This window comes from Gasterosteus aculeatus, chromosome 15, assembly GCF_964276395.1.
Source record: "Gasterosteus aculeatus chromosome 15, fGasAcu3.hap1.1, whole genome shotgun sequence".
Taxonomy (NCBI): Eukaryota; Metazoa; Chordata; class Actinopteri; order Perciformes; family Gasterosteidae; genus Gasterosteus; species Gasterosteus aculeatus.
In genome coordinates, this window is record NC_135703.1 from 17,042,033 (window position 1) to 17,158,410 (window position 116,378).

At 45.1% G+C, this 116,378-nt stretch overlaps 5 protein-coding genes across 8 annotated transcripts in view; 2 read left to right on the top strand and 3 right to left on the bottom strand.

Moving 5' to 3' along the window:
* Positions 1-23,491, bottom strand: part of atp10d (ATPase phospholipid transporting 10D) — a 30,989-nt gene extending 7,498 nt beyond the window's left edge. For 2 of the 3 annotated variants that reach the window (XM_040200533.2, XM_040200531.2), the window contains exons 1-16: positions 23,313-23,491; positions 19,006-19,374; positions 17,479-17,673; positions 15,757-15,961; positions 15,328-15,413; positions 11,438-11,544; positions 10,510-10,641; positions 9,959-10,071; positions 7,343-7,595; positions 6,405-6,610; positions 6,002-6,187; positions 2,545-3,229; positions 2,341-2,447; positions 1,580-1,706; positions 1,329-1,513; positions 1-73 (exon numbers count right to left, since the gene is read on the bottom strand). The exon at positions 1-73 is cut by the window's left edge and continues 198 nt beyond it. In XM_040200533.2, the coding sequence (XP_040056467.2) occupies positions 1-73; positions 1,329-1,513; positions 1,580-1,706; positions 2,341-2,447; positions 2,545-3,229; positions 6,002-6,187; positions 6,405-6,610; positions 7,343-7,595; positions 9,959-10,071; positions 10,510-10,641; positions 11,438-11,544; positions 15,328-15,413; positions 15,757-15,961; positions 17,479-17,673; positions 19,006-19,292 (2,947 nt within the window). In that variant the 5' untranslated portion in view covers positions 19,293-19,374; positions 23,313-23,491. The remainder of the gene's footprint in view (positions 74-1,328; positions 1,514-1,579; positions 1,707-2,340; positions 2,448-2,544; positions 3,230-6,001; positions 6,188-6,404; positions 6,611-7,342; positions 7,596-9,958; positions 10,072-10,509; positions 10,642-11,437; positions 11,545-15,327; positions 15,414-15,756; positions 15,962-17,478; positions 17,674-19,005; positions 19,375-23,312) is intronic. The other variant, XM_040200534.2, reaches the window with a different exon arrangement.
* On the top strand, positions 23,443-28,920 carry commd8 (COMM domain containing 8). The gene is made up of 5 exons (XM_040200535.2): positions 23,443-23,623; positions 25,072-25,227; positions 25,451-25,603; positions 27,852-28,007; positions 28,724-28,920. Exons 1-5 carry the CDS (start codon positions 23,579-23,581, stop codon positions 28,742-28,744), a joined length of 531 nt encoding a protein of 176 aa, XP_040056469.2. The 5' UTR covers positions 23,443-23,578; the 3' UTR covers positions 28,745-28,920.
* A 3,776-nt stretch (positions 28,921-32,696) lies between these two features.
* On the bottom strand, positions 32,697-78,462 carry gabrb1 (gamma-aminobutyric acid type A receptor subunit beta1). The gene is made up of 9 exons (XM_040200536.2): positions 78,019-78,462; positions 77,853-77,944; positions 77,704-77,771; positions 59,121-59,341; positions 50,235-50,317; positions 47,137-47,280; positions 46,666-46,818; positions 38,369-38,622; positions 32,697-35,540 (listed from the first exon to the last, which is right to left on the bottom strand). The coding sequence occupies exons 1-9, from the start codon at positions 78,096-78,098 to the stop codon at positions 35,199-35,201; spliced, it is 1,437 nt and encodes a 478-aa protein (XP_040056470.1). The 5' UTR covers positions 78,099-78,462; the 3' UTR covers positions 32,697-35,198.
* Positions 78,463-82,921: 4,459 nt separating this feature from the next.
* Positions 82,922-90,301, bottom strand: LOC120833212 (cyclin-K). 2 transcript variants are annotated; one of them, XM_078089022.1, is made up of 10 exons: positions 88,983-90,301; positions 88,636-88,717; positions 88,277-88,408; positions 87,058-87,163; positions 86,689-86,746; positions 86,355-86,524; positions 86,086-86,258; positions 85,975-86,005; positions 85,761-85,838; positions 82,922-83,750 (listed from the first exon to the last, which is right to left on the bottom strand). In XM_078089022.1, exons 2-10 carry the CDS (start codon positions 88,666-88,668, stop codon positions 83,338-83,340), a joined length of 1,194 nt encoding a protein of 397 aa, XP_077945148.1. In that variant the 5' UTR covers positions 88,669-88,717; positions 88,983-90,301; the 3' UTR covers positions 82,922-83,337. The 2 variants fall into 2 exon arrangements, with proteins under 2 accessions (XP_077945148.1, XP_077945147.1); XM_078089021.1 differs by having other exon boundaries at positions 82,922-83,780; positions 88,983-89,615.
* Positions 89,673-105,532, top strand: setd3 (SET domain containing 3, actin histidine methyltransferase). The gene is made up of 13 exons (XM_040199630.2): positions 89,673-89,822; positions 91,110-91,228; positions 93,324-93,416; positions 93,539-93,687; positions 94,012-94,084; positions 95,029-95,285; positions 97,789-97,847; positions 100,878-100,992; positions 101,077-101,151; positions 101,465-101,631; positions 102,892-102,977; positions 103,977-104,137; positions 104,236-105,532. Exons 2-13 carry the CDS (start codon positions 91,126-91,128, stop codon positions 104,659-104,661), a joined length of 1,764 nt encoding a protein of 587 aa, XP_040055564.1. The 5' UTR covers positions 89,673-89,822; positions 91,110-91,125; the 3' UTR covers positions 104,662-105,532.
* The last annotated feature ends 10,846 nt before the right edge of the window (positions 105,533-116,378 follow it).

A 116,378-nucleotide genomic window follows, 5' to 3' on the forward strand; every position in this document is an offset into this window, starting at 1 on the left:
CAGCAGGACTCGAACTGTCCTCACCACACTGCTCTGCAACTTTGAGCTCGTCCAGTAGAGCTGCATATGCATCCTGACACGGGAGAGAACCCTAAAATTACTGATGCGTACATTTAAATTCTAGATGACTTTAGCTTCTCATGATTACCCCCGACGGCTCTTAGCTTCAAAATCAAATTTAGACAAAACGAATTACCTGTAGCACCAGTATGTCTCACTCACAAGATTCCAATAACTGGACGCATTGCTCTTAATGTGCCGGTAATGATGGTAAACGCTCCACTACGGTCACATAAAGGTGTCGTTTGTGTTTTGACAACGTTTTATTTCATAATTCCGACTTTCTATCCCCTTTCTGTAGTGCGGAAATGGGCTTCTATAGTTGTGTGAATGCGTCACTCCAGCCAATCCAAAGACGGGGTTTGTAACCAATCAGGTGTAGAGACCATGGTGACTGGCTCCGCCCCCTCACTGTCAAAAAGAACAACAGCGAGCGCGTAGAAAACTCCTTAAAGCACGAGCAGAGACTAACCTCGCGAGCGAGGAAGTTCACGCTCCGCGAGCGAGCAAATCTCTCCCGCGGGACGGACTTTTGCTCGCGGATGTTAGTTGTGGAGGAAAATACAGGACAAATGTGTCCGTGATGAAAAGCAGCAGTGTGGATGCACGGGGCAATAAAGTCTATGATACATAAATAAAGCAACCAGTGACTTCCACACACAGACGTGACTCTCTAGGTCGTCTTTAACAAAACACGTGACTCCACCTGTTGTTCTGGAGGCGAATCGCTCTGCAACACACGCAAGACTTTACAACCAGGAAGTGAAACCAGTGCGTAAAGACGCAACGGTGCGTAAAGATGAAGACGCAGACGCATGCGGCAGCCGTAAGAAACACCCCTGGTGTAAACCGGCCGTGTCACAGACGTCTGATTGAGCGTTTAGTACTAGCAGAATGACGACAGGAGACTTAAATGCACGCTAGCCATGGATCGGGATAAACAAGCAGAGAGGGACACAGAAACTTGTCACTTTCTGTTCGCTGGTGCACTTTATTTTAAATTTTTTAACATTTTTAACTTTAACCGTTATTCCATTTTTAAACTAACCCATAGCCTTATACTACTAACCCATAGCATTATATTTTATTTTATTCCTTGTGCACTGTTGTGCTGTATGCTGTTATGCACCAACCGCCAAGTCAAATTCCTTGTATGTCTGACATATTATGGCAATGAATGTTTCCTGATTCCTGATGCTGAACAAAGGCATTGCTGTAGATAAACGTGAACTTTTTAGGAAAGAGCTGCAATCCCGTTAGCCGCTGACCTTGCTCCCACAGTCGGCTGTCAGCAGTCTGTCGTTGGGACCGAAGAGTTTGCAGGCGTAGGCGACGTTAATGGCCGTCTCTTTTTTATCTCCAGTGAGGATCCAGACTTTGATCCCGGCCCTCTGCAGCGCCTCAATGGTCTCTGGGACCTCCTCCTGCAGTCGGTCCACGATCCCCGTGGTGCCTGTACACACGGGGTCTTGTAAGTGGTGTTGCTGTGATCTGAAAGTGGTCCTGTGTCAGTTCCTACCGAGCAGAGTGAGGTTGGTCTCCAGTCTCTGAGCGGCCTCCAGCAACAGCTCTTCTCGGTCCTCGATGCTGCTCTCTGCCAGTTGCTGTCCTTTCAACCAAGCCTCATACTCCTCCTCCTCCAGGACCTGCTCAGACACACACCGGGAATCTTCATGTCATTACACACCCTACATTTGCATTTTTTCAAATGTTTCTAAATAAAATACCCTCTAGCACTGCTCTGTGGACACAAGAAGAAGAATACTTAAAGGACGGTGGTGAAATGCAGTCGAATGATGTACTGGCTTTAAGTTATGGACTTTCTGTTCAATGATTGTTAACTTGGTATAAAAAAGCACAAACCTCTAATAGTTTGTTGCACAAGAAACCGCTACAATATCTATGTATTTTAATTGTAAGACGGTAAAGTCGTACATGAAAATAAGGTATGTTGGTATTCTAAATCTTAAAGTACTATCCATATTATCCAGCCAGAGTATTTCTAACTGAAAATATCTTGTTATTCGTTGTGGAGTCTGGGTAGGCTTAAAAGAAATCTAGAACAAAATACAAATGCAGTTAGACCTGAATCGTATGCATGATTCACAAATGGTAAAGTTACACTGCACATTACACCGAGTACAACCCATGCACGCCCATTCGTTCACAATCTAACCCAACCTCTCGACCACACCCGCTCACGTGCCGACGGCCCGCCCATCCACTCGCTGTAGCCTGAGCCACAGCCCCCTCCATCACACGGTCAAAAGCTAGCGTTACCTTTTTAGCGATGCAGAGGGTGCGGAGGCCTTCCCTGGCATAGCTGTCCAAATGATTTTGGGTCTGTTCTCGGATGTGATTGTAGAGCTCTTGAGCCGGCTCTGAACCTGACCAAAACCACACGAGGGTGAGCCGACAAACATTTCTGATAATATTATTATTATGTTTCAAATGTTCTTCACCCATATGCGTTCTGTTAGTCACCTTTAGGTGTCTGGTCCATGATTACAGAGTCAGCTCCCTTGGTGTAAACCACCACCTGCCCTGTGAGCGGGTGGCGGACCACCACTGACATCTTTTTCCTGTTGGAGTCAAAGGGAAGGATGTGGAGCAGCTGGACAGCCAACGGTCCCATTCCTGGTAGCTCCACCAGCAGGCCCTCTGCAGACCGTCCCCTCAGGGTGCAGCGGTATGCATGTGCTGCATGGACCAGGGCCGCCTCATCGGGACTCTCTGCCTCGTACAGCAGTTCGTCATCAGGGTCTCGCTCACAATCCACTTCTCTGGTCAGGTCCTCAGCGACCTCCCCAGCCCTATCAAGGTTTGTCCTTGCCCCTTTGAAATGATCTTCTGTCTCGCTGTCCTCTGTCTTGGAAGCATCTCCTCCTTCCTCTCTGGTGGACATGTCCACTTTCAGTCTGGAGTTGGTGGTCTCCTGGTAACTTTCTTGGTCTGGTTCTGACCCATCTGGGGTGCTGTTAGCAGGTGTGGAGAAGCTGAAGGAGCCGGTTTTACCCCGGCCAAAGAGCCTGCTGGCGAAGCTGTGAGGTCGGCCCTTGATCTGGGGAGGAGACAGGCTGGAGAGTGCAGAGAAAGGAGAGAAGGTGAGGCGCTGAAACATCAGCTTGATTTCCTCCAGGGACTTGAGAGGTGTTTGCGTGTCAGGCACCTGCAGGGAGGAGACATACAAATGACATTTAATACCAGTTATTGTATTTGTACCAAACCTTTCTTGATGCAGCAGTCACATTTCACATGCTAAAACCAGCTCACAAGGAGAAAACAGCCTTTGCAGCAAGTGAAAGGCCTTTTCAGGTCACCGTTTTAACATTTGGGACGCACAGAGCCCCTGCGACCTTCCAATGGCTCATGGACCAGGTGCTGTGACCCCACTAGGGCTGTCCAAATTGCTCAAAGATGACGTTTGAATATTTGCTTTAAAACACATATTCGAATATCTGGTTGCTCATTAGACACGTCAATAACAGGAAAATTAATACAACGAGACATAACTACTTATATTAATAAATTAGCTATACAATAATTTATACGTGTAATTTAATAACATATTACCTACACAAAAATGAGTAAGTGATGAAGTAAATATCTACCTATCTATGGAGCGTGGTTTGTGATCTTTTTTTTCGGGGTAGTGTTGTATGAGAGCGTGTTGTGGTGGTGTCGGGTTCACAGAGTTTTTTATGGCGGCAAATCACAGTCATTCGATGGGTGCGCGTCCGCGAGCGAGCACAGATCTCGCAGATGTTTACGCGCGAGATTAGTCTCTGCTCGCGCTCAAAGGTGTTTTCTACGCGCTCGCTGTTTTTCTTTTTGACAGAAAGGGGGCGGAGCCAGTCACCATGGTCTCTACACCCGATTGGTTACAAACCCCGTCTTTGGATTGGCTGGAGTGATGCATTCACACAACTATAGAAGCCCATTTCCACACTACAGAAAGGGGATAGAAAGTCTAAATTATTATTACATTACAGGTGATTTAGCAGACGCTTTTATCCAAAGCGACTCACATTACACTTTAAACCCATGGCTTTTTCACATTTTTGCCCAGGGAGCAATTAGGGGTTAGGTGTCTTACTCAGGGACACTTCGACATGGAACATTGGGCAGCCAGGAATCAAACCACCAACCTTGTGCTTCCCAGCACACCTTCTCTAACCCCTGCGCCACGACGTCCCCATTATTATGAGATGAAACGTTGTCAAAACACAAATGACACCTCTCTGTAACCGCGTCCGCCTCTTGTTTGTGGTTGGTGCAGTCAGGCAGCGCGTGCTGCTCGCCGCGCTAAGCGCCAGCATGGATCTGCACAAGCTGACCAGAAAACACGGCGTGTTTTGGGTGTTCGGCGGAGGACTGCAGCCTGGTGGTGGGAGAGCTAGTCGGTCACATCAGCGTGAAGTCCGCTGCTAGGATGAACAATGCTGTGGTCATTTTCTTAGATAGCATAAATAAAGTAAACACTCCTGGTAGAGTGTGGCTCGATTCTCAACGGCTGAGCTTGGTTGCTCGCCTTGTATCTCTAGGCAATGGCCTCTGAAACCCAGTAGGGTGGGCGCTGCTTTGAGAGTACAGCCCTCAGCATGGCGGACCGTTCTAAATCGCTGTATCCAAGCGGGAACTTCTACACAAGCTCTGAGGGGTAGCCCTGAAAAACAAAGTGGAAGACAGAGTAGGGCAGGACGCCCTCAATATTTTCATTGCACGGATCAGAGCTAGAATCTGGATTGATTTTAGGTTTTTCAATAGCAAGCATAACAGGCAAGATTTTCATGAAAAATGACACTACGATGAAATATTATCTTGCGTGCCTGGAGAGGAACTCGTTTTCAAACCTCCTTTCAATACAATGTGAGGAGCCACTGATTTGTACTGCTATGTTTTTGTTGATCATTCATATTGTTTTTAAAGTAAAATAAAAGGTTTTCTAAAATCAAAAATAATCCGATAAGACAGAAACTCTGACAGAGAACAAGAAGGTGTTCCACCGCTGCAGTATTTATGGGGTACTGGAAAATGGTAAGAACTGATGAAAGCTCTGGTAGGCTTGTTTTCACAGTAATGAAGAACCAGAGCAATGATAGTTGTTTTAATAGAAACCAGTTTCAAGTTGATGTGATACTAACTAAAGATGGTAGCGAGATGATATAGTGAGAATCATCTGCCCCAGGTACAGAAGGTGCTGGATGCCACTTGGTACCGGGCAGCAGCACAAAATGACTGAATATACTTTTTTTTTAAACTTTATTTCCTGAAAAAAATGACCAGTTTCTCTCCTATTTCCCAAACGTCACCATGAGATTTTTTCACCCTATAGAATTGCCCACTACTTTTTGCGCACCGTCCACCAGTGGACAGACAGAGCGCAACTGCAGTTAAGTGGTCCCTCAAAACCCTCCGCTATTACCTCATTGGGCGTAAATTGGACCTGATCACAGACCATGCGCCTTTACAGTGGATGTCAACAAACGAGAAAAACAGTCGGGCAGTAGGGTGTTTTTCCTGTGTGTCCCTCAAGCTACTGGAGGGGGAAATGAGATGTCACGAGAGGGACTGTCATCAGTGGAAGACACATCCTCTCCCAGTGGTTGCAGTAAAGACTACAACCCATTAACTAACTACGATGCCAATAGTCACCCTGTACCAAGGCTGCTGCATAGCTGAAAGGGAGGTGCCGGATTTACTTGAGTGTGCTGGTGCGAGAGACAGAAGGAAGAAGAGGACTGGCCCAAAGGAGAAAGACACTGAACCAAAAGTAATGTAAAGATACTTTGCTTTGTTCATTGTGGCTTTGAAGCGGAATACATCACTGCTTGTCTTTTTAATTTGTGGACCCGCGCCTTACAAACTGATCCTGACCTTCACCATATGGATCAATCAGCAGTCTGTGATGTCGTGTTCTTCACAGATGAGATCTACTCACCACGTGTCCAGGCTGGCTGGGCGAGGAAACCACCACGCTGTTACAGACGACCAGAGCGAGGAAGAAGTCAAGGATGTAAGTGAGTTCGAGGCTGGCCGCAGTCCCACAGGAGCTGTCAGCCAGCATAGAAGAGCAGAACCAATTCAACTTCCTCACCAGCTCCGGATCTGGTACCACCTCCTTCGTCTGAACAGACACATAAAGGGTTCATGTGCTCAGAATCAAGTTCCTGGAGTTTATTTTTCTAATTTGCACTGGGAGGAATAGAAAACGCAGTATGTTGTCAGGGAAATAATGATACATAATTATATGCATTAATTCATTAGACTATAGGCGAGGAAATCCGCACCATTAAAAGCCAGATTGGTAATGATGGATGTGTGTGTGAGTGTCAGAGTCTGACCACGCGGCTGCAGAAGGCACTGGTCCGGGGCCGGCTGTGACTGGACACCAGGTCCTCCTCGTCTTCCTCCTGCTCAGCAGTGAGCGTGTGCAGAGACACAGAGCTGTGTTTGCAGCTCAGAGATCTACCGCTGCAGGCCGACTTCAGAGTGACAGAGCGACCAGCCGCCTTCATCTTCTCTGCCTCGTAGACCTCCAGCCTCCGAGCTGACACACCGCAGAACACAGGGACCATTTACTCCACTTAAAAGAATCATACATCTTATACTGGAGCACGAGTACATTCAACTGTATAGTCACCACACAGAGCAAGTACCGCAGCAAAGCAAATCAACTGTGGTTCACTTGATTACGAGAAAGAAGAACAATTGAGTGATGAAATCGGGGGGTTAGAGTCGATCGCTCTATCAGAGGATCGATGGAGAGATGGAGATACAGCTTCGTTCAAGCTGCAAAAGACATTTTATGGTAACAGAACCTATTGGACTATTATGAGAGATTATCTTGCTCCATATGGAAGGAAATATTGGACCCTTTCATTACCAGCCACGTATCTTGTAAACCTCTGAGACTAAAATGTAGTTCCAGTGAAGAGGAACTCAGTCTCCCACACAATCTCACTAGATCTGGAATCCAAACACACTTTGTAGTATGCTGTGCATAATATATTATGTGAGCAAAATAAAATGTAAGTAAGGGGGCAAGTGGGTGAGTGGAGAGAACGGTCGTTGTTCAGAGGATCGATCCGCTGGCAATGTGTCCCTGGGCAAGGCACTTCTGTTAAAATGACCCCCGTAGGTGTTTTTCTCTGACTGCCTTTTAGTTAGGATCACATCAACTTGAAATTGGTTTCTATTAAAAACAATAATCAAACATCATCTTGCTCTGGTTCTTCATTACTGTGAAAATAAGCCCACCAGAGCTTTCATCAGATCTTACCATTTTCCTCATGAGGGTATTCAACCCCATAAATACTGCAGCGGCGGAACACCATCTTGTTCTCTGTCAGAGTTCCCGTCTTATCAGAGAAAAGGTACTGAATCTGACCCAGGTCCTCAGTGATGTTGAGGGCCCGACACTGAATCCTGGAGTCCAGCTGCTCGTTGTACAAGGCTAAGTCGTTGTGGATGAAGTAGATCTGGCCCAGTTTCACAATCTCAATGGACACGTACAGAGAAATGGGGATCAGCACCTGATGGATAGAAGTGGATTATATGCAGTTTATCATTAAGACATGGGATGAGTATGGCACTTGTTTAAATCTGCCTCGAGCTGAACCTCCCTCACAAACTAAGTGACCAGGCTCGAAGAAGACTGGTAAGGAACCAAGAACCAACGAATATTCTACATTCGAATGTATATTAAACAACAATTAAACGGCGGCGCGACGGTCTGGGTTGCGGGTGACTACTGACTATATATTGCAGGAATAAAATAGATTAGAGAGGCTACAACAGCTTCATGCACTGGTTTGATTATTTGCCGTTTCATGCCAAGGAAAAGTTTAACTTTGGTAAAGATGGAACTGCTCGGAGCGTTCAATGTCAGTACTGTAAAACAATTAATGTTAAAAATATTTGTCTCAATCACTGAATGAAGCTTGCCATATATATTTGAGAAAAGGATCACAACCTTAAATTGCTTGCAAAAAACTCTTGATCAGCATTCAGCATTTGTTTTATTGTCGTCGTTCATTTAAACCGCTATGCTCAGAAGGGCGAGACTGTACATACAACAGCAACAACTGATGATCTTTTTAGTCGACGTAATGGACAACGTTGATTACTTAAGAAATGGTGGATTTCTATCGTCGGCGCGTCGTATATTATACAAAGATTCAGAGCTACGGGTCTTTTTCATTCAGCATTGCAATACACCACAGGAAGCGCTGGGGGCGCTATCGCTTCTATCGTCTACATGCACCAAGGAAAAGAAGTTTATCGAGCTGGACGTGGGAGAGTCTTTTATCAGCAAACCAAAGCGAAACAGTTGTCGTTTCACAGCAGCACGACGACAACGCACAGACATTTATAATGTCTTCTCCTCTTGGGTAAGTTTAGCTAACCAAGTGACGCTAGCCTTGTTAGCTTATCGTAAGGTTTACACTTAAGCTACATGTTGGAGAGCAGAGCGTCTCGTGGAGGATGCCTGCTAACCTATTATGTTAAATGCAATGTGGTAACGTTAACTGAATTATTGTAGCCTGGCTTTTCATATGTTCTGAATAGTTAACGTTAACCTCCACTCAGCACTCTTCAAAACACAAGATTTCACAAGAAAAAATGTCCTAATTACGAGAGATCTACTGTAGCATAATAAAAACCTACTAAAGCCTACAACGTGATCATTCAAGCTCTGTGTTTTCGTCTTGTTTGTCCGGAGTTAGGCCTCAGATGAAGGTGACAGATAACATCCTCAACATGCTCGACTTTGCTATTTTGAGTTACTTTTAAAACTTTATTTTAAACGCATATTTTCACTTGTATTTTGTATTTCTTATGATGATTACATTACACTATAACATTCCACCGGTCAATCCCCTTCACACTGCACATGTCACTTTAACTGTAATTCATCACTTTGTCGTCACTAGTCACTTTTTCGTTACTTGTTCGTTAGTGCACTTTATGCTTAATATTTCTTTAATATTTAAAATTTTAAACTTTATTCCCTTGTTTTATACTAACCCATAGCCTTATTTACTAACCCATTGCATTCGCATTTCATGTTACTTTATTTTATTACTTGTGCACTGCTGTCTTGTCGGTCTACTGTCGCGCACTAACCACCAAGGCAAATTCCTTGTATGTTTTACATATTATGGTAATAAATGTTTCCTGATTCCTGATTTGTATTAACTTGTTACTCAAATACATTTGAAGTTCAAAATCCAAAGTTATTGGATGGAAATAAACGGTCACACCTCGTAGCCAAAAAGAATACTTGCCTCCACGCTCCTACACTGTGGTAAATAATTGTTAGATTAGTCGACTTATCGAAAGAATAGTCCATTAGTCAAATACACATCTCCACCGTAAAGCATGGTGGTGGCAGCATTGTGCTTCTCAGCAGAAGGCCCTGGGACGCTTGTGAAGATAGAAGGGAACATGAATGCAGAACATTATAACCAAATTCTAGAGGATAATCTAAATCTGTGCAAGAGAACTACAACAATCCATCCTGTCCATCCCGGGAGAGGGATCCCCCCTCTGACGTTCTCCCTATCCCATGGAAGGGTTTTCATTTTTTGGCCTTTGCCGATGGTGGGTTTCGGGACAGAGGATGTCGCATGTGTACAGACTGTAAAGCCTTCTGAGGCAAATTTGTAGTTTGCGATTTTGGGCTATACAAAAAAAAATATATTGAACTTGCAAGAAGCGTTATTGTCCAGCGAGACAACGAGCCAAAGCATCCAAAAGCTCCACCGAAATGCTTCAGGCAAATGTTCTGAAGTGAACTATTTTGAAATGACTTCGGTTAACCTGAAAATCAACTGATTGATTGATAATTGCAGCTAGTAACAAACGTTAAGAGTCCAAGAATGCAACTGTATACCTGCAGCACAATGATCATTGTCCAGAAGACATAGAATCCAGCCAGGGCAGGAGACATCTCCTTATTAACCTGAAAGACCGCCTCTTTGAGGTTTTTCAGCCAGAAGCCATGGCCTGAAACACACAAAGACACCAAAGCAGCTGTGAGATGAAAGCTGGACATGGTTCATACTCTATGTGGAGGCGCTGCTAAGCACAAAGGGCTGCCCCTCCCATTTAAACCACTAGGGTGTTTCACAAAGGTCCAAAGCCGTGATTCCCGCCGGTAACAGCCTCTGGTCGACTTCTTCCGTGTGCTATGAGCCGTTACTGAGTCAGTGAGGGAATCGGACTGACTGACTGACACTCACTAACTGACTCTTACACTGACTTTCTGATATACTGACGCACTGTCAAACTCAGTGACTGACTCACGTACTGATTGACACCCTGCTCATTGACCAACTCACTGACTGACTCCCTCATTGACACTCTGACTCAGTGACTGACATACTGACTAACTCATTGACACACTGACTGCTGCTAGCTGGAGAGAGAAGGGTTGGTACTCGCCTATGGCCGCAGACAGACACATGATGACGAGCAGGAGCACACACCACAGAACGTCCGTGTTCAGATGCTTCTCCAGCTGGCTGCGCTTATACCTCGGCCCACTGTTGTTCATCATGGCTTTAGTGTCATGACCTTGGTCACATAAGAAAGAGAATACATTGATGCTCAGTAATATCCCAAACTGGAATTGTATCAGGAGTTTCCATAACGTGGGTTCTAACGAAGGGTGAAATACGCTTGTATCTGTTCATTAGGGTTAGAGCAGCCACTAGGTCTTGAGGCACAGAATTGAGTCCGGGTCTGCAGGAAAATTGGTCAATTAGTAGTAGTCTTTGTTCTGTGCATAGCCTTTCACCCTCCGATTCTTCACACTTTAACACGAGATTCATTCACTCACACTGACATCAGCAACTAACAATCCCACTCCACAGTCACTCCTGAGCCGGGGATCGAACCCCAATCCTATTGGAAGGACGACCCTGCTCTGCACTGAGCCACGGTCACACCTTTGTGCCTCAATGACTGCAAAATTCTCTCTGGAGGACAAAGTCAATCGCCATAAGCAAAGATGACAATCATATGAATAGAGTAATCATTGTCGTTAATGTCCTGGCAATAACAGGATAGGTAAATTGAACTGAATCAGGGGTCATCAGACAGAATGCAAATCAAATAGAGGGCCTCAATTTAAAGAAACAAGTGGACTTGATCTGTCTGAACAAATTGGCTCCAAATAATGGAGGTGCAAAGACAATGGGAAAAGTGAGTGGCAGTAACAACTGGAGTTCCTGTTCATTAATTGTGGTGCATAAACAGTTCAGGTAGTAAACACATACTTTGCTTTCTATCTTCTTAAGGGGGCATGTCGGAGAGCAGGTCAGCGGAGTAGCTTTTGCTCAGATGTTTGTTAGTGATGTTCTACCCTTACCGGCGTAGACCACAAGGCCCACCACAGTCTCCGTGTTGCGGATGGTGCAGCTCCTCAACAGGAGGTTGGTGTTATGGAGGCCAACTCGAACCCCACTGGGATGCTCCCTGTGGAACACGCGCCAACGCACACACGCAGACACACACAACAGGCTGGAGTTCAGGCTCAGCTGGATGACACAATCCATTCATACCCACTGACAGGCATGATGAGAACATAGGTGTCTGTAAGGCATCGCACTGATTTGAAGCAGGGGTCTTCAACGTTTCAAGGCCCCCCAAACTGATGGCGAGATGGAGCAGGGACCCCCTATTCTAGTTTGGTCCGCCATCTTTTATTTTTGAGCTTGGCGCTCTTTAGACGTGAGCATAAAGGCGATCTGATTGGCTGGTGCCTGTGATGTCATATTTGCATGAAAGGAGCTGTGAGTGAACCGGTGCCCAGCTTGAGAGCTGTTGAGGGAAGCTGAATGTGTGCATTGCAGATTGAAAGACAACGTCTTCTCCATCAATTTATCCGTTCGCTACAATAAGTTGGATTAATGTTAATGTGTATTTAAAGACAATAAATACAATTCTGAAGAAATCTAAATTTGTCGAGAAAAAAAAAAATAAAGGTCAAGCAAAAGTTTCGCAAACCTCTGTTGAAGACCTCTGACTTAAATGAGGCCCTACTGCATTGTTTTTTGCGAGCTAAATGTACAGTGGGGAGAAGAAGTATTTGATACACTGGAGAGCATGTAGGACTCTAATTGTCATCATACAGTAGATACTCTTCCATTGTGAGTGACGGAATCTAAAACAAAAATCACATTATATGATTTAAAAATATATATATTTTGCAGTTTATTGCATAACATAAGTATTTACAGTAATTACCTACCAACCAGTAAGAATTCCGTCTCTCACAGACCAGTTAGTCTTTAGGAAGCCCTCCTGTTCTCCACGTATTACCTATATTAACTGCACCTGTTTGAACTGAACTACTTCTCTTTCCGGGAAAAGATTCTCCGACCCAGGACCTGATGGTTAACTTTGGCAACTCCGTGTTAACGCCCACTTTGACTGCAGGAACCTCAGTGTGACACTCGACCGGCAACTCTCCCTGACAACACGATCCTGTAGATACACGCTCTACAACATCAGGAGAATACGTCCTCTTCTCACTCAGAAGGCTGCTCAGGTACTGATTCAGGCTCTTGTCATCTCCCGCCTGGACTACTGTAACTCCCTCCTGCAGGTCTCCTGCTACCGACATTCCACCTCTGCAGCTCATCCAGAATGCAGCAGCTCGACTGGTCTTTAACCTTCCTAAGTTCTCCCACACTACTCCACTCCTCCGCTCTCTTCACTGGTACCGGTGGCTCATCCAGTTCTAAACACTGGTGCTCACGTACCATGCTGTGAATGGATCGGGTCCAGCTTACATCCAGGACCTGGTCCAACCAGACATCCCGACCCGCACTCTCCGCTCTGCATGTGATAAACTGCTCGTCCCTCCCTCACTGAGAGCAAAACACCACTCTTTGCTGTCCTGCTCCGAAATGGTGGAACAAGCTCTCTGAAGACACCAGGACCACAGAGAGCCTTCACATCTTCAGACTAAAGACACACCTCTTCAGACTCTACCTCCACTAAAAGACTAACAAATTGTAGCACTTAAATGGTACTTGTAACGCCACTTATCTATAGCAAATTGTAAATTAGCTTATTTGAGGAAATTCCACTTTCTTGTTTCTCGTTCTTCCGAGTTTGTACTATATGGTTGGATGCACTTATTGTAAGTCGCTTTGGATAAAAGCGCCAGCTAAATGACATGTAATGTAACTCGGATCCCTGTACACACTCACACAATGGCCAAGACCATAGCGCTGTGTGAGGACATCAGGGATAAAATTGTAGACCTGCACAAGGCTGGGATGGGCTACAGGACAACAGGCAAGCAGCTTGCTGAGAAGGAAACAACTGTTGGCGCAAATATTAGAAAATGGAACAAGTTCAAGATGGCGGTCTATCTCCCTCATTCTGGGGCTCCATGCAGGATCTCACCTCGTGGGGCATCAATGATCATGAGGAAGGTGAGGGATCAGCCCAGAACTACACGGCAGGACCTGGTCAATGACCTGAAGAGAGCTGGGATCACAGTCTCAAAGGAAACCATTAGTAACACACCAACGCCGTCATGGATTAAAATCCTGCAGCGCACACAAGGTCCCCCTGCTCGAGCCAGCGCATGTCCAGGTCTAAAGTTTACCAATGACCATCTGGATGATGCAGAGGAGGTATGGGAGAAGGTCATGTGGTCTGATGGATGGAGCTTGTTGGTCTAAACTCCACTAACCATGTTTGGAGGAAGAAGGAGGATGAGTACAACTCCAAGAACACCATCCCGACCGTGAAGCATGGCGGTGGAAACGTTCTTCGGGGATGCTTTTCTGCAAAGGGGACAGACTGACTGCACCGTATTGATGGGAGGATGGATGGGGCCATGTATCTTTGCCAACAACCATCCCTCAGTAAGCGCATCGAAGATGGGTGGGTAGCTGGTTCTCTCAGCATGACCACGACCCGGAACACCCCGGCAGGGCAACTAAGGAGTGGCTCTGTGAGAAGCATCTCAAGGTCCTGGAGTGGCCCAGCCAGTGTGTGCAAACCTAGTCGAGAACTACAGGAAAGGTATGCTCTGTAAGTGGGAAAACTGAAGTGTAGCAAATACTTATTCTTCCCACTGCATAGCGAAAGCTCCAGGGAGAACATGCAAACTCCACATAGCCTGGGGGTCAAACCCAGGCACCTCTTGATGTGAGTAGACACGGATTGGCAGAATTTCACGTTACAATAGCAGTTTTCTCACACTGCTGGAATGTACAATTCCAAAATGAAAGCCTCTCCAAATACCGTACATGAGCCACAAGACTACATCTGGTCAATTACAGGTTAGATTTAAAAGGGAACAATCAATAGTTACATGATAATTTCAATTCAGATTGATAGTACACATCCCCAAGGTGTCTCTCAGGGATAACCAGGACATTCTGATGAACCATTTTAGAAATTAAAGCCTCGAAATGCCACTATGTTTTTTACTGGATACTAGAAAGTTTGACTTCCTGTTACCAGTACGTTACATTACATGTCATTTAACTGACGCTTTTATCCAAAAGCTAAAAATCTAAAATCCAATCACGCCGAGGTGTAGGTGGCGCTTTGATTCAACTTTACATCTCTTTAGGCCCAGAGTATCATCAAACATGTGTAAATTGGAAAGAATCCGATGATGTGGAGTTTAGTTAAAACCGTTTAGTTGTTCTTGGCGAAGTATCAACTTTGCTGACGCACCCTTTCGCCACAGATTATCGAATTCTTATAATATTCACAGTGAAGCATTATCAAGGTCTTAACTCTCCAAGAACTTTTTAGAGGGATCAGATTAACCTTTGAGGAGCATAACCTGTGAGGAGCAGGGTGTATATAGATTTTGAATATGATAAAGCCCCCAAAAAGCAAAAATTGGTCCTTGGTTGTGGCTGCAGAGTACCAGACGGTGATGGAGGAGCAGAGGACGGACTCCATGATGGAGGTGGAGAAGTGCACCATGACTGTATTTAGCAGGTTGAATTTCGTCAGCTGCCTCAAGAAGTACATCCTCTGCTAAGCTACCAATCACCAAGACAAATGTATCTATGTGTAACATATGTGTAATAAGCGGCCTCTAATTTGATTTCTCAATGAGATATAAAATGATAAGCAAGCATTGATTCTGCAGGATACAAAAAATATAGCTAATAAATAAAAGCTAATATACTGTATATACAATGTAAGTAATTCCATGTATCAAACGCATGTCATGACTCGATGTGTTGGACCACAATAGAATAAAAAGTGACTCACATGTAACCTTTAAACCTACTGAGGTCGTTGTTGGGGTTCTCACACTCAACCAGACAGTGGAAGCTTTCAGCGGTAAACTCTACTCCCTGCAAACAGCACACACAGGTAAGCACACAGGGTAGGTCCTCCTTTTAACTTGCTTATTAATGACATACAGCAGATCAGAACAGCAAACATTCCAACATGAGCATCAGAATGCATCGCAGGGATCCGGTTAGAGACCTGCTCAGTCAGCCAAAGTTCACATGACAAGGCAGGAGATACGGTGGATTTCTAATTTGCACTTATATATATATATATATATATATATATATTACACACAGGCAGGGAAGGGGAAGGCAGCAGCAGCCTGCCAGGTTTAACAATTTTAGAATAATGGATGTGAAAATGTCACATGTCTCTGGTGCTCAGAGCCACATGCATTATTACCTCCAATGGGAGGTCTGAAACCACCTGTCTCTGTTTCAGGTTGGTTTCTCCGTCCAGGTTGGCGGTGTCGATGTAACAAACCCCACGTGGGTCAGAGGAATACAGCAACAGCATGTCAGCTGGGATGTTTTCATTGCAGGACAGACGGACAAAGTCTCCAACTCGAACATCCTTCCAGCACTGATAAATGTAGTCCTTCTGCTGGCTGTGGACGGACACAGATAGGACAAGAAAATGTCTCAAAGTTTCACATACCATGCGACTCTATTTTGAGTAGAGTGGGTGCGCCGGAAACCGGTTGGCAGTTTGAACCCCAGCTCCATGTCGAAGTGTCCATGAGCAAGACACCTTACAAAACAGGGAACCAGAAATCTCTTGAAAGCGCAGAAGGCCTGGCGGTTTTGTTAGGGATTCAGGCAGAAGAGCACACCTAGTGGTGGAAATTATAATAGTAGTTTGTGTATGTAGTTATTACATTAGCATGTTCAATTAATAACTGTGAGTCAGACAAGTCATTTGATTGCTGCACACATAACATCCTGCCACACTGTAAACGCATATTCCTTCCTTGATACATTTCTTTAAAAAAAAAAAAAAGATTATTCCAATCTGTCTGCTGCTCAGATCTGGAAGCATTGGCACAAGACCCCTGGGTGCACCCTTTCTTCTTGTTTATTTAGTTGCACAATCCAACCCTTGAGTTACTTGTAAAACATGGTTTATAGTGTATGTGGCTATTAGAGGATTGGCAGTGCATTCTGTCACTAAGGTATTAACAATCCATATTGTCCGCCGGTCAGATTGTCAGCGCCACCCTTCCATATATTTTAATGGTCTGGCCCGCGTAAGTGGGCAGTATCTGGCCCGAATCTCAAATCCGGTCCAATGGGATGTTCAGTGCAGCCCGCTGGATAACTGTGCTATTATGACAATTACAGACTGGTCCCCACGACGCCGTGGGTCCCCCCCCCGGTTGGCCGCATCGTCGGCGCCTCCCCCACCCACCTCCGTCGGCAGTATAGTTGGTGCCACTCCTCCCTATAATTTTAATGGTCTGGCCTGCTTTTGATCAAAGTGGGCAGTATCTGGTCCAAACCTGAAATGAGTTTGACACCCCTGGCCTACTGGCTCACTGCAATAAAAACTCATAATACGGGTTGCTCCATGGTTTACCCATCAATATCACAGGGCACATCACATACACACTAGGGCTGCAACAACGAATTTATAAAATAAAAAATAAAAAACGATTATTAAAAGTGTTCATTGTCGATTTGTTGTGTTGCACAATTATTACATCACCCAACAAGTTCTAATTATCCTGTTAAATTTTCTGATTTGTATTTTTCTTTATTTTTTATAAATTATTATGTTCATGGGGAAACCCCGCCGAGTGGCCTTTCTGTGTGGAGTCTGCATGTTCTCCCCGTGTCTGCGTGGGTTCTCTGGCTTCCTCCCACAGTCCAGAGACATGCTCTGGGGATCAGGTTGATTGGGGACTTTAAATTGCCCGTAGATGTTTTTTTTTTTATCAGATTCAAATCGGTTATCAAAATAATCGTTAGTTGCAGCCCTGATAAACACTAAAGCATCCGGCTTTTCAACAAATTCGCAAGACTCTTCTCTTAAATTTGAATCTAGAAATAATCAATGAGAACGGACGGATTGCTCCAGAGAGCGTGGCTTGCACAGCATTGGCCAGAAGGTAGATGGCCGACTCACCCACAGAACGCTTGCACCATGTTGTTGTTGACCTTCCTATCAAACAAGTACCGTCTGTAGTCTTCCAGGGCATCTTTGATGGCAATAACAGTGAGGACCACCACCAGAGGAATCATGGTAATTTCCTTTTGAAAGGCTTCAACGACTGGGACCCAGTTCAGTAACACCAAGAACAGGAAGTAGAGGTTGGCAGCCCTACAAAGTAAGGTCAGAGCATCAAGTTAGTATGTAGAAACCAAAAAGAATCGAGAAGTGTGTGTATACAGCCCACGTATTTAAATATACACATATATATATATATATATATATATATTACGATATATAGCCAATGAGAGCAGCAGCGCTCACATGAACCAAAACAGAGAAATTGAGAAAGGTAGCAAACTTTTACAAGGACATTTTCCTTTTAAATCTCTTCTGGACAGTGAGTTGACACAAGACGTGACAAAACACTGGGCTTTGTTGCTGCAATGCTGTTTCCTAACCGGCATGAGGGCATTCCGGTTATGACTCTTCACGTTTCTAATGCTCATGCTTTTTCAAATATTAAGACATATTCATATTTTTCATCAAACTGATTCCCTCTAGAGAATTTCTCAAATCCCCCTGAATTCAACTTTCAGAGCTTTGATAATGACATCGCCGCCCCCCAACCTCAAGCTCTTGCCTATCCCCCCCACCCCACTCACATCATTTCAAAATAAAAGCACCATGCCTTTATGAGAGCTGTTATTTAATAAACTTGTTATTGTGACACATTGATTCCTTCTCATCTCCCCCACCCAATTGCAGAATTTCAAAATAAAATTCCAGTGGATGGAATTCAAATGTTAATGCTTGTGATGAGGCCTATCATTTAATAAACTCCTTGTGCGCATCCCAGATATTTTGGATGTCATCTCCTCACCCCCTCTCCAACCACATCCCTCAATTTCAAGATAAAACACCATATGTACATTATAACAAATAACACACAGTAATCAGTGTTGCATGTGTCTAACCAAAAAGTAACATTTTTTGTGTTTTGATTTTCTTGGCCCCACATTATATATGAAGGAACCGGAATTGTTATTGTGCAAACTGCAACGTAGTTAAAACCAAACATAAGAATAATCAACTCTTTGTATTTGAACACATACTTTGGTGGTGAAGTGGAGTAAATTGCTAGTGTCGCCACCAGAGGTATTAGCAGCGGCTCGAAAAACTATAAATAATTTCTGATCTATGATGGATTTTTTTAAACCCTTAAAACCGCCCACAGCTCCTCTCTTGGGCACAAGTTGTGTTGGTGCATCTCTGGTCTCTCGTTCTTCCTGCATCTCTCTTTTGTGTGTTTTCATAGTGAGGTCCTACTTGTGATAGCGGGCGGGCAAATTCTGAATCGTTGCCCAGCACTGATTTCTATACATTTCTAGGTCTCGTTGTTAAGTAATAAGAGCAGGTTCTCTTCTTTAATCCCACAGCTAGTTGATGACACAGACTCAACAAAGCCAGGCAGTGCTTTCAACCCACATCACCAAACCTCACCTGTGGAACTGTTCAAACAGGTTCATGGGGATGAAAGTTAACCAGGTGTACTTGGTGGTGCAGATGGCATTGCCCTTGTAGCTGTTGAAGACGGATTCCAATTCCTGCTGGCGGGGGCCATGGCGAGCAAACACAGTCCTCTGCTTTCCACTGTCCCTCCGTGGAGAGCTGTGGGGGTCCATGGAGGTTTTGCTGGACATGCCATCAGGGGCAGAGTACCAGCCTCTCCCAGAGCTTTCTACCAGCATCTGTCGACAACGATGTCGTACCCAGTGTAGCCGCTCCATCGGCAGACTGAAGGTGAGCTAGGACAGTGCCTGAGCCCCGTCCTCCTCTGTGCTCTAATGTAGACTTCACAATGTCCTCATCCTGCAGAGAGAGGATCACCAAATAATTACCTTCTGTAACTTGTTCCTATTGGCAAGTTGAAATATTCAGTTAGGTGTTATTCTACATATTTCAAGTTCAAATCTGTCTGTTAGGGATTCAATATTTATGAGAGGATTTTGTAAATAGCGGTATGAAACAGCATGTGTAGTTGAGGAAGTGGTTTGAGTCAAAAAGAACTACGGCGATGGTAATTATTCAACTTTAGTTCCTTGAGTCACTTGACATTTGAGTCCATATATAAAAAATAAAAATACAACTACACCACTCTGTGTTGGATCAATTAAAACCTTTACAATGACATTTTCTGAATCATTTAGATTTATAAATAAAATTCCACAATGCAGCATGAAAAGTGAGAACATTATGAGTCGAAAACATTAATTGCACTTAATTGCAGCTTGAGGGAGAATCTAAAAGCATTGTTAAAAGCCATCTGAATCGTTTGTTTTTTCCTTCCTATAACTGGACCACTAGTGTGCCGTATACACACAGGCCAATCCTACACAGGCATCCTCATGCAAACTCCACATAGATCCTCTTCGGTTTTAGCAATCATGACAAACCTCTTTTCAGACTAGATTTTATTGTCATACTGCATGACATACTGTGAACAATACGGCATTAAGACTTTCCCCCAACAGAGAGATTTTACACTTAGAGAAGAGCAGTCGACGGTATTCCACATTGTCAGGCTCCATTGGTCACCAAGCATGTTGCAAATACACTCTTACCCCATCAAGTTGGCATGGTTTGATGCAAATACCAAAAATAGAAAAACGTATCAGATATAAAACAGAGACAGAGACTAATTAGCTGACTTCAGTTTAAAATAAACAGCTTTAAGGGGTAGTGGTCGTTGCGTGTCCAATAAATAAAACAAATAAATCCAGATTTGGGGGGGCGGCCCCTTGTTCAATGGTAGGGGAAACACTGGATATAACAAGAGGTTCACTAGAGGGGAACAATGAGACGACCCAACAAAACAGGTGGAGGCCTATTCAAGTCTCCCCCTGTTGACCTCTTTCACTTTTTTCCACTAGTGTTGGCTTTAGCGTCGTGAATAGAAAAGGGCTTGGGAACTGGGTGCGGCTAGTTCAATGTTATCAATGTTAGTTTAATCTTACCTGTGATAATAAAGGGGTGGGTCGAGGCTATTCAGCACGATTTACTGGGCAATTCTTTGCACATCAACATGCACTGGAGAAGCTTAGCGAATCAAAGCTATTTAAATCAAATATTCTGGACAATGACTGAAGTATGTGTGTTCAGGACCATTCTGACTACTGTTGTACCAAAAAAAAAAGGGAATAATTTTACTGTACAAAGTTAGATAATTATCCTATATTTAAAGTTCAAAAGGAACATTTCTCAAGTGAACTGGAATAAAAATAATTTTCTCAATAATTCCAGTCAAAGACTAACATACATGTGTTAAGGACATATCTGACTACTATTGTAAGAAAAGTGAAATATTTTTACTGTACAGATTTGGAGATTTCTGCAAAGTAAAAGCCCTATTTTTGCAAGTTCAAAAATAGCATTTCTCCATATTTGAGCTGCAATAAAAACAGATTTATCAATAGTTCCAGGCCAAGACTAATGTACATGTGTTAAGGACCTCTCTGACTACTTCCCTACCTGGAGTAGGCAATCAATCGGTTTCCTGCTGAGAACCATGGCCTCAGATTTAGAGGTGCTACTCTCATCCCGACCGCTTCACACTCGACTGCGAAACGCTCCAGTGAGAGTTGGAGGTCACAGACGGAAGATGCAATCAGGAACACATCATCTGCAAAAAGCAGCGACGAGATCCGCAGCCCCCCGAACTGTAGACCCTCCTCCCCCCTGACTGGCACTGTCCCAGACTTCCACGCAATGTTGAAGAGGCGTGTTATACAAGACAACCCCCCAACACCCATTGCTTTTTGCATCTCTGGACGGATCTCATCAATCCCCGGGGCTTTGCCACTGTAGAGTTGATTGACTACCTCAGTGACCTCCACCAGGCAAATTGACGATGATACCTCCTCCGCCTCCAGCTCCGCCTCTACCAAAGAGGGCGTAGTAGTTAGATTCAGGAGTTCCTCAAAGTGTTCCTTCCACCGCCCGATAACCTCCTCAGTCGCGGTCAACAGGGTCCCATCCTTACCGTACACAGCTTGGATGGTTCCCCGTTTCCCCCTCCTGAGGTGCCGGATGGTCTTCCAGAAGCACTTTGGTGCCGACCGAAAGTCCTTCTCCATAGTTACCCCGAACTCCTCCCATACTCGCTGCTTTGCCTCCATCACGGCAGAGGCTGCTGCCCTCCGAGCCTGTCGGTACACTGCAACTGCCTCTGGAGTCCCACCGGATATCATAATCCGGAAGGCCTCCTTCTTCAGTCGGACGGCTTCCCTGACCACCGGTGTCCACCACGGGGTTCGAAGGTTACCGCCCCTTGACGGACGTAAGACCTTGAGACCACAACTCACTGCCGCGGCGTCAGCAATGGAGGTTTTGAACATACACCACTCTGGTTCAATATCCCCTACCTCCACAGGAATGTGAGAGAAGCTCCGCCGGAGGTGTGAGTTGAAAATCTTTTGGACCGGGGCCTCCTCCAGACGTTCCCAGTTCACCCTCACTGCATGCTTGGGTTTACCGGGTCTGTCCCGAGTCTTCCCCCATCCTCTGACTCAGCTCACTACCACATGGTGATCAGTTGACAGCTCTGCCCCTCTCTTTACCCGAGTGTACAGAACATGCGGCCTCAGATCAGACGATACGATTACAAAATCGATCATTGATCTTTGGCCTAGGGTGCTCTGGTACCACGTACACTTATGAACATCCTTATCTTTGAACACGGTGTTTGTTATGGACAATCCGTGACTGGCACAGAAGTCCAATAACAAACAACCGCTCGGATTCAGATCAGGGAGGCCATTCCTCCCAATCACGCCTCTCCAGTTATCTCCATCGTCGCCCATGTGCGCATTGAAGTCTCCCAGTAGGACTATGGAGTCCCCTACTGGAGCCCTATTCAGGACTCCATTCAGGGTCTCCAAAAAGGCTGAATACTCTGAGCTGCTGTTTGGTGCATATGCACAGACAACAGTCAGAGTTTCCCCCCCCACCACCCGAAGGCGTAGGGAGGCGACCCTTTTGTCCACCGGGGTAAACTCCAATGTAGCAGCACTCAGCCGGGGACTTATGAGTATCCCCACACCCGCCTGGCGCCTCACACCATGGGCCACTCCGGAGTAGAATAGAGTCCATCCCCTATCCAGGAGTGTGGTTCCAGAGCCGAGGCTGTGCGTAGAGGTAAGCCCCACCAGATCCAACTGATAACGCTCCACCTCCCGCACAAGCTCCGGCTCCTTCCCCCCCAGAGAGGTTACGCTCCCCGTCCCCAGAGCCGGCATCTGCCGCCCAGGTCTGTTCCGTCTAGACCCCCCCTGTTGGGATTCACGTTTGTCAATTGTGTCAAAGAACCTACTAAAAGGTCATTTTAGTTTTTTTACTAAAATCAAAGATGTCCATAAATGTATAAATGTTAGACAAATGTTTACTATCGAGAATCTTTAACTTGTATTTATAAAATATTTAGTATTGTCATAAAAGTGGTATATTCAGATATTCAGCATGGTAGTAGTCAGAGAGGTCCTTAACACAGGTGCATTGGTCTTTGCCTGGAACTATTGATAAATCTGTTTTTATTGCAGCTCAAATATGGAGAAATTATGTTTCTCAAATCGCATTTTTTCCGGTTACATGTTCAATACCGTAAACGTCAGCATATACGTGCACTAAGATTTAAGCGTCGGCTGAGTTGAGCGCAGAAAGGGTGGACTTCTATCCCGACCGCGCTCTCTGCTCACAACTGACCGAACCGCTGTAACGTTACGCCGGAGCAGCAGCCTCAGCGCAGCACTTACCGAGCTGGTGGTCCCCACCGGCTGCCAGACCTCCAGTGGAGGTGCTACTGGGTCTCCTCGGTCACCTCCCCGACCCAGAGCCCCGCGCGCACTGCGACCGGAAATATAAGCACCGAAACGACCGGATGTTACGGAAAGAGCACCGTTACTGCCGCGCTATTGCGAGGTGTCGTGTGTGCAAGGGCGTCTTCTTCAGGCGTTTGAAAGCGGCTCGTTTCAACACGTGACCGCCGTCAGCTGATCGGGTGGCGGAACCAAACTGAAAGATGGTGTCGTTGCTGAGCGGGCTGTCCGTCGCGGAAGGTCTCACCGTGAGTACCGGTACCGGAGACTCTCGGGCTCTGTGTTGCACAGCTCGCGGGTCCGTTTACCTTGTAAATAGTTTATTTTACCGTTTAAACGAGGAACTGGCAGGTTTGAATAAGCGGGAACGGGCGGACAAAAACAAGAAAACGATCCAACATCGAGCTTCTCATCCTTTGACCTCTTCGGTTTAACCGTTCAATTCCGGGTTTAAGTGTGCCAAACGATCATGCGGGTTAATTGGTCTTAACGTTATAGAAATAAACCCAAAGTGTCCCTTTAATTGTCATTATGTACGATATGTTTGGTTCTTAAATGAAATAAACAGACCAAGATGTTTACAACGATTTACACGATGGAATAAGCAGCATTAAATACATCTACATGTCAGATTGGTGAACTTTTCTTCTAATGTTACCCCGGTATATGCATCACAGACGGATTTCTAGCATACAAATGTTCTATTGCGTTGACTTTTACTATCAAAGGGTACTTCCGGTCTAGCTAAGCACTAAAGGCCCTTTCTCTTACCTGAGACAGCAGAACGGATGTGGTCTCGCGGGTCATTTAACAGCAGCTGACTTGATGACGTCACCACGTCAGCTGGTCTCGCTAATCCATTTTTATACAGACATAATAATATTATTATTATTATTATATAGACAATAACAGTCCTGCACACTGTGTAAGTTATGACCCTAAACTCTGCCCTCAAACAAACATAACGTTACCAGGGAACAAACATCAGTCTCTGACAACATATTAAAAGTTATGAACACGCAGCCTAGTTTTACTATAGTATCTCATGTATAGCCACTACGGAGACGTGAATACCAGCGGAGCATTTCACAGAGGAACAGACTGCTCTCTGCGGGTGCCGGAGGGGTCTGACGGCCCCCTCGGCGACACCTCGTCACCACATCCTGGAGTTGTTAAGGCTCAACGTTGACAAAGCGATCACACAACCGTTGATTAAACTACTAACTTCTCGCCTAAAAAAAATCCTAAAATTACTTTTTGTGACTTAAATATATTAGCATCTGTATACTTCGACTTACAGTTGTGTTTATTTTCTCCTGTCTGAGGTGAAATGCATTCTGTGATATTTGGACAAGTTGGCCCGGTAAAATTGGCGGGGTGGGTCACACATTATGACGTGAGATGCGGACTTCAAAATTGGAACAGTACTCGGGATCAACAATCTAAAACAATATATCAAGATAAATATTGTTAGCTTTGTCGTCCAGGGGCGAGAGCTGAGATGTAGCACCACGTCATAGCTAAAGCCTTGTAGCCACATGGGGGCCTTACTCACCTCACGGAAAATTCAGAAATTCTTTGGACAAAGTTCATATTGGAAATGCAACAGCAACTAATTGATGAAATGAGCCCCAAAGACTGCCTCTGCCCTCTGGGAGAGACCCGCCTCTGACCCGTGGCGTTGTCTGCTGTGCAGCTGTGTCACAGGGTGGTGGACGGGCTGTGTGGGCGCGAGCCGCCTCACCGGGGCGATTACAGCGCGTCCTGGAGCTCAGACGAGTGGCGGGAGCTGCTCGACTCCCTGGCGGCTCTCTTCCGCCGGGCGGTGGGCGCCGACAGCTCCAATGAAGAGGTGAGAGGGAGCAGCGGGGCGAGATGCTCGCTTGAAGTTGCCAGTGGAATGAAGAAAACCTATTCCCTTATTTGTTTCTATATAATAATAATAATGTATAATAATAGCTCATTTATGCAGCAACGTTTCCTGTTGTGTGGACAAAGAACGAAACATAACATTCGTACCCAGTGAGCCTGCTGACCCGTAGCCATGGTCGATGGTCTCTGCTGGTCGTGGACAGGTGGTGGCGGGGCTGTCGCATGCAGGCAGCAGCCACGCGCAGTCCGTGCTGACCGTGCTGACAGCGAGACGGCAGGAGATCCGGGACGCCCTGCTGGGCAGAAGCAACTTCATCTCCTCTGCGCTTCTGCAGGACTTCGACTGGCAACTTAAGGTGACTTCATGCTCACTCGCGTGTTTCAAATGTAAATTCCACAATTAGGTTGGCGTTACGTTTTCAAGTGCGAGACAATAAGTGAAAGTAACTGTAAAATCCTCAGTTTAAACTGTGATACAGCGCATCATGCAAACCGGTCTCCTGCATGCAGAGTGAAACACAGCCAACACCATTCTGCACACAGACGCACGTGGGGGGTACTTGCCAGATGTCTGGTTGACTCTGCCAAACATTTCTGTGACCATCAGAAGGTTGGACAGGTTTTGACTGTATATCCTGGGAGTAGCAGCGCAGTGGCCCGGCCCTTTGGTTAGGTCGTAACTTGCCCTCGATGATCCGCAGGGTTCGGCCCCGTTTTGTGCAAAACAACAGGGCTCGTATCTCAGCCCCAGCAGACCGGTCCCGCAATGACACAAATAGCCATGATTTCAAATATCTCCTTTGCACGTGGGTTGGTTTTTAATTAGGATTTAGCCCTTACATTTCCGTTGTTTGGGTTAAAGGAGACATGCTCAAGTCTGTGTGGTATCCAACTCCTGTCTGAAACGTTCTGTTCACTCTCTTAAAGCGCCATTTAAATTTGTTATCCCATTTTACCTCTCTCAACATCTTTCCCATGTTTATATCAGAGAAGTCCTTTTATTTTGATAAGTTTAGTTTTTGGATTACAGAATATTCATTTTGTAGAGCCCAAAATCGCAAATTACAAATTTGCCTCAGAGGGCTTTACAGTCTGTACACATGCGACATTCTTTGTACCGAAACCCACCATCGGCACAGTAAAAACATAAGAGGGAAGAAACCTCAGGGAGAACGTCAGAGGAGGGATCCCACTCCCGGGATGGACAGACTACAATGGATGCCATGTGTACAGAATGAACAATGTATAATACATGCTATGACAGAAATGATTTAAATGATTGTGGGTAGTAAGCAGAGCAGGGGCAACTACCGTCACATAGAACCACCGTCACATAGAACCACCGTCACATAGAACCACCATCCACAGAAGCCCGTGGGGAGGGAGAGCACAGAGACTTTGGGAGAGGGTAATGTCCGTTTATGATGACAGTGATAGTAATATGATAGATATTTAAAATAGTAATAATAATGATGATGATGATGATGATAGCACAGGCAGTAAAAGGGCCCACATATAACCATGATCCGTGGAAACCTGTGTGGTGAGAAAGCACAAATACTCCGTGGAAGAAACAAACTTGGTGATGCGCATCAATGTTTACAGCAATAGAAATGGTCAACGGTGGTAGAAGTGGTGGGTGTCCGCGGGCCAGGCAGGTGTCAGGACCGGGGTCTAGACGAACTACGATCTACGGAGACCTGCGAGGCGAGAAAGCACAAAAAACTCCCGGAAAGAAGCTGAATTAGTGATTAGTGAGTTATTTAATAAAACGTGGAATATTGTAGGAGAGCGTGAGAGGAGCTCGGTGTGTCCTAAGAAGTCCCCCGGCAGTCTAAGCCTATAGCAGCTTAACTAAGGGCTGGTCCGGGCTAACCTGAGCCAGCCCTAACTATAGGCACAATCAAAGAGGAAAGTTTTACCTTTTATAGGAGACATATTATCCTGCTTTGAGCTAAATTAGCCAGTAGGTGGCACTGTGACATAAGCATGCGGAATGATTGGGAAACGTTTGGTCAGTTTACAGTTTGATGTATTACAGCGAGTCATGTAAAATGGCCGTTTAATGCCACAACTTTTAATCACAGAAGTCTCCAGATTGTATTGAACACATTCAAGTTGATCTGATCAGTTCCCTATAAAGAGTTTAATGAAAGCACCTGAACGTAGCCCAAAAAACATTGTCTTTTTTAATAAGAAACATTAGAAGAACAATTGGTTCTCTGCTGTGAATACGTTGATGCTCGGGCCCGAAGAAGGAAACCAGTTAATATATGCACATCAATAAGGAACAGTTGAGTCAAGAACATTATCTTTTCTCCATGTTTTGAATACCAATAATGCTCAAAAGCTGTGTATCGACTGAAGATGGCAATAGATGTAACATCAGTGGGTCGCCAAAACTTTAAATTAACAATAATGTAAATTATTAACAATAATGTCAAATTTACAGTTTTGACACACTGAACTTTTCCAAAAGTTCCTAAGTTCGGTATTCCATTTAAAATAATCCATTTAACAGTCATTGTGTGGAGTTGAATCCTCGGTGGGAGACGAGCCGGAGCTGGTCCTCTGTATTAATGTCCCATCTCCTGTGTCCTCCAGTTAGCGGTGTCCAGCGATAAGAGCTCGTCTCTCCACACTCCTCTGCTCAGCCTCAGTCTGGATGTGAGAGACAACACGGCCCTCCAGCCGGTCACCATGGAGATGAACAGAGAGGAGTTAAACACACTCGTCAGTTCACTCGAGGCTGCTAATAAGGTACACACACACACACACACACACACTAAATACCTTTGGTTAGTTAAAAGGTCCTGGATATGAAATTTATGGTTCAAGAACATGTCATGTGTTACAATATGGGGGAGGGGGTGTGTGGGGTGGGGGACATTAATCATGTTTCACTTACACTTGGTTGCTGTATCGCTGGCAGGCTCGTGGGGGAGGGAGGGGGCAGCTTCGCTCATGTGATTGCATGTTGAAAAAAATAAAGAAATAAATCAGTGGATCTACTCACGTCTCAAAGCCCACAGTCCAATGTGAAGCGACCCGCAAACAAATGCAATCAATAAGTATAACTTGTCATTTATTTATGTGTGCATTTGTAAATCAAATATATTTGTGAGTTTGCATTTATTGAGACGGGTCTGACCTCGTACGCTTGGCTTTGAGCTGAGAGACACGCACCGTGGGGAAGTCCGAACGGATTGAGAAAGCTCACTTGGGGGCATAACTGAAGCAGCCCAATGCCCCCCATTCTGCCGTAGCCGGTTTAGAGCTGCTCTTTGTGTTGGCAAACAGTGACCAGCAGCTTCATGCCGAGTCGTGTTTACCAGTCCAACAATCTCCCTCCTTTTGGTGTTCACCGTACAGTACTGGGGCTAAAGAGGCTTTCATATCCATTTAGTCAACTAGTAATTACCTGCACTCGATCAACCAACCGCAATGCTAATAGGTGATTTGTCTGTGTCTTGCAGGTGGTAATGCAGTTGAAATGAGAAAAAGACCCAATCCCATTACAGGAAGTTAATGGAGGTCTTCAGAAAGTGTCAAATCAATCCACTGTCATGATTCTGTGTTGGAGACAATGTTTTTCAGAGCAAATAACGAAGTCTGTTGTACTTCAGCCGCGTTTATACGAGCACTCAAACATTCTATTAAAGTTCTCAATAAAGTTTTTTTTTTTTTTTTATCTGTGCCACTCATAGTATTCTACATGCAACTAGAATATAAAATGTTGTCAATAACTAGCAAGCCATCAAACTGTTCCATATGCATAAAGCTTTTAGGAAGCACTCAGCAGCAGTCAGTCTTACAGTACCAGAAGGCACAAGCGTGTCTTTCTTTCTGTGGTGCTGCAGCTGGCAGGGAAAACGTAGCAGCTCCCAAATTGACAGCAACGCACATCTGGAAGGCGCAATGCTGCCCCGCCCTGAGAGGAGGAGATGGCTGTGTGCACTAACTCAAACATTATATACTTCTGCCAGAAGGCGAGAAAGTATCTACTGTTTCTACACTTGTCAACAGGCTACTCAGAAAACAGACTTAATATTTGGTACAGAAACCTTTCCTGTAGTTCTCGACCAGGTTTGCACACACTGCAGCAGGGATTTTGGCCCACTCCTCCATACAGACAGTCTCCAGATCATCAGACCACATGACCTTCTCCCATACCTCCTCTGCATCATCTAGATGGTCATTGGTAAACTGTAGACCTGGACATGCGCTGGCTCGAGCAGGGGGACCTTGTGTGCGCTGCAGGATTATAATCCATGACGGCGTTGGTGTGTTACTAATGGTTTCCTTTGAGACTGTGATCCCAGCTCTCTTCAGGTCATTGACCAGGTCCTGCCGTGTAGTTCTGGGCTGATCCCTCACCTTCCTCATGATCATTGATGCCCCACGAGGTGAGATCCTGCATGGAGCCCCAGACTGAGGGAGATAGACCGCCATCTTGAACTTGTTCCATTTTCTAATATTTGCGCCAACAGTTGTTTCCTTCTCAGCAAGCTGCTTGCCTGTTGTCCTGTAGCCCATCCCAGCCTTGTGTAGGTCTACAATTTTATCCCTGATGTCCTCACACAGCGCTATGGTCTTGTGAAGAGGTTGGAGTCTGTTTGATTGAGTGTGTGAACAGGTGTCTTTCATCCAGGTCACATGTTCAAACAGGTGCAGTTAATACAGGTAGTGGGTGGAGAACAGGAGGGCTTCCTAAAGACTAACTGGTCTGTGAGAGCTGGAATTCTTACTGGTTGGTAGGTGATCAACTACTTGTGTTATGAACTAAACTGCAAAATCATTTTGCAGTGGTTTTCTGGATTTTTGTTTTTGATTCTGTCACTCACAGTTAAAGAGTACCTATGAGTACCTAAGCGGGAAACCTTGCAAAATCGGCAGTGTATCAATTACTTGTTCTCCCCGTTATCGTGGACTGTTTGTCATCAGTCGCGGCCTGATGAGTACAGTCTTGCTTTACTGTAAAACAGGCAGCAATTGATCAATACCTCCCCATCACATGTGAACTTGTGAAGCAGTGGATTGCGTACATGGGAAAATATGGCCTCATCTGTTTGGATGCTTCCATATTGCTGGGCAGGGGGAAAGGGCTGTCTGTGTGTTACCCTTTCAGCACATATGAAATTACAGGCTAACATCAGGAAAAACGATGAAAACCATTTACAGAGATTGATAAGGAAAGCAAAACTACAATTGAAATGCAGTTGATGTAAGACGATGTCAGCAATTTTATTTATACTCTATGAAGTATCAAAGTTTACACACAGTATTGTGTTTTCTCACACTCATCCCTATGCTTATTGTCACGACGGTAAGGATGGCAGGGCCGGAAGCAGGACTGGGTTTTTTCATTTTGAGGGGAGTTTTTCCTGTGCCGATGGAGGGTTTCGGGACAGAGGATGTCGCATGTATGTGTACTATAAAGCCCTCTGAGCCAAATTTGTAATTTGCGATTTTCAGCTATACAAAATAAAATATAATAAAATAAAATGAATTGAATTGAACATTCAACGACGCGACAAGGGACACACGTGGCTTAAATAAGCTGGGACGGTGCGGGTGATTGGACACCGGTGGAAACAATCACAGCAGACAATCACTGGGGTGACCGCACAAGGCAGGAAGTGAAGTTACCACAGGAACACCAGAGGCATGAAACTACAAAATAAAACGGGACGTGAACCCAAACCGTGACGCTTATACATACACACAATGACAAAACCCTCCCTGTAGACTCTCCTGTTTGCCTGTAAACAAGCCAAAAGACACATGCATGGAAAAACCCACCTCTTATTCCAGCTGTGAGCACATACAGAGCTGCAGAGAAAATGTGTACAGTAAAATTACACAACAACATGTGCTCCATCTGCACGGCCTGTGGGCAAACCGTTTCTTCAGGTCTTCCATTAGCTCGTCTGTTCACAAGGAAACGTGTCCATCTGCTCGGATTCCTTTGTTGTAAAGCCACGGTTTCTTTCTCTTCTTCACTTTTGTACGTCCACTCTGCTCGGTCTAAAAACAGCAACGCTGGCAGCATGAAACCAGCCTTGAACCAGATCATCTTTCAGCATTGAATTCAAAGATTGTTATCGTAGTGCTGGAATGTCTCACTGCTACAATCTACCCTACATCTTAACTCAGGGAAGATCTTAAACAGTCCACTCCTCTTCTTGGTTCTCTTAATCTAATAAAAAGTAGAAGATGATTTATTTTGAATTATACTCACGAGAAGGAATATAATACTAAGATTCTTGGTGAAGGCACAATATTTGACCACCAGAAACACTGTTTGTTTATAGCCCTGATAAGACGAGCAATCCAAACTAAACTATCAAGTTGCTGTTCCAGCTCCAACAGTTTGGTCTTAACTGGGGAATTCTTGAGGAACATTAAACATAGTCCTTTAAATGTTATTTCTTCTTTTCTTTTTATATTTTACATCTGTAAAACTCAGCTGTGGATCAATTCCACAGTGGATTAACTCTGTGGCCAGAAAGATAGAAACCCGGCTTCAGCCCAAAAAGTGAAGGCTCCATCACCACGTCCATATGTCTCGAGTAAGCAACCAATTGTAATTCCCTGTTTGATTGCAACAAAATGTATCTTTACCACGACCGTTTAGTTTACAGGCTTCTCTTCAAAGTGAAACTATGAAAGGAAGAAAATCTGAATATTTGGTCGACCAAATTTGTATCAAGTGGCTTGTGCCTGAATAAGGAATAACACAAACACACAATATGTGTCTCATTCTACCGTGTGTGTGTGTGTGTGTGTGTGCGCGCCAACGTGCGGCCGGGTAAATGGTTGGTTAATTGTGGCACTTTCCTACTGTTGTAAAGTTTTGAGTTTGTGCCTGATACGGACGTTTTGATTTATTGTTGAATAAATTTCTTTTGTTTACAAATTCCTTCACTTATAATTTATTTATTTGTTACTCCCCGCCTCCCCCACACATTAGTTGAGGAACGTAACAGTTAAGAACAGCTCATTCCACGAGATCATATCAACATTGGATACATTACACATTGATCCAAACCAGCAGGCTCATGGATAGGACGGATCGGGGGGATATCGTCAGTGCCAACGTCCTGCTCCTGATGGTTTTGATATGCCTAGATCCCATCAAGAAAGTCTGTTAGTCTGCTAGAGCCCTGCTTCACCTTAACGATAAAAGCTTGAGCCCAACAAATGTAAAGACCCATATATTGAAACTAACAAAAACTTGAATAATCATTTTTCCATTCAGATCTTGCTTCTATTTAATGTATGTATGCAAATCATGGCCTTCACAGTCACACAACCTCCAAGCCAAGTTACCACCTTCGGGAGATTGATCACAAAATCAACAACTGGGGGAATAGACTATAAACAATAGAGCAGAGGTCTTCAACAGGGGGTTTGCAAAATCTTTGGTCGATAAGACAATTTATTCAATTTTTACCTTTTTTTTTCCCACAAATTTAAATGTCTTCAGAATCAGAATTAGAATTGTATTTATTGTCTTTAAATACACATTTACATGAATCCAACTTATTGTAGCGAACAGATAAATTGATGGAGAAGACCTTATCTTTCAGTTCGCAACACACATTGAGCTTCCCTCAGCAGCTCTCAAGCTGGTTCACTCACAGCTCCTTTCATGCAAATACAACATCACAGTCACCAGCCAATCAGATCGCCTTTATGCTCACGTCTAAAGAGCGCCAAGCTCAAAAATTAAAGATGGCGGACCAAACTCCGTAGAATAGGGGGTCCCTGCTGCACCTCGCCATCAGTTCAGGGATCCTTGGCCTGAAAAATATTGAAGACCCCCGCAATAGAGGAATGCTGTTTGTCCAATAGACAATATAACAAGCCCTTAGAATATACAATATGACAATGGGAGCTGAAGCTGCTTTGGGGAATCCTGGAGAAAGACCACACTAATATACACAGCGTGTAGATTTTTCTTTCCATCGGTCACGCATGAGTAGATGTCAGTTCCTTAGATCAAAGCAATATCCCCATCATGAAAAATTGGACATGACCCTTGAACTGCCACAAATTATGTCGAACTTTCTGTCCGGCATGGGAATATGTTTCTGTAAAGAATGCTTGTACCATTGTGAAGTCAACAACCATCATATAACCTTTATTTAAGCGGGTAATCTCCTTATCTCTGTTGCAAGAGACACCTGAGTACAGTAGAGAAAAAGAAAGGACCACTCCTTTCTCTTCTTTTACAGTTTTCAGCACATAAGATCTGCCTCAGCCCGGGACAGCAGAGAGTTTTCCTTCACTTTGGTTTCCTGTGATTGTAAAGCTAAATCCTATCTTTCAAGTGACACAATAATGGACATGTTAGACAATTCTGCATAACCTTTGCTTACGTCCAGTGATAATGTGTTTTCTGTGACTGATTAACCATGTGACGGTTAGGGAGAGATGACAACTAAAACAAAGGTGTGGTTGCCAACACTCACATGCTGATGTTTGGCCCGTAGGGTTTCTATTTTAAAGCAAAAAGATGAATGTTAAGTGTCCCCTGCTACATGCCCATCTACGTACCTGACCTATACAACCCAACTTTCGTCCTCTCTTTGTGCTGTGAAGCAGACGCCACTTTCTGCATTGGCACTGACCATGAGGTGAGAAACTATCTATATCCTTATCTATACATGTTCTAAACTTGTAACTACACATACTAAACATACTTCATTGTGATGCTAATTGGTCACACCTACTCTTGCTGTCCTCGCAACTAGCTTGCCTTGAAAAGTTTTTGAACCTGACAGAAGGACTGGTGCAAACTCTTACAACTGACCATACGATCCTTGATAATAACATAAGAGGTAATCCGCTGAAAAGAATGTTACTTTGACCTCTTACTTGCCGTTTAATTATTTAACAGATTGAAGTGGATCAACCTCTATGTAATTAAACAATTATGTACAGTACAATTTGAGGTTTTGGAAAATAATGTTGTGTAATGCCAGGTATTTCAAAACCAGCAGCGAGTTTTATCAGGGCTTGAATTTTTTAACATGATTTTAAGCGCATGGCGACATCATTGCTTCTTCTTGACCTGATTTCCTTGAAAGAAAATTACATTGTACATGCCCCTAGACGGTGTGAGAATATAGTAGGTACAAATATGACAACTTTTTTTGAGTTCAAATTAACATCTGTCTGGTACTTACCTTAAATGCAATAATTGTTTAAAAACATACAATATAATTACTATAATAGCCACAGTGGCTCAGTACAGCCATGTACATTTTTTTTTAAAGAAACAAAAATAAATTCACAGAAAGCAATCTGACATGTTTGTTAGCGCAAGCATGTATGTTTGAGAAGGATTTCAACACAATGATACATATCCAACTCTTTAAAAATGACCTCAGTAAGAGCACCGGGTTCAAACAAAATAAGGACTACTTCATTGCAATGTAAGTCCCATCGGTCAAAGAAATCATGTAACAACAGTTAATACTACTTGTTTTTCTGGTTTTCCTATTTTCTTTTCTTTTTTACCTAAGCAAATACAAAGTTGTGTTCCATTCACATGCAAAAAGTGATATAACAGAAGGTAAGAAAAAGAGATAGAGCAAATTGAAAGATCATTGCCCATAATCTTGGACTCACCGGTCTTTTCGATCTGTGTGACCTTAGAAATGCTAGAACTTTGCAGTCTTAAATTTGAATATTCTTATCTATTTCGTATAGATGAGTACAGGAAAAGTGATAGGATTTTTAATAAATTATAACTCTGTTTTATATATATGTATATGTTCATTTGTATTTACATTGTAAAGACATCCAGTACTACTCATTCCAAAATAGGATTTATACAAATGGACTGAGTACTCCTTCATTTTCTTTGCTGTACAAGATCTAGGTAGCTTTTCTATCAAATCTTTAGCAGTGGTGCTGCCACATAGGTTCACCTCTGGCACCCTATTGGACATAGTAAAGCCAGTAGACCAGGTTGAAGAAGGTGAATGCAATTGGGAAGATAACACGAGACCACTTGTCTATGGCGTTGACATCGGTGAGGTCGGGGATCTTGACTTTGAGCTGTGAGGCCCTCCTCCGCAAGCGACCCTTCTTGTTGCCCACTGGCCGGTCAATGGGCGGTCGACCATACAGGTCTCGACTGGTCATGGGCTTGCGGTACTGTATGCTGGCACTGTCATAAGAGAACATGGTAGCTCGAGGGTCGTTGAGAACGCCCATCATCTCTGCTCCACTCATCTCACTGGTAAGGTTGGTTAGGAGGATGTTCCCATGAGCGTCAACCTGAGGAAGGAGGTTATTAGATTTCATAATATGTATTTTTTCAATTACTGTAAGTTACGGATATTGAGGCTTTTATTTTGAAATGATGGGATCAGGTGATGGAGAGAGAGTGTTAGGAGACAGAATGCTTGTCTTTCCAACTAAGAAGTTATTCATTGATCACAATGAGGGCTCATCACAAGCATTTCAGTAGGATCAATCACTGCCATTGGGGCTTTTATTTTTAATTGGGTTGGGTGGGGGGCAGACAGATAGAGAGAGGGGGAGGGGGAAAGATTGATTTTGATTTTCAAAAACTTTTATTTTCTTAAAAAAAAAAAAAAAAAAAAACACGGGGACTTTTGGTCGAATCAAAACACTGAATGACTCAGTCCCTCTCCAGCCAATCAGCACATGGTTCCTCTGCAGCACGTCTGCGGTGCCAATGAGCCAGTAGTTGGTCCTTGCTCCTCCTTTCAGCCGCATTCCACTCAGTCACAAATTGCTCTCCCACTGCCTTTGTTGATCCTCTGGGTGAGTGTAGCTTCCACTACCTTGTTTACTCCCACCCTCCAGATTAGTACACCACAACTCAATATTGGGTGAAGTAGTCCTCCAGCTGTACCCACTTCATATTTTTGGTAATCTTCAAGAGGAGTTTCACCCCCCAGACCTCCACCCATCAGTTCATTTACGTGACGTTGGTAACGGATGTTAACTCAGTCATGCTGCCTCCTTTATACCACGTTTTTCAGGTTTTAAGACTTTTATTGTTAAGCACAGCAGGTTGCTAGGCAACGGGAGCAGCAGAGGTAAAGCTGATAACGCAAGCAGGAAGTCCCCCCGTAGGCCACGCCGTCCCATTTCAGAGACCGCTCGGTTCAGCCTATGCGGTTGTTCGAGGACGCACCCCAGGTCTGCCGTGAAGGCTGCAGGCTACAGGCGAAACTGCATTTCGTTGCCTCTGTACTTGTACCCTGTGCAATGACAATAAAGTTGAATCTAATCTAATCTAATTATAGACCTCTTCTCCTTCCATGTGCAAATCGCTGTCTGTAGACACCATCCCTTCAACGTGCGTCTCAGACTGCTTCCCGGCTCCTCTTGTCCCCTTTCACCACCCTGACCCACCAGCTGGACCCCACCCATCCTTTCTTCCACACCCTTGACCAAACTGCTGGACTCCAACCGCCTTCTCATTCACTCGCCTGCCCCACCCGCTGGGCTTCACCCATCCCCTCATTCACTCCGTCACTCGCAATTGCACTCAGGTCTTCCCTGGACATGCTTGGCTCAGATGTCCTTCACTACCACACCTGAAACATCTGGCATATCAGAGGCAACAAACGCCACATAATCAAACCAGTCTACTCTTTGTCTGAACACCAGGTTGCGATCCTAGTTTATCTTATTTAGGATCAAAAGCGTTCTCTTGTGAGACAGGCAGGACCGACACGAGCCTCATTCACCATGATTCCGGTCTCCGCCACCATATGGCTTTTTCCACGCTATCTATGAACATCACCACCACGTTGTTCATGCGGCCCCGACTGACCCACTGTCACTCGGGTTTGGTCATTGGTATTGTTTAGTTGTGCGGCTGCAAAACACACAATACAGCACCACTAAACCCCAAAACAAGTCCAAACAAACACCTTTACACTCATAAACCGCAATATTCTATACTCTCCACCTCCAACAGCGGATAAATACACCAAAAAACGCTATATCGCTTTGCACACTAAACACAGACAGACAAACAGAGACAGAGAAAGCAAAAAGGGGAACAAGGGAGAAATATGGAAAAAGAAAGAGTGATTGAGTGAGTTAGAGCGAGAGAGAAGTAGAGGGAGTTGGGGGAGGGAGGCTTGGAGGAGGGAGGGAACAAGGGACAAGCGAGGGCTTTGCAAGATGTTGGTCTGAGTTGACTGTAGACGGAATAGTTGCATCATGTGACTCATCTGCTAATACCAATCACCTGTGTGTGAGTGCATGCACGTGTCCGGTTGTCACGGCGATGGCGCAGCTGTGATTGTTAACAATCTGATCAATGGGACATACTCACACATTAGGCACAGCACCCAAACAGCAAAGTCCAACTCTCGCCCTAGACCATTGTATATCTGGTAAAAAAAAGTCTCGACGGTTAACATTTTTTAAGCTTTAACCTTAATTATTTTTGGACTTTTTTAGTTAGTAGTTTTGTGTGTGTTTTCATGTAAAATCATAGTTTACTCACCACGGGAACATGGCAGCAAAGCAGTCATTGTGACAACCACACAGACACGCATCACTCGCTCTCTGTGCCCCCCCCCTCACACAGGTGATTGGTGTTAGCTAATTAGGAGTCTGACACATGGACAGAGCTATTTAGGAGACCTGGCAAACCCTTCCCTTGTCCCTCCCTCCTAAACAAACATTCTGATTCTGTCTCCGCTCCCCATCTATAACCCACCCATTGGACTGAATCATTTTTTTACTATGTGGAACCTAGAGTAGAGCTGCTGGTCTTTTACGATAAAATGGGCCAGTTGAGTTGATTTGTGCATCTGATCAGGATGCCACCTGGACGCCTACCTTTAGAGATTTTAAGGGGCTAACGGAAGCCATTAGCTAGACTCAAAACGCTTTGGAGAAATACATATCTTTGTGTGTGTGTGTGTGTGTGTGTATATGTATATATGTATATATGTGTATATGTATATATATATATATATATATATATATATATATATATATATGTGTATATATATATATAAAATTGTGTGTGTGTATATACACACACACACGTAAAGCTTGGATTTTCCAGGCTTTATGATGTTAACAAAACAGTTCAGCTCCTTTCCCACCTGCACTTTGTTGCTCTCCAGTCTACTCTTATTCTCGTTGTTAGACTTGGCAGCCTTTTCTGCCACCTTCTTCTGCAGATGGGGACCTCGACCGAAGAAGATGTAGTTGACAAAGGCATACTCCAACAAGGCCAGAAAGACAAATACAAAACAACCCATGAGAAAAATGTCAATGGCCTTGACATAGGGGATCTTGGGAAGAGTCTCCCTAAGATGGGTATTGATGGTGGTCATCGTCAGCACCGTGGTTATACCTGCACACAAGCAGAGGGAGTGGATGGTTACAAGAAGGTCTTTCAGCAAAGCTACAGAAAAAGAAGTCTGCTATAAGCCCTTACTATAAAACAACCGTCATAAACATTTTGTGAGTGTTAAAAGGGATTTACGATAATTTCCCATGAGTCTGCGTTTATAGGTAAAGCCAACAAACATTTCTAGCTGGGCTTGATTGAAAATATAGGCTTTTACAACATTCTCCTTCACCACGACATTTAAAAGAATTCCATTTTCTGTTTAAGTAGTGGTGTGAGTCTGTGCTAGTCAACCGGTTTTTCAGTCAACCACTTTAATAGAGACCCATATATCATGACAAATACTGGATTTATTGCCAGTAATGTTTGTCGAGAAATTCAAGGTCAATGTATCTTAATGATTTTGGTGATGACCTGACTTTTTATGTAGTGCCACTACCTGGTTCAGATTGAAATAAAGAATGCATTGTACAAGCATTTGCCACAATGTTGATTACATTGTCTTGGACATATTTCTGAGTTTAGCGGCAAGGTCTTCAGCTGTGTCTTCCTGGCATACTATAGCAGGGTGTCCACCAGTGCAAGCCTGGCATAAAATGTGTATTCGCACCCCCCCGTTAAATCTATATATAATATCTGAAATAATGAGTATTGGTGCAATCCTTTAATTTTTTTATTTTAATTTAAACTATTGGATCCATGAAATACAGTAAGGGCACTCATTTCTACCTCAGGATGGATAATGTTCCTTTGATAATCAATCAATTTTTCATGAAGTTTAATGAATAGTTTAAGGTCCAAATTCCAGCAAAACTAATCATTCTTCCATCAGTACCCAACAAAGGCAGGGCTTTTTCCCATGGGACCACCTTTAGAGGCTTGTTTAAAAACTAAAAGTAACCATTGAAATGTTCTGTCCTGAATTGTCACTTGGTAGAAGGGGTCCCTACAGCATTGTAGTTTGAAGTTAAGGCCACTGCTCAGATGTCAGTATGTGACTAGTTGGTAGTGAGAATGAACTCAAAAAGAAGCAGACACTTCTGTTTTTCCTCAAAACAACCGCGATTGACCGTTTGACCAAGTTGGTGTTGGTCTTTTAGTTACCTCATCATTCAGACAGCTATATGCAATCAAAAAACCTGTATAACATTTGAAAAAAGACATGAGAAAATTAAAAAAATAATCATCATTGCTTTATTATTCTTGTATGTTCAATGCATGTTCTCGCCGTGTCTGCGTGGGTTCTCTCGGGGTACTCCGGGCTTCCTTCCACAGTCCAAAGACATGCACTGGGGATCAGGTTAATTTGGGACTTTAAATTGCGTGTGGATGTGGAAAAGGTGTGTGGATGTGAGTGTGGATGGCTGTGTGTCTCTGTGTAGCCCTGCGATTGGCTGGCGACCCATCCAGGGTGAACCCCGTCTCTCGCCCGAAGTTGGCTGGGATAGACTCCAGTCCCCCGCAACCCCTGTGTTTTTATTAAAATTCCCATTTGTTTTCAAAACTCTGCGTCTGAGTCCTGCTTCCAGCCACGCCACCCCGGCCATTGTGACAGCAATTTGCAGAAAACACTGCATAGTTACACTTTTATACAATGTTTTACAGAGAGGGTGACATTTTCGTTAATGATAATTGAGGAATGATAATTTAAAAAAAAATTGATGCTACTTTATAACCTTAATCAATGTAAAAACATATCTGCAAAGCAAAGCGATTTTAATTGTGTAATAATTTAAGGTAAATTTGTCTCGGCTCTCACTAAGACAGCAAGACAATGGACAACCATGCACCCATACAACACCTCCCTAGGGAGGCACCCAGGGGGCGTCCTTACCAGATGCCAAAAACCTAAAACCCCAAACTCCTTTCAACGCAAAGGAGCAGTGGCTCAACTCCGAGCTCCTCAAGAAAGGGTGAGAAGCTCAGCCAATCTCTAAAGGAGACACCAGCCTCTCTCCTGAAGAAACCCTTTTCGGCCGCTTGTACCCGTGACTTAGTTATTTCGGTCATGACTCCTCCATCTTCCCCTCACTCGTGAACAAGACCCCGAGGTACTTGAACTCCTTCACTTGGGTTAAGGACACATTCCCTACCCGGAGTAGGCAATCCATCGGTTTCTTGCTGAAGACCATGGCCTCAGATTTAGAGGTGCTAATCCTCATCCCGACCGCTTCACACTCCGCTGCGAACTGCTCCAGTGAGAGTTGGAGGTCACAGACAGAAGATGCAATCAGGACCACATCATCTGCGAAAAGCAGCGATGAAATCCACAGCCCCCCAAACTGTAGACCCTCCTCCCCGCGACTACGCCTCAATATCCTGTCCATGAAAACCACAAAGAAGATTGGTGCAGCCCTGGCGAATCCTAAGCCCCACCGGAAACGCCTCCGACTTGCCTGCCAGCTGCCCACATTATCTCTCGGGGGATCCAATCATACGCCTTCTCCAGGTCCACAAAACACATGTAGACTGGATGGTGCTTCTGACCTTCAAGCCTGTCGGTACACTGCAACTGCCTCCAGAGTCCCCCTGGATATCATAACCTCAAAGGCCTCCTTCTTGAGTCGGACGGCTTCCCTGACCACCGGTGTCCACGGTGGGGTTTGAGGGTTACCGCCCCTTGATGCACCGAAGACCTTGAGGCCACAACTCACTGCCGCAGCACCAGTAATGGAAGTTTTGAACATACACCACTCTGGTTCCTCCACAGGAATGTGAGAGAAGCTCCACCGGAGGTGTGAGTTGAAAATATTTTAGGCCGGGGCCTCCTCCAGACGTTCCCGGTTCACCCTCACTACACGCTTGGGTTTGCCAGGTCTGTCCTAAGTCTTCCCCCATCCACTGACCCAGCTCACCACCGGATGGTGATCAGTTGACAGCTCTGCCCCTCTCTTTATCCGAGGGTCCAGAACATGCAGCCTCAGATACGAACAATTACAAAATCGATCATTTTTGGCGTAGGGTGTTCTAGGGTGTTCTACTACTATATACACTTATGAACATTGTCAAGTCCTACTCTTGTTCACCTTCCAAAGGACACAAGGACAACTCAAATTTCCGACTCTATCACTTTTATTTGGCTTTTTCAGTTGATTGGTCTGTTCGGGGAAAACCTTTAAAGACAGAATAGAAATTACCTTTTAAATTAGACATTTTAATTAAACATTTCCAATGAATTTTAAATGGGTTTAAAAATCCTCTTTTTTTTCAAACTCAAAATGAAATATTTTAACAAAAAATCAATGAATTCAATGCTGCAATCTACACAGCAGTTAAACATAGCATGACCATATTAAGCAGCATTTTAAACATGAAACATTTCACCGATGGGTTAACTTGGATTGTCTTCTCTCTGCTGTTTGTTTGTTCGAATTAATGAGAACCTCCATGCACAGGTGCTCCAAATCAGTGACAATGATTGATCAGGTGACAAGCAACCGGTTTGCTGCTGCTTGTGCACTCTGTGAAGTGTAGTTCTTTGAGACTAAGTCCTGAGGTTCAGCTCCACAAACATCTTTATGTTCGAACATGGTGTTTGCTATGGACAATCCGTGACTGGCACAGAAGTTCAATAACAAACGACCGCTCGGGTTCAGATCAGGAAAGCCATTCCTCCCAATCACGCCTTTCCAGTTATCTCCATTGTCGCCCACGTGCGCAAGTCTCCCAGTAGTGGAGTCCCCCACTGGAGCACCCTGCAGGACTCCATTCAGGGTCTCCAAAAAGGCAGAATACTCCGAGCTGCTGTTTGGTGCATATGGCACAGACAACAGTCAGTTGTCTGTTGTAAGTTTTCCTCGCCACCACCCAAAGGACCCTTTTGTCCACAGGGGTAAACTCCAATGTAGCAGCACTCAGCCGGGGACTTGTGAGTATCCCCACTCCCGCCTGGTGCCTCACACAATGAGTCCATCCCCTATCCAGGAGTGTGGTTCCAGAGCTGAGGCTGTGCGTAGAGGTAAGCCCCACCTGATCCAACTGATAAAGTTCCACCTCTCGCACAAGCTCCAGCTCCTTCCCCCCCAGAGAGGTTACCTTCCACGTCCCCAGAGCCAGCATCTGCCACCCAGGTCTGTTACATCTAGACCCCCCTTTGTCACTGCCAACCTTGTAGCAGCGCACCCGACCCCATCGGTTTCACCCACAGGTGGTGAGCCCATGAGAATTAGAGTTCTGGGGTGCCGCCACACTCCTTCATGCTGTGCCTGTCCGGCTCCGTGGCAAGCCCGGCCACCAGACGCTCGCTGTCGGAGCCTCCATCTGGGCCTGGCTCCAAATGGGGGACCCCGGCTTTCTCCGGGCTGGGTAGCTCTGTGACGGCCCCAGGGCCGCTGCCTGAACATTGAACTGTTAGCTGTGGGGATACGTCGTTATTATCTGCCGAGGGAGTTCACGTCCGCCATCATCATCACAGTGTACGTTCCTCCATCAGCTGACGCTGAGGCAGCAGTAGACACCATACACTCCACTGTGTCCAAACTACAGACCCAGCATCCCGGTGCATTTTTGGCCGTTACAGGAGACTTTAACCACATCACTCTGGATAAAGCTCTGCCAACTCTGCACCAGTATGTTGACTGCCCCACATGGAACAATAAAACTCTGGACTTGCTGTATGCTAATGCCATGGATGCATACAGTGCTACCGCCCGGTCGGATCACAACCTGGTCCTGCTGACTCCAAGTTATGTTCCTCTGGTGCAGAGGCAGCCTGTGACCACCAGGACTGTGAGGAGATGGTCACAGGAGGCTAAGGAGGCACTGCAGGACTGCTTTGAGTCCACAGACTGGAATGTGCTGTGTGGACCACATGGGGAGGACATAAACAACTTAACTGACTGTGTCACAGAATACATCAAGTTCTGTGAACACACCACCGTTCCATCCCGGACTGTCCGCTGCTTCCCCAACAACAAACCGTGGATTACCAGGGACCTGAAAGAGCTTCTTAACAAGAAGAAAGCAGCTTTCAAGTCTGGGGACAGGGAGGAACTCAGGAGAGTTCAGCGCAACCTGAAGGAAATGGTAAATGGCCTGTACTTGTATAGCGCTTGTCTAGTCTTCTGACCACTCAAAGCGCTTTAACACTACATGACATCATTCACCCATTCACACCCATTCATACACTGATGACAGGAGAACCATAGACAGTGACACCTGCACATCAGTAACTACCATTCACACACAGGACAGGAATCGTACCAGGAACCTGTAACATTGCTACAGGAACAATGTTGGGTTAAGTGTCGTGCCCAAGGACACAACGACATGCGGGTTAGAAAATGGGGGGACACAACGACATGCGGGTTAGAAAATGGGGGGACACAACGACATGCGGGTTAGCCGGGCCTGGGATCGAACCGACAACCCTCTGATTGGAGGACGACCGTGCTCCCCACTCACCCACAGTGAAGGTGAAGATCAGGGAGTGTAAGAACTCCTACAGGAGGAATCTGGAGGCCAAACTTCAGCAGAGCAACGTGAGGGAGGTGTGGTCCGGCATGAAAGAGATCTCAGGCTTCAAGGGAAGACAGAGTCAACCAGGGGGCTCCCTGGAGAGGGCAAACAAGCTGAACTGCTTCTCCAACAGGTTCAGCTCACAGCCCTCATCTGTCTCCACCTCACCTCCCAAACACCTCAGCTGACTTCTCCCCGGTCCCCTCTGGTGAGCTGCATGGACACAGAGCCCCCAACTTCAAAGGGCTCCTCCACCCCCCCCACACCTCTGCTGCCTTCCTCCCTCCCCCCTCTATCTCCCCTGGTGAGCGGCATGGACTGTGAAGCCACTCGTCCACCGTCTCCTGGATCACTGACTACCGACAGGCAGGCCACACTTTGTCCGACTGGGCAGCGTGCTGTCTGATACAGTTGTCAGTGGTACTGGAGCTCCACAGGGAACTGTTCTGTCTCCCTTCCTGTTCACTTTATATACCACTGACTTTCAGTATAACTCGGAGTCCTGCCATCTGCAGAAATTCTTTGATGACTCTGCAGTGGTAGGGTGTATAAGGGATGGACGGGAGGAGGAGTACAGGGCAGTAGTGGAGGACTAACCCTGTGGGCGAGCAGAAATCACCTGCCCCTGAACGTGGCCAAGACCAGAGAGATGGTGGTCGACTTTGGGAGGAAGACGACGGCTCCACTACCGCTGAGGGTTCTGGGAGAGGAGGTGGTCATGGTTGAGGACTACAAGTACCTGGGTGTCTCCATCGACAACAGACTGAACTTTAAGACCAAGATCAACGCCGTCTACAGCAAGGGGATGAGTCGACTCTTTTTCCTGAGGAAGCTTCGATCCTTCCATGTGTGCAGGAAGATGTTGGAGATGTTCTATCAGTCTGTTGTGGCCAGTGCTTTGTACTTCGCCGTGGTCTGCTGGGGGAGCAGCATTGGAGCCGGTGACACCAACAGACTTAACAAACTTGTTAAGAAGGCCGGCTCCATCATTGGCTGCAAACAGGACAGCTTGGAAAAGGTGTTGGAGGGGAGGTCACTGAAGAAACTGTTATCCATATTGGATAATCCTGACCACCCCCTCCACCACCTGCTACAGGGACAGCAGAGCACGTTCTCCAACAGACTCCTTCAGCTCCGCTGTCACAAGGACCGATACAGGAGATCATTCCTGCCCAGTGGAATAACACTCTACAATACAATCATCCCTGGCTAAATAATGACAATAATAACCCTGTACTGCTGTGATGTTGCTGCTCTTCCTCTTCTCCTTTTACAAATTATTATTATTGTCTCTTTTGGAGGGTTATTCTTTTGTTTCAGTTTTAGTTTATTTAATTTAGTTTAATAATTTAATATTTCTATCTTATTATATTGTATATAATGTGTATCTTTTTATTCTATTTTCTTCCCTGCACATACTGCTGTGATACCAAAATTTCCCTCTTGAGGGATCAATAAAGTAGCTATCTATCTATCTATCTTAAAAATAGAAGATTAAACTTTAGAGAAAATAGAGAATAAGACATTAAACAATCCAGCGACTGATGCTAGAGTTCTAAATGCAGCCCATAGGCTAGAAAGAGAGAGAGAGAGAGAAAGAGAGAGAGAGTTTAAATCTTTGGTTTTGCTTCAGTTTACTTACTTCTGTTTTGTTTTCCTTAGTTTGATGTGTTTGTGGTCTTCTGGTTGCTCTGTTGCTTGGTTTTGTTTCACCTGATTTTGTTTTAAGGTTAAAATACAGTATTGAACCAATTGGGGTTGTTTTTATTATCTTAAACCTGTTTTTAGTGATTTTCATGTCACTAAATTAGTTATATTATGTTCTTTAATAAAACCTTTGGTTAATTACTACAAACATTTTTCTGCCTCATCCACAATGGCTCAATTTCTTTAATATTTTGTTGAAATAACCCACCCAATATGACGCTATATTGCTGACGAATAATCAATACCTCATAAATGTCATATTTCTGGGGACAATACTTCAGCGGCCATATTGAAAGTTTTGGAACTGCATTAGAGGGATGTTTACAAAATTTTGAAGGATCATAGTTCTCAGCCTTAAAAACACACAAAATAATTTCAAATATTTCCCTTAAAAGAAGTCAGCAACATGGTTTCTATCTAATTTATAATCTGTATTTTTATTTAATTCATATTTGCACTTTGTACTGCAACTAAGGGAAAAGAACAAAAACAACTTTGAGTCATGATCTTCCTGTTCATTCCTGCAAATTTCTGTGCAAATACCACATGGTGTTTATATTTTACTTCATGTGAAACTGAAAAGAGATTCCAGAGAATCTAACCCGACGCTGTGAATGTGTGAACCAACGTGGAAAACGGCATGAGAAGAAGAGTCAGAGAATCAACAAAGTTATTTTTCTTTATCGCCCTGTCGCCCATGAATGTCTGTAGAAAAAGATGGTGTTCCAGTTAAGTAATGAAGTTAAGTTATGAAGCTTTGGTATGGACCAAAGTAGTGGACTAACACAATGATATTGCCTCATAAACTCATGCCAACAATATGATTAAAGATCATATAAGCAAATATGATTGCTAATGTAAAGAACAAAAAGAGTCACTGACCTAAGGCTACTCTGGCAGCCGAGGCATCATAGTTGATCCAGAAGGAGACCCAGGACAAGATGGTGATCAGGGTGGAGGGCATATAGGTTTGCAAGATGAAATAGCCAATGTTCCTCTTCAGCTTAAAGCTCAGGGACAGACGTGGATAAGAGCCTGTTACACACAGGGTTGCAGATATGTATTTAGAGTTCTAATAACATTGTTAATTTAGTGCTACAAATCAAATAAATATGAAATTTGATGAGCAGTCAATGAGACTGTCTCTGTGATAAATATCACACAGTTGTTAGTATTAACAATATGTTGATTTCAGAGCCCATAAATGGGCTACTGCGCCTGCATAGGCACAAAGTTTGAACAATTTGTTTAAAAGGATTCAAATTAAGTTATAAATTATGTTAACCATAACAATGTTACGTCAAAAATAATTAAAAGAATATAAGATAAGTTGAGAACCACTAACTCTGTTACCTGTGGCAAACACAGCTTTCTTGGATTGGGTTTGGTAGTCTATGATCGAGAACTGGGGCAGTTCAATGTTTTCCACGCCAGTGACTGAGCCTGCGTTGCTTCCTCCCTGCCAGTAGAATTCAATGTCGTCAGTGGTGTATCCATCTAAGAGAGGCAGGGGAATACAACAAGTTGAACATTATATGCACTACAAAGACAAGCACATTGGGATTTCAAGCACAATGCAGTGAAGACACCAGCTGTGAAGTGTTTTCTTGGGTACCTGGACCGGTAACAATGCTGTCCCACATCTAGCCTGTATCCGACAGAGTTTGTCTTGGAGAAAATGAAGTAGGGTGGGCCATGGTAGTAATCGGGCAAACGGATATACAGACAGGGCGGGGCGGGGGGGGGGTGGTAGACCTGTCGGGGCAGAACTGCCATGCGCAGATTAAAAAAATAAAAATTCCAGACTTTCCTGGAGGCGCCCCTGATCTGAGCTTTTTAATCGAACTGCAATTTAAGGGGTCGAGTGAAGTATGAAATAGATGTGAATGATGAGTGGTGATACATATCGGTTGAGAAGGTTACCCTGTTTAAAGATGTTGTTTTGAAGTATCTTCAAAAGGAAGTTTCCTTACTCTGAATATTTGCAAAATAACATTGACGTATCATTTAGCCATGAAAAACATCTACATGCCTACATTGCAAAGATTTTACAATTATTTTCATACAGTTCTATGAAATTTATGTTGATGAATAAAGGTCTTTGCAGTCTGTACACACACGACATCCTCTGTCCCGAAACCCTCACATCGGCACAGAGAAATCATCCCAAAAATGGAAAAACCCTTCAATGGGGAATAAGAAAAGAAACCTTAGGGAGGAACCTTCTCCCGGGATGGACAGAATGCAATAGATGTCATTTGTACAAATAAACAATGTAAAAGATACAACAGAAAGGACGATTGACAAATAAATGATCATTTATGAATTGTAAAAACACCAAACAAGAATAATAAATTACACTAACAGTAAATATAGCAGGCTGTCCAATTTAATTTGAAATATATATATTATCAACAAAAAAATATACCATATTGGCAGTAAGAGGTACCCTAATTTTTCCCCAGCACTAACCCCTTTCACCACAACACAAACAATGTTCAATTTAATTTATTATGTGTAAACCTTTGTGACTGGTAGCTTCCAACCGTAGAAATGAACCAATAGTTTCCCTCCAGGTGACCATGTTTAAGTGCTGCTGCACTGGAATGTGCAGCCTTACAGCAGCGTAATGGTGCAACAAGAAAAGAAAAGATTAAGCCTTCGATCAATGAATACACCATGAAAGGCTAAATATAACTTAACGGTTGAATATAGATTAATGTACATAGAAAATCTTGAACAATTGAATTGGTATTGCACATTAATGAAGTGCCGGTATGGAATCTACTGAGAGCAGAAAGTGACAGAAGCCGGATCACAGAACCTTTCGCTGTCCTTCAGACGCAGGTGAAAAAAACCTGTCTTTAAAAGCAATGTTTCTTCAGAATGCATTTGAGCATTTCCAATTATTTACTTTTGAAATCATTTTGTCACCCATTGTCCTGTTTCACTGCTGTGGTGTTCCCTCTCATTATAATGGTCCAGTGTGAGAGCCTGCTCAAAATGAGATGAACCTTGCCCTGTGGAATTCCTATTACAGCTTTCATAAAAACTACTCAAACAACAACCTGACATTGGACACTGCTTTCTTGGGTCTTTAGCTATTCATATGCCATAAGTGAGCTGAGTCACACACATTGCACCTAGTCATGGTCAGAAACACAAACCGGCCTGCAGTTTGCTACAGAGAAAAAAACACTGGGGGCCAACTTTACTGTTAGGAAATGCCTAGTTGTAAGAATTGAATAGTTTTCTCTCAGAGACGTTTTTGAGTAGGCCTACTGTTAATAAAGGATGTTAAAATGTCACTTTAGCCTTTAAATATTTAGTTTGAGAAAATAAATGTTTAGATTCCTTAAATGTGGTTTACTTATCTAAATAACGCCTGTCTGGAAATTCCCTGTGATTGTTTTGGGGGATGTGAATGTTTGTGAATCGGTGAATGATCAAATGTAGCGTTAAAGAGCTTTGCATAGTCAGAATACTAGGAAAGTGCAATACAAGTACACTCCATTTGTCATTTATGGATCTCAAAGATGTTTTCTAAGGATAATCTCTGTTTAAGTCAATGCACTACTATGGGCCCTTATTCTCATTCCCTGTGATAAAGCCTTGATAACCAATATGATGGTAATTAAAGGATAATGTGTGTTACAAGATGTCCCATCTACCTAAAGAACATGAGAAAGAATCAGAGCGCAAGAGGACACTTTAAACACTTTACAAGAAGGTTGATGACACAACTGAACAGAAACCTTTTCTACGTCACAGGATCCTTATAGATTAAAGGACACCAGATAATCCAAGGGTCAAGTGTGGAAAATTGGCTCAAAAAGTAAATTAACCTTGAACTCTCTATTCAAGTGCCATGCCACCTTTTTTAAACAGACATATTTTACAAAGCACCGTTGAAGTGGAATCAAGGACTTTTTGACGGATCCCCTCTTGGTAACAAGTGTTGACACCTCTCGGGGGGGGGGGGGGGGTGGTAGGAGAGACACCGAGAGAAGGAAATTCTCTTTCCAATCAAGCCGTCATTTTCCGGCTGTAAGGACGAGCTTACTCTTCACTCACTGGGAATTCCTGCTACCAAACAGGTCCCGAATTTTGACTGTTTCTGTTAAAATTAAGTAATTCATAACAACTGATAAACCAAGGGGAGGCAAACAATTTACATTCTAGCAAATACTGTAAGTCAAAGAAACAGGTGAAAATCTAAAAAAACGAAGAGATAAATTCCCTTGTGTGCTTGAGTTGCTTAATGTGAAAGAAGCATAATCTCATGGTGACACACTACAACTGAATAAACAAGCATTTTTATTGTGGAAACACCCCCTGTCAGCAAATAGGAGGGGAAACATTGTAAGTTGGGTAGGAACTGGTTGGGAACTAGCTGGCTGCATCAACCATGCATTCACAAACAAAGACATAAAAACAGACTTGTCACTTACAGCTCTCAATCTCTAAGGTGCAGTTCTGCTCATCCAACGGGTATCTGCGCAGGTCCATCATGCAGGCAGCTGTTGTGGTGATCCTAAGAGAAAGGAAAAAAGGTTTGCTGTCATTTACTGATATCTGAAGAAAGATTCATCATGAACAACAACACCAGCTTTCACGTCTAAAAACAATTCAGTCTACACATTATACATTCAAGTTTCACGAGGGGAAGCTCTCTTGATTGAGGGACGACCCCGTCAGCCAAACTAGACAGATACTAAAGTTAGGACCGCATTCCTCTGTTATATCAACACACGGAATTGAGTTTATTGCAATTGAATTGCATTCAATAGATATCTAGTTTAGAAACATTTTCTCATTTTCACAAGACACACAATACAAAGATACAGAGTAGCACAATAAAAGTAAAGACAATAATAATTGATCTTCCCCAGGTCAGGCATACAGCAACATTTAAATTAGAGACTTTAATTAGAGTTCATTTTCTGATGTTAGGCAAAAGTGTTGAAATCCCACTGCAAAAAGTTCATTCTTGACCATTCACGAGTCAATTGTGCGAAAGAGCTGGAGTCATTATCCAGTGTCAAGTACTTGGGTTTTTAACTGTATTTACACTGATCAGATGTATTTGCGACACAAGAGTTAAATTAACTCTTTGATAGGTTTGAAATGTAACTGTACACCACTGTCACACTTCTTGGTGTAACTCTACGTACAGTGTAGTTAACACTGAGCACATCTATTTTTGACACTTATTCAGAGTTAAATTGTTAAACCCAATGACTTCTGATTCTAGTGATGATGATGGACAACAGGAGAATGAATGAAATACTTTATGTTAGCTAGTTCTTTGGCTGAGAATGTGTTTTAAAGATGTTTGAACTTCTTTTATTCAGGCCAAGAATGATAATGTCTTTTTTCATAATATAATCAAAAATAACCAATGACGGTATTGATAATTAACCAATCCACCAACCGTATTGATAAAAATACTAAATACAATAAATGATGCATCCCATTTAATAATATACTTTGAATGTTTGCATAGGTAGGATTCATCTTTATGTTAACAGATTGATCTTACTGCTTTAAACTAATTTGAAATGATTTGATAAACAACTGGGCTGATGAGGCTTGAAAGTCCTCTTTGGGGTTAGGGTGTCCTTAGCTACCTGAGGCTGTCGTGAGCCGCTTTTAATAAATGATGTAACTGCTCTCATAACACACTGTGGGTCATAGGCAGTAGTACAATGGGGCTTCACTCCTAAGCTTTCTGCAAGTGCGTTCCATAGTTCAGATAAACTGTGGGCCTCGGGTGAATTCCAAGATGAAGGAGAACTGGCTCTGCTGGCGGGCTGACCAGGGTTTGGCCGTCTTACTCATAGCAAATGTGATCCAATGTGATCCACTACAGTTACAAACTGCCAAGCCTCCAGCAGAAACAGAAAGTGGTGAATGGCAAGGAAATGTCCAAGAAGCTCCTGACCGTTTCTTCCGCTCGTTAGGACGTAATTGTCGACTGAAAAAAGTGAGTGGTTGCCATGGCCGCTTTCACCGACTGCTAGTGCACTGCATCGGCCGCTGAAGCATCTGTGGTTAAGGCAATTGGAGCTTTGGGTTACAATTGTTGCATGTTGTTGCATAAAATGTTGCAGCTGTCTTGCCGTCCAAAAGCGCCTTGTTCGTCCACTCGGTCCAGCCAACAGCTTGTTTGATGGACTTGGATTTCAGGGCTTTGTACAGGGGCCACATCAACCTTGCCGCTTGGGGAATAAAGCGGTGAGAAAAGTTCATCATGCCTTAAAACTCCTGCAGGGCCGTGGAAACTTTCCACAGCGTCCACTTTTGACGAGGGACCGTCTGACGGACTGTCAAGTCAACTCAAACCGGGTTCGAACAGAATCTGGAGGAGAGCCATATGCTCCGACCTGGATGAACTGTCCACCAAGATGTCATCTAGATAGACAAACAAGAAGGTCAGACTGGAAAGTCTGTGCTGCATTTTTGAGAACAAACGGCATCCTCAAAAATCTAATTGGGCGAAAAGTAGCGCTGTTTTGGGGATGTCCAGCATGTAGGGGCACTCAATAACCTCGGAAAAGTTCCACTTTAGGAAAAATCATGCTACCCCACAAGTGTGCAGAAAATTCCTTGATGGTCTGCTGCTGCAATGAGCGTTGTCCCCCCTTGTAGCCATGCTGTACCAGCTCCAGCGCGGCTCCGCAGCATTTATGGCCCGCTTGCCGACCAATTCCCAACAATCGGTAATGACGGTGTTGGGTAACGCTGCCTACGCCGTCACAGGAGGCTGCTGCGGAAAGTTAAAATAGAAAATCTGGCGTGTTTTCCGAGCAACATCAGCGTTATGTCCATTAGCTCCGATGGCTTCTGGTCTTCATGTTCCTCTTCTGGACACGTACAGTAGATTCATGGTTACCAATGTCGTTGGTTGTCGTTGTCTTAGCTGGGATTATCAGAGTTGGCACACCTTTGGTTCTTAGGCTGCACATCTTCATCAAAAAAATCCAACTACACTGTCCCCTCCTAACCTTTAACCCCATCATTACGTCCCATTACCGTAATAACCATAATTCCCTTAAAGGGAACCTGTCCCACTTATCCCATGCTGCAATGATGAATGATGGTCCCAATAGTCCACCACACTGTATTCAACGAGCTATTGTTGTGTTGTCTGCCGCGCTCCAATACGTGCCGCGTACATGTTCCTGTATTATAACGTATTATTGGGCCCTAGAGAGCAGTAAATGCTGAGTATTACTGTGCAATTACTCTGTAAGTGCTTTCCATTCTGCTGCTGTTGTATTGTTGGTTTCGCTAGATGGGACAAATTAAACTTCACCGTTTCAAAGACCATAGACTGACTGGATTTTAGTTTGCCAGTTGGGTGTCTGTGTGATAGAGTAACAATTGTCACGTATCATTGCAGGTAGTCCCTCTCTCTCTCTCTCTCTCTCTCTCAGTAGTTTTAAAAAAATCAGTTTTGAGACTCAATTTAAAGTTTGATTGTTTTAGACTCGATCAGCAGGACTCTCTGAATGGGTGAAGGTTAATGAATGTGCCATTGGTTTGGATTTCTGCTTTTCATGGCTCAGCACTGCAGAAGTTACTTTGAACGGAAATGATATCTGTTACCACTTAATGGAAACCTTTTCCGGTGATAGAAAGACCAGACCAGTGTAAAATCGGGAAGCAAGAAACATTAGTTATGCTCTCCCTTGATTGTCTTCACTCTGTGACTGTCCGGCCACAGCGTGTTTCATGACGTAAAAAGCCCCTCAAGACATGAATAATTAGTACTTTCTTACCTGGGAACACTGAACGCATTAGGAAGCACAAGATGAATTATAAAGCAGGTGCAGAGAGTGCGGCCAACCAGAAACACTGAATGCATTAGCAAGCAGTAGATGAATTATAAAGCAGCTGCAGAGTATGGACAGCCAGTAAAAATAGTGTGTCAGGTTAGGGAGGACTGATGTTGCAGTTCAGCGCCTCCATGGTGTCAATCATTCAGTCGGTACTAAACCGGCTTTGTCAAACGTTTGAGTCAGTCCCCAAGTTCCATGCTCACATTCTCTAATCTTAGGAGAGCAAAAAGTATTCATCCTCAAATCGTCTTCAATTCTATGTGGAAAAAAGTGTCTACAGCTGACAGCTTTTTTTTCGTAATGATCAAATGCAAATACGGTATGTTTGGCTAATCGCTATTCAATCGAATGTCTGACATGGAGACACAAACATTCACACAACTACCGGCAATTTAGAGTCACCTATTAACCTACAGTAGTCACCAGGGCATGTCTCTGGACTGCAGAAAGAGGGCTGAATACCCGCATAGAACACACACAGACTCTGGGACAACATGCAAACTCCACACAAGAAGGCCACTAGGTGGTTTCAAACCCTGCACCTTATAGCTGTGAGGCAACATTGCTCACCACCACATCACCGTTCCGCCCGGCCAGTTATTCAAGCAAGAAAATTCCAATGCATCTTGAGCCGGAAGTCAACTCAGAGTAGCGTGGCGTTAGCAAGGTCAAAGCCACACCCTCTCCCTTGTTCCACCGTACAGTACCAGTTTGGACACATTTTCTCATTTCAAACAGTGTGTCCAAACTTTGGACTGGTAAATGTAATGGGCTTTCAACAGAACCCTCTTTTAACAGACCATTATCTAATAACTTGGAACTTTGAAATGTTATTCTTGGATTATGCACCATCAGGAAAACATTTCTACACAGGAATCCTATCTGATGCATTCTGATCTGCAGTAGTCAAATTTCAAGGTGTAATTCAGTCTTTTTTTTAACATCATATCTTGGAGTACCAAGATTGTACCAACTTGTTGACAGTGCTACGGGCTCTTTAAAAATGACGCTGGCATTCCAACAACTTAGAAGATTTTAGTTTAGTTTGGCAAGACAGTCCTAAATCATATAAGAAGGCTCTACGTAATGCAAGAGCAGCTTATTACTTATTATAGCTTATTATATCATTCTTACAGCCATGAATTCCTATACTGAACTTCGCTAATGGTAAGTCTTATTATTGGAGGGAAAATTGTCTCTTGCCTTCAACTATTACCAATCTATCCTCAAATGTAAGTACCTTGGAAACCGCTGTAAACCTTGACATATATATTTAGATGGCTCCCATCAACTTTGAGCAGTTGACTTATTGGACCTACGTATCTTACACCTCGACACCAACACACCAGACTAGGCTGCTTAAAAAGGTTTTACTTTTAGTTTATGTCACAGTGGGACAATATTTTAAACCACGTTTTTTTAATATATTTGAATTGATTTCTCCATTTGGCTAAAATCTGTAGTTGTATATTTTACATTTTGGTTTTATTGGTTTTATTTTATTTGGTTTGCACAGTTTTTGTGGTTTTATATATAAAACTATTATAATATTTTATATATATTTGTGGATGTAATGATAAAGCAGCTAATTGCACCATCACATTTTGGTTATCATTTTTACATGGCTGCATCATGTATGTGTCACTTTACTTAAAATCACGTTAGAGAGGCGATACCTCGCACAAACAGGCAAAGTGTTGCCACCTCCTACACCATTAGCAAACCCTGTGTGTCATCATGATCCTGACATCACAAGCCAAAGCCGTTGATGCTCAAATGTAGAAGATTATCAGACCAGACCCGACACCCCTTGGACAAACGTATTGGAAAAAATGTGACATTGTGATTATTTGGACCAAAAACCAAAGTGATGAAAGAAATGGGTTAGTGGCTAACTTGTGGTCAGTACGAATATTGACGTGTGTGAAGTCTAGATGTATGCAGCACCTTATATAAATGTGCAGGTTTCCCTTAAACAAAAAGTCTTTAAGCTGGAGACTGTTAAGTCAGCATTTCTCCCCCTCTGAAACACAGGATGTCTTTGAACTCAGAGGACTGAATTATTGACAGTGCCAGGCCCAGCTCTTCCTCAGTTAACTCCATACAGCTCACTTCCTCGTAACTGTGCTGCGCTGCAGAGGGCACGGGCCAGTGTACACTGCACCAAGAGAGGCTTCGTAAATTATTTACCCGCTGCGTCTCCCTAAAAGACACTCTAGAGACACAGAGCAATACCAATGCAACATATCTGGGCAGTGTCCATGCATGATAATTAGCTGCATCTAACCAAAATTTGAAGCATCATGTGCTTATTATTTGCCATGGCAACGGCGGAGCATATGTATGCTGGTATCTCGCTGGAATTCTGAAACATGTTTCTGTTTTAAGTTCCTGTTTTGTCGCATATGACATTCATCAACATCTGAAAAGGAATAAAGGGATTTGGATTAGGTGAAGCGGACGGAAAGACACCTGACAGACAGACAGCGGGACAATGAAGTGGACTTTTTTGTTAGTACTCAAACACAGTCAAAGCGACAATGTTTTTAATGTGAAAATGTCGGCCTAAGCATCAGCCCAGATAAACAGGGCCCGAGCAACTGATAACGTCTGGCCAAGACGGAAACTATAGCGTTTCTTGTTCTTCTCGCAAATGTATTTGGCGGCTTTGTCACATTCAAAAACCTACCAAAGTTGTCATTTATTTCACGACAGGTGAAAAAAAAATATTACGCATATCTTGTATTTTGGTATGAAAAAAATGCTTTGTAGCACCTCCTAGAGTGGATTTAAACCATGCCTCAATATGTTTATTCTACAATGAACAATGCCCTTTACACCTCTGCGGTTAACCTTGAAAGAAATTGTTGTAACTCCAAGGCGCATTATCTAATTTGACTTCAAATATGGTGCGGAAAGCCTATAATGCTGTTGATGCTAAAAACTCACGGGACTTTGCAGGATGTAAATACCAATTTGATATGGTTTCCTGGCTTAGCAGTCAGAAATGACTTGAATAGCGCCCCCCTCAGATCTACAAGTGCAGCCCCAGGTCTACGTTGAGCATAAATGCATGACATTTGTTAGGTACTTAACTTAAAATTGGGACCATGCTCTAAAACTCAATGGAATGTTGGCCATTCAGATTCATGTGAGAACTCTCCAAGGATTTAAGCTGATTTCTTGGAGATACGCACTAACAAAATCTTCCTAGGGTTTGCCATGCTTAATAAAATGGCCTGCTGGTATAAATGAGCTCATTCAAACTCAGTCATGATGCCACCTAAAGGCAAAAGGATATCAGCTTTATGGAACGGATATCCTCCAATTATGATAAAAATGACATAAAGTGGTCTTCACTTGATATTGATTAACATTATGCATGTTTACCTTCTAGTATTTGGTCACACAGTAGATACAGGAAGTGGTGGAATATTTCAAATATCAAATCATAATAGTCAGCTCCATGCAGGAAAAAAACATCTAACTGAGGGAGCCGCAGACACTCGCAGTTGCATAAACCGGAGTCCAGCCACTACCTCCGACTTGCAGGAGAATGCGAGGGCCTGCTTGCTACTGACTGCAGCTTTAATTCTTCTTTTTTTTGTTACCATAGTTATTATTGTTATTATTGTAAGTTAATCTTAGCAAAAAACGAGGTGCTTGAGATACTACCAAGGTCGAAAACCTTTGCATGCTTGGCCGTTTTTGCAAAAACTGCAGTGTAATTTGGTTGTTGAGATGCGGTACAATATGATTGTCAGAATACGTTAAAGGGCGGCGACACGGCGGCTCTGCAAATTTAGATCAATGAACGAATCAACTGATAAAACTTACATATGGTCACATTTTTTCCAAATGTCACGTTTGATGAGACTACGAGCATTGAAACATCTACAAGCAAATATTTAATCACTGTAGTAGCGCACAACTACTAAGTACACAACCAAACTTTTACCATATATTTAAAGCCCAAGTTGTATGATTTCCCGCTGCATGTTTGGCTTAGATCCAAGTTGTCCAAAGTCCTGTGGACCAATTGCAGCCCGCAGTCCAATTTCATACGACACGCAGCTTTGGCCTTATTAATTCATTATTTAGGTTTTTTGAACGTTCACACTTTCCTGAGTGGCTTATATTTGGCTACGTGTGAAGATGATCTATTTTTTGCATGTAATTGTTATGGTTAAAAAATGTCAGAAGGGCTATTCACCACACGGGAATCTTCACTTCAAATCTGACCCTCTTTGAAACATTTTTGGACACCCGTCTGCAACTAACAATTATTTTAATAATCCATTAATCTGTCAATTCTTCTTTAGAATAATTGATGAATTGGATAAAAAAAACAAAAAAAAGCAAAGCATTAATTTCCAACCCTTTATTAAAAAACAGAATTTACAGTGCACATTCACAGTGAAAAAAAATCAACAAAAAGTGCACAAGCAGGTTGTAATATATATATATATATATATATATATATATATATATATATATATATATATATATATATATATATATATATATATTTAAATAAAGTGCACAAAAACATGTATATTGTGCTTTTTTGTATTTTTGGGACCTGAGCTGTCAAAACAGTAAATGTTAAATAAATTAAGAAAAATACAAATCAGAAAACTTGTTTGAACGTCCTCTTCACCAGTGGTCCCAAACCACCGGTACCGGCCCACAAAGAAAGAAAAAACTCTTTTTCCCATTTGACTTTTTATTTATTTATTTTTTTTAAATGGATTTTCTCCCAATTACATGCGCTGGTACGCATCATCTAACCGTTTTGTTATATTCCGCCCAAACATTAGAGGCTGAAGAAAAAGAAGAGTTTTAAGAAATGACCTGACCACTCACACACACTATCTACCGTCTAGACTCTGTTGGTCACAGAACAGCATGGCACCGTCAACCAGAGTCTGGCCAGTATCCTCAACGTGCGTGTGTGTGGGTGTGTGCGAGGGCCTGACCAATGCTGATTGCAGCTTTCCTTCTCTCTGTTCTCTTTGGCAAACCAGTGGGAGACTTTCAATGTGAAACGGGTATATGAAATGCAATCCGTCCTTCACAGAGTTAGTGATGCTATTTTAGTGGTGCTTTATTAAACCTGTTGCCAAACAACAAGATGTGGATACATTTGGAATAATACAAGGAGGAACGCACATAGATGAAAATTGGTAAACAACACCGGGTTAAACAGGGCAGGGAAAAAACTAAAGGCAAATAAAGATTACGGGTATACCCAAAAATCAAGCAGTGGAGCAAAGCAAAAACAAGTTTGACGCGCTGAACCCCACTCTGGGTTGTGAGGGCACCTGGATTCTCCTTGCATCTAAAGTTCAAATAATATGAACTAAAAGCAAAAGCATGGACGTCACTACCTGCACTGTTGCCTGTAAACAGCTGCTTATCTCTCTCATCTCCAAAATAACACATGCAAAGGATGTAGAAAACAGCAGCGGGAAGAGGAGACACAGCTCTCACCTGAGACCATAGAGCACCGTTCCATCAGGGTGCAGTCTAATCATCCGGTTCTTCACGGTGACACCGTGTACAAAGGACTTCTTGTCATTAATGAAGTAGGTGTCAGGGACCCAGAGCTGGTCCGCTACCCGGTTATCCAGAGTGAGGTTGAGAGGAATGCCTGTGTAGGATAGACGCTTGTCTCTCCAGGACTGCTGGAAGTACATTGTGATTGTGTAGTCCTGTGGGGAAACAACAAATAAAAGGGCATGTTAGCACATCAACGTTCCCGTATTGTTTGCTTGTTCTATGGCTGATTCACGGAGGTGCTCTTCGGTGCGTGTTTGTGACGCCTCAGTGGATGGGCGGAACAAGTCCGGACTTTCACCCAGAACATGTGGTGTACGCGTGTGTATGATTGTGTGCAAAAGTAAACAGGGATATCTTGTAACATCAGGGGTCCGTTTCAAGTAGGAGGTTTAACAAACTCTGAGTTGATTTACCCTGAGATGGAAACTCTGAGGTTTGGGTTTCAGAACAGCTGTTTAGAGTTGGTTGACTCAAGAGTTGAGCGCGTGCATCACCACAGTGTGAAGGCAGCATGAATGGAGCCGTGATACTACGATTCACCATGGCAACCAGCACAAGCAATCGGTCGGCGTGCTTCACCCCTATTGAGCTGGATGTGTTAATGCTAGCGTACGGCGAGTATGAACCCGTAATTAGAAAGAAAAGCAACACGGCTACTGCAGCAAGAGACGGAGAAACGACATGGGAGAGAATTGCTGTAAGTTCCAGTATAGTGTTGTCAGTTAATATTTCATGTACACACTAATCATAATCCATACGTTTTACTAACTCCCAGTGGGAAAATTACACTGTGTTTGTTAAAATGCACACACACAGGCTTGAAATACACACCTATGCTCATCACAAGAATAATATCGCCGGTAAAAACTGGTACAATGGCATTAGACCTATAATGTGTTTTATTCAGGTGCATCCTGTGGAACTCCTCTTTAATGGCTTCACTGGTTTGTGTCCAGGGAACAAAAACGTTTAAAAGACGCTTCAGAGCAGAAACGTTAAATGATGACGCTTAATGCTTCGTTCAACAATAAGGGTTCATACACATTTTGACCAATGGATTTCCAAGACTTTTCCATGACTTTAAACTAAATTTCCATAACCAAAAATGTTGTGTATACATGAAAAAGTGAGAAAATGTAGTATTTAAAACTAACAATGAGAATTTCAAAGCAAACACAATGTTTCCCCTACCATTAAATTAGGCCCCAAGGAAGTCTGTTTTTTTATGTTTACAATGATCTACTGTTCTAAAACATGCTGGTGGATAAACATCTTTTCTTCTTCTTTTTTCACTTCAAATTCTGGACAATATATGAACTGTTACCAGTTTACAGTATTTGTACAGAGTCTCTGTAAGAGCCGGAAGTGTATGTATTACTTCATTGGAATTTTGGGAATATGAATTATTTAATCTATGGTCATTGTGCAGGAACTCAAGATATGTAACATATATTGAAAGCATTTACGTTGGATTGACGCTCCTTGTGTGTCTCCATGTATTGACGTCGTGATTGCAGTAGGTGCACCACAGGAGAGCTGCATGAGGCACGAGAGCACACCGTTTATCTGCCGTGTGACAGAACGTAGTAATTGTATATTAAGTTGACGCTTTGCTGCGTAAAATAAAGACCAAATGGAAAGAATCAAACGATCTCCTGTCATTCGCGTGAGAAAATGAAGTTGCGTGTCTGCAGCTCAGCCCAATGACGACCAACACCGGGGGAACGCTGCTCCGCCCTTGGTTTTACGACTTGGATTTGCCGCCAGTAGGCGAGCAGCGCGCGTCGGAAACTGTCGGTGCCGCGTACGGAGCCGGTAGGACACAAGTGAACACAGTCGCTGTTTTTCTCGGTAAAGCATCATCTTTTCCACATTTCTCACCTGCCTTTAATGAGCCCTTTTTACATGTAAGAGTTTAAGGACGAAGGGAGTAGGAAAGAAATTGGCGTCCAATTGCTGATAGACGCTCAAAAGGCGAGTGCAGTATCAACATTAGCTTTATGGCGTAAAATGATTTTATGGATTCATAACTCACCAATGCATCACGTACATAGTAACAACAAAAAGGATGTGTGCTGTTCTTCAAAGGGTTTTTAAGGTCACCACAGTAGTAGTTAAAAAGCACTGTCCCAAAAGAACATTAACAGCCTCCCTTATGCAAATGATGTAAGCTGCTAAAAGCCGCGCAGGCCTTCTGATGTACTGCTCATCCAAACACTTCAGTTCAAGCATTTAACCTTGGGGACAGCAGGCAGGAGGACGTTGCATCACTCCTCTTCTACCACGCTAACCTGAGGTGCAAAGCGCCGGTTAAGATTCCACTCGCAACTCTCTGGCTTTCCAGCAGACGTTGCATTTTGCAAATGCTTATGCGTGCATTTTCCAACAAGCTGAAGGAAAACTTTCTGAAAAGCGCTTAAATTTAAGGATTTCATTTTCTTTTTATAGTGACTGCCCGGTCTACATGTGCTTGACTTTTTGGCTGGATTAAAGACCACATGATTTCAATATTGCAATATTCCAGGTTCTGCCCCAAAACAGTTAATTTGTCTGTTTTCCATTTATGTAACTCTGACTCATCAGTCTAATCAGTGTCATTGACAATTTATTCACATAAAATCAAAGGTGGCTTAGCTTATTTATTTTGTGATCTTAGTAAATACCCCAGTATTTGTCGTTAAAAATAGTACAGATCTCGTCAATTTACCTGGGTATCTTTATATAATGCAAATGACTTTCTTTCACTAAAGTACTACCAGGCCTTAAATATCTGTTCACAGCAACAGAAGAAAAGATTCAAGCACTGAGTGATAAAACGGACACATTATTATTTTAGAAAATAATATATTGAAGATGACATCACTGCTCCTGAGGCGGCAGGGAGAAACTGCTGCCTCATGGAGTTGGGAGGTGGAGCTCCAACACTGCTGCAGCGAGGTGCTGCACTGAGCTGCACTGAGCTGCAGGCGGACCCGAGAACAAGGCCAGCAAATGCCCTTGGTTTGTCGCTTTTGCCCTCTCCAATACTGCGTGCAGATGTATAAAAGGTGATCTCTCATGTGCTGCCTTTCTCCGGTGCTTTTTCTTTCTCTGCATATATATCTACGTTCCATCTGCTCTGCAGCCGACATCAGAAATAGCTGTAGAACATGGGCTCCTATGGCAAGCAAACCACTGCAGTATGCTACTGTCTGACCTACTTCTTCCCTTCCCTGAAAGACATCACAAGAAAGGGGGGGCGGTTAGCCGCTGGGGGTGCAGCCCTTCTGCATCTTACTGCTCAACTTGATCTGAGAAAAATATAAACTGAAGACAGTAATCTCGTCCACAGATTTCCATTGCTTGAATTTTCATGATTTGGTCCAAAACGTTTGCATGTGGGCCAGCGAAGGATGAAATGACTACTACGTGAATAACGCACCCACTCTGCAGTTACCCTCAACTCCACAGAGTTTCAGTCCCTGTTAGCTTTTGGTTTTAGGGAAAATAGTTGGTACTCTGCTTTTGCTTTGTACTGAAAAGCTTTGCAGATATGTAAAAGTAGATCCATGAAATAAAGACCCTGGAATCCGTAGTGGAGTGTAGGGCTTTTAGTACGAATTGTCCTTATTTTGTAAAACTGTGAAAACATAACATGAAATACGGCATTACAAACAGCTCATATACACATTCATGGACATACAAAAAAGATTAAGCATATAGCCACCCTGCAAGAACAAACACGTCGAATTATGATGATTCATCCTTCACCAGCTAGCACCGAAGCTAAATCTAATATTGACTATAATGGAGAAATCTGTTACTTCAACGTCGATGATCGACTAAGTAAACTAAATCAGAAAATACAAGGAGAATATATTGTAACAAATACATTTACATGCTGCACCCAGAGTTAAATGACAGTGGATGTGAAGTAGCTGCAGCACGTCCTCTCAGTACGGCCAGAAACAATACGGCAAGTGAGGAGGGGTAAATGTAACAACGACAATGCAATAACGTTCTACACCACCAGGGTGTCTCTGATGCGACACATAAGAAATGTAGGGGCAAAACACTTCCCGCTTGATATGTTAAAAAACCACGTGTTACCTCACTGAGGAGCAGTGCAACTTCTGAAACAGGTCTTGCAAAAGAACATATTAATGGGCGACAAACCATCAACTACACAGGCTTTACGGGACTCGGCAGCCTGGAAACAAACTCAATAATTCCTTTCAGAACAAAACAGTGACTTAAAGCAAACGAGGTTATGAAAGACATGTATCTGCACAAAGCCTCTCGCTCTGAGTAGCACAGCGGTCGATGTGGTCCTCGGAGTTTAGTTTTGTGAGGATTCCTGTCTAACCCTGGTGTTTTTCTCTCTGTTCCCCCAATATTCTCTCCTCATGTTGATGTCATTCCCTGTTTGTTGTTGTTTTGCCATGTGCTTGTGGTTTTGTTTCTGTGTCTGTTTCCCAGTAGTGTCCTCAGAGTCCCGCCCAGTGCCACGCCTTCCTCCATTGACGCAGCTGTGTCCCATCTTTCCGCTATCTCAGCTGACATAAATACACCGGCTTTATCCTCCCGGCTGTCCGTTAAACCTCCCCGGTTACGTTGGTTCAGGCCTGTGTGATTCTGCCATTAACCTCTTGCCTTCTGGCGTGGAACCTCAGGTATTCTCCTGGTCCGCCTCCACAGAGATCAGCTGTGCACCTACCAAGTCCTGCGTCGAGCCTCAGGTGTCACACAGCTGAGCTTCCCTGCCTGCCTGCCGCCTGGTCGCACAAGCGGCAAAATCACCCTTCCGGGTGGTTACAGATTGGAGCGCCCCTGTCATCACGTGACTGCTCCTGCTGTTTTTTTTCAGCCACTGCGAATCGACTTTTGTTTCCTGTTGCTTCTTTTTTCCTGCCAGAGAAAATAAACCCACCTGTTGGATTAAGAGAAACCCTAGTAGTCCTGCGTTTGCATTTTGGTCCCTGTGCACGCCATAACGGAAGAATGGCGGGGTGTTAATTTGAAAGAATGGCCCGAGCGCCCCCCCCCTCCCCCGTAACGTCTTTTCACGCCTCCTTGCGTGCGTCGACACATTTTTCTAGACTAGCGTCAAAAGCGACGCAGCCTCCTGCAGCGCCAGGCTGCGATTGGTCTGCTGACTACGTCCTTTACGGAGTCTCACATTTCCACTTTCATAGCCCGATGCCGCCATTATTAAAATGTTTACCAGAGAACGGATCAGACTGAAGAGCTTTTGTCTAAAGAAATGTGTAAATATGAGCGCTTATACAAGCCGTCATTGGCGGACTATGAGGACGCCGGACGGCCTCTGATTCGTGGAGGCAGATCTCCACAAACGAGGGGAACAAAGTCGTGGAGGAAAATACGGGACAAATGTGTCCTTGATGAAAAGCAGCAGTGTGGATGCACGGGGCAATAAAGTCTATGATACATAAATAAACCAACCAGCGACTTCCACACACAAAGACGTGGCTCTCTAGGTCTAAGCCTTTTTGAGACTCAGAAGCATGCGCCAGCCCTAAAGATGGCAACCCTAGCTTTACCCAGCATGCAGTTGGACGAGGTAACTTATATAAATCTACAATTATTAGTGTTACAAATCGGTTATGTGTCACCAGCTGATGTGTTGTGGTGTTTGACCCTGTTAAAGAGTGTTTGTTGTGGCTTATTCATTGTTGTTATAAAGTTATTACCATGACACATCTCAACACACGTAAGACAAGTAGCTCTGACCACTGGCCGCTCCGCGATTACGTGTTAAAATGACTTTTGTCGCCTGCTTAAGAGTAACGTCAACAGTTATGGCGGAACACCAGTATGAACGGTACCAGAAAGTTTCTTTACTTCAGTATCCTACGACTCACTCAGCATAACATGGGCAGCACGCTGCGCTCTCTCTATAGGCAGACACACATAACCGCGCTTGGTTTGTTCTTGGTGGACAATAATTGAGTGTCAATCAAGTAATCTGTATTTTTCACACTGAATAAACTAAAAGCATAATATAGAAAAGAATAAGCTAGATGAATACACACAACTGTTGATGGTCGGTGTCCTGTTAGTAACAATGAACAACAAAACAAAAATAACTTATAAAGAGAATAAGATAAATATATACATTCATTTTAATTATATACTGTCATATGAATAATATAAACAAACTTTAAAAAAATCATTACGCTGCATGACAATTATAGAACTGCCTGCTGCTTGAACTTAAATGCTGCTTGGAATCAAAAATAATGGCATTTCTCTTCTTTCTCAGACATATCAACACCAAGTTCGATACCAACCGTATGTCTCATCGATTGGCGAGCAGCATCATGTCTGTAATGTGGCTCTGGAACAACACGCCGGATTCTATTGTGAGTTTAGCCGGCTTCCAGTTTGTGCAGAAACGAGCGGCGAAAAAAGGAGGGGGAGTCCCTATTTACATGAACAAGAAATGGTGTGACCCTGGACACCCACGAAGACTCCAGAGGTGGACATTGTTGAGGACTACAAAAGCTGGGCGTCCACATAGAAAATGAGATGAGAAGCGAGAACAAGAAGTGTTAAAGAGTCTCTGAGGAAGCATGCTGCACATGTTTGATCAGTAGATCCGCACCAGGGCAAAAGGTGAAGGCAGCTGATGTCAATAGACTGAATCATCTTATCAGGACAGCTGTTTCTGTCCTGCGAATGGAACGGATTACATACGAAGTCATTGCAAAGACGTGAATAGACGCAAGTAAACACTTGCAAAAAGAACTACAGAAACATTTTGTAAACTTATTGCAAAGGATGCAATTATATTGGCATCCGTTTTGTTCTTTGGTGGAAATGAAATCATAGTAAATTATCTACATTCAGGGATGCAAACACATGTATGGCCAAAAAAGCGGGAGGTAATTGAAGCTCCCTGCCCGTGGCAAATATCATATACTTGATACGGACTACGGCCGACAGGGGGGCGGTGGTGTGGACAATACGGTCAACGGGGGGGCGCGGACGCTACAGCCGATGGGGAGGGGGGGGGGTGACGATACGGTCGAGGGGGATGGACGCTACGGCCGCCGGGGAGGGGGGGGGGGGGGTTGACGATACGGTCGAGGGGGATGGACGCTACGGCCGCCGGGGAGGTTGAAGAGGAACCGAAGCGGGTCGGACCGAAGAAATCCGAGAAATTGGATGTGCGGCGGGAGTGCGTGACTATTGCATTGTTGTTGGTCAGCTGTTTGCATCCCTGTATATTTTGGGTTTTTACAGTAATGAACCAGCCATTGTGCAGTGAATAGGCCTCAATGAAATACACGGAGCAGCAACAGAGGACGATGAATCCAGACAAGCTGGTGTTTACTTTACGTTACAATGGTATTTTACTCCATAGTTTATGGAGGAAATAAATGGCTGAGTTGACAACGGCTTCAATGAAGAAAAGCTGCTTCATCTCTCCGGCATTACAAAAATGATATTGTTAAGCAACACCTCGTGTCCATGCGTACTTCCAGCAGAACCCGAGGGGGTAGCTCCATCCCTGCTACATTGACGCCTGACGAGGGACATGGACGGACAGCACGGTGAGGGACCAGCGCAGGCAGTAATCAGGAATCAGGAAACATTTATTGCCATATGTAGTCTACAGTCTGTAGTCTACAGACCTGGTGGCTCTGTAGGCGAACTGCAGGGGGTCCAGGAGGGGGTTGGTGAGGGACTTCAGGTGGGTCAGGACTAGCCGTTCAAAAGACTTGACTACAGTGGTCAGGGCGACGGGCCTGTAGTCATTGAGTCCTGTGATCCTGGGCTTCTTGGGAACAGGGATGATGGTGGAGGCTTTGAAGCAGGCTGTACGTGGCATGTCTCCAGGGAGGTGTTGAAGATGTCAGTGAACACCGGAGACAGCTGGTCAGCACAATGCTTCAGGGAGTCCAGGCTGGCTGCTTTACGGGGGTTTTGTCTTTTAAAGAGCCGGGGAAGGTGATACAGAGGCGTGAGCCCCTGATGGGCTGGGGGAGAGGGTAGTCGGGGAAGGTTGGTGTTCCTGTGGGGGATGGAGTCAGGACATAGTCTATCGAATCTGCAGTAGAACTCATTCAGCTCGTCTGCCAGGCGGAGGTCATTCATTGAGTGGGGTTTTTTGGCTTGTACTTTGTGAGGTGTTCGAGGCCTCTCCAAACCGAAGCAGAGTCACTTGCTGAGAACGGTTTTTGGAGTTTCTCAATCGCGCTGGTGCAGATGCTGGGAGAGATTGCGGCGCGAGCAGGCGGAGGCGAACTGGCACTTCTTGGGGGCGCTGCAGGTGCAGGCGGACCGGCAGACCGGCGTATTTGAAGAGCTGGCAGCCCGGGTCAGCTGCTGCTCCTCCGGCAGAGGGTGCCTCGGCTTACCCGGGGTAGTGGTCCACAAAATGACGGTCACAGACGACGTCCAGTCGTATCTCGAAATGTTTGAGGCGGTGGCTAGGGTGTGTGGATGGCCGGCGGACGAGTGGGCGGTCCGCCTATCGCCGCACAGATGGTGGCACCACCAGGGGCCAGACACGTCTACATGGACCTGAAGAGGGCCATCATGGACCGGCCGAGGCTGTCCCCTGAAGACGACAGGAGGAACTTGGGGGCCGGGTGTATTCGCCCGGAAGCTGAAAGATGTGGCAAACCGTTGGCTGCAGCCGGGGGGGGCGCGGGTGGAGCAGCTCCGGGAGGGTCTACTGCCCTGGGCGTCAGCGTGGGTCTGCAGCCACCGTCCGGCAACACTGGAGGCCGCCATCACCCTGGCTGAGGACCACCTCGCGGTGTATACCGAGGGGGAAGGGGAGGTTGTTCGACGGCGCCCTGCTGCACAGCGTTTATTTTATTCTGTAAACTGGGTGGCGCTATTCTTGGGTCCAGTGCGCACCTATATATTTGATTGGGCAACAGCAGGTGTTGGACCCGGAGAGCGAAAGGGTCTTGACCGTTGTCGCGGCACAAGAGAGTTGGTTCCATTGGGAACAAAACATTATATGTAAGAAATAAACTAAGATTTACAACACTCAGAACATGTCGATGAATTATGTCTGCAAGCCAAGATGAACGCGGGGGCAATTAAGGCTGGCAGAACAGCGCGTCAAACAGACCAATCCGGAGGGAATCCAGCACCACAGTAGCCCAGGTAAATGGGCTTTAATAAGTGTTTATTTATTAAATAAATTAACACTTATTTTATTTTTAAGTCTTTTTGCACTTTTTGGGCCGGATCATAAACCAGCCATTCTCGACTGGACCTCAACTCCTCAAGTTTTCATTTTCTACCCACATGTGTTGGGTGTGCGGGTGCTTATGTCATGCCCTGGATAACTGTGTATGTGTACGTCATGCAACTTCTGGACTTTCCACAGGTGGGAGGAATGGTGTCTATTAAGCTCACAGTCAGCAAAATATCCCCACAGGGCTGCTGCCTGAGCCCCAAACTCATGCACACCCACGACTGTGTCTCCACCCAGAATGACACCATACTCATCAAATATGCGGATAACACCACCATCTTGGGGCTCATCAAACGGGAGGACGAGTCAGGGTACAGGATCCTGGTCAACAACATTCTTGTCCACGGAGAGGAGAACGACCTCATCATCAACACACACAAGTCCAGAGAAATAATACTGGACTTCTACAGCCTCTTATCATCAAGGGACTGAGGTGAAGAGGGCCGACAGCCACAGATATCTGGGACTGCAGGTTACATCTGACCTGAGCTGGACTCACACCACAGCTACAGTGAAAGAAGCAGCAGAGGCCCTACTTCATCAGGCTGCTTATTATGCACCTCATAACTTACCTCCACCTTTCAAAATGAGAAATATTCCCATACAACTCACCCCTTGCTCCTCTTTTCAGAATCCAGGAACAGCATATGTATTAACATTGGCCCTCTCCTTTGCTGAGAACTTGTTTTTTAAAACTGTGTTTACTAGCGTACATATTACCATCTCATGGATAGTGTTTTCATATTCTATATATATTTTTATTATAGTGTGTCTTTATCTACCAGTTGACTCAGAGAGAGCCCTGCACAAAAATTCCAATGTGTCTGGACTGTTCAAAACTGGCAATAAAAAAAGTTTGATGTCATCTTAGAATCTCTAAATGACCTCCAAGAGACAAAACTATGTGTCCTGGGGTAAAGAACATGATGGTCCACACCCACCGGCGATTACCTGCACTTGGATATGCACAAATAATCCCCCGGTTCATTATGTCATCTTACAGATATATATTTCGACACTGAAAATGGCCATCTTTGAGTAGCCTTGAGGCATAACACCGTGTATGTCATCAATTCTGTCTCCACGCCTGCCAGCATTTAATAAAAGTCCTAATGATTTTACACCGGTGTCGAGTAAGAACTTTTCTAACCGCCTCCTTCTCAACATTTAGCTGATGCCAGTTTCATTCCTTAGAAAAGAAACTGACTGCTCTGTCAATTTCCTGCTCATCGACACGGCTCCCACTCCTACATGGCTAGCATCCACCTGCAACACTAAATGACCGTCACAACGGGGAAAATGACATTACGCAAAGCCTCCTGGCACCTGGCCTTAAGCAAGTCAGTAAGCGGTGGCACAATGAAAGAAAGATTCAATGTCATCCCAACTCAGTCAACCCTAATCTGTCTCAACTCAATCTGTCCTCCATCATTCAATCAGTTCCTGTCGCCACGCTATTTAACACAATCAATGTGTCATATTACGTTGTCGAAGCATTCCATTAGCATATTACAAACTTTATTTTCATGAATTTACAGCGCTGCCAACTTTTCAAAAAAACATGGAGTGAGATTTTATCGGGGGTGACCAACATTTTGTCACACACGTTGGTGGCTCAAATATCAGTGAATTAGAATTAATTTGGGGTTGTACCCCCCATGCCTTGCCATCTGGTGGTTTGTGGGGCATAGAGTCGTTGATAGGGTCGGCCTTCTGGAGATGGAATTAAAGACATAGCTGAAGGTCCACCCCCAAGACATTTGGTTTGAGTAGATGTTATTTCCTGCATTCCAGTGGATTTTTGGGTTGTATGCTAAAGATGTGCCATACTTGAACTTATTCTGATTCATGTCCATCGCATCATGACTTGTAGGGCCTTCTAGACTTGAGCTGAACATTCAACCAGAAAACTATTGTTGTGCCCCAATGACTGTCCATGTACCACAATAAAGCGTAATTAATAGACCGGTGTTTAATGTTTGACCAAGTTGATTAACATTTTGATTACAATGGTATTCAACCATTTCTCAACTGAAACCTAACCTGTATTGTTAATAATCATATCCTTAAAAGCACTTAATGATTTATCTTGAGCGAAAAATGACACAAGATTAGTTCAAAGCCTCCCACCACACGTTCTTCAAACGAAAAAGTGCAACAAATAAAGTGCTTACAGGGCTTAAACAGTAGCCTTTTTAAGCAATACAATGCATCAACACAGGACAAAAACAAGTGAAAATGAGGAATCAGATGCAGATCAGAAGCTGGTTAGTCCTTCTCCAAGATCTGTGAGAAAGGTTGTACTGGCCGTGCTGAAAGGTCTTCAGAGTGAGTCCTTTTCTTTGGCCTGTAAATAAAAAGATAAATGTTAGATTTCAGCAGCCTAAATAAACAATGCTGTGATGTTTTAAGCATGCATTACACCACCACAAACACAAACAAATCATTTCTATGAAGATTGAAAGTTTAAGAGAGTGGGTACTTAATTGAACCACATGTCATTAACATACCTGGTCTCTGCTCATATTGGAGATGGAGATTTTCTTCAGCGAGGGTTTCTCTTCCCGAGATTCTCCCGCGGTTGTCTCTCTTCGTTGTAACTATTTTTCTGTCGCTAACTTCGGGATGAAGACGATGTCTATGCAGCAAATATGGTTACAGACGCGCTCCTTAGCGCCATCGGGGAGGTTGAAAAGGAAGGAAGGAACGCGCCCCCAAAATCTGATGTTTTTCAGCGTGAGACATGTAAGTGCATGTAAAAACATGAAAAAGCATGTGGCACACAGACAAACCGTGAGAGTCGGTAGCTACGGATTTACCGGAATTAAAAATTCTAAAAATTGGACCATCCACACTGCATGTACATGTACATTTCTAGTCTGGAATGCCATCCACTTGACTCAAAATCAATTCAATTTTTCTCGTTAATCAAATATCATCACAGTAATATACAACACTTCTTTGCCGCTTCCTCTTTGCTACCAATTTTTGACTCAAGGCCAATAACTCAACAAAATAAAAACATCATCCAAACATCTCTAAACTCAGCTGCGATTTAATAGGTTCTCACTCACTTCATTTGTGCCGTAGTTGCACTACGTTGCACCATAAACATAGAACCAGTGGACCAGTGGGGCATTTTCTACCGGGGCCTTCCATGTCGCTGACACGCTGACCCATTGACCCATCAGGGCACACGTTACTGCAGTGCTCTGCATTAATGCAGACGTAGGCCAGCAGAGAAGGCTTAGTTGGCCCTGACGGCCCACCCAGCACCAGAATGCCAGTGCCCCCCCACCAAGTATTACAACCACACTAAGTTGCCATAGCTGGGCCAGCTGGATGCCAACGGCGACCGTTACCTATTTCAATCAGGAGAGACAAGTCACACAAAGAAAGATAATGGTTTACTGTTAACAAATGATATATGATGACAAAGTCTTCAGTCTTTGACATCTGCCTTCATCAGCAGCAGCATAGAACCCCTGTAGAGTCCAGACATGGTGGGGCTGTTGGCTAATGAGGCTGATAGAAGGATGAGTTGATGAATCGGATGGAGACAAAGCAGGAGCAGTGTTTCCCTGTGGTTTACAACTACAGCTACATTCTTACCCGTCCTTTTTGCCTGCCTCAGATGTTCAGACTTCTCCGACTCATAGCACTACTTTGATTAATGCTCTCCCATTCCTTCGAATAGCTACCTCAGGTCACAATTGTTTCATGCTTAAAAAAGAATCTCCTGTAAATCGGCAAATTACTCGATTTAACAAATTACCTTTGTGTATACATTAGAACATTTAACTTGATATATTTGGCTCAACAAGTTCCTTCAGCTTTTCCCTACGTGTCCCATCATGTGCAGCGTTCCTCGTATGTCCAAGCAATTCCTAATGTGATAAAGGTGATCATACAGCATTTAAATCGGCAGGATTCAGATGGAAGCTATTTCAGCACAGTTTTAGAATTAAACCGCAAAATTGATGATCTCACATTTTTAATAGCTGTGTATAAGCAAGAGTTCCAGCCTCAGGTGCGGTGTTTTCTGTCAGAAGAACCACACTCATAGAGTTCATGCAAAAGATATTCCCCTTGAGGTCAGCTCCAGACCAAGCCCAAAGTCTGTATGAGAGCAATGTGGAGCAAACGAAAGAGACTAACATCCAGTGCACTGTACAACATATATTGTGGAGAATGCAAATTGAAGTCACTAAGTGACATTTCTCTATTTGGCATCAGGCAAACGAAAGGAAAAATAGGGTTCCGTAATTCTCCCATATGTTGAAGTCTTAGAGTCTTGTTTTAGTCTAGTCATGTTTTATCCAAAGTCATTCAAAATGCCTGAATAAAAAAATCTAGATTATGCACAGGTTGGGGATCATTAAAAACATCATAACATCTTTCAATAGTCATTCCTCCAATAAATTTAAATTTGAAAGGTGAATTGCATCGATAAGTTGACAAATACATAACTTAATGCGTCTTTAAAAAAATTGAGCAAGGCATTAGGCATAAATAACTAAGAACATAATAAAAGCCTAATCAACTAGGCTTAACACATTCACTATCTGAGTTACAGTAATGGCACATTTAGTCTGCACATCATTATGTACCTACTGGTTGCACACACTTTAAAGCGACTTTGATGGGGGTCCCATCCCATGACCACAACGTCAAGCCAACCACGTAAATACTAACCAACTACACATTAGTCACCGCAGCCCACCTACTCCTTTCAATACTAGGCCGCCACAGCAGAGACGTATGGGGCCCAACAAACCTAGGTAGTACCTAACAGAACTGGACTGGACCCAACAGAGGCTAGAGCCATGGCCTGACCTTGTAGAGGTTGAGAGCTCTTATGCACCAGAACAAATTCCTAAGATGAGAAACTTCCTTTGACAATGAAAGTTTCTCGGATTCTGTTGAGCTATGTCCCATACTACAGAGAGATGCCCTTGTGATTGGAATGCTGAGATAGCCAGTGTTTGACATCCACAAGACAAATATGCTTCCCAAGACAAGAATGCACGCAGTGTCCTTTTTGCAAAGAGAGGTGTTTACACTTGGGCTGAATCGTTGCCACATATCATCAGTGTACATGCTGAGAGAAGGAGCTGGACCTCGGCGGCGTACAGCAAAGCCTTGTGTCGCATCACCTAAACATGAACTCACCAGCTGCCCTTGCATCTGACGGCACAGCATGTCTGATGACTAAGGCCGGTACAGGCCTGACAATGATCGAAAATCCCCATGAAATCTGTTAAATGACTGCCAAGTTCAGTTGAGCTTCCCAAGCATCCTTTATAATTCTTGTCTGTCAAATTCACATCAATAAATGGAATGGTTGTTTGATTTGTCACAATGGGACATGAGAAATGTCCTCAGCGACATCTTACGGAGGCAGCCTCCTCCACCACTCTTTGTCCTTATGTTAACTGGGATAAGTTGGTATATTCTTGGATGCAATGTGTTGGTCCAGAAAAGATAAACTACTGGACATGGGCCAGGAAACTGGTGTGAATACCCGTGGTCCCCAGAGAATGAATCCTGATCATTCAAAGGACCCTTGAGCTTTGAACTACTTTGTCCATTGAATGTGAGATGAATAGCTGCATTTGAATGACATTATTTCAGTCATCCTTCGCTCTCCCCTCAGGCCATAATGAGAACTATATCTTTTTTCTACTTACACTCGCAAATTCATTTTTTTCACATGAAACAGACTGAGATCACTCAAGCTCCCAGATGATAAATCATTTCCTTTTTAAACTCCCAACAAGCATTCCTCTATTTCTCCCAAATACAGAACATTCCCCCTCATATCATGATGGTATGAGTGCATTGGGTAGCCAGAAATTGTACTTGTAGACAAAACTACAAATGGTCTTCCAAAGTTGGAAGAGCCATGAGTGGAAGAGCCATGAGAGGAAGAGCCATGAGAGGAAGAGCCATGAGAGGAAGAGCCATAAGAGGAAGAGCCATGAGTGGAAGTGCCATGAATGGAAGAGCATGAGTGGAAGAGCCATGAGTGGAAGAGCCATTAGAGGAAGAGCCATGAGTGGAAGAGCCATGAGTGGAAGTGCCATGAGAGGAAGAGCCATGAGTGGAAGAGCCATGAGAGGAAGAGCCATGAGTGGAAGAGCCATTAGAGGAAGAGCCATGAGTGGAAGAGCCATGAGTGGAAGAGCCATGAGTGGAAGAGCCATTAGAGGAAGAGCCATGAGTGGAAGAGCCATGAGTGGAAGTGCCATGAATGGAAGAGCATGAGTGGAAGAGCCATGAGTGGAAGAGCCATGAGTGGAAGAGCCATGAGTGGAAGTGCCATGAATGGATGAGCATGAGTGGAAGAGCCATGAGTGGAAGAGCCATTAGAGGAAGAGCCATGAGTGGAAGAGCCATGAGTGGAAGAGCCATGAGTGGAAGTGCCATGAATGGAAGAGCCATGAGTGGAAGAGCCATGAGTGGAAGAGCCATGAGTGGAAGAGCCATTAGAGGAAGAGCCATGAGTGGAAGAGCCATGAGTGGAAGTGCCATGAATGGAAGAGCATGAGTGGAAGAGCCATGAGTGGAAGAGCCATTAGAGGAAGAGCCATGAGTGGAAGAGCCATGAGTGGAAGAGCCATGAGTGGAAGTGCCATGAATGGAAGAGCATGAGTGGAAGAGCCATGAGTGGAAGAGCCATGAGTGGAAGAGCCATGAGTGGAAGAGCCATTAGAGGAAGAGCCATGAGTGGAAGAGCCATGAGTGGAAGTGCCATGAATGGAAGAGCATGAGTGGAAGAGCCATGAGTGGAAGAGCCATGAGTGGAAGAGCATGAGTGGAAGAGCCATGAGTGGAAGAGCCATGAGATGAAGAGCCATCAGTGGAAGGGCCATGAGTGGAAGAGCCATGAGAGGAAGAGCCACGAGTGGAAGAGCCATGAATGGAAGAGCCATGACTAGAAGAGCCATGAGTTGCACAGTTCTTTTTTCCCCAGAGTAAATTTCTATTTGAAACCTTTCTTTCCAACAATCATTCCAACAAGAGTACTCCACCAATTTAGCACTGCATTCCTACAGTCAGATGTCTCAGATATATTTTTTCCACTGCCACCACGCCAGGAACTGAAAGGGCTCTGTAGTGCATCTGTGTATGCTGGACGCAGAGGAGCCAGCCTGGGCTGGACCACAAAGAGGTGTGCGTTGTGTGCCCGGGCTCTGCTTGGTGCATGCATCTGTGAGTCTTTGTAGCTCGGCATATGCTGCCTGCAGTCACACACGTGTGACGTGACTGTCACACATATTTCACTGATAAAAGCAAGTATAACAATATTATTTTTATTAAAGGGATTGTATGAAAGCGTTGCATCGTCCATGAATATGTGATATGAGTTTACACTTAATAGTCCTTCCAGCTCGTCAGTAGGGAGGTTGGTTCGGGATGTTTTCATGGGAGATTTGTTGTTTCGTTCATTCTTCTCATACTTCTTTGTCTGCCCTTTGGCATTTTGCACATGTATAAATAAGTATATTTTTACTGGGTGACCAACTAGGGGGAAATCTGATTAATTTGCATTCACACCAGGGAGTAGTTGCGTGCTTAAAAACCAGGAGGCCGCGGCGAGAGCCGGCCGGGACTTTAGGATGAAAGTAAGGAAACATATTGGCTAAATGCAAAAAAGAGGAAAGAATTACTGACAGTCTTTCACAAAGTGTTTTTAACTTTCTTAGCTCAAATCACCAAAAGAAATTTAAAATGAGTTCAGGGGATTTTTGAAAACATTTCCAAATGAATTACACACAAAGAAGAGCAGCAGTAACTTGATGATTTATTAATATCAATTCTTACACTTTAAAATCAAGTCAAGATGGTTGTTTGTACATTAGTCTCATCTGCAAGGTGGAATAGAATTGGTGCATTGGCACATCTGATTGACTAGTTACAAAACAATGCTAATGATGTGGATATTATCTTTCAACAAGATGAGAAATAATTGCTAAAGGAGAAAAGCTATCGTTATGGGCTACAAACAACATGTAGTTTCCTTTAGCCGCTTAACTTTAAGCCTTATATAAAAAGCATTTCATCTTCATTTTAAAATACTCTGTAGATTCTGTTGAGCTAGCAGCATCAAAACGACATATTACTCACATCCACATTTCTTTTAAAAAGAAAGAAAAGCTTGCCTTATTATATACGTATTATTAACATATATTTCATGCATAATTCCATGATGACCAAATTCTGCAAATGTGGGGATGCTCGTCAAGTGTGTAGCAATGGACACAATTTCAATACAATTTCACCACTCGATAAAAGATAACGGCGTCTGGGCTTTTGAGACAAAATGCCCCGTTGCAGTGTTCTGCTTTGACAGAAACCTGAAGGACACCAAAGCTCCATGTGAAAGCCCTCCGGCACTTCCTGCCCTGACTTTTGAGTCCCAGTGAGACGGAGGTTAAAGCGTCTTTAGCTTGTGTACCGGGAGCGCTGCCCAGCGGCGGGATGGATGTGAAATCACCTGCTCCGCCTGTGAATGGCTGGTTGCTGTGCAGCAGAGGGCGGGGGCACCACACACACCACCCTTGTGGCTAAAAGTAGCAGATTGTTTGAGGGACGGATGTCATATGATTGGCCTGTTCTTTCCAACTAAGCCTCATCCTATTTTGTTTGTGATCTAAATAGATTTTTGGACCTTCTTTGCATATTGTTATACAATCACAATGTGACTACGGGCCGGAACATTTTCTACCAAACTATTCAAAACAAGCCTCAGTGGTGTTTTTTTAAAGCTTCTTATTAGCCACGTATTAAATAATGAGTGGAATATAAAGGGCTGTATAATAATACAGTTGACTATATTAGCAATAGGCTGCATTTTATGACACTGCTTTTTTTGGGGCCTTCTATTGCCTCACTGTCAGCTGTTATACAATCACTGCACTGAGGCCAAGTAACAGCACATACAATGACATATATCTATATCTATATCTAGAGATCGATGGGTGGATAGATCTCTCTCTCCCCTCCCTCGAGAGAAAGAGAGGGAGAGCTACGTGATCTGATTCCCCGTGTCGGTCTCTCCCCGGTTATTCTCAGCCTCCGCCGGTTGTGGCACCGCGGGGAAGTACTCGATGCATACGAATTGGCTTGGACACATTGCGGAAAAGTGTGAGCGCGAGCGCGCGCGGGGGCGCACGCGGATGCCTCCGTGTCCGTCTGTTTGGGCCAGAGCGCACTGGGAGCCATGTGTCACGTGGCAGCCATCTCATAATGCAGGGACAGCGCGCGTGCGTGCGCGTGTGTGTGACTTACCATGTTGACTTCAGATACCATGTCGATGCTGGCGATGTCAATGCTCATGCCGACATCCACAGGAGCGCCTGCAGGGGGCACGAGAGCAGAGTGTGAGCGCTGCGCACATGTTAGCGACATGCGCGCAGAGGACACCGGGCACTAGTTACCTCCGAAGTCGGGCCGCAGACGGATGTCGTAGCCCTTGAGCAGCTTGTCCACCGTGGCTTTAACAAAGGACATGTTGCTGGGCTCGTTGGCTCTGGCGAGAGGAACGGGAGACGTTACGGGGGCCCGTGTGCAATAAGAACGTACGATGTGATAACGAGGTCTCACCTTTGCGCCCCGCACGCCACAGACGCCAGCAGGGACAGGCACAAGAAGCCCCCGCATCCGCGCTCCGCACAGGTCCCCATCACTGTCTCCGGTCCCGGCGACGACTTTGACACAAGGTCTCGGGGAGGCGATTTAGGATGTAAAATTATTCCAAGCGCAAACGCATGCGCGTCGTTTTAGCGTCACTGGCAAGGTGAGGCGAAACTAAGTGGGGATGGAAACGCGGCTACAGCGAGAAAAGAAGCCGCCCGGAGGTGCGGAACGCTCAGTGCGCGTGTGGCGGCGCGTCCATCCTGACCGCATCTGAGACGTCGACACGCGGACCAGCCTGCCCGAGAAGACGCAGCGGATCTGCAGTAAATCTTCCCATCCGCCTCCCACCGCCGCTCGATGTGAAGACATTCAATAATGAGCCGTGAGCGGCTCCCCGGTCACCTTTAGTGCGCCGGTAGGGGGAGAGGGGGGAGGGAGGGAGTGGGGCGGGGGGGGGGGGGGGGGGCGTCCTGCAACACAAGCACCTTCGACTAGCTGCACATGTCGGAGCTCCACCGCTCATTTGGCGTCAAACGTTACACGCCAACTTCATTATTCGTTTGACATCCCCGGCAATGCATGCGGCACGCAGAGCACCACCAGCTGTGCAGAAAGGAGATGTTATGTACTGCACGGAACCCAAGATGGCTTCTGTTTGGACCGCAGGGCGTGATGGGAATGGATAACTATGCTGCCGTACATTGGCAGCAGAACCAGAGAATCTGTCCGGATCACTTATAGTTGTAATAGAATCAGATGAATGCAATAAACATTCCGAGGAGTACCTGGACTCTGAAAATCCACCAGAGCTCAATAAAGAGCATGCTGGGGGGGGGGGGGGGAAATATGCATGTTATAGTCAGCAAGTGCTCTTCAAAAAGCAAGAATTAAATTGTCAAAAAGCAGGACTGCAGTAGAGATGTAGACATGATCCTCTCTGAGGACAGAGGAGATTTATTCACCATTTGTTTCAGGGGACATTGAAATTCCTGTTTGAGCATTTAAGAACTTACTTCAGATGGGATGGCCTCTGGATTCTTTGTCGGGATCCAAAATATGTTCAAGGTATTTGACATGCGGTCTGTGCATAACGGACAGTAAGACAATGAGGCAGCGGACAACAAGACAAATAACATGTGCAAGAAAAGTGGCATGTTCAATTTACAAATTTACAATTTAACTCTTCGGTATGAAATAGAAGGCTATGGGCTGGAGGGATATAGAAGAAAAAAAATAAAGAAGCATTAAATTAAAAATAAAAAGTGCACAGGTGAGCAAATATCATTCTGTACACAACTGCCTTAGTGTATGTGAAAGTGTACAGGCATGTGGTTAAACCACTAGTCTGGTTCCTGAGCAGCTATGTAATGTAACTTAATGTGATGACTTTGTTATGTTGCACAACCTTTTCATAAAAAATATTATTTAATTTAATTATCTTGATAAAAAGGGGTTTTGTTGTTGTTGTTTGCTGTTATGACTTTCTGACCATATCAAGTACTTATCAAATTGATTTCTCTTAAAATAATACCAAGAAAAGCCCATTCACACTACAAACCTAAAATGTTTAATTCAGACATAATTTGTGTACAAATATTGAATCTGACAAGGTTACTACAGCACGAGGATTGTGAGTATAGGTTTTGGCCTTCGAAGAAGTACAGTTGTTTCAGTCTTTCCAATAGTCTGAAGAGAGTTAACATTGACTGTTTTAAGTAATAAATATGTGTCATCTTGATTAGGTGAAAATTTGCCTGCGTCTAATTTGTCCCACCCTTTTCAATAAATGTCTAATTATCTCCACCCGGTGGATTTGCAGGAGCCATTAACGCTGTGTGCAGTATACCATAAGCAATGTGGAGCATTTTACATGGGTCAACATATTTCCCCTTATGTGTGAAAATGTTATATCACCCTGTGGATGTGCTCTTCTGCTGGCTGTAGTTAAAAATATTTTGCATTATGTAACAATGTAAAATAACCCATAAAAAGACAAATGGTCCTCATTGCCAGAGGCTGGTTACCCATTTAATCCTGTACACTATTTTGTCAGTGGGCTCTCCTGTCTTCTCACTTCACGTACTCTTAATCCCACGACCAACCCTCTCACACATGCTCCTCTGATATCTCTGTTCTGGATCCCGACTATCTTTGTCCTACCCAGCATGCTTCAGTGTTCGTGTTTGCTTCGGCGGTTTGTGACTTTGCCCTGCTCTCACTTTTTGGATTTTTGCCTGCTCCCTGTAGGATGTGTTTGCCTACGGACTGGTGTCCTGTGTATGACTTCTTGGTGCCTAAGACCTTTCCTTCTGCCTCACCTTGTCTCCTGTGTCTATCTCTGCTCTGCCCCAGAGGAGACCCCCCACAGGGTTGGACTCCATCGTCTACTGCATCCAACACGCTAAATCCTATATTCAATGCAATGTAATATAATAACTGATGTAATAATGGTAATGCGCTGCTGATATGATACAACCTAATACATGGTTCTTAATTTGCATTGCCTACTTTTTATGTAGTCCTACACTTTTCATACTGCCAGTTCTTTCATTCGTATTGCATATAATATCAAAGCCTTCTTTTATCCTGTATATGCTGAGCACTGTGCCAACTGAAGTGAAGAAACTGGCATCAACGACAGACAGTGCCACCTAGTGACAAGCCTTCAACAGACATCTATCCTCCCATACCAGCAACTATCCATCTGATAGGAAGAGGGGTTTTTTTGTACAGAAATACTGCTAATAAGTTAACTGAGCAACTTGCTTTCCTTTGTTGACTGTCTCCTCACCGGTCTGAGAGGCTCTGATCTGACCTGTAAACCCAGTGGAGATTATGGCCATAGTTTACTCCACAGTGCACTGCCTCAGCTATCAGCTGATCCCTGTGAACCAAGCTGAAGCTGAAGCTGTCTGTATGTTGGTTTGTAATGGACAATACTGTTCGTAGCAGCCTTTGAGATAATCCTCATCGGCGCAAGACAAATAGTTGGAGGGATCAAATTACAAACTGGTCAGAGGATACCCCTACTGAGGAGCTACATGGAATATGTCAGGAGAGTCAGAAATGACAGCACCATATTTGTCTTTGGAGGAGAAAAAATCCCACTCCTATCAGAGCAACCCATCAAAAGCCTGGGGAGGCAGTACGCTGCAGAACTGTCTGACAAGCAGATGGGGAAAACCGCCATGAAACAGCTGTCTGACGGCCTGACAAGGATCGACCAAAGCCAACTCCCTGGGAAGTACACGGTCTGGTGCTACCAGTTTACACTCTGCAGGAGGGTAACGTGGCCCCTGGAAATGAGTGAGATCCCCTCATCGACCGCAAGTAAGATGGATGGAAAAGCCAATTCATTCATCCGAAAGTGGTTGGGGCTGCCACGGTGCCTATCTGAAACAGGTCTCTTTGGAAAGAATCACCGACCGGTCGCTAAGGAATGCCAACGCCAGGGTCCCAACCGGACGCAAGTGGAATGCCCAAACCGAGGTTGACCAAGCTGTTGGTCGGCTGCAACACAGGGAGATCAGGGGCAGAGTCCGGGCAGGAAGAGCAGGGCTAGGATGGGGAGAGGCGCCACGCGTGGAGGAAGATCGCTATAAGATCAAGGCTGTGTTGCAGGGTTGACAAGGAAGCTGGACAACCTGGGAGGGAATTGCAAACCGGAACATCAGTTGGTCAGACGTGTAGAAGATTCCACAGGCAAGACTTCTCATCCGCTCAACCTACGACGCGCTTCCCTGTCCTCGGAACCTTCACCAGTGGTTTGGGAATGAAGAATGCTGCTCACTCTGCAATGCCCCCAACGCAAGCCTCCAGCACATCTTCAGGCTGCAAGATTGCGCTTTCACACTGGCGCTACAGATGGCGCCACGACCAGGTCCTGAGAAAGCTATCTGAAGTGCTGGAGGTGTCTCGACAGGGCAACTATAAACCATCAGCAGATCTGAGTCTAATATATGATTGGTAAAATTAAAGGGTGTAAAAATATGCACATAAAACAAACCATGCTAAAAAAATAATAACATTGATTCACAGCAAACAAACCAATCGACACAACAATATGGCTGTTTCTCCTCCTGGTGACATGTAAATATGATGTACATATGATAACGGGCCTTGCATGCTCACAGGATTTCTTGAGACAGAGACCTAGAGCATGAAAAGGTACTTTGGTCAAACAACCACCAGAATCAGAATCAGAACCATTTATGTGAGTAAGTATATTAGACATACAAGTTTTCTAAACACTTTCTATTGCTTCTAAATTATTGTTTTGTTTCATTCAACTTTATAAAACTCAACATTGTTAAAAATTGATAGTCATAAAGTTATAATCAATTATAGTCAATTATAATTTTTTTAAACAATTCCACTGTCTCTGTTTGGCTCCACGCAGCTCATGACTTGGTGGATCACATGGTGATCGCCTAGCAGTGTTTTTAAGGACGACAGCCACAACCACAAAACTTTTTGATCACCTGATACAACTACCTGTTTTTGTAGGAGACTTATGTGAAGATCAGAATTCTTTAGATTACGCAGGCAGTTTACCTCAAACCATGACACGTGCTGGAGCTGTTGCCCCCGCCAACCAAAATGGAAAAGCGGTTGAAGTGAGTGAGACGTGAGTAAAATGTTGTGATGACCAGTCGAGAACCACAGCTTTAGACCACTTACAGCAGCCCACTTGGGGCCCTTTGTGTCGCTGGAGTTTGGACTCTTTATAAAGGCTGTTTGATCACATGTCCCCTCGCCCCATGTTAACGGGGGTTCCTGATGTACATGCCAAAAAAATGAATAGTAATACATAGATGTATTATTACTGCGCCTGGGAAATTATTCAAATGATGTACAATTAGTCACACACTCCTGGTATATCATGTTTTATTGCAAAGAAAGTAAACATCTACAGTATTTCTGAGGGGGGGGGGGGGGGTTCTGTATTCACAACATTAGATACATCAATTAAGTTACGGAATGGTTTTCTTTACAAAGGAAAGAACAAAAACTGCGTTGTATACCAGTTAACATGTCCGAGTGAATCAAATGGAAATGTTCTTCAATGCAAAGAGTAAAATCGATAGAAAATAGCAGCCTTTTACAGCCGCTGTTCTTTTTCATAGGCTGATAAAAAGATAACAGTATGGAACACCTGCTCCCAATCAACATTAAATTAGGATATGAGGCAATAACACAGATTATCCAAGCAAATGATGACTTGGATGAGAACACTGGTTACATTAAAATTGGACATTTCAAAAACACTGGAGCCTTTTATCTCCCTCATCTCATCCAAGTACCTCGACTCAGGCTGCTAACTGGAGGCATCCCAGGGGGCATTGGAGGGGGGAGCGGATTATGTCCAGCAGCTGATGGCGGCGGGTACCCACCACTCAAACTAGGGGCCATCCCCAACACTGACGGAGGAGGAGCAAGCAAATAGCTGTAGGCTGAGAGTGGAGGAGTGTGGTAGGCGGTGGTGCCAGGAGGGTAGTGGTGATAGCCCAGGGGTGGGGCACAGACCTGGGGTACAGTGGTGTAACAGGAGCCCTCGGTCTTCATCATGGACTGGAGCTTCTGGTAACCTTCACTAGACACCAGTGAGCTGGAGGTGGGGAGGTCCATGGGTGGAGGAGGTGGTGGAGGTGGGCAATGGGGGAGAGGTGGGAGAGGTGGCTTGGATGACAGATCTGGGCCTGGTGGGTAAGAGGAAGGGGGTTTATGGTCTGCGAGGGAAGACAAAGATGCAGTGAATGTAAACTCAAAAAGACCTGGACAAAGCGTGGACAAACGCGTCTCATGTGACGGAGCGCCACCATCAAACAGCACAACAAGGAACAACTCATTTGGTGGAGTAATCCGATCCCTGAGAGGCGAATTAAGCTGGAAACCGAAAGGTTCTTTGTGATCAGCGCGTAGCACACTGACACTGGACAGTGGTAATAAATGTCTTCCATTATTGATAGAAAAAAAAGATGAGCCATGCTGAGAGAAGCACCGTCTAGACACTTAATCCAGATTCTGCTATACAGCAGTCAGAATTAGGACCGGCCAGCAGACTGGACTGGCTGCTATTAACACAACAAAGCCCAGCGGTGTGGGACGGCACGGTTACGTACAGCAGGAAGCCCCAGAGTTATGTTCACTGCTCATGTTCAGAGTAAAGGTCTACACGGATCTCTGCCCAGACGAAGGCCTCTTACTCAGGGGAACCTTCTCAAAAAGCTTGTGTGTTTGGTGGACATTTGTCCAGTGGTGGTATGTCACTAGGGTTGGAAAATTCAGCGAATATTCAAAAATGGAAACTTTCCACCGGAATTAACTGGAAATTTAACTGGATTTACCTTGTCATAAGTAGACATGCGTGCAAACATTTCTAATACAACTTTTGAACTTTTTTTTGACATTTGGTGAATCCACATGTTTAAATAGTTTTAAAAAAAACGGAGAGCAAGGTGGCGGTAAAACAACTGCAACAACACACTCACTGTCTTACATTTAGCTTTACGCTGTCCTGTATCCATGGCGATTATGTCAGTAGCTACACCGCCGCTTCCTTGGGTGAAGTAAATAGCATAGCATTGGCCATTGAAATGAATGGTGTAGATAGCATAGCATTGGCCATTGAAATGAATGTGAGTTGCAATGGGTCATTGTCTCCAGTGTGTTCGTACTAATCCTCTTAAAGAAGAGAAAGAAGGACTGTTCGATATCCGTTATTCCGTCTCTTTCGCTTTTATAAGATACCATGAAATCATTCGCTTGACGGTCATTTTTTGTATTAAATCTACATCTTTCTGCGTTTTCTCGCTTAGATTTATCAAAAGTTACAGAGAAACAGACCCGGTTCTATCCGATAACGCCATTATTTTAATCAGCAAGGTTGATGTGAGTTGCGAGGCGTCAGTCAGCCAACTTTCTAACATTATCACGTTAGCCTAACGTTCTTTTCACTTGGCGAGACATCAGGGCAGTAAGACAGCGATCTTCCTGTTACTCTTAAGAGTTTTCCAGCCAGTACCTCCACGGTGCAGTAGCCCGTCTCCCACTCAGCACAGCTCAAAACTGATTCATTGAGCTTTTCTCCAACGATGAGCTGTCAGTTTGTTAATGACTAGCAGCTTGTTCGTCTTATCAATAATATATTCACCCCAGTAATATCATCAAAACTTGAGCTCAAATGCAGTAGTGTGGCCTGAATAGCCCTGCTGTAGTGTGATAAGTTGCCCAACTGGCGTTTTATGTTTTCGTTTATGTTTCTGGCAGATGTTCCCAACCAGCTGCATCCAGGGTCCAGCTGAGCTAAGCGTGCGTAGTCTGGTTCTCAACTACATTTAAGTTCCCTGTTATATGCTTTTGCAACCCTATATGTGACGCACTGTGGGTTAATGGAAGCGGACCTCATGGGCCAGTGGGGAAAACCAGCCACTGGCCTTGTCTTGACCAGGCAGAGAGCAGGGACAAGTTGTCCTACTCGCCTTCAGGATCAGTCTCACTGAACTCAACCAGCGACGCTCAAACGGTTACCCAGGTAACCGAGGGGCAATCTGATCAATTTCCAAATCATTATTACTTTTTTTTACCTCAAAAGTTGTACAGCATTGTGGAAGTAGGACGATTGACCAGCCATTCATTTCATCCATTGGTTCATTGCAGTTTAAAAGAAACGGACAACTGAGGCTCGATCTTTAATGGCGGACACTCACCTTGGTTTACGGAGACTGGGGGTGGAGGAGGAGGGGGGAGTGGAGGGGGAAGCGGAGGAGGTTCCAGATTTGTCAGTTCTGGAAAATAAAAAGATACAAATACAGAGAAACCATGTCAAAATGACAGGATATATATATATATATATATATATATATATATATATATATATTATATATATATGAATGGATTTTTCATCTACTCATTCATACTTACTAGTGGGCTTGCTGTCGTCTTTGGGAGAGGGCTAAAAACAAGAGAACCAGGATCAGTCGGACACAGAAAAAGCACAAGTTAAGGAAGAGAATGGAACTGTGGCCCATTCACCTGAGCTGGCCTAGGTGGCCTGGGGCTGGTCTGAGGGGAAGCTTTCTTGGCCAAAGGTGGGGCAGTGGGGGGCAGTACGGTCAACGGTGGCGGGTCTTCACCAGTCCCTATTGCACCATCAGGTATCTGCTGCTTGGCCTGAGAATACAAGTCCAGGATCTGGTGACAGATATCTTTGTCGTAGAGGTGAGTGGGGAAAAGAGGTTGAAAGGTATGAAAATCATGTCCTAAATACACTAGGAAAAGGAATTTGACAGAATTGCTTTTACCTTCCAAGACCTCAACAGGCACATCGTGCACAAACTGCTCCCACCAGCGGCGGGACGATTGCTTGGACGTCCAGTCCTGGATGTCAAACTTACTAAGACGTCCAGCCAGATACATGACAGCCACAGCTATGATCTGAGGCTCCCACTGCAGGGCCACCATGGTGCACAGGCTGAGCAACAGCACACACAGGAAAGGTTTACACTTACAGAACTACTACTAAAACTAGTAGTTTACTGTCCTGTCATAGACTACAAAGTAAAGAGTAGGAATGGGCACAACATGGCTAACCATACAACATTTCAATTCCAATCACAAAGTGTTTTTTAAGCTCACCTGTCGTTCACAAAGGTCCAGGCCATCTGAACTAGCTTCTGCACCTTGTTCTTGTCCCCTGGAAAAGAAATGCCAGACTGTCCATCAGCCTCTTTCCTCCCTCTGCAACTTGATTCTGAACTTTCTAACCAACGGCACTCTACTCAGTGCTCACCTTTATCAAGTTCACAGACAGCAAACCACCCAGCATTAGGAATTTGAAACTAATTACATGTAATTTCTTCAGAAAATGTTGAACATTTAGTGGACTATATTGTTTAAATGTGAATTTTCCTGGCACACGTTCAAGATCTAAAGTCTTTCTCGAAAGAAGTGTGCATACTGGATTTTTGCCAAATACCCAAGAAAGGGTGAAAAAGAAAGAAGCACCTTTGAGCTGCTTGGCATAGCGCAGCAGGAACTGGTAGGGATGCTCCACCTGGAGATCAAACTTGATGGTCTGCAGAAGGATGCGCTCCAACACCATCACCTCCTCCTGTAAGGACAAGCATTGTGCAGTGGGCCAATGGGGACAGACTTCCCCCGGCTCTCCATCCACACATCAACCTAAAAGTCTGTCAACATTCTGAAGGTAGAAGAAGAAGCAGATTCAGTATCTGACGTTGAGGGTTGGGGAGTTTCCACAGAGCATTAAGGCGTTTTTGGTCAATTCAACCATGTGCACTTCATGGTGACTACTTTGGCTTTCTGTTGGTGTGGGAAAGACAGGGCAGCACACTGATGGATGTGTCCCGGTCCCTCTTGTCCCCCCAGAGGCTCGCTGTCCTCCAGCTGAGAAGCCAAATGCCAGAAATGGAAGCCAGGTTCAGCACTGACGTTACCGCAGAAGCCCTCAGGTAACACACAGTACACGAAGGCCTCTGAAACCAGTGTTTGGTTTGTCCGCTCTGGGCTACTAGAAACATCGTGGTGCAATATGGTGCTCAATATTAGGGTTCATTTTTAGCCAACATGATTCTTAACTTCAGGTGACCATGCACTGATGCAAGTATAGCTATCATAATCCATTTCTGCCAATGATTCCCCACTGCTCCATGTTGGACCTTAAATAACACATGAAAAGATGAAATATGTTAAACTATCATTTGAAGCTATGGCTACATCCTCTACAGCCCATAAAAAATCCTACAATTCTATATTCAAGGATCATAAACTGTAAATACCTAAATGCTCCTGCCAATGCTAAATAAATATTTGTTTACAAATTATTTTATTTGTTTAAATAACAAATAAAATAATGCTGTTTTTTTAATTCAAGTTTTTATAACATTTTTGCTTAGTATCTTTTTAACGTGCGTAGTATTTACACATGAGTGGCTTGAACTACTCCAGTCCAGTGTTTCCAGCACCATGGAGAGTGACGTTGGGACACTTGACGGATGCACGTGACTTTGTGGTGCATGTACAAATAACAGGTTTGTTAAACGTAACTTTCCCTCTGAGGTTAATAGTTAAAAGGAACCGGGACGATAACATGAAAGGTAAAGGCTGGGGATCGTCATCCCATCAACGATTTCTCTGAACCCGTCTCATTTGCCATCACTTGACTTCTAGTCGCACGCTGATGGCAGGCGTCCTTGCTACGGACCTTGGGATCATCTCCGAACTGGGCAAACTGGATGTCGTTGAGCAGACTGCGGGCTGTCTTGATGATGTCTTTGCACTTCTTTGGAGTTTCCTCCACTTTCCCTGCAAGGAAAAGGCAGCATCCTCCAGTCACCTACATAAAGAAAGGGTATATACTGTATTAATAGTGCATGTCACTGTGCTGTTAGAGCAGCTGCTACCGTATTAGAGTGCATCAGGCAATCTAACGAATAACATTTAGAACAAATTACAAGTATGTTTAATGGCTTCGGGAGACAAAACACAGCCTGCAGGAACCAGGTTTCATCATCCACCCACAGAGGCCCTCAGAACGCCGTGGATGGAGAACGACATACTCACGTATCGAGGAAACTGCTTGAAGGAGTGGAACATGTAGAAGCGGTGGAAGTAAACGATGCCAGTAGCCAGCGTGTCATAGTGCCTGTGGCCACAGAAGTTAAGGGTTTTAAGTTAACTCAGCACAACGAGCATCGCACCGGGTCAATGGTCCCAATGGCCATCAGCAGAACAAAACGGGAACGCCACCACATTGTGCCAAAGTGCGCTGGTTCTAGCGGCCTCGAAGGCTGCGTGTGCACCACGACGGGTACCGCTAAGGGTTCGGATCGGGCGGAACCGGTGCGGTCACGTGCGGTGCCTATAGAGCTACGTTAACCAGCCGCGCGTGGTTCCCAGCAGAAGGATACAGCCCGAGGCGCGTGCCGACATCAAAGATGAACCGAGCCCCCTCTCTGCGGTACCGGGCCTCAGTGGCGGGGTCCAGTCCCTCTGACTGGGATGGAGTGTGCCCAAGGTCCTTCTTGTCCCAGTACCAGCATGGCTTGATGTGTTCCAGGGTGGCCGCGTCCTTCCTGTCCCAGGTTAGCAGGGCTTTGACGTGGTCCAGGGTGGACAGGTCCACTTCTGGTCCCGCTAGCAGCAGGAACCGAGGCTGGGGGTGAATCGACTGGTCTTCCCAGTGAGGGAGGATAGAGCACGTGACCTGCAGGCGACTGATGCAGACAGGAGGCTAGTAGCTACAGTCACATCGAACTGCACGGGTCTCAACCAACCGAGCCTAACCACTAGCACATGTACGCGATAATAACAAAGGGCATCGCGGAGGAGATGTCTGCAAGCTCATGAAAGTATGAGAAGTTGTTATGTGGCCGTATTCTCTGGTTCAGATGCGAGGTTGCGGATACACTCCATCCAAACAAAGACGCCGGGCCGCGGCGGAGCGAAGGGAAGGATTGGCAGGTCGTCGGCCAATCGTTGAAGCTGACATTGCCATGTGTGGTCATTTCATGCAACTAAAAGTAACTGTCCAATCGTACAGCGTGGTGGGAGGGGCCCATCTGCATCTACATATAACGCCTCCTCCCTTGGAGTCTATTGGCTTTTTCGTGGGCGTAATACCCCACAGCCAATTACAACGCCGGGTTCGGTTCAGTGGGCGGGACGCAGCACTGCTCCAATCACGCGCGAGCCTCAGTCAAGGTTGGGTTCGTTGCAGGAACAGAGGAACTGCTGCTGTCACTTATAAGGTATTACTGAATCGTAGAAATGCTTATCGTCTGTGTTTGTACATTTCAGTCTTGTTTTTAGTGTAATTCTGTGTGCAGCTTTGTGTTTTGGCACTTGTATTTTACAAGGCAGCGTTAACTTGCCGGTCCAGCAGATACGCCTTCACTCCAGCTCGCACTGATCCAGTGTCACTTAGCAGCTAACAGCTAGCGCTGTAACGTAGAGCGAGTCAGCCAGCAGCTATAAAGTTAACGTTAGATGGATGAGCTCGTTACGCTGTTAACCGACGTTACGTCTCCGCTCAGATTCCACCAATGCTAGTAAGCTAACGTTAGCTACTGGCCTAGTGGGAGATGCTACCGGCCACTGCTAACCATTAGCAAGGTTATAACACCAACTCCTGTCTGGAAGATAAACGTTGCAGAGCCTCGTTCGCGTGCGTGGAGTCGCGACGGGATCTTTTTTTAGTCCGATGCGTGTCGTCAGTTTGCTGAAAAAGAACGTGTGTTACATGCGACGTGTTTCCAAAGAGGAGCTGAAATTAGACGGACTTCTATTAGTCAAACCTCGCTGCTACCGAACACACAACTTGTATTAACGTTATATCATTCATAGAGAATCCCCATGTTTAAAATCTGTTTAAGTGCACTTAAACCAAACGTTTAACGGGAACTCATTGGTTTAACTGTGCTCAGCTACAGGTTATTTTAATGACTTAAATAATGTTTCTACCTTGGACATGACTCACTGATTGTGAAAACTTTCCAAAAAGTAGAGTTGATTCTTTGACCCATCTTTGGTGATCTGCACGTGTTCTACATTTCCTCCAACTGTCACGTGACTGGGCTGAAATACCGACATGTTGAATCTACAGTATAAAATAGAATTAACTGTAACAAACAGGTCAGTGATTAAAACCACATGAACAGGGTTAACTATACCTGTGCTTCCCAAACGTGTGGGTGCGCAACTTCATCACCAACCCAAACACAAATCAATAGGAACAACAACTATGCTGAATAATGTTTTTTAGTTAAAAAAAAAAAAAAAGAAAGGTGAGGTAACATGTACTTATTTTAGAAAGGAAAAACAATATTTTATATAGGTTATATTATAGAATGCAGTTAATTCAAACCCAAAAGGTATGTTGGATCAGGCAGTTTTTATGTTTTCACATCAACATGTTTGGTATGACGTTACTATGACAACAGGGCCATGCCCCGATCATTAGTGTGGGCCTGCAGCTAAGGGCCGCGTGTCTGTAATAAGTCCCGCTGACACTACAATGGTGTGTCCTCCCGGCCCAGTTGTCTATCCAGCACCATGGGGAAGAAGAGTCGAGTGAAGATCCAGAAGTCCGGCTCAGGAGCCAGCGCTGCGGTTTCCCCCAAGGAGATGATGAACCTGATCTCAGAGCTTCTGCAGAGTACGTTTCACTTCACTCTCTACATCCTGTCCACGGTAAATGTTCTCCATTCACTGTACTCGAGATGGTAATCGATCAAGAAGGACCCATCATTTATTTCACGAGGTCAGCGTATTGACCAAGTGGGGCGCCGCACTGATGACCGAGGCTTAAAATACTAAAATTCTCATCCATGTTGCTGGGATAACGACCTGTCCACGTCCACAAGAGCTGTCTGCAGCACCGCAGCCGACCGAATGCGCTCAAAACCTCTACTTGTGAATTGTAAAGCCGACATAGAATTGGCCTCCATCTGCATTCCTTCTAAAAGCCAGCAGGGGGCTCCAACTTACGTTGTACAACAAGTCTGACTGTAGAGCATCAAAGACAAACATGACCGTACTTGTCACTTTATTACCTCAGTGAACTTATATTGTCCCAATAGTCCATAATACTTATTTATTAACAAGTGTGGTAGAAATAAGCGTCAGGGTGAGCCTGCCCCGAGACCATAGACAAACGCATATTCTACCGTACCAATATCTGAATAACAGAAGAAAATATCAATCTGGTTTAATCAGTTCATCCACCAATCACCTGCAACTCCACAAACAAACAAAACACAGACAGAAAGAAGGTACAGCACCTTCCCTGGAGGTCCATCAGCTCCATTGGATGCTCATAAGTAAACATTTCCGAGCTGCCAAGTCTGCAAACCTGAGTGAACTTTGTGCAGAGACGTGGTTTGGCGCCACAGAAAGTGACCAAAGTCCATCGACGGGGCAGCGTGGCTGTGAAAGCTCTGAGTGCTTCATTCGTGTGTGTGTGGTCACACGTCCCTGAAGCTGGAGGTCCACGGGGCGAGATGCGTCTTTAAGTCGCTCATAAAAGGCTCCCGGCCCTCTGTGGTTCCCTTTGCTGTCCAGAAACTGGCAGATTTGCTTGCGTGACTAGAAATCTCTCCAGCACTTGAAGCTCTTAACCCTTCAAGCCATCGCACGTCTGTGTGATGAGGCCCATCGCCACGTTCCCAACTCGTTGCAGCCTTTAGATCTTATTAAGTTACCCAGTTTCTTATGGTCCTTGTTACATGTTCCACTTTGCAGTGATATGATCAGCTCACCTGCACCGTTCTCCCACTAATCCGTTCATTTGACTGCACTGGGCAGGCGCTCCATGGGTTTCATGTCACATTTAGATACGGGGTGACACGTGGTTGTGCCATGCATTGATTTCATTCCCTCAAGGTCCTCTGTAATGCACAAACTGGAGCCGTGGCCGTAGCTGTGCAGCATCAGTCACAGCTGATTTAGCTTTATAATAGTTGAGTTTGACAGGTGGCTAACAGGTACTTCTCCAGAGTGATCTTGTGCACTCAGTTGATGTGGTTTTGTTTAAAGGATTCAACATGAGGGGTGTTGCTGTTAGGACTTGAGTTCTCTGCCGTTCTAAACGTCTGATCACACGAGACCAGTCCCTGCGTGGTGTGCCTGTGGATTGGGACGAGGCCTGACACTTGTTGAAAGCGCCCTGTTCAGCTTGACCAATCCCCACTGAAAGCCCCTCACCGTGCATCGATTGGCTAGAAGGTTCTTATTGCACAAAGCCAAGATGGAGATGACCAAAATGCAGAGAACAAGGCTTCAACATGGAAGTCCTCAAAGAACATGTCAGTGACGAGGTCCATCCGCGTCAGTTTGAATGTCAGCAGAGACGAGGGAAGCTAGAAAGGAAAGAGACGTGAGGACCTATTGTCTAAGACGGTGTCCCTGATGAGACGTTACTGGGTGTCACTAGATTGTAGGCAGTAGAAATGAAGACGCATGATACAGTGTGTCTCTGTGTAGGGTTGTTTTCCAGCTTAACGTTAACAGCATTGATCATGCCGATACACCCTCAGCCAAGAGTAAGTGTTGGTTTTCACTAAGTTTGCTGCTTCAGTGTTTTGAGATTGTTTTGCCCACATGCTGTAGTGAAGTATATTTGGAATCATCTCTAAAGTGCCAAAGGCTTTTATTGACAATTACATTAAGATTTATAAAAGTCAATATTTGCAATGGACCCTGTGCAATGTCATGTTGTCATTCAAAGTGTTGATGGTACCGTTCTTCCCCAGAATGCAGCAGTGCAGCACCCTCTGCTGGTAAAGAGTGGGAGGAGTACGTCCAGATCAGAGGGCTGGTGGACAAGATTTGCAAAAAACAAAAGGGTCAGTGCACGTGCATGCAGCTAAGCACTCACTCTCATAAGTCAGACTACAAGCCATTCAGAGTCAGAAGGTCACATGCTAAGATACAACTGCATTGTGTGTGTGTGTGTGTGTGTCTCCAGGCATGTCGACGGTGTTTGACGGCAGCAGAGAGGACTACTTTCCAGACTTGTTGTCCTGGGCTCATGACAACGGGGCGTCCTGTGACAGCTTCACAGTGGGGAACTTTGGGGCTGAGGGCTACGGCTTGAGGGCCACCAGAGACATCAAGGTGAGCTCAAGGGGCGGAGGTCCTCAAGCTGCCACAACCCTGTGGGCTCCAAGGGGACTTCTGTGTTAACCGCTGCTTCTAACCAACACCAATGCATTTGGGTAAAGGGAACCAAAATGCAGAATATGCAGTTATGATAAATGGATGGAATAATGGATAAAGTGAAGTATGGTTCTGCAGGTTTAAGTCTACAATGACAACATTTTAAAAACAAATACCAACTTTGTTGTTGTGCTTAAAGTGTGTGTGTGTGTGTGTGTGTGTGTGTGTGTGTGTGTGTGTGTGTGTGTGTGTGTGTGTGTGTGTGTGTGTGTGTGTGTGCAGGCAGAGGAACTGTTCCTGTGGATTCCCAGAAAGATGCTAATGACTGTGGAGTCGGCGCAGAACTCCGTACTGGGTGAGGATTTAAGATGATGATAGTATCTAAGTGCTGGAGGTCCCTGAGGAAACGGGGCCCGTCTGGGAGCACTCGGTACAGTACGGGTCTCCTCCATGTCTACCTGTGTACCTTCCCCACCTTTCAATGTGCCCTATGACGTCAATCGGACCAGGCAGCGTATTTCCAATCACCCATTGTCCATTGTGGTGAGTTGTAGTCTCTGTTTCCTGTTCTTGGCTGACAGGAGTCTCCTGCTGCTGTAGCCCGTCTTCTTCAAGGTTCCACGTGTTGTGCGTTCAGAGAGGCTATTCTGCATTCCTCGGTTGTAACGAGCATCATCTCCACCCAGTCTGCCCGTTCCCCCCTGACCTCTCCCATCAACAAGGAGCTTTCTTCCCCACGCCTGCCGCTCACTGGATATTGTCTCTCTTTGGGACCACTCATTGTGTGTTTAAACCCCAGTAGATCAGCAGTTTGTGGCGTACTCCGAGCAGCCCGTCTGACACCAACAACCATCCACGTTCAAAGTCACTTAGTTCCCCTTTCTTTGCCCTTCCGATGCTCGGGCTGAACTTCCGCAAGTTGTCTTCACCGCGTCGACCTGCCTGAATGCAGCGAGTTGTTGCCTGGTTAGCAATTTGTGTTGCCAAGCGATGGAACCGGTGTATCCTTCTCACCATCCCCTTGACCCCGTGACGTGTTCCACAGAGGTCAAGGAATAGACGTTAGGACGTACTTTTTTAACAATCTTAATCTCCACCTCGTCCCGGGTTTGAGCTTCCCAACCACACAAGGGAATTTACTGAAACAAGTTTGGACTGAGACGTTTAAATGAAGACTTCTGAAATTTGCCAAATGAGTCCTTGGAGAGCTTTTGTACATCTGTGCCCCTCCCCCCCCCCCCCTCCCTCCCAGGTGTTCTGTGAGATTGGTAGAACTTTGCTTGTCCCTCTTGGTCTCAGGTCCTCTCTACAGCCAGGACCGGATCCTGCAGGCCATGGGCAACGTGACGCTGGCCTTCCACCTGCTGTGTGAGCGGGCCGACCCGGCTTCCCCCTGGCTGCCGTACATCCGCAGCCTTCCTCAGGAGTACGACACGCCGCTGTACTACCAGCAGGAAGAGGTGCAGATGCTCCTCGGGACTCAGGCCGTGCAGGACGTCCTGAGCCAGTATAAGAACACGGCACGCCAGTACGCTTACTTCTACAAGCTGGTACAGGTGGGTGGACGCACAGATTAGAGACAAATGGACTGTCATTTCCGTCCGTTAATGTAAATCTAGGTCATATATATATATATATATATATATATTTGGAGCATGCCTATGGAAGTCCAGAAAATGACTATTTCATATCCGTGCCTTTGATGCGAAGTCACCAAGTACCTCAGATGTTTGTTCAGTTTTACTGATAACGTCAATGATGGCGCTGCTCCTTTTAAACTCTGATTTAGATCAAATGGTTAATCAGTTTTACAATATATTCATATAATTAAAAAATGTATTTCTTCCGCCATCGCTGATGACTGAATGAACAAATATGTTTAGACATGAAGACGAGCAGCACCTGCTTTCTAGTTTGCTCATTCAAATACTTATTTCGTCCAGTAATGTGCCAACCAATAGAATCCACGATGATGGTCATCTGCTATTGCTAATCTGTAACGCAGTGAAGTGAAATCCGAGCTTTGCTGTCGTCTCATTTTAAAGCAGAATGGCTTCTATCAGTCAGGTGTCTGTAGTGGTTGGACGGTGAGCAGTGCACGCTCAGATAACGGGCATGACGTCTTAAGATGAATGCATTCGTGTGACCCCAGTGGACTGCGCTGGGGGGCAGTGTTGCACTCTAAATGTGGTGGTCTCAGTGAACCACAGCTGTTCGGTCCCGTCCCATTCTCTCCCCCTCACGGACTCTCCCCGGCTCTGAGGCTTTAGTTCTGTCCCTCCGTTAGAGAGATGTTAATGAACCCTGATCACCCCTTCGCCCGAGGGAATTACCCACCAGTCAAGTGACTTTAAAAAGCATGGCGACGTAAGTAAAGGGAAACACATGAAATATGTATTATTTATTAATCAAATACTGCATTTTGTCATCAATTTGTTTTTGATAAAACAGAAAACGTTGAAATAAAGAAACAAATGAACATGAAGAAAATTGGAAGCCCGGTTGGGAAGCTGGAAGGATTCAGCCAAACGACTTCTCTCGTTCTGCTAGATTTATTTGTCAGATCACAGGTCAAGTATCAGCGCTGCGTTTGCAGAGGCAGGAGCAGACTGACTAACATCAGGAAGAACATTACGTTTTATACTTGTTGTTACATATAGAAGAAAAGCTTCCCATCGGCCCTAAACTGGCGTGGAGGATACAAGATCCAATCACATACAATGTGTGTGTCTCCTGACATTCATGTGGACATAACCAACAAAGCGTGAGTCTTGTGTGGTGCTTGGTGTGTCTCTAGCTCAACAGACCTGTGACTTTCTGCTTTGCCCTTTGACCTTGCACTCCTCCCTAAGAGGAGCGCTGGGAAAAACATTTTTGATTATCAACATTGTTATTGGAAAATAATCTGGAAGATGTCTTAAATCCGAGAAAAAAACCCCAATAGTAAATCGTGTTCTTTAAAGTTGTCGTGGTGACGTGTGGTCCCGTCATATTAACGCCCCCTGTGACCCGCTGCTCTTACTGTTCTATGGTAGCATGTGATTGATGTTCTCTGGTAGCCATGGCAACGCAGTGATACTCTGTTCAAGTGTTGGACTGTACTATAATCAACAGTCTTTACTCTTACTGTCTATTAGGCCTTTGACAGGTCTTCTCTCCATCTTTGCTCACACTCTTCTTCTCCTGTAGCCCTCCTGCCCCCCCCCCCCCCCCCCCCCCCCCCCTCTCCCCCCCGCCCCCCTTCTTCAGATGACCGGCCTGGAATGTAATCTTGTCACATTGGTTTTGAATTAAATTGACCTGAATGCACCTTCCTCAGTACCCCTCTCGCTCTGAATTTGCCCCCCCCCCCCCCCCCGTCCTCGCTTCTGTCCTGTGTGTTGGAGGCATGATCAGCCCCACAGACGGCTACATGCTGATGAAGAGCGACAGCCACAACCACTGCGGCCTTTCCCCTAAACAAATAATGTGCCAACCTCCACTTGTAGTATTCTCTGTTCCAGATCTCTCATTTCCTCTTTGTGAAAAATAAATAAAGGCCGTGGGACAGTGAAGTAACAAAGTTCTGTAAGCTGGTGGAGTAGTTTTGTCTGTCTTGGCTCCTTGTCTGTCTTGGACTCTACTTTTAGCAGAGATTGTCAGCCTGTCAGATTTGTGTACAGAATATAAATAACTACTTTGGGATGCGATGGAAGAGAATGAACCCTTTTGCCCCCCCGAAAAAGTGCAATATACATATTTTTTTAAAAGCTAACATTTTTAGGATTTTGTTGTTGCATCCACTGAACTAATCTCCCTACCGCACTCTCAAGCCCACCAGTTGGCTCATGGCTGGTGCTGTGGAGCTGGTTACACACACACAGGTCGTCTCAGGCCGTCTCAAACTGAAGCAGTTTGATGATGTCTGCCGGCCACAACAAATTACCGTGTGGTGTGTGAGTGTCTCGCCACACATGCGCTACCCGGTGGTGCCCCCCTGACTCCTTGTTAGGTTTCCCTGTCAGCACAGCGAACATTGTGATGATCCTGATTTGTATTTCTTTTCTCCTTCATCCCCAGACTCACCCTGCTGCCTGCAAACTGCCGCTGAAGGACAGCTTCACATTCGACGACTACAGGTGTGTGTGTGTGTGTGTGTGTGTGTCGCTAAGAGGGTGATTTGTTTTCTGAGAATCTGTATCGGTTTGATTTCCATTCCTCCATGTCATGATTCATTTCCAAATGCATTGTTGTACCCAATGAACTGACTCACTACAGCAGGCTTGATGACGGTCATGTTGGACTGAGCAAACGAGTAGAAAGAAGCCTTGGAGTATACTTTTATTTGTGCCCCTTGCCGGATGTTGGCTGGGATTGACTCCACTGAGTTGGCTTAAAGTTGGCCGTGATGTCCCTTCCTCTTCCTGTTTGTAGCATTCCCTCAGTACTTGAGCTTCATTTCACAAAGACAGCCTCTAAAATGATCATCTCACCGAGACCTGGATCCCACCTGAGAACACATCCACCACAGCCGCTCTCTTTCAGCCACACTCCCAGGCCCACTGGTAGGGGTGGTGGCACAGGTCTACTCATTTCACCCAAATGGAGCGTTTCTCTCTCCCGTCCACCCCGGTCACTCACCCGGTACAATTAAATATCGTTGTCCTTTGCTGTCCGCCAGGCTCCTTGGGTCATTTCTTGGAAGAACTGGACATTCTCCTGTCCAACTTCCCTGAAAATGGCCCTCAGCTCATCCTCCTGGGTGACTTCAACATCCGTAATATAATGGCGTAAATATAAACAACCGGATGACCTGCTTGAGTTTCAATCTCCTCTCTCCTCTTTCTCTGCTGCCAAAAGCTCTTTCTACCAATCCAGAATTGAATCTTCATTTTCTAACCCCAAAAAACTTCTCCAACCTCCTCGAACCCCCTAGTCCTCCTCCACCCTTCTTCCGGGAAACTTTGTCAACTACTTTACCAAGAAAATAGCTGACACACGCTCCTCTTTCTCAAACCCACCTCCTATTACTAGTGTCCCACTGGCTTCACCTCTATCGCCCTCACTTTCCTCCTTCACCCCCCCTGTCTCCTAACCAGGTTCTTACCCTAGTAACCTCTGCCCGTCCGACCACCTGCTCTCTTGACCCCATTCCATCACATCTTCTACAATCGCCTACAAACCCCCTCCTGAAGAAACCTACCCTCAACCCTTCTGAGGAAAACAACTACAGACCGGTCTCTCTTCTTCCCTTTTTTGTCCAAAACCCTTGAACGTGCGATCTTTAACCAACTCTCCTATCTCCACCATAACAACCTCCTTGACCCCCACCAGTCAGGCTTCAAGGTCGTTCCACAGAGACTGCTCTCCTTTCCTGTCCTCTCCTGTCTCAGAGCAACTCCACACTGCTAGAGCCGCCTCTCCCTTCTCTCGTCCTACCTCGACGGCCGCACCTACCGGGTAACCTGGCGAGGATCTGTGTCGGAACCTTGTCCTCTTACTACTGGAGTTCCTCAGGGTTCCGTCCTGGGTCCCCTCCTCTTCTCGCTCTACACAAACTCTCTCGGCGCTGTCATTGGCTCGCATGACTTCTCCTACCACAGCTATGCTGATGACACCCAACTAATTCTCTCCTTTCCTCCCTCGGATCTCTGCTTGTCTGACTGACATCTCTCAGTGGATCCGCCCACCATCTGAAAATCAACCCCGACAAGACTGAACTACTTCTCTTTTCGTGAAAAGACTCCGACCCAGGACTTGATAGTTAACTTTGGCGACGCTCCCTCCTGGCAGGTCTCCCTGCTACCGCCATTCCACCTCTGCAGCTCATCCAGAATGCAGCAGCTCCACTGGTCTTCATGACCATGGGGTCCAGCTTACATCCAGGACCTGGTCCAACCCGACATCCCGACCCGCACTCTCCGCTCTGCATGTGATAAACTGCTTGTTCCTCCTCACTGAGAGCAAAACACTCCACTAGATCTCCACTCTTTGCTGTCCTGCTCCTAAATGGTGGAACGAGCTCTCTGAAGACATCAGGACCACAGAGAGCCTTCACATCTTCAGACTAAAGACACACCTCTTCAGACTCTACCTCCACTAACACACTAACTGACTGTAGCACTTACATTGGACTTATAATGGTTCTTATCTATAGCAAGTTGTAAATTGGCTTATTTGAGGAAATTGCACTTTGTAGTTTCTTATTCTTCTGAGTTTGTGTCCTATGGTTGAATGCACTTATTGTAAGTCGCTTTGGATAAAAGCGTCCGATAAATGACATGTGATCATTGAGGGGGAGCTGTGTACAGTAACAATACATGCAGTACTCTGTAGGCTCTGCAGTACATTTTCAGCTTTTGTTTTCCCTAAAAATGATCAACTACGTACCGCAGTCAGAAGGGACGGTGTGATTGAATTCAGTCATTTGGATTAACCCAACTAGACGGTCGGCGCGTTAACATGTCAGCATTGACTCGGTAACTACCACGTCACCCGCGTAGACAATGGCCAAAAATAGAGCACCAGAGCCCAGCAGTACTGTAGAGTCTCCATTAAGCTGATGAATTATTCCTTCTATCTCCACTCTACGTCTACCGTCCTCCTTCTGCTCGCTCTTCATCTTCATCTGATGCAATGATTCTCCCTGCCTGGAAATACCCACGAGTCCATGAACTTTCATCTCCTTAAAGTAGTCGTACCTGCTATTGTGCAACGTTGTCTCTCAAACGTGTGAAATAACCACTTCCTGTTAATGGTGCGTTACACATCCCCAGTGACATGTTCAACAAAAAGACACAGTTGACTTTACGGTTACTATATTATTCATTGTGCCCAGCAACCCAATGTATATGAGGGCTGGTAGGATAACTGATACCTCTCAAATATAATTTGAGCTGACCGTGTTGTCATCAGTATGAAACACAAAGCGAGGTCTTGTGGTTTATTTGACCCCATGTGCTCCACGGGTCCTTTCTCACTCTTCACGCTAGGCCACTAGGCCTGAGCGTCCCTTTAATGAGTGTCCACCAGGAAGTCGTCCCCTCTGACTCTGTATCGGCATGGTTTCCGTGGAGGCCTGTCAACCGGTCCCGGCCGCTTCTTTGCGACAGCGTGCGATGCCACTGGAGAACATGTAACAAGCAGGACGCGTTGATTCTGTGTGCCAGGTGGGCAGTGTCCTCTGTGATGACCCGCCAGAACCAGATCCCGACTGAGGACGGCAGCCGGGTCACTCTGGCCCTTATCCCCTTGTGGGACATGTGCAACCACACGAATGGACTGGTAACGCCTTATCTCACTCACACATATTGGTATTTTAATTGACATCCAAAAGTATTAATGAGCCGTGTAATTGCTGATGTGCAGATCACCACCGGCTACAACCTGGAGGATGACCGCTGTGAATGTGTGGCACTGCAGGACTACGAGCAGAACCAACAGGTTGTCAAACTAGTACTGCGCTCGTCACTGCTGCGTTGATGTTCGTGTTTGAAGATCAGTGAACCTCAGGCTGACCCTCCACTTTGATCAGCACAGGAAGTGGCCCCGGATGGTCAACAGTTTAGCTATGATTGACAGCCCATGTTCTGCAGGACGTAGTGGGGACGAGACCCATAACATTGGATTTAGTTTTACTTGTCTCCCTCAGCGGGGACAAAGAAACATTCCACACGTGTGCATGTCAGCGTGTCTTTTTCAGGTCTGAAGCTGTTTAATGCATCTCAAATAAACCAGTGATGTCTTCTTCATGTAGATTTATATCTTCTACGGCACGCGATCCAACGGCGAGTTCGTCATCCACAACGGCTTCTTCTACCAAGACAACGCCCACGACCGAGTGAAGATCAAGCTGGGCGTCAGTAAGAGCGAGCGCCTGTACGCCATGAAGGCCGAAGTGCTGGCCCGAGCCGGCATCCCAGCGTAGGTCCTGCTCCTGAACTGATCTGCACCCAGACACAAGCCTTTGCAAGTGGGGCGGGTTCCTGACTGACTCCACCTTTTGGAAACACGTAATATAAATGTTGCAGCCGATTCCTCCGCCACACCACCAAGTATCAGTTTACCATCAGCCCCAACATTTTAATCAGTTCATCATCGTATGCAATGTTCTCTGCTCGTTTGAACCAGACACCTTTTAGTCTCTTGTTGATGATCTCAACAGTGAGAATAAAACGATCCCTGTTGTTGCCACGCTGCTCTGTTAAACTGACAGATGTGCTCATTGATCATTTTGAAAGGAAATTCAGCGCTTGTCCTCACTGTTTTAAGTGAGTTTTCATCAATCATTTCTGTTCAGTGGAATGAAGCTGCTAAGGAAGCATATTTGTCGATGCATTTTCAAACGAATGAAGCTGTTGTAGCCTATATTCGAGAGAGATCGCGGTCTTATTTTTGTGTAGGTAATGCGTTGTTAAATATGTTTAAACTTAACTACTAATTTATTTAAGTCCGGTATAAATCTGTCCTGTTATTGACGTGTCTAATGCGCAACCAGATATTCAAATATGTGGAAATATGTGGTGGTATTTTGATTTTTAAGCGAATATTCGAACGTCATTTTTAAGCAAATTTGACAGCCCTAATACACACTTACAAAGGTTGCAAATTAGTGGTGGTTTTTAGTTAAATACAGACATGTGGTAGAGGGACTGTATATATAGTGGAGTCATGGTTGAAAACCTTTGGTTAGACACGAGTCAGTGGAGGGGATTTGCTCTGTCAAAGCGCTCCGTACTGGATGACCGTCACTGTACACGCTCTTTACTCCTCAGTCTTTAACCGCCTGAAGTCCACAAGGGTTTCTTCACTTTTTGGGAGTTTGTGTGTGGGTTTCAGGACAGAGGATGTCGTATGTGTACAGACTGTAAAGCCCTCTGAGGCTAATTTGTAATTTTCGAGATTGGGCTCTACAAAATAAAATGAATTGAAAGTGGTTAAGGGGCCCATGCATGCACCCTACTGACCCGAGCTGTCTGTCCCACTGTGCCCAGTGTGTGATCTGAGCTGGGCCAACTAGGCCCTGACTCCACAATCATGAGATGGATGTTAATGGTGTTGGATGGTTCTGTTACCTGCATAATGTTTCTGACCTTTTAGCTCATTGTGCCACTGGAGGACTCTTCTAACGGGTGTTGTGTTGTATGTATTCTTGTTAAAAGTGTTTCTTTGTCTTGTTTTCAGGTCCTGCATCTTTGCTCTGCACTGTAATGAACCCCCCATTTCAGCCCAGCTCCTCGCGTTCCTCAGAGTCTTCTGCATGACCGAGGGTAGGAGACACACACACACACACACACACACACACACACACACACACACACACACGGACGCCCTGGGCCTCGATGCCACAGACATGGCGGCCCACAGTTTGTGATGGTCCTGCGAGGAGGTAGAGGGAGCCAGCCTCTGGGCTAGATGATCGATCAAGGCAGGCCACCAGGTGTACAGAGGGAGCATCCACAAGGGGGTTTACAGTATTCATCGGCATGTATGCGGACCACGAGGCCACGCCCTCTCCGTCGCAGCGCTCGTCTTCACCACCCACCTCATATATCATTCACTGCATGTTCATTTTTCAAACGCTCTCCTTTGGATGTGCGTGGGGGAGGTATCATCTCCTGCTGGCCTGTGCGTTGACATTTCTTAACAGATGTGACACGAAGGCGGCCCGTGCACACGCCAGCTCGCCCCTTTCACCGCCCACACGCAACAAGAGACACTTTGCATTCGTTCCCTCCAGCTGTCCAGTGACCGGCCGAGTTCAACTTGCTCTCTTCGGTCTCCCTCTGGTCCTGCCCCAGTTCCAGACCAGCTGATAACAATAACTAAATACGAGTTATCTGGTTTTCTTCTGAAAGTCAAATGAAGGCGTTGGTGTTTGATAAGCAGGTCAAAGGTCCCTCTGCAGACCTGTTGCTTTAGCTCCAGAGATGCAATGCATAGTTGTGCGTAGCCGACAACAATATTCCATACGCGCTGTATTATTAGAGCCATCAGAGACCTTGTCTTTGTAGCTCGCCAGCTCACCGACCCTTTGTTGACTTTTTAGCATCGTTTTTAGCTGCATTACCCCGAGTCGGGTTCTGGGTAAGACGAGGCAGTAGCACCTGCTCGTGTAGGGAGAGTCCTCTGGTCTTATTGAATCCGGTCTCATTTTGGGACTTTTTCAGACTACATTGGTCCATTTTGGCTCTGAAGTTCCACAGGTTCTGAGCCATGAAAAGCTCCACTCTGAGTGTTCAGCCGTGTTCATCTGATTTTGTCTTCAGAGGAACTGAAGGACTACCTGCTCGGAGACGGAGCGTTCAATAAGATCTTCACTCTGGGTAACAGCGAGTTCCCGGTCAGCTGGGAGAATGAGATCAAGCTGTGGACCTTCCTGGAGACGCGAGCTGCTCTGCTCCTCAAGACCTACAAGACCAGCTCCCAGGTCAGTTGGCTGCATTCAGCGCCTTCAAAAGGTGTCACAGGCCCATGTGACTTCTGTCTGCTCTTTGACATATTACGAGCTGCGCTGGTCTCTTCTAGGAGGACCGCTCCATGCTGGACAAACCGGACCTGTCTCTCCATTGCCGCGTGGCGACCCAGCTTCGCCTGGCTGAGAAGCAGATCCTGGAGAAGGCCTCGGCCAGCGGGCGTGCCAAACGTCTGCACTTTGAGAAGAAGCTGGAGGACGGCGCCGCCCTGCCTCGCTACGAGGAAAGCGACATCGCTTTGCTGGAGAACACTGACGATGCAAAGATTCCTATTGTCCTGCATGAGCTTGAAGAGGTGGAGGAGGGCCAGCAGACGCAGGGGGGAGAGCTCAGTGGCCTCGTCAACGGGCAGAAGGAAGCGTACGCTCCGGTGGAGGCCAGTGGGGAGACCAGAAGAGCTGTTTATTCCACTTTGGACTCTACTGGAAGTTCGAGTGCTAGTAGAACTGAAGAGGATCCCAAAGAGAGCAGTGAATAAATAGATTCCCCTTAATGCCACAGCTTGATGCTATTTATTTATACTTGTGTCTGTTAAACGACTCAAAAATAGAGAAGCTGAGAAATGGAATCTGAAGTTGGTGGACTGTTGATATTGGCGCGTTGTTTCTTGTGTTCCACTGCTGATCTAGTTTCACAATGCTGCCACTGTGTTTCCCAACCAGCCCCCTTTTTGTTTACTGAAACTTCCCAGTAAACCCTCCGGGACGCTCCAGCGTAGGAAGACGGTGAGGACGGGGCCACAAAGCGGGGAAAGAAGGCGAACGTTCTCGCCCCAAAAGCAACGTGTGTAACGTCCAGCATGCTTTGAGCTGACAATCGTGTGTGTTCCCTCCGTTGAGACCTTCACTGCTACACTTGCTCTCTTTTTCCAGGCTAGACATAAAATGCTCACCACCTCTGGTGGCGTTTGGAGTCACCGGCCAAAATGGAAAATGTGTTTTTTCCTTTCTTAAAGAACTTGTTGCTTTTTACCATCAAATTTGTACATTTTCCACCATTTGAAGAATCTTTGTTTTATTAAGACGTATGTTTGTGAATGTAAGTTTCAGCGATGATCTGTGGGGTCACCACCCAAAGACACGGCTCACTGATCACAGAGAAAGCCATATGCCCCACACTCTGTATGCTAAATACGGAAACATTGTGTAGGCGCCTCCTCTCCGTAGTTGGTTTTAACTGTACGGGTGGCCACAATAACCCGAACTGTATATGACAGTCAGAGTTCTGCAGCTTGGGGGGGAAACGTGCGATGCTGTCAATCATCTTCCATCAGATGTGCTTATGCAGTTCAACCCGTTCACACAAACCACTAATGAGGTTTGGAATAAATAAAGTGAAATTTAAACGTCGTCACCTGGAGTGTCCGTTGCAGCGCTACAGCAGCTCAGGGACACCGGTTTGTTTTCTAGGGTCACTGTCTGCAGCTACAGCACAACCTTCACCCTCTGTTCCGTCGGGGGAGTAGAGATGGGTCGGTACCGGCGAGCTGTACTGTCACAGGAAGTGAGCGCCTGGTCCGTCGGAGACGGATAAACCACAGTCTGCTTCAATGTGAGCTACGGAAGCCTGGTGTCTGCTGGGACCCCTAAAGAGACCCGGGCTCACTGCGACTTGACCTGTAAGCTTGAGGGCTTGATGGCGCTGGTAGATGACCACTCTGTACCTCACATACTTATTTCGTGTCACGTCTGTGGCTTCAGCTCTTTTCCATGACACATCTGTATTTTTTTTTTTTTACGCACTCGTGTTCTTTCGACAACCTCCGTTGAAAACGCGACCTCTTGCTTCTAAAAACATCTGCGCTGTGTTTCTGCATGCGTGCACGTGCATGCTGGCTGGCTCTTGGCTCAACAGGCAGGTGTACTGTTTGCAGAAGTGTGTGTTTGTGTGAGTCCACCGTGCAGATCACGTTTGTGTCCCTCGCCAGCCTGTGTGTGTGTGTGTGTGTGTAATGTTTAACCCATCGTATCCTCCCACAGACACCAGGTCCTCGGCCCTCTATTGTTCCTCTCATGTCTCCCTTTGTTGCGCTTTAAAAGACTTTCTTTCATGTGTTTTCCCCTTCTTTGCCCTCCCCCTGGCCCCATTACCAATTTATAAAAGAAACATTATCTTGAATCATTTAATTCGGGGCAATTAAATTTTGAAATGCTCCGTTCATAATTTATTGGTCTCTGAGATAAAACCCCTTTAATCCTTGAATATATTATAACGGGCAGCGGAGAGCGAGGGATGTCCAGTATTGTTAGTACTCGCTGTGTCGGTGCGTGGAGCAGACCTGGGACCAGCACTCCCTAGTAATGCTGCCCCATGAATTATACACGGCCGTCCATATTAATATAGAATTGGAGCTCGGTGAGCCGCCATCTGCTCCTTAATCGTCTGCGTATTGTTTAGCTGCCTCATTTTAGTACCTTGCAACCAGTTGTTTAGTCCCTACTATTTTTACTTAAAACTATTTAGAATCTATTTTTAGAAACCTAATCTGTCAAGGTTTGCATATTTATAAAAACTGTAACACAAGGTGGGGTATAATAGCTGCTGTTTTCTCCAATTTTATATTTAGAAAAAAAGTTGATTTTCTGCCTCATAATGTTCATGATCATCTCGAGAGTCCGACTTCCAGAAAGCAACGACTATTCTGTCCAGAGTGTGACGAGTATTTCCAGAATCCAGCTGCTCTGTACATATAGGTTAGTACGCATGCAAGGAGCCTATAGCTAATAGGCTAAAGCTGCACGTTGGGTTCCTTCTGCATGCTCATCATCATCTTCTGACTGTTTTCGAGGCACTTTTTGCTCTTTTAACCAGTGGAGAAATTAAGTTGGCTTGCTTGGGTTCCTCCATTCCTTAGTCTGGAAGCAGGACCGCGTTCGCTCTGAAATCTGACACATAATTACTTAAAATGTGAACCGTACCGTAGCTTTGTGTTCGGTTTGGCCAATTTTGAAAGGAAAGTTTTATTGACAGCTGAATCCAGCACATTTATACTGTAAATCTTAACATTTTCACTTGAAATACTCTTCTTAACTCCTGAAAGGCTTGTACATTTGACTAAGAGGGCTTCAAGATCTGTACAGCATCAAAATGTATTTAATTGACCTGTACACCAAACCACTATCATACGTGGCTAAAGGAGTCTGAGACAAACTACACAGGAAACGGGGAATGTTCTGGTATCATTCAGCCCTTCACAAGCGCCCTGACCTCCTCTAGACACCCGACTTAAGCAGTCACTCAATATTCTCACTGTTCACATGAATGGATAAAACTTCCATAAAAGGCATTTGACCAATCTGCTGTTCATGGGTATTCATGGTGGCGGTGCCACCCTGTCAGCTTGACTTCTCCGTAGCATGACTGATTGTGACCCAACGCTCCGAGCAGCTCATAATGGAAGCACCCATTTATTATTGAAGAGCTGGGTGCACATGAGAGAGCTTGAGGTGTTTCTGGTCTGGTGTGAGGAGGTCTTCACCACAAAGGAAATGAGGACTGAGGGGCCAAAGGAACCTTGCCAGGGAAGATGGAGTGAATAAACATGAAGAAGAGGACAGAGGAGGAGCACAACCTCATCCCCCTCTTGCGATGGGTTTAACATTGACAAAACATGTTCAATGATTAAATATTAGCCCTAAATAACTCCTAATTGCGAGCAGCACATCAAAGACCTGGGGAGAAGCCTCCCGGTGGATGTGGATGTTCCAGAACCAGGGCGGAATCTGCACTGCTCCTTTTGGATCGGCAGATCCTCCTCTCCACATGAGGTTCCTGCAGAAGTTCTCCGGCCCCGATGCCACATTGAAAAGTCTGGTCATGACAGCCCAACAAAGTCCAGCGCCTTAAGCAACACGGCACCTTTTTGACCACCTCGACCACTTATGCCAGGGGCAAGTGTTCCGGTGCTGCCTCCTCTCCAGAGGTCATGTGTTCTCCTCCACCGGCCCACGGTGTCCCCTGTCCGGGTCAGGATGCCAAAAGACTGGGGTGAATTGCAGCAGTGTGTGAAGCAGCAGGGGTGTCTGGGTAATCTGAGGCCGTGGAGAGCTCTCTCCTGAAGATGGACAGAAGACTGAAGAACAATGGACACACATTCCCAACCCACTGAACCCAGATGTAAATGGCGTGCTGATGGGGGAGCATAATTCCCGTGTGTGTGTGTGTTTTACCTAAATGACACCCCCTCCCTCATCCTCCACCCACAAACCAGCTCTATGGTTATGAAACTGGATTTCATGTCGTTCCTCCTCTTCCATTATTGTTCTTTTATGGTGCGTTTCCACCGAGCGGTACAGGTCGGGTCTGTTAACCATGATTTGGCGAGCGTTTCCACCGCCAACAGTCCCCTCACTTGATAGGCGTGGTGTATTCCAGAAAGTGGTGATGACGTCACTTGATATGCGTAGTATATGACGGAAAGTAGATTGAAGTCATTCGATCGAAAACTGAAAGCTAACTGCAAACAACAATGGAGGACGTACACGGTAAAGTAATGCCGTGTTTGTCCATTGCCTTCTTATTAATGTAATGCAATAATATAACCATCACTTTTCTAGTAAAGCTGATGATACACAGCCCTCGTCTGCTCTCACTACTGGGATGGCAGGAACAATAAAACAATACCAAAGAACTCACAAGTAACATTCTACTGGATTCTAATTTAAATGTAATATATTTCATATACAGTATAAATACGGTGCATAAAACTCCTCTTCTATGAAACATTGTCGAAGTACTTCAGTTCTTTAGAGATGCTGAAAAACTGCTAGAATTCCATCACCCGTCATGAAGCTCAAACCATTAGAAAAACAACAGTGGGGGCTGGTGTCCCACCCAAAGTGCAATGTCCTGCCAGAAGCAACTGCGTCTCCTCTGATCATCATGGACAGTTTGTGACCGGGACAGAGAGTGACATCCCTTTCCTGTGACCTGCTGCGTTCTACCCCCACCTCCTCCCTGGTCCTTCTCCTGCTTATGGTGTGATGGCCTGTCAGGAGATGCTCCTGAGAGAGCATCGAGGTGACAAAATCAGCTCAGATCAGCCCTGATCCACACACACACACACACACACTCCAGCACCGCGGTGTGCTGACCAGTGAGCGGTGAAGAGGCCCCGGTGTCTGTGTCCCACCTCATCTTCATCAGGCCTCCCAGCCGTGACCCAGAATCCTCCAGACCTGTCGCCCAGCGCGCGCTTCCTCTGACCACATCCGCGGTTACTGAGGTCGGGGCCCTGGATGCTCAGGTGGACGGAGTGTGTGTGACGTGATGGCTTTTGGCACAGCGGGCTCTCCTGCCCACCGGCCTGACTGTCAGTCGCCATATCTAAGAGTGGAGAAGAATGAGCGGATGGAAAGAAGATGGGAGGATGGAGATAAAGTACGAGGATGAAAAATAAAGTGTTCTAAACTTTGAATCGGAAGATACAAACAACGGAGCCCTGACTCCTCCCTTCTTCATCTTCTTTTCCTTCTTGCTCTCTTATTTCATCACTGCCACAAAATGAAAAACGTTCAAACTGATTTTTAACTTAGGAACAAGTTAATTGAATGATTTTCCATGCTTCCACACATGGTTATTAACGGCGCTTTCTCCAGGAGGAGCGGGCATACAGTGGAGTACACGTGACAGCAGTGCATACATCAACAGCTCCCTGCCTCCAGCGCGCTGCACGGTGGGGGTGTTACGCTGAGGCTGAGGTCAGGGGTCAGAGGAGGACGGTACTATATGCACGTGACACCTGAAGAAGAGTGAACCACAAGCTAGAGGCACTTTGACGGGATGTGGAGACACCAGGTTGTCCAACTGGGCAATGAAATCATGGTGACAAGAAAAGGCTTCACATAAGAATATGTAACAATATTTCTACAGATTACAAAATTGCATAGTTACGGCAAGTGATATTTTAAATGAATGATAATAATTCGTACTATTGGGAAATAGCAAGCAGCGGTACCTTTATTATACTGAACCATCACAAAGTGACAGCTGAGCATGCGGCGCTGCTCTTCTTCACATAGTAACCGGTGACCAGAAGAGGGCAGCGGAGGACAACGGCATCGTGGATAATGGATTTGCCGAGCGCATCCAGCTCCCTGATCTTCGCCAACGTCCGCTCAATATTCCCTCCAACGAGCGCTCTGAACCAGCGGCTCATCACTGCCACACGTCACCGGTCCATCTCGGGCCTTGCTGACGCGCCGCCGCGGTCGATGTAACTGATCCACAGACTAAAAGTCAAAGAACATAAGAAAGCCATCACCAGCTTCTTAATAAGTCAACCCTGCTGTGATGGAACTAACCCACCTGCAGCGCAAAGAACCTCTCGCCTGCCAGACAAAGAGCGGCTTCCCTCCGGAGTGAGTCCACGTGCAGGGAAGAGGCCTCGAAGCGTCTCCGTGGGCGTTGGAAGGTCCTGCGTTCAGATACGTGCAGACTGGGAGCAGATCCGCTCCTGATGCTTTCTATCCGGCCGTGTCGTCTTGTGACTCGGTGAAGGAGTAACCGCTGCCTGCGTCGCCATCTGTTCCCACTGTCACGCGCCGTTGTTTTCGTCTCATACCATTTTCCTTCCATCGTTCCTTCTCATTTAAAGGAGCAGTGTGCAGAAACCCAGAGTACACACAAACAAACAACATAACAAAATGTGGCTTTACAACAGACCCTTCGTTCTCTATTAAGTTCATCATGATCACCCCTGAACGGTCCGAATCGATGACTGGACATTATATCAATCAGCCGCACGTTTCCATTGAATTGACATTTGTTCATCTGTTACTCGACTGTGAAGTACTCAATGGGAACTTTGCTATCAGTGAGTTTTACTGTTTTAAAAGCTGACAGCGGATTCAACCACAGACTCTTCTGTGCTGATTACTGTCAGGGAAACGTGTCAGCAGCACGGGTATAAATGTGCAGTCCGTTAACGAACATACAGATAGAACCATATTCCTATTGGAGTGTTCATAGGCGTAGGCAGCGCTTATTCCTGGTCCGAAAATACACCCGAACCTTTTCATGTGTCCCGTCAGAGATGAAGACAGGGTTAGGAACAATCTGGTCTATATATAGATCTAGATCTATCTAGATATAGATATATATGACCCCGCCCCTATAATGACATCACAAAGAAGTCGTTAGTTATGGTAATAATTTACCAACATCGGCTGTTAATTGGACTTTGGCTTATATACTTTCCATCAAATACAAACTCTTTTTCTTTGGCGAGACCGTTGGTGTGTTTCTCCTGAACAACGTCTTTGTAACGTCTGTCAGCTTGTTGCTGGATAGGTCGCGTTCATCCTGATAACACAGCAGTGTGTGTGTGTGTGTGTGTGTGCGTGTGTGTGCGTGTGTGTTTTCCAACATGTTGACAACTCCTTTATTCAGCATTGATCACTTCAGCTTTTATCCGTGACTTCATCTGAGTGGTGAGTTTTAAACTGCATGCTTGAGTCCCTCACAGACAAAATGATGCCGTTATGTTACGTTTGACTAAATTCAACCCACAATCTTGTAGTGCGAGAGTTCAAACATTCCTCATAAATCTGTTGGAGATCTGAAGACTTTGTAGGATTGTGCACATGTTACGTGATCTGCTGACTCAACACGATTACCGAGTAAGTCCACACATGAGTGAGTTTGCGCCCGTTCGAACTTTGACCTCCAGGTCAAATCCCGCTGACGTCTCTCATCAACCCACCTCACTGGGCCTCCACCTCCAAAGACCTGTTGGTGGGATGTTTTTCTTTCCCTCAAAAGGAGAGTGTGTGGGCGGAGACGTCATGTCGGTAACGGAACCCCAAAAGGACCCGAAAGCTCACTTTAAACAAAGCGGGGACTTGGCTCCTCCCCCTCCGGGTTTAGGATGTCTGAGGAAGGCGCTAATTGTGGGGAATGCAGAGCTTGGCATCTCTGAGATGCCAACGTTTGCATGTTTGTTTGCATGTTTGTTTGCATGTTTGTGTGTGTGTGTGCGTGTGTGTGTGTGTGTGTGCGTGCGTGTGTGCGTGTGTGTGTTCCCGTTTGTTTGCTGGCTCTCTGCGGTGCCTCCAGGGACTCGTCGGCCCGCCGTCCGGCTGCCAGGCCGACCTGATTCGCTCTCCCTGCGCTGCCGTCTTTCTTTGACACATCGACTGCGTTTGGTGTGGTGGACGTGTCCAGGTCCACCAACTGGTCCCGGCGGACAACGTCCTCCACGTCCCAGTCAGCCACAGGGCTCCTCGTGCGTCTTTACGTCTCTGCTGTTTAAAAATACACCGACGTACATTCGGTCTTTATCTTCTACAGTGGCCTTATTATTGTGTTCGTGTTTTACACTCAACTGGCTGCAGAATCATGCTTCATAATCCCAAAACGTTTCCCCAATAACGGCTCATTCATTTACTCTTCCTTCGGTTTTATCTTCCTAAACGTAATGTTCTGTTGGTTTTGCATCAAATTTCCACTGAATTTATTTAGTGGATTAGAAAATGAGAATAAAAAGTCTTGACAGTTTAAGTGTAGTGATATTCTGTGACTCCATCCGTCCCAGAGATACAGCCTGATGTCACAGTGAAGGTGCAGAGAGGGTCCAACTAGGACCTTCACCCAGGTTTTAATTTGTGCACTGTGTTAAATCATACCGATAATTTCACATATTTCCATGACGCCACAGAGCGAATATCTGGCATTAAGACAAACTGATTTGGACACTTTTCAAGCCGTAGAAGCTCGTGAGTTTCTACATAAAAACTAACATGAAGGTGTCGAGGAGCCGGGCTGCAAAGACAACTAGGACGAGAACACACACACTGTCTTCCTCATTATGTGATATCCTGAATAATGACCAAAATATACATTACCTGCTGCTCTAATTGCAGTGGAATTAATTATTTTGAAATGACTCTTTGAAAAGGGAGCCGGAAGGAAAGAGAGAATGTGAGTACAAGGTCTTGAAGTGAGAGTGTGCGTTGGTAATGAGAGCTCCGTGCTACTGCTAACTTGCTCTAAATAAACCTCTGATTAGCATTTCCCCTTTTTAAAAGGAATCATTTCAACTTTGATATCCATAATTGTGCTTAAGGGCTTCTGCGTTTTCTCCGCGAGCCCTCAAACATTGGCTCTCCAGCCCGTGCAGAGACGATCACAGCGTTTCATCCACTTAACACGTCATTTAGAACCGGTGATAATGAGCCCGGCTCAACACCACGTTACCGGACCACTGCAGACAGCATAATGATACCACACACACACACACACACACACTCTCTCCTGCTGCAGCTCAGAGGCCGTATCTGCACGTGGCAGCGGCTCGCCGACAGAGGGGAGTGTTGTATTGCGGGTCTGAGGACGTGACGCCGGGTGGGAGCGTCACATCAACACCTGCCTCTCTAATCGGCTTTTTATTACTGATGACTGGATGGAAAGAGAAAATGACCCTTTTAATGGATCATGCTGACATTAAGACTTGATGGTTGCTGTTAAAGAGGACGTGTCCTTTTTATCTCAGCGATTTAAAAAAAGGACCAGGTGAAGCTTTCTTTGATTTGGATGCATCTTTAAACAACACTTACTAAGGGGTGGAAAGTTGAAGTACATTGTGTTTAAAGCGACGGGGGGGAATGTACCCCTTTATTTAGACAGAACACTGTCACCATAACGCTGTGAAGACCACGCGTCTTCATCTGCTTCAAAACCCTGTGGTCAAGCTCAAGACTGGACCTTTAGAAGACAAAATGCACAGAAACAAACCCAACGGATCCTGAGATGCTATTTCCAAGGTCAACAAATTAACCTTCTAACCTCATTTCATTTCCCTTCTTTTTAATTCAATTTATCCAATTTCCGGGCGATATCAACATCATCTCACGTGGTTCATCAGCTTATGGAATCTGCTGTTTTCTTGATTAAAGGCACTGGTTTCTCTCCCCTGAATACCTGTTTCTTACTGGCCAGCGCTTAAAATAAACTCAATGCGGCTTCTGTTAAAACAACACAATGTGGAGATTCGCTCGCGCTTTGTCTCCCAGAAGGCCTCTGAACACATAAACATTCATTTTAGCAGTTTAGCGGTGAACAGTTGTTGGGAAAGTGATCTTAAAAAACTCTAAAGGACACCTCCACGTCCCTCTAATTAAAACCTAAGCGCTCAGCCGAGGCGATGCGAAGATGGGCGGGAGGAAAAAGGCTTATTTAGCATTAACATAAAAACAAACAGCCGCATATATATATGCAAATGAAGGAAGGGCGAAAAGCAGGATGCCGGCAGCTATCGGCCATAACTCACGCTGATGGCCTTAAAGTGAGAAATGGCCCGCGAAGGTGTCCAATAAGGAAGCGGGAATGATGCACCTGTCGCCCGTCTGACTGATGAGCCAATCAGGTTGCAAGGACGAGGAGCACATCCGGGCGGTGAAGTTGGCCCAGAGTGTCACTCCACCCCACGACGGGGAGCGGAAATGGTTAAAAAAAATAAATACAAAAAAAGGGGAAACATCTTAAAAACATTAAAGCTGCAATAAGAAATGATTTACAAGTTGTAACGTCGGCGATGCCAAACGGAGACCTGAACATGAGGGATTCCAGATGTGTGTGTGTGTGTGTGTGTGTGTGTGTGTGTGTGTGTGTGTGTGTGTGTGTGTGTGTGTGTGTGTGAACAATGAAGACAGCTCCCCTTCGTCCGTCCAGCGAGCCTCTCACAGCAGCTTTAATCCCACATCTTCTTCAAGTACGAACAAACACTGAGCGCTGCCTTAAAAATGACAACGCTTTACAATTCGCGTAATGCGGCGCGTTGGCTGTGATCGCGACAAAGCGCCGCGCGGATCGCGCTCAAATGGAAGTGGGTGTTCTGTTATGCGCGCGACAAAGACACTTGGACGGAGCTGCCGATCTTCTCCTTTTACTTGGAAATGAGCACGTGAGATCTATTTACGTCCTCCCGCAGCGCGCGGCTGGAATGAGGAGAGGCTTCTGGCTCATTGGGAGACGGCGCAGGCAGCCAAGATGAGCCCCCGTGAAGAGACGCGCGCGCGTGTGTGTGTGTGTGCGTGTGTGTGTGTGTGTGTGTGTGTGTCGAAAGAAAGGACGGAGGAGAGAGACGCGCGGGCTGCACTCGAGGCGACAAAAGTCCAAACACAAAGCCGCCCGTGAATGAGGGATGGCGAGCGCGCTCCCTGCGGATGATCTGCAGCTCTGACAGCACCTGGCCCAGGAACAAACCAGAGGCTCGCCTGGATGCGAGGTGGAGAGGAATAAAAGAGAGGAAAACCCTGAGGCCTGAGCCCCCCCCCCCCCCCCCCACACACACGGTTCATTCTGTAAGCCGCGGGGCTGAGGAGCGACACCGAGCGACGGCGTTGAGACGCAGACATGCAGATGAAGAAGCGGATCCAGCTGCCGTGCGGCGCTAGTTCACACCGCTGCTTTAAAACAACGCTGACGTCCTTCTGGTGTAAATCTGAGCGGGGGGGGGGGGGGGGTCATCCCAGAGACGCTCCTGTTCAGCAACTTGGACTCTCACCTGCTGTGTGTCTGCACGCGCACACACGCACACGCACACACACACGCACACTGCGAACCCCAAATTGCACGGCTGCTTGCGGCTCTCCTTGCCCCCCCCCCCCCCCCCCCCCCCCCCCGAAGGGACGTGTGAGGATGAACATCATGTCAGCCGCCCTTTAAACAGTAGGTGCAGCTGGGGAGGGAACGAGCAAGTGGAGACGCTGCTTCTACCAGCAAACCTGTTATCCATCATCTGCACGCACACACACACACACACACACACACACACACACACACACACACACACACTATAGCTTCAGCACTTAGATGTGATGTTATGTTGCTTATGATGTGTAGCTGCAGTTTCCCTCTTGTTCTCTGTAATTTTACAATTATAAAATCTGTGGCATTTTATTTTGAAGCTTCTCGATGAGTTGCATAAATCAGTGCTCCTCCTCCTCCTCCTCACTCACCTCTTCCTCTCCGGAGGTCAGCGTGAGGTCACAAAGCTGCCTGATTGGGAAACACAAGGATGTTTCTTTTTTTGATACCACTTTCTAATTGAATAAGTCTGGATAAACAGAAAGCTCCTTGTTGCCATATGTTTGGGATAAATATGAATAAATATTGATGGAATGTGATCCTTTCATTTGTTCGCGGATTCAGGCCGACCCGACGCACCAGAGACAATACGACAATACAACGAGCTGA

Excerpts from the sequence above, each read along its gene's own strand:
- gabrb1 (XM_040200536.2), bottom strand. The coding sequence starts at position 78,098 with ATGGGGACCTGTGCGGAGCGCGGATGCGGGGGCTTCTTGTGCCTGTCC. Across the intron at positions 38,623-46,665 it reads GGCTGCCAGAGTAGCCTTAG|GTATAACCACGGTGCTGACG; the intron begins GTCAGTGACTCT and ends GCTTGTGTGCAG. Across the intron at positions 35,541-38,368 it reads TGGAGAGCAACAAAGTGCAG|GTTGACGCTCATGGGAACAT; the intron begins GTGGGAAAGGAG and ends CTCCTTCCTCAG.
- commd8 (XM_040200535.2), top strand. The coding sequence starts at position 23,579 with ATGGTGTCGTTGCTGAGCGGGCTGTCCGTCGCGGAAGGTCTCACC. Across the intron at positions 25,604-27,851 it reads ACTTCGACTGGCAACTTAAG|TTAGCGGTGTCCAGCGATAA; the intron begins GTGACTTCATGC and ends TGTGTCCTCCAG. Across the intron at positions 28,008-28,723 it reads CACTCGAGGCTGCTAATAAG|GTGGTAATGCAGTTGAAATG; the intron begins GTACACACACAC and ends TGTGTCTTGCAG.
- LOC120833212 (XM_078089021.1), bottom strand. The coding sequence starts at position 88,668 with ATGTTCCACTCCTTCAAGCAGTTTCCTCGATAC. Across the intron at positions 86,259-86,354 it reads GCCTGTTGAGGTCTTGGAAG|ATATCTGTCACCAGATCCTG; the intron begins GTAAAAGCAATT and ends TCTACGACAAAG. Across the intron at positions 83,781-85,760 it reads CCCAGTCTCCGTAAACCAAG|ACCATAAACCCCCTTCCTCT; the intron begins GTGAGTGTCCGC and ends CTTCCCTCGCAG.
- setd3 (XM_040199630.2), top strand. The coding sequence starts at position 91,126 with ATGGGGAAGAAGAGTCGAGTGAAGATCCAGAAGTCCGGCTCAGGAGCC. Across the intron at positions 91,229-93,323 it reads GATCTCAGAGCTTCTGCAGA|AATGCAGCAGTGCAGCACCC; the intron begins GTACGTTTCACT and ends GTTCTTCCCCAG. Across the intron at positions 93,688-94,011 it reads GGGCCACCAGAGACATCAAG|GCAGAGGAACTGTTCCTGTG; the intron begins GTGAGCTCAAGG and ends GTGTGTGTGCAG.